Source organism: Oncorhynchus clarkii, chromosome 30, assembly GCF_045791955.1.
Source record: "Oncorhynchus clarkii lewisi isolate Uvic-CL-2024 chromosome 30, UVic_Ocla_1.0, whole genome shotgun sequence".
NCBI lineage: Eukaryota > Metazoa > Chordata > Actinopteri > Salmoniformes > Salmonidae > Oncorhynchus > Oncorhynchus clarkii.
This window is the reverse complement of record NC_092176.1, coordinates 11,773,977-11,896,542: the sequence shown is the minus strand read 5'-3', so window position 1 is coordinate 11,896,542 and position 122,566 is coordinate 11,773,977. Positions and strand designations below refer to the sequence as shown.

General features: G+C 43.6%; 6 protein-coding genes and 1 pseudogene across 11 annotated transcripts in view; 2 read left to right on the top strand and 5 right to left on the bottom strand.

Moving 5' to 3' along the window:
• Nucleotides 1-1,653: 1,653 nt before the first annotated feature.
• On the bottom strand, nucleotides 1,654-12,759 carry LOC139389879 (folylpolyglutamate synthase, mitochondrial-like). Of its 4 annotated transcripts, XR_011629443.1 has the most exons (16): nucleotides 12,624-12,756; nucleotides 11,415-11,546; nucleotides 11,133-11,186; nucleotides 10,928-10,992; nucleotides 10,392-10,506; nucleotides 7,390-7,467; nucleotides 7,218-7,279; nucleotides 7,007-7,109; nucleotides 6,806-6,883; nucleotides 6,550-6,697; nucleotides 6,305-6,388; nucleotides 6,025-6,175; nucleotides 5,658-5,733; nucleotides 5,423-5,489; nucleotides 3,129-5,185; nucleotides 1,654-2,241 (listed from the first exon to the last, which is right to left on the bottom strand). XR_011629443.1 is itself a non-coding variant. In XM_071136892.1 (15 exons), exons 1-15 carry the CDS (start codon nucleotides 12,729-12,731, stop codon nucleotides 4,803-4,805), a joined length of 1,704 nt encoding a protein of 567 aa, XP_070992993.1. In that variant the 5' UTR covers nucleotides 12,732-12,759; the 3' UTR covers nucleotides 1,654-4,802. The 4 variants fall into 4 exon arrangements, 3 of the variants coding, with proteins under 3 accessions (XP_070992993.1, XP_070992991.1, XP_070992992.1); XM_071136892.1 differs by having other exon boundaries at nucleotides 1,654-5,185; nucleotides 12,624-12,759; XM_071136890.1 differs by having other exon boundaries at nucleotides 1,654-5,185; nucleotides 6,538-6,697.
• A 10,796-nt stretch (nucleotides 12,760-23,555) lies between these two features.
• LOC139389888 (Golgi-associated plant pathogenesis-related protein 1) lies at nucleotides 23,556-25,131 on the top strand. 2 transcript variants are annotated; one of them, XM_071136901.1, is made up of 6 exons: nucleotides 23,556-23,623; nucleotides 23,824-23,852; nucleotides 24,059-24,268; nucleotides 24,447-24,524; nucleotides 24,700-24,849; nucleotides 25,049-25,131. In XM_071136901.1, the coding sequence occupies exons 2-6, from the start codon at nucleotides 23,846-23,848 to the stop codon at nucleotides 25,051-25,053; spliced, it is 450 nt and encodes a 149-aa protein (XP_070993002.1). In that variant the 5' UTR covers nucleotides 23,556-23,623; nucleotides 23,824-23,845; the 3' UTR covers nucleotides 25,054-25,131. The 2 variants fall into 2 exon arrangements, with proteins under 2 accessions (XP_070993002.1, XP_070993001.1); XM_071136900.1 differs by lacking the exon at nucleotides 25,049-25,131 and having other exon boundaries at nucleotides 24,700-24,857.
• Nucleotides 25,132-30,350: 5,219 nt separating this feature from the next.
• LOC139389882 (tubulin beta-1 chain) lies at nucleotides 30,351-33,201 on the top strand. Its single transcript, XM_071136894.1, has 4 exons — nucleotides 30,351-30,552; nucleotides 31,543-31,651; nucleotides 31,765-31,875; nucleotides 31,981-33,201. The coding sequence occupies exons 1-4, from the start codon at nucleotides 30,496-30,498 to the stop codon at nucleotides 33,039-33,041; spliced, it is 1,338 nt and encodes a 445-aa protein (XP_070992995.1). The 5' UTR covers nucleotides 30,351-30,495; the 3' UTR covers nucleotides 33,042-33,201.
• An 8,914-nt stretch (nucleotides 33,202-42,115) lies between these two features.
• On the bottom strand, nucleotides 42,116-42,871 carry LOC139390238 (bcl-2-related ovarian killer protein homolog A-like; annotated as a pseudogene).
• A 25,297-nt stretch (nucleotides 42,872-68,168) lies between these two features.
• Nucleotides 68,169-72,216, bottom strand: LOC139389887 (LIM domain transcription factor LMO4-B-like). Its single transcript, XM_071136899.1, has 5 exons — nucleotides 71,848-72,216; nucleotides 70,379-70,614; nucleotides 70,018-70,114; nucleotides 69,568-69,727; nucleotides 68,169-69,429 (listed from the first exon to the last, which is right to left on the bottom strand). The coding sequence occupies exons 2-4, from the start codon at nucleotides 70,594-70,596 to the stop codon at nucleotides 69,575-69,577; spliced, it is 468 nt and encodes a 155-aa protein (XP_070993000.1). The 5' UTR covers nucleotides 70,597-70,614; nucleotides 71,848-72,216; the 3' UTR covers nucleotides 68,169-69,429; nucleotides 69,568-69,574.
• A 10,728-nt stretch (nucleotides 72,217-82,944) lies between these two features.
• LOC139389884 (CCN family member 1-like) lies at nucleotides 82,945-86,245 on the bottom strand. The gene is made up of 5 exons (XM_071136897.1): nucleotides 85,920-86,245; nucleotides 85,413-85,626; nucleotides 84,846-85,199; nucleotides 84,472-84,674; nucleotides 82,945-84,282 (listed from the first exon to the last, which is right to left on the bottom strand). Exons 1-5 carry the CDS (start codon nucleotides 85,989-85,991, stop codon nucleotides 83,980-83,982), a joined length of 1,146 nt encoding a protein of 381 aa, XP_070992998.1. The 5' UTR covers nucleotides 85,992-86,245; the 3' UTR covers nucleotides 82,945-83,979.
• A 27,364-nt stretch (nucleotides 86,246-113,609) lies between these two features.
• Nucleotides 113,610-122,566, bottom strand: part of LOC139389875 (FK506-binding protein 15-like) — a 16,718-nt gene continuing 7,761 nt past the window's right edge. Inside the window, exons 12-28 of one of the 2 annotated variants that reach the window (XM_071136877.1) lie at nucleotides 121,548-121,664; nucleotides 121,383-121,458; nucleotides 121,064-121,167; nucleotides 120,708-120,908; nucleotides 120,527-120,625; nucleotides 120,343-120,437; nucleotides 120,172-120,274; nucleotides 119,187-119,358; nucleotides 118,924-119,060; nucleotides 118,521-118,676; nucleotides 116,654-116,806; nucleotides 116,328-116,420; nucleotides 116,121-116,249; nucleotides 115,578-115,685; nucleotides 114,874-115,460; nucleotides 114,575-114,680; nucleotides 113,610-114,296 (exon numbers count right to left, since the gene is read on the bottom strand). In XM_071136877.1, the coding sequence (XP_070992978.1) occupies nucleotides 114,216-114,296; nucleotides 114,575-114,680; nucleotides 114,874-115,460; nucleotides 115,578-115,685; nucleotides 116,121-116,249; nucleotides 116,328-116,420; nucleotides 116,654-116,806; nucleotides 118,521-118,676; nucleotides 118,924-119,060; nucleotides 119,187-119,358; nucleotides 120,172-120,274; nucleotides 120,343-120,437; nucleotides 120,527-120,625; nucleotides 120,708-120,908; nucleotides 121,064-121,167; nucleotides 121,383-121,458; nucleotides 121,548-121,664 (2,517 nt within the window). In that variant the 3' untranslated portion in view covers nucleotides 113,610-114,215. The remainder of the gene's footprint in view (nucleotides 114,297-114,574; nucleotides 114,681-114,873; nucleotides 115,461-115,577; nucleotides 115,686-116,120; nucleotides 116,250-116,327; nucleotides 116,421-116,653; nucleotides 116,807-118,520; nucleotides 118,677-118,923; nucleotides 119,061-119,186; nucleotides 119,359-120,171; nucleotides 120,275-120,342; nucleotides 120,438-120,526; nucleotides 120,626-120,707; nucleotides 120,909-121,063; nucleotides 121,168-121,382; nucleotides 121,459-121,547; nucleotides 121,665-122,566) is intronic. The other variant, XM_071136878.1, reaches the window with a different exon arrangement.

The following is a 122,566-nucleotide window of genomic DNA, read 5'->3' as shown; positions in this document are numbered from 1 at the left end:
GACGCATACAAGAAAGCCCTCCGCTACGACCGACGACGAGACATCAAACATGCAAAAGGACAAGTTAGGAGGAAGGTGGAATCCTATTACACTGACTCCAACGTCCGTCATATGTAGCAGGGCTAGCAGACAATGACGGATTACAAAGGGAAACCCAGCCATGAGTTGAGTAGCGATGCAGATCTCCCAAACGAGCTAAATGCCTTTAATGCTCGCTTAGAAGAATATTAAACCATGCCTTGCGTGAAAGCCCCTGTTTCTCCAGATCATGTAACCTCTCTCCGTGTCCCAGTCTGTAATCCTAACATGTTTCAAACAGACCAGGCCTACAAGCAGGACGTCAGAGACTTAGCATTGTGGTGCTAGGACAATAACCTCTCCCTCAACTTCAGTAAGACCAAGGAGCTGATCGTCGACTATAGGAGAAAGAGGGGAGAGCACGCCCCCATCCACATCGACAGGGCTGTAGTGGAGCGGGTCGAGAACTTCAAGTTCCTTGGCGCCACATCACTAAGGACTTAACATGGTCCACACACATCCGCACAGTCATGAAGAGGGCACAGAAGCACCTCTTCCCTCTCAGGAGGCTAAAAAGATTTAGCATGGGCCCCCGGATCCTAAAAAAGGTTTAGTTGCATCATCAAGAGCATATTGGCTGGCTGCATCCCTACAGTGCAAAAACAAAGCTATGAGGTCGAAATAATTGTCCGTAGAGCTCCGAGACAGGATTGTGTCTGGGGAAGGGTACCAAAACAATTCTGCAGCATTGAATGAATCCAAGAAAACAGTGGCCTCTATCATTCGTTAATGGAAGAAGTTTGGAACCACCAAGACTCTTCAAAGAGCTGGCCACCCGACCAAACTGAGCAAATTAGGGAGAAGGGCCTTGGTCAGGGAGGTGACCAACAACCCAATGGTCACTCTGACAGAGCTGCAGAGTTCTTCTGTGGAGATGGGAGAACCTTCCAGAAGGACAACCATCTCTGCAGCACTCCATCAATCAGGCTTTTATGGTAAAGTGGCCAGATGGAAGCCACTCCTCAGTAAAATCACATGACAGCCCACTTGGAGTTTGCCAAAAGGCACCTAAAGGATTCTCAGACCATGAGAAACAAGATTCTCTGGTCTGATGAAACCAAGATTGAACTCTTTGATCTGAATGCCAAGCATCACGTATGGAGGAAACCTGGCACCATCCCTACGGTGAAGCATGGTGGTTTTTCAGGGGTAGGGACTGAGAGACTAGTCAGGATTGAGGGAAAGATGAACGGAGCAAAGTACAGAGTGATCCTTGATGAAAACCTGCTCCAGAGCACTCAGGACCTCAAACTGGGGCAAAGGTTCACCTTCCAACAGGACAACGACCCTAAGCACACAGCCAAGACAAAGCAGGAGTGGCTTCGGGAAAAGTCTCTGAATGTTCTTGAGTGACCCAGCCAAAGCCTGCACTTGAACCTGATTTGAACATCTCTGGAGAGACCTAAAAATAGTTGTGCAGCCAGACAGAGCTTGAGGGGATCTGCGGAGAAGAATGGGAGAAACTCCCCAAATACAGGTGTGCCAAGCTTGTAGCGTCATACCTAAGACTTGAGGCTGTAATAGCTGCCAAAGGTGCTTCAACAAAGTACTGAGTAAAGGTTCTGAATACTTATGTAAATGTGATATTTCAGTTGTTTATTGTTAATACATTTGCAAACATTTAAAAAATAAAAAATAAACGTTTTTTGCTTTGTCATTAGAGGGTATGGTGTGCAGATTGATGAGGGGGAAAACTACTTCATCCATTTTAGAATAAGGCTGTAATGTAACAAAATGTGGAAAAAGTCAAGGGGTCTGAATACTTTCCGAGCACACTGTAGGTCCATTCTTGTTTATTTATTTTATTCCCCTCTACAATTTTTGTTTTCATTTGGAAACTCTGCATTATTCGAAAGAGCTTGTAAGCAAGCATTTCACAGTAAAGTCTACATGAGTTGTATTGGCGCATGTAACCAATTGCAATTTGATTTGTTGGAGACGCACTCTGAGCAAAACCTTAGTGAAGCTGCTGAACTTCAATTCAAGCCTGACCCTAAACTATTTGACAATGCCTTGTGACCCACAGCTCTACTGGGCTCACAGTTTTGACTAGCATTTTAAATGTGGGTAGAGCAGAGGACTGGAGGGCATTCAGACTCCATTGGACAGATAATCCACCAGTTACCTTTGTTGCCTCATATTCATCTGACTGCGTCCACAGCACTGAAAAAAAAAAAATCTGCATTAAAACCAACTTTCCATTGTCTCCTAAGTCACTGCAGTAGTTGCAGTGCTGCCACCTCACAGAGTAATGAGCCTCTGATACAGTATAAGTGCAGCGTTGCAGTTCACTCACTGCCACTACCAGGGCTTTAGCCAAGGACCTGTCCTGGGAGTACCTGCTGTAATCGGATTCTAAGTAGTACAATCTTCTTAAACAGCAGTGGTGCTGCAGTATTCCATTGAAGGGGAAAAGGAGTCCTCTGTCAATTTGCTAGCACCAGATCGTATCCTCATCAAAACTTCAGAATTCGTCTGTTGCCTCTATATTCCTATTGACTAAATGTATTGTAATTTATGTGCAATGTAACAGCCTATTGGGCCATCTTTTTAGCTTCATTGTTTGTTTGGTGTAAATTATGTTTTTTTTCTTCGATGTGGTTGTCACAAAGGCTTTCAATCTACTGAAACGTTCAGTCCAGCAGCAATGTCCAATGCACCTGAGAGTATGGCTACATCTCTGAGCTTAGCATAAACATGTTTACTGATTCGTAGAACAGTTTCATTAAATGCCACCAGTCATGTGGTCCCTTTAAAGTTGAAGCAGATTGTAGGGCTCCTCTCTTATGACCTTCTGTCTCTGGTCATCTTGATGAGAGGCTAATAAGCAGGAGCGAGGCCCTGAACCCACACAAACGTCCCACTTTCAACCCCTTCTCTCCCAGACTTGGCCATCGTGCTAACCCCCTCAGATGCTGAAGTAATGAAAGGATTCATCCAGGATAAGGGGATTTGAGCAAACTTCCTCTCATTATATTTTGAAGGTAATGCTAATGGCAAAATATTGCAGTCCATTTAGCTTTTAAGATTGTGTTTGTCTGTAAGCTTACCTAAGACATTACCGGGAATTCATTCACGGAGGTGGCATGCAGACAGAGACACACTGGCATGTTGTTCTGTTTCAGTGCAACTCTGGAAAAGGTCAGTGAATATGTGGAGGTCTGTATCTATGAACAGTCAATGCTAGGCTAGTTTACAAATTAACATTAAACAACCAATTAATATACAGTACCTGTCAAAAGATTGGACACATCTACTCATTCAAGGGTTTTTTATTTATTTTTTACTATTTTCAACATTGTAGAATAATAGAAAATAGAAAAAGACATCAAAACTATGAAATAACACATATGGAATCATGTAGTAACCAAAAAAGTGTTAAACTAATACATTTTATATTTGAGATGCTGGCAGCCCTAGAGTTACCAGCCTCAGAAATTGCAGCCCAAATAAATGCTTCTCAGAGTTCAAGTAACAGACAGATCTCAACAACAACTGTTCAGAGGAGACTGCGTGATTCAGGCCTTCATGGTCGTATTGCTGCAAAGAAAACACTATTAAAGGATACCAGTAAGAAGAGACTTGCTTGGGCCAAGAAACACGAGCAATGGACATTAGACTGGTGGAAATCTGTCCATTGGTCTGATGAGTCCAAATTTGCATTTTTATGTTCTAACCGCTGTGTCTTTGTGAGACGCGTAGTAGAACGGATGATCTCCGCATGTGTGGTTCCCACCTTGAAGCATGGAGGAAGAGGTGTGATGATGTGGGGGTGCCTTGCTGGTGACACTGTCAGTGATTTATTTAGAATTCAAGGCACACTTAACCAGCATGGCTACCACGGCATTCTGCAGTGCTACGCCATCCCATCTGGTTTGCGCTTAGTGGGACTACCATTTGTTTTTCAACAGAACAATGATGCAACACACCTCCAGGCTGTGTAAGGGCTATTTGACCAAGGAGAGTGATGGTGCTGCATCAGATGACCTGACCTCCACAATCGGCCGACCTTAACCCAAATGAGATGTTTTGGGATGAGTTGGACTGCAGAGTGAAGAAAAAGCAGCCAACAAGTGCTCAGTATATGTGGGAACTCCTTCAAGACTGTTGGAAAAGCATTCCTCATGAAGCTGGTTCAGAGAATGCCAAGAGTGTGCAAAGCTGTCAACAAGGCAAAGGGTGGCTACTTTGAAGAATCCAAAATATATTTTGATTTGCTTAATGCTTTTTTGGTTACTACATAACTCTATATCTGTTCTTTCATTGTTTTGATGGCTTCACTATTATGTAGAAAATAGTAAAAATAAAGAAAAACCCTTGAATGAGAAGGTGTCCAAACGTTTGACTGGTACTGTTAAAGTATTCATTCACAACTATGTACAAATTCATACATGCTTTGATTTTCATTATGTACATTAGTCAAAGCGATAATTCATAGAGAAAATACAATTCAAAACAATTGTAATTCAATCACCCTGAGAAAATCATTCAACTTGACTTGCTGACACAGTACAGCACAGCTTCGTAGTATGAAAGCCCAGGGATCCTGCACTGAGGACAGAGCAAATTGAGTGCACCACACTGGACAAGAAGCACACATCTATTCAAGAAGACCCTAAGCTGTAAACACCTAAAATATAATACCTGTCAAACATTGAGCGTATCTCAATGTCCTACAAAATTCCAAGCCAGACTGATGGGCCAATTGTTGGGCCAATAGTTAATTAGGAGGCTAGCGAGGGGTCCAGGTATTTCAGCACCCCTCCTACTAGGTGTAGACTACCTGTAACCAGGACAGAGACCTGGGCTGCCTCTCTCAATGGTTCTGCTTTTGCTGTGACACTGGGCTGTACTGGAAGATAGGGGCTCCCTGCAGTAGCCAGCACAGCGTCCCTTCCCTGGCTGATCCACTGGAGGGCGCTGAGGATGCAAGGGAAGACCATGGTGTGGGTCCTGGTCTTGGCCAGCAAGGGGAGCCTGTCCTTTATCAGCAGCTCAGACTCAGACCCCTGCTTAGTCTCTGTCCCGCTCAGGCTCTGCCAGCTGATCTGGTTGTCAAGGCAACGGGTCAGCATGTTCTCCACAGACACATTGAAATTCTGTTGATCTGAAAAAGAGCAGAGCAAGCAAAGAAAGTGAAGGACTGCACACACACCTCTCATACATTTCTCACAGCTGGACAATGAATGTGGTAGCATTTTTTTTACACAGCCAAGAAAAGTTTGAATATTTTTCCTAAGTTATGTAATCATATGTTTCATATTCTTTGTGGCAATTATGTACCAGAAAATTGCAATTTCTTTGCAGCTGTCTGTTAAAACCCCAAACATAGAAGTAAACTCACCTGCATTGTTTTCTGTAATAGTTTCAGTGATGTTGGGACAAAACACAGCAAAATCAAACTGGCATGGCTGCAGGGACAACAAAGGGAGACGATGTTAGACATTTATTCTATTTCAGGGTTTGATCTGTTTGTGCTTCTTTAGGTGCTGTACAGCCAGAGCTGTATAGCCAGAGCTATAGAATAGAGCAGCAGACAGCAGTATCTGTGTATCTGATCCCAGACCTGTAGTACTCACCTCTAGGTGTTTGAGCATGGCAGCAGAGTCCCTCTCTCCTGTGGTGTTGAACAGCAGTACTCGGATCACAGGGCCCCTGTCACACACACACAGTGAGTAGGCCTACTCAGAGATGCTGTCTATCAAAGAATGACATAGTCAAATCTGACCGTGAAATGAATGGACGGTAAATTTGACACAAAATGTAGTATCGAATCTATAGGAGTGTCAAATCTCACATAAATTATGAGATGGTGTGTGCGGATGTTTGTGTGCATGCTACTATTTCTCACAGTCATATAGGCCTACAGTTTTCGACAATCATTTGACCAACTAAGGCCACTGTAGAGAAGTCTGTGGGCCCCCTAGAGGCCAGGCAGAGACTAACCTGTTTCTACTCTCTTCCTGCTGGATCTCCTGGCTGAACCAGTGTACACAGGCCTGCATGCTGCCCGTGGTGTGGGCTCCATCCAGGTAGTAGGTGACAGGACCATGCCTCAGAGTCTGAGTTCTTCCAGGCCACTCTGTCACCTCCAAGCCTGGAGACAGAGGGAGGGAGATGAGTGGAGAAGTAAGGGAAGGGTGAGACAGATCCTTTTTCATGTTGTGCTTTCAGGCACAGGTGTTTAATTATCTGGATGTTTCATGGGTGAGAGTATGCTACCGACCTTTGACCATGATGGGGCTGGGCTTAAAGGCCGTTGCCTGGTAGACCAGCCTGTTCTCCACTATCGGGGCAGCAAGCTGATCATCTGAAAGTCAGTAGAGTCCCACAGTAACTTACTGAACCTCATCACGATTGGAACGTGTACTGTTATCTTGAGCAATATCTTCCTATACTAGCTAGAATAACATTGTCCTTCTGTGTGAGTTATAATATAACACACATACACATACACACACACACACACACCAGACTGTCTGTAGCGCTGTAGCCAGGTCTTGCTGAGCTGCAGTGCGAGTGATGCGTTGCAACGCTGCTGTTGTCCAGCCAGGCCCAGACTCAGAGGGCCAGCCCCAGACTCATACTGCTCCAGATCTGGACAAACCCACAGAGGACACTACACAACATAGGGGGTCAGAAAAAGCATCTGAAATATGAGCACGTTCAAACAAACACATAGCAAATCCATCCACATTCAGGAGGAGAAAAGGCCCCAGTCACTCACCCCTATCTCTTTGGCTCTGTCCTGTAGAACAGTCATGGGCCTATCTAGCTGCTTGACAGTGAACACGGGCACCCCTGGCTGGGGAGGAATAATACTTTATTCAACTACATTCACCCCCTTCAGACAGGCTATAGATAGTAAGTACTGTACACAGTGTATATAGTAGGTTGACCTCACCAACACAACATGCATTACTCTCACCTTAAATATGCCTGCTTTCTGCCAGGCGATCTCCTCTATGGTGTTTCCTAGTATACTTGTATGATCAATTCCTAAGGAGGATATCCCACAAACCCACGGCTTCCTGTACGTCAAATGTCAGAAAGGAAAAGAAGTGATAACAGATTCTGTAACTAATCAATCGTATGTTTGACTTTGATAGTACATCCTCTATGATATGCAGCAAAATTACCTGATGATGTTCGTACAGTCATAGGCCCCTCCAATCCCAACCTCAATAACAGCTAAATCAACCTGTTGTATGAAGAGATACTGCTCAGAATGGTTTACAATGTTCATCCTTGATTTGGTTATTAGTACATGTGTAAACAAACTGTACATGTGACAGGGTATGTGAATGTTACCCTCTCCTGTAGGAAGACATGGAACGCCAGGATGGTGAGGAAGCGGAAATAGGCCGGCATATTAACTCCATGGGAGTCCTGAGGATCAGTGCAGTGACACAGTCATAACAGGGAAGGGTCAGAGTTTCTTTGAGGCTGGTGGGCTACATCAGGGCTCATTCTTCAACACTACACTCTCAGAAAGAAAGGGTATGGTTAGGGTACATTATTGTTCCCTGGGTTACAAAAAGATCAAAATACACATAAAGTACCTTCAGAGGCTTACATACAGTATGTACTGTTCAGTACATTTTAGGGTACATGTGCGAATAATCTAGTATAAATGGTACATTTTTGTACCCAATATTTTGAATATGGAAGTGTTGTACCAGAGGTGTTGTATCAGAAGAGTTGTAACAAAAGTGTTGTACCAGAAGTGTTGTACCAGAAGTGTTGTACCAGAGGTGTTGTACCAGAAGTGTTGTACCAGAAGTGTTGTACCAGAGGTGTTGTACCAGAAGTGTTGTACCAGAAGTGTTGTACCAGAGGTGTTGAACCAGCTTAAGCGGTCCAAAGAGATTGATCGGGATCTTAAGCACTTACAAATTCATAACAAATTGTACAAATTGACGTTTGTAACAGATCATACTAATTGCAGGAAACATATATACAACATACAGTACATACATAGAAATAAACAATGACATTAATCCGATTGATATTTGACCATTAATTTCTGCAAAACGTGCAGTGTTGATGGAGTTGTTGCCGCTTGCTAATGTTAGCCAACTAGTTATCTTATTCAATCCCCAAACACCATGCTAGATCCGAGTGGGCCAGTTTGTTTTGCATGGCCCGGTACACTTAGATAGCTGGCTATCTTATTTGATCATCTACTAGCCACATAAAATTACGCATCTCTTTGGGCACTTTAGTACCTACTACTTACACGATTCGCCTCCATCACCAAAGCCACCAACAGGCTGTTCCCTTCTTGACGTCAAAGCCGCAATGACTTGTTGGTATATGAGTTTTTTTGTTGAATGCCGAATTTGGCCCGCGGTTGGTTTTATTTGGCCCTCAAAGTATTCAGAGAAAAAAAATGTATTTTTTTATTGTTATTATTGTTAGATATAATAGACTGTAAAAACACCAGGAAATCAGCTCCAAGTGATTTTAATTTAATAAATCTGTTCCCAAGTAATCCCAAGCAAAGGAGAGAGACACATGATCGTATACAAATGTATGAAAGGTTTGGAATTATTAGGTTTTAGTCAAACATTATACAGTATTTGTTTGGGCTTCTTGCAGTCAATATATTTATAATTATTATATATTATTTTAGTCATTTTGTAGACACACTTGTCCAGAGCGACTTACATGAGAAATTAGGATTAAAATATTGTATTTTCAGCTGTTTGAAGCTGGTACGCAAAACAGAAAGTAAAAGACGCAACAAAAAACTTAAGAACCAAAGCATAGAAATAGCGCACATAGAAAAAATCGAGACCTGCTTTCAATGAGAATGACAGATCTATAACACACATTTATATGTGAATTTGGTTGAGTCGCCCAAAAAGTTAAACATTGCAGCTTTAAAAGGAACAAACGGCTTTGTCACTGCGATGGTACCCTAAAACGGCAAATTTGTCTATTTTAAGGTACAAACTGCAAGGGTACACTTATGTGCAGCTGAAGTTGGAAGTTTACATACACTTAGGTTGGAGAATTAAAACTTGTTTTTCAACCACTCCACAAATTTCTTGTTAACAAACTATAGTTTTGGCAAGTCGGCTACTTTGTGCATGGCATAATTTACATAATTTGTGTCAATTGGAGGTATACCTGTGGATGTATTTCAAGGCCTACCTTCAAACTCTTTGCTTGACATCATGGGAAAATCAAAAGAAATCAGCCAAGACCTCAGAAAAAAATTGTAGACCTCCACAAGTCTGGTTCATCCTTGGGAGCAATTTCCAAACGCCTGAAGGTACCACGTTCATCTGTACAATAAATTGTACGCAAGTATAAACACCATGGGACCACGCAGACGTCATACCGATAAGGAAGGAGACGCATTCTGTCTCCTAGAGATGAACGTACTTTGGTGGGAAAAGTGCAAATCAATCCCAGAACAACAGCAAAGGTCCTTGTGAAGATGCTGGAGGAAACAGGTACAAAATTATCTATATCCACAGTAAAATGAGTCCTATATCGATATAACCTGAAAGGCCGCTCAACAAGGAAGAAGCCACTGCTCCAAAACCGCCATAAAAAAAAGCCAGACTACGGTTTGCAACTGCACATGGGGACAAAGGTCGTAATTTTTGGAGAAATGTCCTCTGGTCTGATGAAACAAAAATAGAACTGTTTGGCCATAATGACCATTGTTGTGTTTGGAGGAAAAAGGAGGAGGCTTGCAAGCCGAAGAACACCATCCCAACGTGAAGCACGGGGTTGGCAGCATCATGTTGTGGGGGTAAAATAGAACATTTGTGGGCATTACTGAAAAGGTATGTGCGAGCAAGGAGGCCTACAAACCTGACTCAGTTACACCAGCACTGTCAGGAGGAATGGGCCAAAATTCACCCAACTTATTGTGGGTAGCTTGTGGAAGGCTAATCGAAACACAAGTTATACAATGTAAAGGCAATGCTACCAGTGTATGGTAGTGTATGTAAACTTCTGACCCACTGGGAATGTGATGAAAGAAATAAAAGCTGAAATAAATAATTCTCTCTACTATTATTGTGACATTTCACATTCTTAAAATAAAGTGGTGATCCTAACTGACCTAAGACAGGGAATTTTTACTAGGATTAAATGTCAGGAATTGTGAAAAATGAGTTTAAATGTACTTGGCTAAGGTGTATGTAAACTTCCGACTTCATCTCTACCTACTGTATAACTAATGTTACAATGGATGCACCTTACAGGATACAACTACAGTGACAAGTGTTTGTACCCATTTAAGTACAATTTGTTACCTTTTATCTGAGAATCTATATGAAGACATACTGTACCTTTGTAGCATCTAACTGGGTAAAGACCTCCCAGAAGTATTTAGTGAAGAGCTCTTTGCTGATTGGTTGTCCATTGATGCGTATTCTCTCTCTGACCTGTACCAGGTGTGGTGAGCTGTAAGGAACAGATGACATTCATAATGTTCACAGTAGGAGTGCCACCACATCTCTGACTGTATGTTAGGTGACATAATATTGTGTGTGTGTGTGATTAGAATGTTCACATAGCATTGTACAAGCAAGCCAACAGGTCATATTTTGGCCATATTTTCCCAATAGTACAGTTAAGCTTTCTTCAAAATTTGAGCACTTCAAATCAGGCACACTTGTAACAACACAGGTTAATAATTAATTGGGCAAAGACCTAACAAGTCAAAGTTCAGTATAGGGATACCAGTGCTTCTCCATGCGCAAAAACCCTGACACTAAACTTCCCGATGCAACAGGTAAAAAAAACTACAAACGAAACATAAGCTTGAACGCACATACTGAGGAAGAACACACCAACACCTGTCTTCTTCAGTTATATACTATACCTGTAAAACCCAGTCCGAAAGCCATAGTCCCTGAGGATTCTCTCAGTAAAGGCACATGTTGATCCCTGAAAGAGCAGAAAGAGAGAGTAAGCAAGTATTACATTACTTCTATTGTATTTCATGTATTATTGTACTTCATACACATGTCAAAATAATATTTTAGAAAAGCCTTGTCATTTTTTCACACAAAAAATACCATGTTTACCTTGCCCTTGGTGCCTGTCACATGGATTATATTGAGGTGGTCCAGCTTGTCTACCTAAAACAACATCCAGCCGTGGAGTAGTGAGAGCGGCCCCTATGTCTCATAAGTCAACGGGCCAAGAGAGGCAGTCAACAGATCAAGTAACAGGAGTCGCCAGTGAGGGAATAGAGATTAGCATGTAATGATGCTCAGAATATATAAATATATATATATATTTGAGAGTGTGCAGATTGTGTGATGGCAGTCTAGATGCTGGTTTCAGTGTGTCTGTTGGTCACTCACTGTGAGGCCTGTACGATGGAGGAAGCCCCGCATGGCCTGGAGCTGTAGCTCAGGTAGCTCACTCTGCTCCCTCCGCACCTGATCCAACACACTCACATTGGTCTGCAAGGTGTTCAGAGCACACACTGCTTCCTGCACGCACACACGCACACACGTTTGTTTTATTATCCTTGTGGGGACACAAAAATGTATTCCAATTCAAAATCCTATTTTCCCAAATTATTAAATCTAAACCTTAACCCTTAACCCATAATCCTTAACCTAACCTAAACCTAATCTTAATCCTAAACCCAACCTTAATCCGAAACCCCTAACCCTAACTGTAACCCCAACCCTAAACCTAACCCATAAGCCTAAAATAGTCTTTTTCCTTGTGGGGACCGGTGAAATGCCCCCACTTGTCTGAAAGTTCCTTGCTTTACTATCCTTGTGAGGACTCCTGGTCCACACAAGGATAATAAACCAAACCACACACACATGCATCCACAAACACACACACACACACACCAATAAGTACATATGGTTATGTGATAACATATTCATAATATTTGAAAGAAATTACAAAGAAAGGAGTGATCTATCAGTTAATGACAGAATGTCTCACAACATGTGTTCGAATGCAGCAGCTATGGAACTGTAGCAACCAATCAGAACCAGATACAACTGGCATGCAGTGAATGTCAACAACCTATTCACCGTGTACAATAATTGACCGAACTGGCAACTAAAAAGTGACCGATTTGAATCAATAATCAATTGTCTACTACTAAAATCTGTTACCTTTCACACATTATCTGACAATAAATCTCTGTCTGATATTTTTTTCACAAAATATAGAATACGCACATAAAAACCTTTAGTTCTCCTCAAGGCGACAGATATTTCCATGGTGTTATGTCAGCAGCTGTATAATAAGGCTATCTGCTACATCAAATCCCAGTAGAAGCTGAACTTGAAGCCAAGAAGTAGACGACTGCTATAGTCCCTGCAACATTGTGAGTGTAACTGGCATGCCACTTTGGCCCGAGACGTCAATACTGGAGTGGAGTGGAGTGGCCAGGTTCTCAACTTTTTCAGCATGCAGCGTGCCAATTGTTGGCATACGATTTGCAGCCTCGTAAAGTGTGATGTCAAAGGGGCTTACAGAAAGCGCGCCTTCAGTCACCCAGGCTATATTGTAGAAAAGTAAGTAAAATACAATCCACGTACCTCATAATCCATTATGAAAAGCCCAGTAGATGAGGTTGAGAAGTGTAGTCCTGCCTGGTCCTTAGTGTGCAGTAAGAATGACAGTGTGACCAGAGAGTAGCAAACCATGACAGACTTGATTAGGAAACTTGCAGTCAGCAGCAGCACGAGGCATTATGCAATGGTGTGGTAGTCTCTGCCAAGTCAATTATTGGTGAATTTATTGATAGATTTTTTTAGTAAGGTGATGATTAACCCACAAAGCTTGATAGAACTAAGTATTCAAACACACCAGGTTGACCATCATATTTGAGAAGTTTGAATTACTATTTTCTTTTCATGACAACCAGGGCTACAAGTAGAATACAAAACAATTTGACATAAATATTTGTCTTCACGAGTTGTATTGGCAAATGCCAATAATAAAATGAAGTCAGCCAAAGCAAAAACCTGACTCCAAAAGAATTGGGACAGTGACACATGTTTGGTTGTTTTGGCTCTGTACTCCAGGATTTTGAAATTATACATCCACTATGAGGTTAAAGTACAGACTGTGATATTTAATTGAAGGGTATTTTTATCCATATCGGGTGAACTGTTTAAGAATTACAGCACTCTTTCTACGTAGTCCGCCCATTTTAGGGAACCAAAAGTATTGAGACAAATTCCCTTGTATGTGTATTAAAGTTGTACAAAGTAAAATATTTAGTCTCATATTCATATCACGCAATGATTACATCAAGCTTGTGACTCTACACATTTGTTGGGATGCATTTGCTGTTTGTTTTGGTCGTGATTCAGATTATTTTGTGCCCAATAGAAAGTAATGGTAAATCATTTATTGTGTCATTTTGGAGTCACTTTTATTGTAAAGAAGAGTATATGTTTCTATGTTTGCGGATAATCCTGAATGAAACGTGAAATGATGAGTGAGAAAGTTACAGACGCACAAATATCATACCCCCCAAAAAATATCTCGGGGGTAGGATATTTGTGCATCTGTAACTTTCTCACTCATCATTATTCATGATTAACTCACAAAATAATCTCAAACACAACCAAAACAAACAGAAAATGCATCCAACAAATGCTTGAAGTAGTCACTCATTGTTCGTGTTCGTGAGTCTTATCTTTTCATAGATAGATTTGAACTTTGTAGCGTAAACCATTAGGACTCTACAGACATTTTTGTAAAAAAAAAGACCCGGCCCGGGCCCTTTCGGGATCTGCCCTTGTCTCACCCCATTAATCAGACTAATGGTTGTTACCAACGGATGCAGAATAAATAGACAAATCCAATGGTACATCCAGATGTCTGTAGCTCAACCACAGTCGTCTCAAATAAAACTGTGAAGGACCTCGGCGTTACTCTGGACCCTGATCTGTCTTTTGACGAACATATCAAGACTGTTTCAAGGACAGCTTTTTTCCATCTACGTAACATAGCAAAAATCAGAAACTTTCTGTCCAAAAATGATGCAGAAAAATGTAACCACACTTTTGTTACTACCCGGATAAAGCACTAAATAAACTTCAGTTAGTGCTAAATACGGCTGCTAGAATCCTGACTAGAACCCAAAAATGTTATCATATTACTCCAGTGCTAGCCTCCCTACACTGGCTTTCTGTCAAGGCAAGGGTTGATTTCAAGGTTTTACTGCTAACCTACAAAGCATTACATGGGCTTGCTCCTACCTATCTCTCTGATTTGGTCCTACCGTACATACCTACACGTATGCTACGGTCACAAGACGCAGGCCTCCTAATTGTCCCTATAATTTCTAAGCAAACAGCTGGAGGCAGGGCTTTCTCCTATAGAGCTCCATTTTTATGGAATGGTCTGCCTACCCATGTGAGAGAAGCAAACTCGGTCTCAACCTTTAAGTCTTTACTGAAGACTCATCTCTTCAGTGGGTCATATGATTGAGTGTAGTCTGGCCCAGGAGTGTGAAGGTGAACGGAAAGGCTCTGGAGCAACGAACCGCCCTTGCTGTCTCTGCCTGGCCGGTTCCACTCTTTCCACTGGGATTCTCTGCCTCTAACCCTATTACAGGGGCTGAGCCACTGGCTTACTGGTGCTCTTTCATGCTGTCCCTAGGAGGGGTGTGTCACTTGAGTGGGTTGAGTCACTGATGTGATCTTCTTGTCTAGGTTGGTGCCCTCCCTTGGGTTGTGCTGTGCGGAGATCTTTGTGGGCTCTACTCGGCCTTGTCTCAGGATGGTAAGTTGGTGGTTGAAGATATCCCTCTAGTGGTGTGGGGGCTGTGCTTTGGCAAAGTGGATGGGGTTATATCCTTCCTGTTTGGCCCTGTCCGGGGGTAACATCGGATGGGGCCACAGTGTCTCCTGACCCCTCCTGTCTCAGCCTCCAGTATTTATGCTGCAGTAGTTTATGTGTCGGGGGGGCTAGGGTCAGTTTGTTATATCTGGAGTACTTCTCCTGTCTTATCCAGTGTCCTGTGTGAATTTAAGTATGCTCTCTCTAATTCTCTCTTTCTTTCTCTCTCTCGGAGGACCTGAGCCCTAGGACCATGCCTCAGGACTACCTGGCATGATGACTCCTTGCTGTCCCCAGTTCACCTGGCCGTGCTGCTGCTCCAGTTTCAACTGTTCTGCCTGTGATTATTATTATTTGACCATGCTGGTCATTTATGAACATTTGAACATCTTGGCCATGTTCTGTTATAATCTCCACCTGGCACAGCCAGAAGAGGACTGGCCACCCCCCATAGCCTGGTTCCTCTCTAGGTTTCTTCCTAGGTTTTGGCCTTTCTAGGGAGTTTTTCTTTTAGTTTGCTTCTACACCTGCATTGCTTGCTGTTTGGGATTTTAGGCTGGGTTTCTGTACAGCACTTTGAGATATCAGCTGATGTACGAAGGGCTATATAAATACATTTGATTTGATTTGAAGGTTTTAAAGGGGTTTAAAGTCCAAAACACACCAGTGGTAAGTTGGAACTCATTGGGTAAACATATCTCCCTAAGATATCACGCATTTGAATACCTTTTTGAAACCCCAATTAATAAAACAACAACAGCAACAGTCTGTTGTTGTGACACTCCGCCTGCCTGCTTCATGTGTGCCTGCATGGTTAACACCCTGCCCTAAATCCTGGTGATATGTTACACAAGCAACATGCTACAGTTGCAACATCATCAGTTAAATATATGTTGTAAATTATAGGTTTGTTTTATTTGCAGCTAAGAATGCTTTTTACATTGGTACTCATTGGTGGGGTTAGACAATAACACTTCAATAGTTTTATGGTAATAGAACCTGCAATTTGGGTCTGTGTGAAAGGTGGGCAACTCCTCCAATTACAAGTGACACAGTTTGTATTACTAGAAACTCCTTTTTATGATGCGCTACGTATAGGCAAATGGAAAATAATGGGTATTTATGAAAGGCGATGTTTTATGTTTTGCTCAACTACAGAGATAATACAGGCTACTCCTGTTACAGTACTGTATCGTGGAAAAGACTAGCTAATGCCCACAGCATATGGCTAAATCAGTCATTACAGAGATAATTGATATTTATGTAGAAGAAGACATTTTTAAGGAAGCCATGTGTTTAACTGTAATTAGCAAAACATATCTGGTGATTGCATCTGAAAAATGCCACATCAATTGAAGCCATATTGCTTCCATTTTATAAGGCCTTATGTTCCCCAGAAAAAAAAAATGATCTAAAGTTACGTAATTTATTGGACCCCTGAATGATTAACAGGAATCAGGTTGATTGTAAACATGGCACCGACACATATTTCATACCACCATCTGGGTCGCAAATGTTTACCATCGGTAACATACACCGCAAATACTACAGTTTAAGTATATAGTATGTGCAACATAAGGACACATAGAAGAGAGCTTGTAATTGGACCAATGTAAAAATAGATTTCAAGTGTTACGACTTTCAATGTATAGTACAGTACCAGTCAAAAGTTTGGACACACCTACTCATTCAAGGGTTTTTCTTCATTTTTACTATTTCCTACATTGTAGAATAATAGTGAAGACATCAAAACTATGAAATAACACATATGGAATCATGTAGTAACCAAAAATGTGTTTAACATATCAAAATATATTTTAGATTCTTCAAAGTAGTCATCCTTTACCTTGATGACAGCTTTGCACACTCTTGGCATTCTCTCAACCAGCTTCACCTGGAATGCTTTTCCAACAGTCTTGAAGGAGTTTCTACATATGCTGAGCACTTGCTGGCTGCTTTTCCTATACTCTGCGGTCCAACTCATCCCAAACCATCTCAATTGGGTTGAGGTCAGGTGATTGTGGAGATCAGGTCATCTGATGCAGCACTCCATCACTCTCCTTCTTGGTCAAATAGACTTACACAGCCTGGAGGCATGTTGGGTCATTGTCCTGTTGAAAAACAAATGATTGTGCCACTAAGCGCAAACCAGATGGGATGGTGTATCGGTGCAGAATGCTGTAGTAGCCATGCAGGTTAAATGTGCCTTGAATTCTAAATAAATCAATGACAGTCTAACCAGCAAAGCACCCCCACATCATCACACCTCCTCCTCCATGTTTCACAGTGGGAACTGATTCATGCAGTCTCCTCTGAACAGTTGATGTTGAGATGTGTCTGTTACTTGAACTCTGTGAAGCATTTATTTGGGCTGCAATTTATGAGGCTAGTAACTCTAATGAACTTATCCTCTGCAAATAAAATAAAATACAATGTTATTGGTCACATATACGTGTTTAGCAGATTTTATTGCGAGTGTAGCAAAGTACTTGTGCTTCTAGATCTGACAGTGTAGCAATAGCTAACAAGTAATATTTAACCATTTCACAACAAATACCTAATACACAAAAATCCAAGTAAAGGAATAAGAATATATAAATATGTGGACGAGCAATGTCAGAGCGGCATAGGCTAAGAGTAGAGTAGAGTAGAGAAAACAGTATATAAATATGAGATGAGTAATGCAAGATATGTAAACATTATTAAAGTGAAATTATTAAAGTGGCCAATGATTTCAAGTATGTATGTAGGCAGCAGCCTCTCTGTGCTAGTGATGGCCATTTAACAGTCTGATGGCCTTGAGATAGAAGCTGTTCTTCAGTCTCTCGGTCCCAGCTTTGATGCAACTGTACTGACCTCGCCTTCTGGATGATAGTGGGGTTAACAGACAATGGCTCGGGTGGTTGTTGTCCTTGATTATCTTTTTGGCCTTCCTGTGACATCGTGTGCTGTAAGTGTCCTGCAGAGGTAACTCTGGGTCTTCCTTTCCTGTGGAGGTCCTCATAAGAGCCAGTTTCATCATAATGCTTGATTGTTTTTGCAACAGCACTTGAAGAAACATTGAAAGTTCTTGAAATGTTCTCCATTGACTGACCTTCATGTCTTAAAGTAATGATGGACTGCCGTTTCTCTTTGCTTATTTAAGCTGTTCTTGTCATAATATGGACTTGGTATTTTACCAAATAAGCTATCTTCTGTGTACCATCCCTACCTTGTCACAACACAACTGATTGGCTCAAAAGCATGAAGAAGGAAATAAATTCCACAAATTAACTTTAACAAGGCATGTCTGTTAATTGAAATGCATTCCAGGTGACTACCACATGAAGCTGGTTGAGAGAATGTACAAAGCTGTCAGCAGGGCAAGGGATGGTTACTATGAAGAATCCCAAATATAAAATATATTTTGATTTGTTTAACTATTTTTTGGTTACTACATGATTCCATATGTGTTATTTCATAGTTTTGATGTCTTTACCATTATTCTACAATGTAGAAAATAGTAAAAATAAAGAAAAACCCTTGAATGAGTAGGTGTGTCCAAACTTTTGACTGGTACTGTATGTTGGGCGATGAATGATCAAACCAATAAGAATTCATCAAAAAATAATATTTTGTCTTATTTGAATGGGTTGGTGAATCTAACTTCATGTGTTTATGTGTGTTATTTAGATGAATGAGAAACCTTATGTTGTTGGGTTGTGTGTGACAGGAAGTGTTAAATATCTCCTGTGTGTTTTTTAAGACGTACAGTGGCATAGCAATTATCCCTCATAGCGCATATACCCAGAACCCTCAGTTAAGTTAGATAATAGTCTGGATTCCAATGCTTTAATGATATTTTTGGAATGCAGCAAACCAACATCAGGAAACAGGTTTCCTCATTAGTGGCTGTTTCTCCATACCATAGTAATAGGAGTCAGACATGTATGGCTCTCCAAGTACAACAACACTATCATACAAACCAAGACCAATACTATCACACCTTTTTAGTTCACTTTTTTTCAAGTGAAACATTACTGAACGTTGGAAAAGTTGGGAGTGCAATACAATCATATAGAAATATAATTACTGAAATAGTCTTACCAACAGGTAAAAAAAAATATTGCAGTAAATCAGCTTTAATATTGCAGATTGTGGCTTCCATCAATGTAATTGTCTGCATAATTTCCAAACCCCCAAACTATATTATTTTGTAAATATACAGTATTTATAATATATATATATTATATTTTCCCCTAACCCTACCACCCCTTCTATAATAGGAGTAATCAAATGGACAACAACACCTAGGCTTCTCTTTCCAGTTTATACAGTTTATACAGTTGAAGTTGGAAGTTTACATACATTTAGGTCATTAAAACTTGTTTTTCAATCACTCCACAAATGTCTTGTTAACAAACTATAGTTTTGGCAAATCGATTAGGATATCTACTTTGCGCATGACACAAGTCATTTTTCCAACAATTGTTTACAGACAGATTATTTCACTTATAATTCACTGTATCACAATTCCAGTGGGTCAGAAGTTTAGATGCACTAAATTGACTGTGCCTTTAAACAGCTTGGAAAATTCCAGAAAATGATGTCATGGCTTTAGAAGCTTCTGATAGGCCAATTGACATAATTTGTCAATTGGAGGTGTACCTGTGGATGTATTTCAAGGGCTACCTTCAAACTCAGTGCCTCTTTTCTTGACATCATGGGAATATCAAAAGAAATCAGCCAAGACCTCAGAAAAAAATTGTGGACCTCCACAAGTCTGGTTCATCCTTGGGAGCAATTTCCAAACACCTGAAGGTACCACGTTCATCTGTACAAACAAAAGTACGCAAGTTGAAACACCATGGGACCACACAGCTGTCACACAGCTCAGGGAGGAGACACGTTTTTTCTCCTAGAGATGAACATACTTTGGTGTGAAAAGTGCAAATCAATCCCAGAACAACAGCAAAGGACCTTGTGAAGATGCTGGAGGAAACAGGTACAAAAGTATCTATATCCACAGTAAAACGAGTCCTATATCGACATAACCTGAAAGGCCGCTCAGCAAGGAAGAAGCCACTGCTCCAAAACCACCAAAAAGTTCAGACTATGGTTTGCAACTGCAGGACAAAGATTGTACTTTTGAGAAATGTCCTCTGGTCTGATGAAACAAAAATATAACTGTTTGGCAATAATGACCATCGTTATGTTTGGAGGAAAAAGGGGGATGCATGCAAGCCAAAGAACACCATCCCAACCGTGAAGCACGGGGGTGGCAGCATCATGTTGTGGGTGTGCTTTGCTGCAGGAGGGACTGGTGCACTTCACAAAATAGATGGCATCATGAGAAGGGAAAATCGTGTGGATATATTGAAGCAGCATCTCAAGACATCAGTCAGGAAGTTCAAGCTTGGTCACAAATTGGTCTTCCAAATGGACAATGACCCCAAGCATACTTCCAAAGTTGTGGCAAAATGGCTTAAGGACAACAAAGTCAAGGTATTGGAGTGGCCACCACAAAGCCCTGACCTCAATCCTTTAGAAAATGTGTGAGCAGAACTGAAAAAGTGTGTTTGAGCAAGGAGGCCAACAAACCTGACTCAGTTACACCAGCTCTGTCTGGAGGAATGGGCCAACATTGACCCAACTTATTGTGGGAAGCTTGTGGAAGGCTACCCAAAACGTTTGACCCAAGTTAAACAATTTAAAGGCAATGCTACCAAATACTAATTGAGTGTGTGTTACCTTCTGACCTACTGGGAATGTGATGAAAGAAATAAAAGCTGAAATCATTCTCTCTACTATTATTGTGACATTTCACACTCTTTAAATAAAGTGGTGATCCTAACTGACCTAAGACAGGGAATTTCTACTGGGATTAGATGTCAGGAATTGTGAAAAACTGATTTTAAATGTATTTGGCTAAGGTGTACAGAAACTTCCTACTTCAACTGTATATACATTTTACGGATACAGTCAATTTTACAATAGTTATATTTTGTTTATTTTTAGTCTCACCCTTTAGCTCCACTCAACCACTTCCATCTATGTCTGTTCTATTTGCCATATATTTTTCAACTGTGCTGTGATGTTTCACATAACTTCTGACGCTTTATATTCTCATAGTTTCTACAGATTGAAAATGAAAGATAAACCTTTTTGCTTGGAGTAGTATTATATTATTGATCGAATGACTATGACTTTTTAAATCACGACATCAGTCAGGAAGTACATACACATGTTTAGCAGATGTTATTGTGGGTGTAGTGAAATCCCCTTATTGTATGGGACACTTTTAAATGTGCCTTTAGAGGCCATGCAATTCAATACTCATCTTTAAAACAAAATCAATTAAGGTCAAATAATTCATATTAACAAAAGAAATAGAGGGACAAACAGTACAGATAGATAGCAATAAAAACTGTACCATAGAGGCACAGAACACGGTTGTTCAGAGGAGCTAGCCACCAACACAAAATTACAAACTAGCTGCAGATCGTTTCGTTTGACCTTTTTTCAATTGACATTTCTTTGCATATATAGTTGAAGTCGGAAGTTGACGTACAAATTAGCCAAATACATTTAAACTCAGTTTTTCACAATTCCTGACATTTAATCCAAGTAAATATTCCCTGTTTTAGGTCAGTTAGGATCACCACTTTATTTTAAGTATTTGGTAGCATTGCCTTCAAATTGTTTAACTTGGGTCAAACATTTCGGGTAGCTTTCCACAAGCATCCCACAATAAATTGGGTGAATTTTGGTCCACTCCTCTAGACAGAGCTGGTGTAACTGAGTCAGGTTTGTCAGTCCTTGCTCGCACACGCTTTTTCAGTTCTGCCCACAAATGTTCTATAGGATTGAGGTCAGGTCTTTGTGATGGCCACTCCAATACCTTGACTTTGTTGTCCTTTAGCCATTTTGCAACAGCTTTGGAAGTATGCTTGGTGTCACTGTCCATTTGGAAGACCCATTTGCGACCAAGCTTTAATTGATGTCTTGAGATGTTGCTTCAAAATATCCACAGAATTTTCCTCCTCATGATGCAATCTATTTTGTGACGTGCACCAGTCCCTCCTGCAGCAAAGCACCGCCACAACATGATGCTACCACTCCCGTGCTTCACGGTTGGTTGGTGTTCTTCGGCTTGCAAACCTCCCCCATTTTCCTCCCAAACATAACGATGGTCATTATGGCCAAACAGTTCTATTTTTGTTTCACCAGAGCAGAGAACATCTCCAAAAAGTACGATATTTGTCTTCATGTACAGTTGCAAACCATATTATTTTTTTGTGGGGGTTTTGGAGCAGTGGCTTCTTCTTTGCTGGGCGGCCTTTCAGGTTATGTTGATATAGGACTTGTTTTACTGTGGATATAGATACTTTTGTACCTGTTTCCTCCAGCATCTTCACAAGGTCCTTTGCTGTTGTTCAGGGATTGATTTGCACTCTAGGAGACAGAACGCTTCTCCTTCCTGAGCGCTATGACGGCTGCGGGATCCCATTGTGTTTATACTTGCGTACTATTGTTTGTACAGATGAACGTGGTACCTTCAGGCGTTTGGAAATTGCTCCCAAGGATGAATCAGACTTGTGGAGGTCTACAAATTTTTTTCTGAGGTCTTGGCTGATTTCTTTTGATATTCCCATGATGTCAAGCAAAGAGGCACTGAGTTTGAATGTAGCCCTTGAAATACATCCACAGGTCCACCTCCAATTGACTCAAATGATGTCAATTGGCCTATCAGAAGCTTCTAAAGCCATGACATCATTTTCTGGAATTTTCCAAGCTGTTTAAAGGCACAGTCAACTTAGTGCATCTAAACTTCTGACCCATTTTGACTGTCTGAGAAACGCTGTCTCGTTCCGACTCCCAACACGTTCATTATTATGAGATTGAATATTGAAACAATGTTGCAAATGTTGGAAAGACAGAGAGCAAGGTTTATACAAATCTCCACCGTTGAAAACTAAATGTTATTCTAAAAAAAATGTGAGATAATGTCGAGATGCTTTTTATAGTGGAGATCAAGTTTATAAATTACCTGGCTGGGCTGAGACAGTTGATTGCGCAGTCAGATGGAACAGAGTAAATAGGCATTTTAACATCATAGATTTAGCCGGTGGTAACTTGTGGAATAGACACTGGCTGGAATGTGATTTTAACCAATCAGCATTCAGGATTAGACCCACCCCGTTGTATAATGTTTAATAAACCAGGGTGGTACCTAGATTGAACAATGGTAAAAGAGCCTCTTAATCTGTTTGTTATGTAGGGATTAGAAGAAATAAAGAGCACAAGGCATGATTCCATCAGGAACTGGTTATTGGTTTGATCAAAGACTATGTTCTTTGATCAAAAGACTTGTCTGTCATCAAGTATAATATAAATAATATAATAATATGGATTAGAATAATAATAATAATAATATAAATAATTAGGAGGGGCAGAATCAAGGACATTCAATAAGCGTCATTAACCTTCTCAGAACATCTTATTATTGTCTCACTATTGTGTTTCAGCGGTGAAATCAACAGCCATGGACATAGTGGAAGAGCAGCAACATAGTGGAAGAGCAGGTCCCTCCCTGGATGTCACCAAAATGCAAAATGCTTCAGATAATTACAGGGAGGAGAGAGGGTGTCTCCTACATACAGTTTTAGATGATCCAGCTGAACTATATAAGTGCTTTCTCGGTCTCAACATATAGAGACACGGAGGTAAAGAAGACAGACCACAACCGCTACATAATATACAGGTGAGTGTTTGGATAATACAGTTAGAGAATAATGCATGTATTATTACTATGAGCATCCCTCTTACGGTCAACATCCAATAATGGAATTAATTAAATTAGGTTGGTAATGGAATTATACACAGAATTAAAACATTATTACTCTTTATTTGTTGGTGTTCTTCAGCTGAATGAGTCTTACCATATCTACTTTTGTCTTGCAGCTCTTAACACATAAAAAGCAATATGGCAGGTCAGTATTTGCCTCGTTCTACTCTGGTCTATATTCAAGAAAGATGTCTATGGTGACTGTGTAATTCCAAAATTCTAACAAAATAACTCAAAAATATTGCTGAATAAATAAATATAAATATATGAATTCAAAATATGTCCCTGTATTTAGCTAACTATCCTTAAAAAAAGAGAAAAAGTTAAATCTAAATTGGCATATTTTATTAGGTGCGAGCTTTGAGCAGGAGTTTCTGGATACCCACAATGCATACAGGAGAAAGCATGGCACCGCCGAACTGACCCTGAGCAGAGACCTGTGCAACTCTGCTCAGGAATGGGCTGACCACTTGGTAGCAATCAATACCATGCAGCACAGCAATACGAACAATGGAGAGAACCTCTACTACACATGGAGCTCTGCCCCCAATACTCTAACGGGTGGGTTACAATATTTCACTTTGACACTGTCAAGTTGGGTTTTAGAATTTGACGGCTCATGCGTCTTTGATACTAGTACTCTCGCCGTAGATGTGCTAATACTCATTCAGATTACAGTGTGTATTTGCCATGTCAAGTAGGAGGGGTCCTTACATTTGTACCTGACTGCATGTTTTAGGGAAGGAGGCTGTCGACAACTGGTACAGCGAGATCAAAGACTACAACTTCAGCGAACCTGGATTCACCTCAAACACTAGTACACTGTTATTACACATCTTTCTGGAAAATGTGTGGTTTGAGATCAGGTGTTCAGAACGCAAATTATGTCGAACTTAAACAGAAAGCTTTCAACCATATTGGATATAACAAAGCCAAGACCCAGAGATGCCGCTTTAATCGTAACCTTATGTATTGTGGCATTTCTCCAATAGGCCATTTCACCCAGGTGGTGTGGAAGGAGAGTACTGAGGTGGGGGTGGGCCTGGGGATTAATGGCGAGACTGTCTTTGTGGTAGGCCAGTACAACCCAGCAGGAAACATGAACATGGAGGGATACTTTATAGATAACGTCCTCCCTGAAGGTAACTGATTGTCTATTCAAAAATCAATGATCTACACCTGAATTGATAACTAAGCCAGTCATGTTCTGTTACAGTAACTGTAGTGTCATGGGGTACAGTGTTGGTATACAGTACATGCTGCTCTTGCATGTTACCCCAGTTTACTAACCCCTCATGTCAGCAGGCTCATGCTTCACTATGCTCCGTTGTCTCTTTCCAGTGTAATAAAAGGCTGTGTGGCGGCGGTGGCGGCGAGAAGAACACCTCTGGTTCAGACACCTCGAGCCAACCACCTCGCTCCGAGGCAACATGCACTGTGCTATAGGAGCCATAGTGATCAGCCTTCTCCTGTCTGCATGTCGACGGACCCTCATCGTTGGTCATATTGGTCTGTAGCTGCTTCACTTGCATAGTCAAGCTAATGAAAGAGGAGGATTGTTAACAGACATCTTCTACTGATTCAGGTACACAGAGAAAATGACTGAATATTAAACAAAGAAAGTCCAACACAATGGCATTCCTACATGCTCTTCAACTTTCTCATCATGATTTTTAACAAACCTAGGATTTCTTTTGATGAATCCATACACCCATACAAGAATGCCAGTATGCTGGGATGTCTTCTTCCAATCATCCATAAAAAGCCATGGTTTCCAATACAGCCAGTAGATGGCAGTAGATGGTTGGTATGTGATTGCTCTCAGGGAGTGTTGGGAGTGGGTGTGGAATAAGGGAGGGGTTTGGAGTCGGACACACAATGGACTGCTTAGCAGCTGCCTAAAGTGACAGGCCTCTGAAAGAGATCATCACACCAAATGAGTACATGTTTGTAAACCGTCCCAGAGATTTTTTTTCTTATGGGAGAATGTAGTTGTGTCCAATATGCTTCAATCAACACTATAAATGGTAAGAAAAATGTATTTATTGAAATCATTGATTGATTGATTCAAATCTATGTCACTACCACAGAGCTCATTTAAACCATTTGGAGATCATCTCTGCCCTTAGAAAAGAGAAGAAAAACGCCACAGAGAAAAATACATTTGATTGGGAGACTATGTTAATGAGTGACTTGAAAGAGTGTACATGCAATTGATTTATTAATGAATGGACAGTTCTGATCAAAATGATTTGAACCATCTCAACATCTGCTCTGGCACAACCTATTGTACCATACATCAGATATGAGGCTTATTCTGAGTGCCCTCTAGTGGGCCAGTATTTATTACAAGAGGTCATGAAAATATGTATTTTCACTCTAATCTCAAAATCCCAGATGCAGCAGCATTACATTAGCACCCTCCAGAAGGTTATAAATCCAGATTGATCCAGTGTACCGGCTCATCCTCAATCACACCCATTACCTTCCATCTCAGCCACCACCCCACTCAGTCAGTCCGCCAGTGGCAGTGATAGCCCACTACATAACCAGCATAGTATATTGTCCGTAATGTGATGTTTTTGTAAGCCTGTTTTGGTAAGTGTCATAGTGGAGGGCTGGACTTCCCCGGGCCACAGCTGACTATGTTCTCTGAGTATGCATCATCATTCTCAGTGAGCTCAGTGGATGCTGCATAGTCTGGGGCTGAATGTCCGTCAGCATTAGCATCAGCTGTGCTTCCTGACTGACTGTTCTCCCAGGGGACCAGCTATGGAGACAGATAAAGAAGCACAGTTAAAGGCAAGCATGCATGGCCAATCTCTGGAAAATCAATGGACGAAGGATACGTACCCTCTCTGCGTCTGGGCACTGTTCCATTATTCATACTGCAGCCTAGCCTACTCCCCCACCATTGAAGGAGTGCCCTCCCTCTCTCTTACAATAATGAAACTATTAAGGACAGATATGGTGATACAGTTTACTACACTTAGAGATAGGGCATCTATCAGACATCTATTTCTTGTAACAGTGTCTCAGAGTGAATGTAAATACTGAGGAGAGTTGTGGCTGAATCACTGGGGTCCCTGAGTAGACATACTGTACAGTACCACTGCCTCACGTCAGATGGCGTCACTCCTACGCGATGATCGTCCCTCAACCGATCAGTGCAGACGTGAGACAAAGGTGCAGTACATGATAATTGTGAGACACAGCTGTTCCTGTCCAACACCTGCCCTGTAATATTAGTCCCACCCCCCATTCCACCCACAATTGTAGTGTGTAGTGCAGGCCAGGGCAGACCACCTCTGATTTTTGGTTTTAGACTACTAAATGTCACCCAAATAACTGTTGGGAGAACCCTCTTGTAACAAGTAACCATCTGTCTGTACCAATATGCTGGCTAGCTCTTGAAGCTGGGCAGGACTGGGAGTGGCAAGTGCTTTACAATCTTTTAGATATATGTCCACTGTCAAGCTGTAGCAAATCAGCATCCATTTATAAATTGCCTTGGGTGTACGTGTTCTACACTGGTAGAAAACGGTCAGGACGCAGTGCTTGGATAGCAACATGACATTCCGACTGCGAATAGTGTGGACTAGCTAGCATTTGCATTCTGCCTGGGAGTCTTTTTTTGCATGGTCAAAGTCTCTTTGTTATGGTGATCAATTACAAGAGCAAACAATGTGGATGTGCAGCTCTGTCTACCGTTCTCTCACACTACCCTGAGAATAATGTAGTAATAAAGATATAACACAGATTCTGTTATATCTACAATGTCCTAATCCTTTTGCTATGGGTGTAGCATAATGCACCACTGCAACACTATCTGGCAGTACACAAAGAGGATAGGGTGCAATACTGCAGAGGGTGGGGAGATGCAGGAAAGATGCAGAGTCAGGACAAGGCAATTTAACCATCAACCTTCTGGGGAGCTCTAGTCTAGTGGGACAGCCAGGCTGTCTGTGAGCAGATAATGAGGTATCATTATGGCCAAATTTGAGAAAATTGCTACCCAAGTCCACAAAGAGGCCAGCAAATACCCTCCCTTCGACTCGGAGGGGCTTTTATGCGGATGTACAGTAGACACACTCAGCTTGTTGTCAGCCTCACATCAAATGACAGCACACCACACAGGGTACAGTCAGATTCTATTCCCCTCCAAACAGATGAATAATGAATTTACTGCAGAGCAGTAGCAACTGCAGAGGGATAAAAATGGGTTGGATGAAAAGGAAATGTCACTCCCGCAGTCCTGTCTTGAGGCTTTCTATTGTTGTATAGGCCCATCCCTTTTCTGTCTGCTACTTTTAACTGAGATTGAAGCTAAGGCTAAGATACAGGCTAGGTTGAGACAGAACTAGAATGGGGATAATATGTGTGACAGACAGAGGATGGTATGGGAGAAGTATTGTGTGAAACCATAATGAGCTGCTACCACTGTGTAGAATGTTATTCATGGAAATGCCTTTGTGACTGATTACTTTTGTCTCTCCTCTTCTTCTGTCAGCCCCAACAAAGAAAGCCCCACCGTTTTCCCCTTGTTACTATTAACACACCCAGCTGACTGTGCCCTGTCCTCTGTGACAGTGGCCACAACAGGGTATGAAGAATGGAGGGGGCCATGAAACTATAGTTGAAAGTACACTCTGGTTGAGATTCGGATTACATGTTGGTCATATTTGTCACCAGCCCAACTGAACACCGCCTGCAGTCATAGGCATATGTCTAGGCTAGTATTCTGCATGTATGTACTATTTTCTACATTGTAGAATGATAGTGAAGACATCAAAACTATGAAATAACAAATATGGAATAATGCAGTAACCAAAACTTGTTAAAACAAATTATATTTCAGATTCTTCAAATTAGCCACCCTTTGCCTTGATGACAGCTTTGCACACTATTAGCACAGGTAGCCTAGTGGTTAGAGCATTGGGCCAGTAACCGAAAGGTTGCTAGAGCGAATCCCCGACCTGACAAAATACAAATCTGTCATTCTGGCCTGAATTTGTTCCTAACTGACTTGCATAGTTAAATAAAGATAAAATATATATTTTTTTATCTCAACCAGCTTCATGAAGAATGCGTTTGCAACATTCTTAAAGGATTTCCCACATATGCTGAGCATTTGTTGGCTGCTTTTCCTTCACTCCGCGATCCAACTCATCCCAAACCATCTCAAGGCTTAATCTACATGAAAACGCATGTGATGCATACAGTGGTAAGAGCTGTAAGTGGGCCTTTAATCATCAAACTAGGTCCTCTATCAAGGTTTGCTCAATGGATATCGTTCATAACTAACAAAGAAACAGGGTGTTGCTCCTCTGTCCTCCAACGCACAGCTCTGTGCCCATGCAGTTGATGAGTGCTGGCGTCACAGAAGCATTCTCCACCTGGCACACAGTTTAACTATTAATAAGCCCCCCTGCCCTAATTCCAGCACTGACTCAGCCATGCACTGCTCCCTTCCCAATCTCTCTCCTGTTGCTGCACCCCTCCCAGTTCTGTTCATCCTTCCAGACTGTGGCTGTCTCCCTGGGGTGTTGAGATCGATAGTGTATGCTAAACTGGATTTGAGCTATTTCATTGCACCATGTACCTGTTGTTTTATATTATATAATTGAGACTTTGCCAATACAATGATTTATACAATTTAACATGGCATCTTAAACATTTTACTGGACTGTCTGTCACTTTATGACTAGACTATCTTGTGAACAGTAATACATACTAAGGAGCCGGATACTTTGGTTCACAGGTCAGAGTCTGCCATTGGCATTTGCATAGAGACACATTATATTATCAGACATGGATTAATTCCAAATAATAGGCTATGTAAATGCAGGATTTCTTCTAGCTTTGTGTATGATAATCCTGTGATGAAGTTCTCACTGTGGTCTTTAAGGGGAAAGGAGCAACAGCCAAGATGTCTGTGTGTCGCACCTGACACAGCCCAGGCAGCCATGTTTAACAGTGCGCAAAAAGGGAGTCGCCCATAATCAGAAATATGTAACAACAATAACACTGAGAATTGGGGATATAAATGACTATGGGTTACTATAATCTCATAGAATGTTTCCGGTCTGGTGCCACAGGCTGTAGCCTCTTGCATTTCGATTATTATATTAGATAACAAAATAACTGACATCTGTTCGATAACATTTTAGATCCCTTTCTTGACAGAACGCATAAAATATTTAGTTGGATACATGTTCTATAACAAAATGTACATCTTAAGACGAAATAGCTGCCTTTTACCACCACGAAGAAATGCCAGGAATGGTTACAAAGTAACAATGAGCCACGTGGACTTGGAATAAATTGGTGAGGTATTTCGTAGTTTTACCATTTAATGTGAAAACGTTTCACGTATTTTTTTGGAGTTAACGGATGTCTCTCTTAATCATGTAATCTGTGCGGTTTATTGGACAATAAATATTTAGAATTTATAGTTTAAAAGGAGATAAGATTTTCGCCGGCATAAAGGAAGTAGGACCTATCTTCAAGATTATGTGAGAATCACACGTTTGCGTTCAGTTTGAATGACAGAAAGAATAGGCCAACGAAACTCATTCTTTATGAATATGATTGGTGTAGAAGTGTGTCAATAACTGGGTCTGATAAGCATTAGCCAATAAATGTTTCAGATTTGGTGACATGGAATTTAAGGGGAGGGCACAACGTTCTTCTTATATAGTATGGGAGCACATTCTTTCAGCGCAGTCTAAGAAAGGATAGAACTGGTTTTTTATTCGTATAAGAGTTGTTCTACAGTCAAAGTAAAAATGAGGGAAATTGTGCATCTTCAGGCTGGACAGTGTGGAAACCAGATCGGAGCTAAGGTTTGTACAATTATTATTATTATTTTTTTTTTTTGTTAATGAATTTGGTGCAACTCGTGCGATAAATAGGCGTGCGTAAAATCGCCGGTTCTTTGTATGTGTCCAGTTAACCCCACCCAAAGAACTGTATTGTTAATGAAAATTACTGTTAATTATATTCCTAACCTATTGATTGGTTTGTTTGTGTACAAATGAAAAGAGCTTTGGTGTTATTTATGCACTTCTGTATATTTTTATTCGACCGGTTTTATTTGGTCTCGAAATCATCTTGACACTGTATTAGCGAGTAAGTCAATACACATGAGAATGGGTATTAAGAAATTTCCATTTTTTTTTAAACATTTGTATTAACGATATCAAAATGATCGATTAAATATGAAAATACGTGGGCCTATGGATTACCATAATTTACCGACCTACTGCAATGCGCAAAATGGGAAGTAGTTCCGATGCCAAATAACATGGCCATATTACAACTAATCGCTTCAGTAGTGAATACAATTCGGTTGTCTTAATATACATAAGAATTCTTACCCTCCAAAAAAAGGAAAGAATTTGACATTTGTTCAACGATACATTATGGCCTACACTTTTTTCGATTCATTGAGCGCGTGCCCCGCCCGTTTCTCTGGCGGATGTGGGCTGCGTTTCAGCAAGTGACGTATTTGAGAATTTCAAAACCACAACTGATGCGTTTCAACCAATCGGAGGTCATGCCGCGCGCGCGGAATTGTATAGGAGGGAGGTTTTCATTCCAGATGCCTAACTCAAAAACGTATGTGCCTATCTAACGTTAAATGCAATAAAGTAGATTTGATCCAACGAGGTGATCAAATGAGAATATTGAACCTATGTAATAATGGCATAGGCCTACCAGTGTAATGGTATTTATTGTTTACATGCATTTGATGGATGGATCCCACTTTGAATGGCATATTAGCTTAGCTAATATTGTGCGTTCTAGACTTAAACCTAATGCTCCTCTTGCAGTTCTGGGAGGTGATCAGTGACGAGCATGGCATTGACCCAACTGGTACATACCATGGGGACAGTGACCTCCAGCTAGATAGGATTAACGTGTACTACAATGAAGCCTCAGGTAAAGCCTTGTTTGTCTAATTTATTACCACATTCATTACATTCTGTTATACTTCTCAATTTAATATATGTGTGGTTCTGACATTTACCTTTCTTTTCCTCATGGTTGTCTAGGTGGTAAATACGTGCCCCGCGCTGTGCTTGTCGACTTGGAGCCAGGGACCATGGACTCTGTGAGATCCGGACCCTTCGGCCAGATCTTCAGACCCGACAACTTTGTGTTTGGTAGGTCCCTTTGCTTCTTATTTTACTTTTTGAATATGAAGCAAGATACTGTAGATGATGTCACCAAAGAAAGGAGAGATGATTTACACATCTCTTATTTTGCAGGCCAGAGTGGTGCTGGAAACAACTGGGCCAAGGGCCACTACACAGAGGGAGCTGAGCTGGTGGACTCAGTCCTGGATGTTGTGAGGAAGGAGGCAGAGAGCTGTGACTGTCTGCAGGGCTTCCAGCTCACCCACTCCCTGGGAGGTGGAACTGGCTCTGGCATGGGCACCCTGCTCATCAGCAAGATCCGTGAAGAGTACCCCGACCGCATCATGAACACCTTCAGCGTGGTGCCCTCACCCAAAGTATCAGACACTGTGGTGGAGCCCTACAATGCCACCCTGTCAGTCCACCAGCTAGTGGAAAACACTGACGAGACCTTCTGTATTGACAACGAGGCTCTCTACGACATCTGCTTCCGTACCCTGAAACTCACTACTCCCTCCTACGGCGACCTCAACCACCTGGTGTCGGCCACAATGAGCGGCGTCACAACCTGCCTGCGGTTCCCAGGACAGCTGAATGCTGACCTCCGCAAGCTGGCCGTCAACATGGTGCCCTTCCCCCGCCTCCACTTCTTCATGCCCGGATTTGCCCCCCTCACCAGCAGGGGGAGCCAGCAGTACCGCTCCCTCACTGTTCCCGAGCTCACCCAGCAGATGTTCGACGCCAAGAACATGATGGCCGCCTGCGACCCCCGCCACGGACGCTACCTTACAGTGGCTGCCATCTTCCGCGGGCGAATGTCCATGAAGGAGGTAGACGAGCAGATGCTGAACGTGCAGAACAAGAACAGCAGCTACTTCGTTGAATGGATCCCCAACAATGTCAAGACCGCCGTCTGCGACATTCCCCCGCGTGGCCTCAAGATGGCCGCCACCTTCATTGGTAACAGCACAGCAATCCAGGAGCTGTTCAAGCGTATCTCCGAGCAGTTCACAGCCATGTTCAGGCGTAAGGCTTTCCTCCATTGGTACACAGGTGAGGGTATGGACGAGATGGAGTTCACTGAGGCAGAGAGCAACATGAACGACCTGGTGTCTGAGTACCAGCAGTACCAGGACGCCACCGCTGAGGAGGAGGGAGAGTTTGAGGAGGAGGGAGAAGAGGAGCTGGCCTAAATGTTTGTGTAATTGTGCTCTTCCAAGCTGTGTTCACTGACATGTCAGTCTCAACCTTTCCAGTGTTCCATTATCTGTCTGTTTTTGTTTTGTCATCTCTGCTATTACTGTCATTTCTTGTCTGTACAGAAACATGTCAATAAAATTTCTTATGTTTAAAGTGCTGTTTCCCTTGATTCAATGATTACTATTTTTCAATAATTAAAATACCCAATAATACACTTCTGCCATTCTCCAGTTATTCAACTAAGCATACTGTTTTTTTTAGTGGCAACAATCTTTACCTCTCAACATGCATCATAAATTGGGTGGTTTGAGCCCTGAGTGCTGATTGGCTGACAGCCTTGGAATATCAGACCATATACCGCTGGTATGATAAAACGTTCATTTTTTACAGCTCTAATCACGTTAACCAGTTTATAATAGCAATAAGGCACCTTGGGGGTTTGTGGTAAATAGAATGGCTAAGGGCTGTATCCAGGCACTCTGCGTTGCATCATGCACAAGAACAGCCCTTAACCATGGTATATTGGCCATATACCCCCCCCCCCCCCCCCCCGGGGCATTATTGCTTAAACAGTTTTATATATAAATGTAGAGCAGCTGGTGCATTTATGAAACCCCATAATTGACATTCCTGTAGGTTTTCTGTACACCGTAAGATGAGTGGCTACAGTGTTCCTAAGCACAGTCATGTGCTCAAAGATTTGTTTAGCCATGCCTCTGAAATCTTAGCGAGCTAAGCTCATGGCATGTTTGTTTTAAATGTTTGGAATTTTAGTCATGCAAGCTATGATTTAGTCTGACAACATGCACTGTAAAACTAATAACCCTGCTAGTTATCTAAAGACTTCTATCCTATTTGATCTTAACACAAAATTGGCAAACAGTGAAATTTAGTTCCTTATGTCTATTTTGATGTTGGCACACACAAGCATAAGCATACATGTATCATAATGAAGTTTATTGTTCATTTGGCTGACAAATGGGTCGCATGACACACATTAGAATGTCTGTACAGTCATTATGTAGCCATAGGTTGAATTTGACAATCCAAAGAAGAAGAAAACATTCAGCTGGATTTGGCATTTTCAGTTTTGTATATCCTAATGCGGACACCTGATATGCAGAGTGAAAAGTTTATCTCTCCTGAATAGAATTACGATTCTGTTGTAAACTCGCTGGCTGGTTAATACTGTGAGTCTATTGTATCTTTGTTGATCCCTGAAACTGTTATATGTCAACGTCTACAGAGCAAAGTTCAGTACCTGCCTGTCAGGCAATATTATCCCTGTCTGTGACGTGTTCATCCTGCCCAGCAACACCTCATGTGATAACTATTCAAGTATTCTTCCACCCTCTGGCACATAAAAAAAAAATATATCGCTTTGTTACTACTTTTACAAGTACGCAGCCAGTCTTACTCACAAAACCTTTCATTGTGCATTCATTTTGTATGTAGACATCTTTGTGAGGCTGGTTGGATGTACTGCCAACTTCTCGAAAACAACATTTTATGGTAGAGAAATTAACATTCAATTCTCTGGCAACAGCTCTGGGCGACATTCCTGCAGTCAGCATGCCAATTGCACGATCCCTTAAAACTTGATACATCTGTGGTATTATGTTGTGTGACAAAACTGCACGTTTTAAAGTGGCATTTTATTGTCCACAGCTCAAGCTGCACCTGTGTAATGATCATGTTGTTTAATCATCTTCTTGATATGCCACACCTGTCAAGTGGCAAAGGGGAAATGCTCACTAATAGGGATGTAAGAAGTAAGCATTTTTGTGCGTATGTAAAATTTAGGGATTTTTTATTTCAGCTCATGAAACATGGCACCAACACTTTACATGTTGCGTTTATATTTTTTTTCAGTGTATAAGAGGACATTGGTGTACAAGCCAAAACACAACATAATATCTTCTACATTTTGTTATTTTAACAACCAATAGCAAAAAATGTAAGATAACATGTTTTTTTTTTAGCATTTGAATGTAGTATGCTATAGTACTGTAAATTACAGTACATTACACTGTTTTCACATTAGGCAATACACTTGCACTACCCATAAAAATCTACTGAACATCACATATACATTATTTTTTATCCCATTTGTGGTCGAAGGTTTGATCATTGAATTAATCTTTCACAAGCATTGATGCAAAAAAATATATTGTTCAGATATCATTACAACATAGGTGTACTGAAATTAGCTGAAATAAATGAAAGACAGAATGTTTAACAGGCACTAGTTTGAATCAAGGCTGTCTTGAGCATTTGGCCATAGCTTATCATCAACATTGCAGTAAATGCCCTCATTGTTCATGCACCTGGGGAAAAAACTTTTGGCATGGTCGAATCCAAGCCTGGCAGATTTGGATTGAAATCATTGCAAACCTCATCCACGGCCTGAAGGAGGGTGGTACGCTCATGGGGACGGAAATCATACATCTTCCACCTGTAATGTAATTGTTTATTGTATTTTACAGTATTGTACTTATGCATGTATTGTATTGCAAAACTCCCTGTTCACCCATGACTGCATGGCCATGCACTCCTCCAACTCGATCATCACGTTTGCAGACGACACAACTGTAGTTGGCTTGATCATCAACAACAACGAGACAGCTTATATGGAGGAGGAGATAGCACTCGGAGTGTGGTGTCAAAAAAACACCTCTCACTCAACGTCAACAAAACAAAAGAGATGATTGTAGACTTCAGGAAACAGCAGAGGGAGCACCCCCCTATCCACATCGACAGGACAGCAGTGGAGAAGGTGGAAAGTTTTAAGCTCCTTGGCGTACATATCACGGACAAACTGAAATGGTCCACACATACAGATAGTGTGGTGAAGAAGGCCCAACAGCGTCTCTTCAACCTCAGGAGGCTGAAGAAATTTGCCTTGTCACACTCACAAACTGTTACAGATGCACAATTGAGAGCATCCTGTCGGGCTGCATCACCGCCTGGTACGGCAACTGCACCGCCCACAACCGCAGGATATATACTGGGGGCACCGGTTGCGAGTCAGTGTGCGGGGGTACAGGCTAGTTGAGGTAATCTGTGCATGTAGGTGGGGGCAAAGTGACTATGCATAAGTAACAAACAAACAGTGAATGTACAAAAAAAAGGGAGCCGGGGGGTCGTCAATGTAAATGGTCCGGTGGCGATTTTATGAATTGTTCAGCAGTCTTATGGCTTGGGGGTAGAAGCTGTTGAGGGGCCTTTTGGTCCTAGACTTGGCGCTCCGGTACCGCTTGCGGTGCGGTAGCAGAGAAACAGTCTATAACTTGGGTGACTGGAGTTTCTGACAATTTTATGGGCTTTCCTCTGACACCGCCTATTATATAGGTCCTGGATGGCAGGAAGCTTGGCCCCAGTGATGTATTGGGCCATTCGCACTACCCTCTGTAGTGCCTCAGATACCGAGCAGTTGCCATACCAGGCGGTGATGCAACCGGTCAGGATCCGCTCGATGGTGCAGCTGTAGAACCTTTTGAGGATCTAGGGACCCATGCCAAATCTTCTCAGTCTCCTGAGGGGGAAAACGTTTTGTCGTGCCCTCTTCACGACTGTCTTGGTATGTTTGGACCATGATAGTTTGTTGGGGATGTGGACACAAGGGAACTTGAAACTCCCGACCCGCTCCACTACAGTCCCATCGATGTTTATGGGAGCCTGTTCTGCCTGCCTTTTACTGTAGTCCACGATCAGGTCCTTAGTCTTGATCACGTTGAGGGAGAAGTTGTTGTCCTGGCACCACACTGCCAGTCCTCTGACCTCCTCCCTATAAGCTGTCTCATCGTTGTCGGTGATCAGGCCTACCACTGTTGTGTCGTCAACAAACTTAATGATGATGTTGGAGTCGTGAATGGCAACGTAGTCGTGGGTGAACAGGAAATACAGGAAGGGACTGAGTACACACCCCTGAGGGGCCCCAGTGTTAAGGATCAGCGTGGCAGACGTGTTGTTGCCTACTCTTACCGCCTGGGGGCGGCCCGTCAGGAAGTCCAGGATCCAGTTACAGAGGGAGGTGTTTAGTCACAGAGTCCTTAGCTTAGTGATGAGCTTCGTGGGCACTATGGTGTTGAACGCTGAGCTGTAGTCAATGAACAGCATTCTCACATAGGTAATCCTTTTGTCCAAGTGAGAAAGGGCAGTGTGGAGTGCAATAGAGATAGCTTCATTTGTGGATCTGTTGGGGCAGTATGTGAATTGGAGTGGGTCTAGGGTGTCCAGGAAGATGCTGTTGATGTGAGCCATGGCCAGCCTTTCAAAGCACTTCATTGCTACCGACCTGAGTGCCACAGGGCGGTAATCATTTAGGCAGATTACTTTCGCTTCCTTGGGCACAGGGACTATGGTGGTCTGCTTGAAACATGTAGGTATTACAGACTCGGTCAGGGAGAGGTTGAAAATGTCAGTGAAGACACTTGACAGTTGGTCCGCGCATGCTTTGAATACATGTCCCGGTAATCCGTCTGGCCCAGCGGCTTTGTGAATGTTGTTCACATCGGCTACCGAGAGCGTTATTACACAGTCATCATGCAAGCTGGTGCCCTCGTGCATGATTCTGTGTTGCTTGCCTCGAAGCGAGCACAAAATACATTTAGTTTGTCTTGTAGACTCGCATCACTTGGCAACTCGTGTCTGGGTTTCCCGTTGTAGTCCGTAATAGTTTTCAAGCCCTGCCACATCCGACGAGTGTCAGAGCCAGTGTAGTAGGATTCAATCTTAATCCTGTATTGACGCTTTGCTTGTTTGATGGTTCGTCTGAGGGCTTAGCGGAATTTCTTATAAGAGTCCGGATTAGTCTCCCACTCCTTGAAAGCGGCAACTCTAGCCTTTAGCTCGATGTGGATGTTGCCTTCAATCCATGGCTTTTGGTTGTGATATGTACTGTGGTCACTGTGGGGACGACGTCATCGATGCACTTATTGATGAAGCCGATGACTGAGGTGGTGTATTTCTCAATGCCATTGGATGAATCCCGGAGCATTTTCCAGTCTGTGCTAGCAAAACAGTCCCGTAGTGTAGCATCCGCGTCATCTGACCACTTCCGTATTGAGCGAGTCACTGGTACTTCCTGGATAGAATTATGGATAGAATTATGGTCAGATTTGCCAAATGGAGGGCGGGGGAGAGCTTTGCATGCATCTGTGTCTGCAGTAAAGGTGGTCTAGGATGTTTTTTTCTTCCTGGTTGCACATGCTGGTAAAAATTTGGTAAAACTGATTTAAGTTTCCCTGCATTAAAGTCCCCGGCCACTGGTAGCGCCGCTTCTGGGTGAGCATTTTCTTCTTTGCTTATGGTATTATAGTGTTGGTCGAGAGCAGTCTTTGTGCCAGCGTCATTTTGTGGTGGTAAATAGACGGCTACGAATAATACAGATGAGAACTCTCTTGGTAGATGGTGCATCTACATCTTATATAAGGTACTCTACCTCAGGCGAGCAATACCTCAAGACTTCTTTAATATTAGACATTGTGCACCAGCTGTTATTGACAAAAAGACACAGGTACCCCTCGTCTTACCACAGGAAGCGTCTCTATTCTGCCGGGGTGCATGGAAAATCCCGCTAGCTCTATGTTGTCCGTATCTCTGTTCAGCCACAACTCGGTGAAACATAAGATGTTACAGTTTTTAATGTCCCATTGGTAGGATAATCTTAATTGTAGGTCATCAATTTTATTTTCCAATGATTGCACGTTAGCAAGAAGAATGGAAGGCAATGGGAGTTTACTCACTCACCTCTGGATTTTCAGAAGGATGCCCTATCTGCGGCTCCTTTTCCAGCGTCTTTTCTTCACGCGAAAGGCGTAGATCTGGGCCTGTTCTAGTGAAAGTAGGATATCCTTCTCGCCAGACTCGCCGAACTCGTTAAAGGAAAAAGTTTCTTCCAGTCCACGGTGAGTAATCGCTTTTCTGATGTCCAGAAGTTATTTTCGGTCATAAGAGATGGTGGCAGCAACATTATGTACACAATAAGTTAGAAAATAACAAAATAGCACAATTGGTTGGGACAATGTAAAACGTCAGCCATGTTCTTTGGCGCCATCTTTTACCCATTAAAATGCAAATCAATTTATAACATTGTTGACATGCGTTTTTCTGGATTTTGTTGTTGTTATTCTGTCTCTCACTGTTCAAATAAACCTACCATTAAAATTATAGACTCATCATTTCTTTGTCAGTGGGCAAACGTACAAAATCAGCAGGGGATCAAATACTTTTCTCCCTCACTGTATGTATACACTGTATTTCATAACATCTATTGCATCTTGCCTCTGCCACTCGGTCATGGCCCATCTATGTACAGTTGAAGTTGGAAGTTTACATACACCTTAGCCAAATACATTTAAACTCAGTTTTTCACCATTCCTGACATTTAATCCTAGTAAAACGTTCCTGTCTTAGGTCAGTTAGGATCACCACTTTATTTTAAGAATGTGAAATGTCAGAATAATAGTAGAGATAATTATTTCTTTCAGCTTTTATTTCTTTCACCACATTCCCAGTGGGTCAGAAGTTTACATGCACTCAATTTTTATTCTGTAGCATTGCCATTAAATTGCTTAACTTGTGTCAAACATCTTGGGTAGCCTTCCACAAGCTTCCCACAATAAGTTGGGTGAATTTTGTCCCATTCCCCCTGACAGAGCTGGTGTAACTGAGTCAGGTTTGTAGGCCTCCTTGCTCACACATGGTTTTTCAGTTCTGCCCACAAATTATCTATAGGATTGAGGTCAGGGCTTTGTGATGGCCACTCCAATACCTTGACTTTGTTGTCCTTAAGCCAATTTGCCTCAACTTTGGAAGTATGCTTGGGTTCATTGTCCATTCGGAAGACCCCTTTGTGACCAAGCTTTAACTTCCTGACTGATGTCTTGAGATGTTGCTTCAATATATCCACATAATTTATATTCCTCATGATTGATTTGCACTCTTCGTACCAAAATACGTTCATCTCTAGGAGACAGAACGCGTCTCCTTCCTGAGCGGTATGACATCTGCGTGGTCCCATGGTGTTTATATTTGCATACTATTGTATTGTACAGATGAACGTGGTACCTTCAGGCATTTGGAAATTGCTCCAAAGGATGAACCAGACTTGTGGAGGTATAAATTTTTTTTCTGACGCCTTAACTGATTTCTTTTGATTTTCCCATGATGCCAAACAAAGAGGCACTGAGTTTCAAGGTAGGCCTTGAAATACATCCACAAGTACACTTCCAATTGACTCAAATGATTTTCTGGAATTTTCCAAGCTGTTTAAAGGCACAGTCAACTTAGTGTATGTAAACTTCTGACCCACTGGAATTGTGATTCAGTGAATTATAAGTGAAATAATCTGTCTGTAAACATTTGTTGGAAAAATGACTTGTGTCATGCACAAAGTAGATGTCCTAACTGACTTGGCAAAACTATAGTTTGTTAACAAGAAATTTGTGGAGTGGTTGAAAAACAAGTTTTATGTATGTACAGTTTATATATACTTAGGTTGGAGTCATTAAAACTCGTTTTTCAACCACTCCACAAATTTCTTGTTAATAAACTATAGTTTTCGGTCCTATATCAGCATAACCTGAAAGGCCACTCAGCAAGGAAGCGGCCACTGCTCCAAAACCGCCATAAAAAAGCCAGACTACGGTTTGCCACTGCACATAGGGACAAAGATCATACTTTTTGGAGAAATTTCCTCTGATCTGATGAAACAAAAATAGTGTTTGGCCATCATTATGTTTGGAGGAAAAAGGGGGAGGCTTGCAAGCTGAAGAACACCATCCCAACCATGAAGCACGGGGGTGGCAGCATCATGTTGAGGGGGTGCTTTGCTGCAGGAGGGACTGGTGCACTTCACAAAATAGATGGCATCATGAGGTTGGAAAATTATGTGGATATATTGAAACAACATCTCAAGACATCAGTTAAAGCTTGGTTGCAAATGGGTCTTCCAAATGGACAATGGCCCCAAGCATACTTTCAAAGTTGTGGCAAAATGGCATAAGGACAACAAAGTTAAGGTATTGGAGTGGCCATCACAAAGCCCTGACCTCAATCCAATAGAACATTTGTGGGCAGAACTGAAAAAGCGTGTGCGAACAAGGAGGCCTACAAACCTGACTCAGTTACACCAGCTCTGTCAGGAGGAATGGGCCAAAATTCACCCAACTTATTGTGGGAAGCTTGTGGAAGGTTTCCCAAAACGTTAGACCCAAGTTAAACAATTTGAAGGAGATGCTACCAAATACTAATTGAGTGTATGTACATTTCTGACCCACTGGGAATGTGATGAAAGAAATAAAAGCTGAAATAATCATTCTCTCTACTATTATTCTGACATTTCACTTTCTTAATATGAATTGGTGATCCTAACTGACCTAAAACAGGGCATTTTTACTGGGATTAAATGTCAGGAATTGTGAAAAACTGAGTTTAAATGTATTTGGCTAAGGTGCATGCAAACTTCCGACTTCAACTGTATTTATACATATGAATTCTTATCCCATCTCTTTACTTAGATTTGTGTGTATGAGGTAGTTGTGGAATTGTTAGATTACTTGTTAGATATTGCTAGAACTAGAAGCACAAGCATTTCACTACACTCGCAATAACATCTGCTAACCATGTGTATGTGACCAATACATTTTTATTTGATTTGAATGTGAAACGTATTTCTAGATAAAACAGTGACTGTGTGATTTTGTGTGTTGTACATAGTCAATTGAAAATGTGCTTAGAGTTTTGAAACAACTGCTTTTTTGATGATCTGTTTTGAGTTTTGTACTAATGGACGCCATACTTGTGAAAAAAGCTATTACTGAGATCATGTTTATTACCATTATGATTCAGAGGTTTTAAGTTACATATACATGATACACATGATGTGCATGTATGTATGCTGTGCATTGTTGATGTTATTGTTTAAAAAAAATACTGATACTTCAATGGTTTAAAATAGGGGATAGTTGAGATGCGTTTGGAAATGAGAAGCTTTGGGGAAATATTTATTCACAAAGCAGACTTTTGGAGTTATCTAATTGTGGTCACTAGGTGGGGGTGTTGTTTAAGCTATTTTTTGCTTCCACAGGAAATAGGATAAGATGCTGGTGACAAATAGCAAGAGTCCAGCAACACACATTCTTCACCTGGGCCTCCAAGTCCTGCTTCTGCCCAAAGTGGCACACAAAGCCTGTCTACCAACAACAGAAAACATGATTAGATCCGAGGAGTTAGAATGCAAGATTCACAACAACAGCCACAACAGTACAACGTAACCACATTTTAAACTGTAGCCTAGTTAAGACCATGCCAGTGAAGAAACTTGACCAGTGAACTTATCCATCCACCCTTGTCCCTAATCTCTGGACAGATGACCCTCTCCACATAACCCCCCACACACTCCTTAAACTGAGGCACTATTCCTTCCAAGCCACTCTGGAGGCAGTGCAGGGCCATCTGGCCTGCCAGCACATACACAGACAGCACTGCGCTCCAGGCCAGGTCTCGCCTCCATCCTCTGGGGGTTGGTGGGTGCAAAGTGCTTGTCTAGGATGGCGGTGAGCATGGGGCAGGCTGAGATCTCAGTCACATCCTGGAAGACGCGTGGCTAGCCCATGAAGAAGATGGGGAACCTAATGAGCAGCTGGTCCCCAACATGGGGCAGGGCTGCTGCCGTGGCTGTAGGGGGTGGCCCTACGTGGCCGTCGGGCTTTGCGGTCACATAGTTGATGTAGTCATGTAACATCAGATAGGCCTCTCGTACCAGGGGGTCAGGACTGTTTATACCACTCCTGCTCAATAGCCCTTCTGACTGATCCATCGCCTCTGGCCGACTGACTCCCTGTTGCAAATCACAAAGTTGTGACTTGCAAAAAAGCAGTGGCCCGTTCACAGATAAACAGTCCCTGTGCCAAGCAGCCCTCAGCCATCCTCTCAGTAATGGCAATCCCTAGTACAGGGTTAGAGATCCAGGCACCCTTGAAATTACTAAGAAATGATCAACAACTGCACTGCACATGCTGTGGGTAAAAAACAACATGTAGCTACCAAAATAAGTGGAATGTTTTCCAGTTATTATCAGCTAAATCTGGGCAAATCTCTAACACCCTAATTTGTTAGACTAATATCATATTATACATATTGTACAATATTTGAATATACCATATCCTCAAATGTCAACTAGTACAGCAAATGTGCCCATGTCCAATAAACAACACTAGCAATCATCAGATAAAGCATTTACAACTCACCCCTTCCTTCCCACCAAAACACAAGTGGTACCAAGACATACACACACCAACAAAAAAAGGAAAAGAGGAACAGCTGACGGGATAACAGCGGGACCAGAGCAGTCTGTAGTTCAATAGGACTAGGTCACCACCCGCTCGGCTCGATGCTGCCTTTAACCAGGCTATATTTAGAGGCCTTGTTGGAAAATGACACTGAGCTCCTCGCTCATATGCACAATCATCAACCCTCTGACACACCGCCCCGCTCCAACACAAGCCGAGTTAAATATAGATCATAGAGAGTGTGTGGCTGGGTGTAGAAACAGGTTAGCATTAACAGTCTGTGAGTTCTTGTAGACTGGGGAAGACAGACAGAAGGGGCAGGCCATAATACATTGAAGTAATCAGTTGATAGGTTTCATCCGTCACTGAGCTATTGCCTTTGAAACCCATTCAGAGATGTTTATTTTGGGATTCTGCCCTCATCAAAACCAGAGATCATACTGTGATGTTGTGCTGCTTTACATAGACGTTCCATTATACCGTTTTAGCTCTGGAATATGTATCCTGGAAGCTTGTTATTGATGTTTGATTGTGCTATTTTAATTTAGAGATCTGTGATCAATCTCTGCAACACACGCACGCGCGCACACACACACACAGTATTACAATAAACACACATGCACAATCCCACTCTTTCTCTTACAGACATAGTGTAGAATGTGCTTCTTCCAGTCTGTCAGTAATGTGCGTGATGCTAGTCAGGGGAATGTGGTGAGGAGGCATAGGCTTTAGGAGCTTGGTGCTGCTAAAGGCTTTGCACTACTAATCATTGTTTTCGTCCAATGGGAGTCTGCCAAGCTACCCATCCATTCCTCCACCTAGGGATATAGGAACAATGCTGCCCAGTAAAGTGCAAGGCAATATTCACATGCAAGCACTGGGACTTCCACTAGGGTACAGTGCTGTGTCACTGAACTGATGTTATGCTTGTGAGTAGCAGTCAGTATTTGTTTGAACTGAAAATGATGGTTTTGGAATACTGTAGATTTGTTATTTATGATTGAAATAACAGAGATCAGGAAATGGTTTACTTTGTACTCTGTGCCCTGCAGCTCTGTACACAGTATAGCCTAGGCACCAGAGATATGGAAACAATAATAATAATCTTTAACACATTGTCAAGCAATTTGGGTTTCTAGACATTTCTAGTGATTATGCCTATTGCAGTCAAGTGATTGTCTGTTGTTTTAAAGAGACGAAAAGCATGGTGTTGGTATTGCTACAGTGTATGGTTTCATGACACACTCGTTAAATGTTTGTGTGTGGATCTACACTGGCATGTGAGTGCTAACTATCTATTTACACTTTAATCTGATGGAGCACTCGGGGACCAATCAAATGCACTCAACATGGCATTTACTACTGTTTACTCCACTGATTAATAATCTACGACAAAGACATGCTCAAGTGGCACCAGTAGCAGCTCTGTGTGTTTGCCCATCTGGTACATACATTGGGAATGTGCACGCAGAAGTAGATATGGAAAACCCCAAGAACCCTCATCCACCCCCATAGATAGATGAGAGAGAGAGAGAGAGAGAGAGAGAGAGAGAGAGAGAGAGAGAGAGATGAATTGCGGGTGCAACATGTTTTCTGAATATCAAAATGAGAAAATGTTGTAACATTACAGTGAGCGTGCAACATGGCTACCCTCTCCTCACAGAGGAGTCAGGGTGCAGGGGGAAGTGATATCGTTGATAGCACCCGCTATCAGGGCTCTCATATGTTCATGTGGCAACATCTGCAGGGGGGAACTTTCTGTCTAGAGTTTTACTGTAGGCTACGGGGCCCTTTGAAGTTGGTTCAGTCGCAGACAGGGAAAGTAAAAGTGCTTAAACAGATGGCAGAAAATACACTCTGACAGTTTCATCTGACAAGCTGATTACAAGAGAGCTGCTTCCCAACACCAGCTTTGGTCGGAAGCTAAAGTAGTCGAGAGTATGTGAGTATGTTACTTACTGCGGTTTCTTTGTCCTTGGTGAAACAAGGATTTTTACTGTTTAGTCTTTCTCATACAGTACATCTTACACCTGATTGAGTGTAAAAACGGTCTCCTCCTTTTCCAAAAGAATCACAGGATATTGTGGAAACACCCTGCAAGTTATGCCCTTTAGATGGTAGATTCCTCTTGTGAAGTCTGCAGAAACACAAACTGTTTTTGCCGTATTCATTGGGACAATATACTTAATCCATCCTGTCTGTCTGTTATCTTTAAATCCCTAGTATGCATATATATCAGTGTTCAGGAAGTTTCTAATCAATATCTACAGAGAACTTGAAGCAATTGGACGTTTTTGACCTTTTCTATAAAAACACTCTGCTCAATATAAAGCTGCAAGGTGACTGAGAAAGGTAAAATGAGACACACAAATGAAAAAACACCCCCTCTATACCTTTATCCACCCACCCCCACTCAAACAACCACACAACTGATGCTGATCTTCCCGCCTCTATTGTGTGAGCCTCCAATCACCCTCACAGAGGGGGGGCTTGGCGGAAAGATGAGGAAATTGCTCTGAATTTGCCGGTAATTGAAAACACCTATACCACCCTGTGTCCCTATCTCTACCTGACCTCAAACATCCACACCCCTCTACCTCCCCTGTTACTGCCTTTTATTCCCAAGCAGTCTTAATGGCTCACATACCCCAACCTGTCCTCTGTCTCCCACCGGACTGAATTGATGCAAACGATTGGGGCCCATTTAGTGTCTGGAGGAGAGGTGACCCATTTGTGCTGTGTGCCCTGCTGTCTCCCACCCCACCTACATTTCCCCAATTGCAGGTATTGATGCTCCGCCATTGTTTCCCCCTCTGCCCAGGGGGTAGAGTGGTTTGGAGGAAATTGGGGGACCCCTCAGGCGTAGATGGCGTTTATTGATTTCTGTCTTCCCTTCCTATTTTTCTTTTCAGATACCAAGCCAAATCTGAGGAGGTGTTTGCAGTTAAGTGGCATCATTCTGGGTTCTGTACTGTAGATGCAGAAGCCACATTTTCTTCATGCTGGGACGATGACAATAGAGAGATGAATGTGTCTTTCTGAATGGTTGTCTGTCTGTGATCACTGTCTGACTGGGTCTCTGTGCTTCTGAAGTTAACTTCAACACTCTTCTCATTTGTCTTCATGAATGTATTTATTTTAATTGTAACCAGGTAAGCTAGTTGACAACTGCGACCTGGCCAAGATAAAGCAAAGCAGTGCGAACACAAACAACAACACAGAGTTACACATGGAATAAACAAGTGTACAGTCAATAACACAATATAAAAAAAAGAAAGTATGTACAGTGTGTGCAAATGGCGTGAGGAGGAAAGGCAACAAATAGGCCATAGTAGCAAAGTAATTACAATTTAGCAAATTAACACTGGGGTAATAGATGAGCAGATGATGATGTGCAAGTAGAAATACTGGTGTGCAAAAGAGCAGAAAAGTAAATAAAAACAATATGGGGATGAGGTAGGTAGATTGGGTGGGCTATTTACAGATGGGCTATGTACAGCTGCAGCGATCGGTTAGCTGCTCAGATAGCTGATGTTTAATGTTGGTGAGGGAAATAAAAGTCTCCAACTTCAGTGATTTTTGCAATTCGTTCCAGTCATTGGCAGCAGAGAACTGGAAGGAAAGGTGGCCAAAGGAGGTGTTGGCTTTGGGGATGACCAGTGAGATATACCTGCTGGAGCGGGTGCTACGGGGGGGTGTTGTTATCGTGACCAGTGAGCTGAGATAAGGCGGAGCTTTACCTAGCATAGACTTATGCATAGACCTGGAGCCAGGTCATCTATAAGTGCGACGAATATGTAGCGAGGGCCAACCGACCAGAGCATACAGGTCGCAGTGGTGGGTGGTATAAGGGTATGCTGGTGATCATTATGCAAGTTAATATTCACTGAGTATAGCAATTAGGAACACCTTCTTAATATTGATTTGCACTGCCTCCCCCCCCCCCCCCCCCCCCCCCCCTTTCACCTCAGAACAGCCTCAATTCATTGGGGCATAGACTCTACATGGTGTCCAAAGCGTTCCACAGGGATGCTGGCCCATTTTGACTGCAAAACTTCCACCGGTTGTGTCAAGTTGTCTGGATGTCTTTTGGGTGGTGGACCATTCTTGATATACACAGCAAACTGTAGAGCAGAAAACCCAGCAGCATTGCAGTTCTTGACCCAAACCGGTGTGCCTGGCACCTACTAACATACCCCTTTCAAAGCACTTAAATCTTTTGTCTTTCCCATTCACCCTCTGAATGGCACACATACACAATCCATGTCTCAGTTGTCTCTTCCCCTTCATCTAAACTGTTTGAAGTGGATTTAACAAGTGACATCAATAAGAGATCATAGCTTTCACCTGGTCAGTCTATTTCATGGAAAGAGCAGGTGTGCTTAATGTCTTGTATACTCAGTGTTTAATATTGGTGATGTCAGTGGAGACTGCTGAGGGGAGGACAGCTCATAATACTGGCTGGAATGGAGTCCATGGAATGGCATCAACCACATAGAAACCACCTGTTTGATGTGTTTGATACCATTCCATTAACTCCATTCCAGCCAGTATTATGAGCCGTCCTCCCCTCAGCAGCCTCCACTGGGTGATGTATGCATCTCAGATATGTTGAGTACAGAATACAGTGTTGAGGTCAAGGTCAGGTTAAGGTAGAGTGGGTGCTGAGCTTCCTAAAGTGGTTAACTTTTATTCAAGTGTTCTCTATCTATTAGCCTGCATTAGCAGTTAGATCCATTGGACCAACCAGCTCTAAACCTCTCCTTCACCTCGTAAACCATTCCAAACCTGGATGAATTTAGCAAGCTATTAAAATGTAAAACAATCTCTATCAATGTGCTAGGACCTGGGCATACAGAAATAGAGCTGAGAGGATGTTCTGATCATTGTTGTGAAGGAGGGGTGAGAGTTGACTCTCCTGTGGAACATGAGCTGCCTCTCCATACCAATAACTCCCTCTCACTGTCAGACCTGTGACATGATGAGAGCTCACCCACTGGAATATGTATCGGTCTCAACTAGCATTCTCTGCCTGCTCTTCACCACATTAACATGTTCACGCACACACACACACACACACACACACACACACACACACACACACACACACACACACACACACACACACACACACACACACACACACACACACACACACACACACACACACACACACACACACTCTCTCTCTCTCTCGCTCTCGCTCTCTCTCACACACGCACCCACACAGTCAAGGACAAGGGGGATATGTGTGAGTACCTGCTATCTGTATTTGAGATAATGAGATAAAAATTCTAATTGTGTAAGACAAAGAACTAGCAGAGTGCTGCATTAGTAGATGCTTACAAAAACACCAAAGTAATTACATGAATTTAGATTAGGTTTTTATTTTTCATTTCTCACAGTTACTCTCACAGTTTTGTTTCTCACCTCCATATTTCTGTGCATTCCCACATGAACTACTGCTTGCTTTTTGCCCTTTAATCCTTCCTATTGATCATATAGGCCAGAGGTTCCCAAACATTCAACCTCCAGCTGTGTACCCCCTCTAGCACGAGAGTCAGTACATTCTCAAATGTTGTTTTTTTGCCATCATTGTAAGCCTGCCACACACACACTATACGATACATTTATTACACACAAGAATGTGTCTGAGTTTTTGTCACAACCCGGCCCGTGGGAAGTGACAAAGATCTCTTATAGGACGAGGGCACATATAATAATATAATAATAATCAATCATTGTCACGCGGGACTAGGTGTATGAGGAAGAATCAGGCGCAGAGAGCAGAGAGTTCCACAGGAAGAAGTGCACTTTAATACGGCACAAAAGCAATGCCCACAACACAGGACGCAGAAAAATATGGACCAACCCAAAACACAGGGTACCAGGTCTAGAACACGAACACACATAAAATACACACACACGTAACACAATAATAATCCCGCACAAAACAAGGGCGGGTATACGCACTTTAAATAAGGAAGCCCATCAAGCACACACAAATAGACACAGGTGAAACTAATAAGACAAAACAAACAGAAAACGAAAAAGGGATTGGTGGCGGCTAGTAGGCCGGTGACGACGATCGCCGAGCACCGCCCGAACAGGCAGGGGAGCCAACTTCTGCGGAAGTCGTGACAATAATTTTGCCATCTCACATATAAAACCTTATTTGTTCATCAAAAATTGTGAATAACTAACCACAGGTTAATGAGAAGGGTGTGCTTGAAAGGATGCACAAAACTCTGCAATGTTGGGTTGTGTTGGAGAGTGTCTCAGTCTTAAATAATTTTCCATACATAGGCTGTGCCTGTATTTAGTTTTCATGCTAGTGAGTGCCGGGAAATCACTCTCACATAGGTACGTGGTTGCGAAGGGCATCAGTGTCTTAACAACGCAATTTGCTGAGGCAGGATACTTTCATAGAACCGTTTGTTGCAATTTCGATGAGGCTCTCTTGTTCAGATATCAGCAAGTGGACTGGAGGCAGGGCATGAAAGGGATAACAAATCCAGTTGTTTGTGTAGTCAGTTTCTGGAATGTACCTGCATAATTGCGTACCCAGCTCACTCAGGTGCTTCTATATATCACATTGTCAGTAATCTTGAGTTCATTCGCACACAAAAAATCATACAATGATGGAAATACCTGTGTGTTGTCCTTGCTAACGCAGACAGAGAAGAGCTCCAACTTCTTAATCATAACCTCAATTATGTCCCGCACATTGAAAAGAAAACTTTAAGCTTGTCTATCAATGCAACAATCGTGTCAATACTTTGCCCTTGATAACCAGCACACTTCTCTATGTTGTAAAAGCGTTACATGGTCGCTGCCCATATCATTGCATAATGCAGAAAATACACAAGTTCAGGGGACTTGCTTTAACAAAGTTAACCATTTTCACTGTAGTGTCCAAAATGTCTTTCAACCTGTCAGGCATTCCCTTGGCAGCAAGAGCCTCTCGCTGGATGCTGCAGTGTATCCAAGTGGCGTCGGGAGCAACTGCTTGCATGCGTGTTACCACTCCGCTATGTCTCCCTGTCATGGCTTTTGTGCCATCAGTACAGATACCAACACATCTTGACCACCAAAGTCCATTTGATGTCACAAAGCTGTCCAATACTTTAAAAAATCCTCTCCTGTTTTCCTGGTTTCTAGTGGTTTGCAGAAGAGGATGTCTTCCTTAATTGACCCCCCATACAAATAACGGACATATACCAGGAGCTGTGCCAGGCCCAGTTGACTCATTCAGCTGTAACGCATACAATTCACTGGCTTGTATGCGAAGCAGTAATTGTTTCAAAACATCTCCTGCCATGTCACCGATGCATCGTGAAACCGTGTTGTTTGATGATGACATTGTCTGTATCGTTTTTTGGGCCTTTTCCCCCAGCATTGTCCCAGCTATATCCTTGGCAGCAGGAAGAATTAAGCGCTCCACAATAGTATGGGGCTTGTCTGTCCTAGCCTCTCGTTAGCTCACCATATAAGACGCTTCTAGCCCCTTCTTATTAATGGTATCTGTTGCTTTAATTCATGTCTTACTACTCAAAAGTCGTCATAAATCTCGCTCAAAAAAGTCCTGTGGATTATTAACACACTGTGGCTGAGGAAAGGAAAGGCACTGTTCCCAATATAAGTGAACCCCAAACCCAACGTCCCTGTCTGTTGTTAGGTGCTTTCCCGGTTAAGGGGGCTCTTCGGCTGCATCAGATTCACAACTGTCAGTGTCCATGCTAGCTGGGCTAGCAACAAATGTAGAATTACTGATGCTAGCATTGGGTGTGCTCGTGGAAGCCAACAGCTTGTGTCGTCGACAGGTGGAGGTGTAGTAATGCTGGTAGTAGCAGTACTACCATTAGAGCTGGTATGTGTCTCTATGGATGTGCATCTTTAACCATTTATCCATTTTTGAGCAAACGGAATGAGCAGCAACTACGTTTGGCTACATACGGACTGTTAGTGGAATTCCCGTGAGAGAGTAATAGTGATTGGATGTTAATTATTTGACTAGGCTACCTGCATTTGACATTGTGTTTTTATTTCGCTGAACACTAGACGGTTTGTTTAATTTTATTTTTGGCAGTGAAACGAGGCTACTCAGGCGAGAAAAAAACATCACCCAAATGTATAGCCCCATTGGAAAATCTAAATGGACTGTTTGAAAGTGTATTGCGCGTGCCCCTGGGGTTACCCCCAGTGTGGGAATAGTCGATATAGGGCTTCACATTACAATGCATAACACTGTAGGTTTAGCCTAGTTCCAGGCCTATCACCAGAGTCAGATTATAGTTAGTGAAGGAATTCAAGGGCTATTTCAAGTTTAGCTGCTCTCAACTCCAACCTACAGGTACTGTAGCCTCCCTGTCACTACCACAGAGCTAGTAGCCAGGGTGCATGGAGCTCAGCTCACAGGGAGTATAAAGACCACATTCACTTTGTATTTACTTTCTGGATCCCTCCCATGGGGCATGTCCACAGCCGAAAGGCATATTAAGAACTACGTGTATGAGACAAGAGACAAGCTGCATCCGTTTACACTTTACACTTTGACAGTTTGAGCTACTCTGAGACAGGGCCGGCTCCAGGCATAAGCAACATAAGCAGTCGCTTAGGGCCCCCGACTGCTAGGGTCCCCCGACCCCAAAGTAAAAGAAACTCAGTCGGGGACTCAACTTACTGACGAGAGTAGTAGAATACACAAGGTGCACATTCAAAATTTGGTTGTGCACCATCAGTTTCTCTCTTGTTTTGTCTGTCACTGACAGTCACCCAATTAGCTATGTCAGCTTACAATTTGTAGATTGGTAAATTAGTCTAACCAGTTATCTAAACTTGTAGCAATCATGGACGAATACCAAACGGGCATGCAGGACATGTGCCCAGGGGTCCTGACCTCCAGGGGGCCCCCATTGATTGTATTAGTCACTCTCACTCAGATATCATTAACATGGCATAAGTCATGGCAAAATGTGTATAATTGCTGGAAATTCTCTTTAAACCTGCTAAAAATCTCTCTCCACCCCATGCAAAAATGGGTAGAGTTGCTGGAAATCAGTTTTAAAACTGAAAAAATGTCTATCTGCCCAATTGCAAAAGGAGTAGAATTGCATGAAATGTGTTCTAAAATTGCAAAAATGTCTCTTTGCCCCATGCCAAAATGAGTAGAATTGCATGAAATGTGTTATAACATTGCTACATTTTCTCTCCACCATGTCGCAAAATGTGTAGAACTGCAGAAAACTTGATTTAAAACTGCAACATTATCTCTATGTACAGTAGCATGCTTTTTTAACGTTAAAAGCAAACCATGCAATAATCTGAGTACGGCGCTCAGAGACCCAACAAGCCAAAAATGTATCCTCCATATTGTGCAGTCAACAGAAGTCAGAAATAACATTATAAATATTCAGTTACCTTTGATGATCTTCATCAGAATGCACTCCCAGGAATCCCAGTTCCACAATAAATGTTTGATTTGTTCGATAATGTCCATCATTTATGTCCAAATAGCTACTTTTGTTAGCGCGTTTTGTAAACAAATCCAAAGTCACGAAGCGCGTTCACTAGGAGCAGACGAAATGTCAAAAAGTTCCGTTACAGTCCATAGAAACATGTCAAACGATGTATAGAATCAATCTTTAGGATGTTTTTAACATAAATCTTCAATAATGTTCCAATCGGAGAATTCCTTTGTCTGTAGAAAAGCAATGGAGCGCAAGCTCCCTCTCATGTGAATGCGCATGACCAGTTCGTGGCAATCTGCCAGACCACTGGCTCAAAGAGCCCTTATGAGCCCCTCCTTTACAGTAGAAACCTAGAACCTAGAAGTTTCTAAAGACGGTTGACATCTAGTGGAAGCCTTAGGAAGTGCAACATGACCAATATCCCACTGTATCTTCAATAGGGAATGAGTTGAAAATCAACCAACCTCAGATTTCCCACTTCCTGGTTGGATTTTTTCTCAGGTTTTTGCCTGCCCTATGAGTTCTATTATACTCACAGACATAATTCAAACAGTTTTAGAGTTTCAAACTTCAGAGTGTTTTCTATCCAATAGTAATAATAATATGCATATATTCGCATATGGGACAGAGTAGGAGGCAGTTCACTATGGGCACGCAATTCATCCAATGTGAAAATGCTGCCCCCTATCCCTAACAGGTTTTAACCGGCGACAGAGTCACATGTATAGAGAGTTCGGCCATGTTCTTGAACGGCTGCCATGTTAGCGCCTTCAACAATTCCCTATTAAATGACCCGCAGTAAACAACCAAAACAGAGCAGCGAATTTAACAGGCTATTTATTGATTAGCATTCGGTGTATCCAGGTCTGCACTGTGTTTTCAACAAATTGCATATCTGCTTTCACTGGACATGCATCTTCATAGGTTTTGAAAGCTATCAGAAATAAACAGCACAATGCAGTGTCAATTATCCTGTAGCAATGGTTATGGAGGAGAAAGTGATGCTCTCGGAACGTTCAGACCGAATCTGCATTGGCCCAACTCAGCATTTCTTAAAGTATGGGTGGTGACCCAAAGTGGGGTCAGGTGGGTCGCAACAAGTTTTTAGGAACTCAGTAGTTGAATACACAAGGTGCAATTTCAAAATGTGTGCATCAGCAGTTTTTCTCCTTTATGACATTCAACTCAATTCAGTTCAATTTAAAGGTCTTTATTGGCAAACATATGTTTACATTGCCAAAGCAAGTGAAATAGAAAATAAATCAAATTGCACTCACAAAAGCTCCAAAAGCATAAAGGCATTTCAAATGTCATATTATGTTTATATACAGTGTTCTAATGATGTACAAATAGTTCAAGTACAAAAGGGAAAATGGGCAATGACCCCTGCTCCCTGCTCCCATCTTGGTTCATCCTGACCCGTCCCGCCAGTTCGTGGTGGAGGCCGATGCTTCGGAGTGGGGGCTGTCCTGTCCCAGCGGTCTGCCCTGGACCTCAAGTAACATCCCTGTGCCTTCTTCTCCCACCGCCTCAATGCCACAGACAGGAACTACGATGTGGGGAATTCTGAGCTTCTCGCGGTGAAGATGGCGTTGGAGGAGTGGGGGCACTGGCTGGAGGGGGCGGAACATCCATTCATTGTGTGGACCGACCACAAGAACCTGGAAAATGTCCGCACCGCCAAGCGCCACAATTCCAGGCAGGGTAGGTGGGCCCTGCTGTTCACCTGGTTCAACTTCTCCCTCTCCTACCAGCCGGGATCCAAGAATGTCAGGCCGCATGCGCTGTCACGCCGCTATAGCCCCACGACTACTACCCTGGAACCTGAGACCATTCTTCCCATCTCGTGCCTGGTGATGGCACTCAGCTGAGGAATAGGGAAGCAGGTTCCGGAGGCACAGCGTTCCCAGCCGAACCCCAGGGGGTCCAGATAACCGGATGTTTGTGCCTGATGCGGTCTGCTCCACGGTCCTGGAGTGGACTCACTCCTCCAGGCTTACCTGCCACCCAGGGTCCTGTCGGACCCTGGCTTTTGTGCGACAACAGTTTTGGTGGCCTACCATAGTTCCTGACGTCTCCGCATTCATCGCCTCTTGCACGGTCTGTGCACAGAACACGAATCCTCGGCAAACTCCAGCTGGTCTACTCCAACCTCACCGTGCCTTAACCTCGCCGTCCCTGGTCTCACATCTCCATGGACTTTGTCACGGGTCTCCCCCCGTCTGATGGCAACACTGCCATCCTGACTGTTGTGTATCGGTTTTCCAAAGCCGTCCACTTCATTCCTCTACCCAAGCTACCCTCTGCCAAAGAGACGGCCCAGCTCATGGTGCAGCATATCTTCCGGAGCCATGGACTGCAAGTTGACATGGTCTCCAACCGGGGTCCTCGGTTCTCTTCCCAGTTCTTGAAGTCTCTCTGCACCCTCATTGGGTCATCAGCCAGCCTGTCCTCTGGGTTCCACCCCCATTCCAACGGTCAAGGACCTTGAGACTACTCTGTGCTGCCTGGTCTCCACCAACCCCACCACCTGGAGCCAGCAGCTTGTGTGGGTTGAATACGCTAACAACACCCTGCCCTGCTCTCCCTGCTCTCTGCCTGCCCTGACGCTGAACCTACCTGCCATTCTGGATTCTTTGCACCCTTTCTGGATTATTGACCCCTGCCTGCCTTTGACCTGCCGTTTGCCTGCCCCTGTATTAGAAATAAACTGTCTGCATCTGGGTCATACCTGAAACCTGATAAAATCACTGGACATATTGATGGAATAACATAGCTAGGGTCACAAAGCCACACCCGTCCCACTCACGTTAGAAGTTTAGAAGGAGAAAATGTAGTCTATATAGAAATAATGACGCTCAAATTGAAAATCATTAAACAAAATAATGAGGATTTCTATCAACCTCCGACAGTGCCAAAACAACCGCTATGCATGTGTCTACTAGCCCGGATCTGATCTATCCCTTAGGTTTCCTACGTTCTAAGAGGCAGCAGGCCAGGCCAGGTGGTCCTCTGGGACCTGGCAGTGAGGTGGGGACAAGGGGACGAGGATGGGGGCTGGTCCGAGGGAGGCGTTATCCTATTGCTTCACTGAACTCCAAATCAAACCAGATGGAGTCATTTATGCCAATTAGCACCAGTATTGTGAGTGGAGTCAATTAGACCTTTTATCTTTATTCAGAGGAAAGCCGGCAGCTGTAAAGCTATGTTTTGGTGGGGATATGGCCACCCTCCCCTAAAGCAGTTAGAGTCACGATCGTTAGCATGCTCATAGAGGCAGAAGAAGGGACTGGAAGACAAGTAACTCAAGATTGAGAACTGGAATAAGCAAGCAGAATGTTTTTATTTGATTTATTTTTATTTGACCTTTATTTAGCTAGGCAAATCAGTTAAGAACAAATTATTACTTACAATGACAGCCTAGGAACAACGGGTTAACTGCCTTGTTCAGGGGCAGACGACAGATTTTTACCTTGTCAGCTCTGGGATTCGATCGAGCAACCTTTTGGTGTTTGGGTTATATATGTGTGTGTGTGTGTGTGTGTGTGTGTGTGTGTGTGTGTGTGTGTGTGTGTGTGTGTGTGTGTGTGTGTATGTGTGTGTGAGCATGCATGGGTGTGTGCGGGTGGCCATAGAAAATTGAGCTGATCGGGATAACTGTTAATACTGGGTTTTTTAAAGTGTGCGGTTTGGATTCGGGATATTTGGAAAGGGTCAAATGTATTGGTTGGGTTGGATGTACAGGATAAATGTGGGATTATAAAATGAAAGACTTGACCTAAAAACCACAAGGAAACTGCATTTACAAAAACGACCCCACAAACACAAAACAAGGGTCTTTCTGGAGTTGGATATTCTATTGCTAAATGTTTCTTTCCTCTGTGGTGAGAGTATTTTGTTCCTGAGTGCTGTTGGTGAGAGGGATTGAGTTCTGCAGAGGAATGTTGCTGTAGTGCCTCCCTCTCTTTCATCCCTCTCTCTCTCTCTCTCCTCTAATCATTCTCTCCATCGCTTACTCAGCCTTTGCTTGACTCCTTTCGTGATGGTCCACTTCACTTAGCTCATAAACAATGCCCCAGCCCCCTCCACACCTTCATATTTCTTCCTCCTATGAACACTAACCGGGCTCTGCTGCCTTTCTACCTCCAAGTCATACTGGACCTTTTGCCAGCACAATTATAATTAGTTGAGGAGCTGCAGCACAGCAAGATATTCCCCAAATACGTCTTCATCCGAGCCGTGTGTGAGGTTATATTGAGACTGTTAAAATGATAATGTGCTCATTATACACTTATTCAAACAAAGTGGGATTTTATCCTGAGTGTGATTCCCTCTATGTTCTAGACAGGGTTGTCTAAGTGTAGCTATCATAATAACATTACTGGGCAGAATGTAAGTGAGACAGATGTGATTTTGCCAAGCTAAAACATGCAGTTTGTGGAGTGTGCACACAAGCTGAACATATCAGTACCAACCAATGGCTACCTCACTGGTTTGTTACTGCACTATTGGGCATTACCCTCTAATGGTGTGGGTATTTGAATTTAATTTAGGAAAATACTTTTCCGTTTGGTGCAGTGACACAGTCCCATGGGTATCAGCCACCAACCACGGCTGAGCTTCATTTTAGTGCCTCTCAATGAAATCGTTTCTAATTGTCCCTGCAATGCTTATCAACACTGCCAATCCCAACTAGAGCGGAAAGACGGACCAATTTTCCCATTACTACAGGAGCAGAAAATGGAGGATAGCTGAGGGGACGGGGGAGCCTGGCCTCTCAGGAGAGCACTGCAGATGGCTTCATCTCTAAGTTCAAAAACACAGACAGGAGGGATGGGGTGAGGGCACTCATTTGGCTTCTACACACACACACCCATATACACACGTGCACTCTCTCTTACACACACACACACACACACACACACACACACACACACACACACACACACACACACACACACACACACACACACACACACACACACACACACACACACACTGACAACACGCAATCAATTTGCTTTTACCTCCTTTCTGTAGCCAGACACTGCTCCTGTACACAGTCCCACAGCACAAAGTGGAGGGGGAAGATTTTTACTGAGATCACAGCCATTTTTTTCCCGCGTAAACACCCCAGTCAATCAATCAAACAAATGTATTTTTAAAGCCATTTTTACATCAGCAGATGTCACAATGTGCTATATAGAAACCCAGCCTAAAACCCCAAACAGCCAGCAATGCAGATGTAGAAGCACAGACCATGACCATGGCAGTCAGATGAGACTGGACAGACAGTCTGCTTTCCCTCTCTTCATCACTATATCACTGGGTCAATTCACCTTTCCAAAGCCTTTCGTGTTTGGATTTTCCCTCAGAATATGCAAATTTTCTTTGTAGTTTCCAGGTGATCTAGAACTGGTTTTCAGACTGCAGAGGAATGCAAAAGCAACCGTGGTTGAATGGTTATGACAACAAGCGGCCTCATGATAAAATCATTTGGACTTAGATTCACGTGGAGGTTCTCCACTACATTGGGATTGAGATTCATTTGTTTACTTGCTTACATGAAGGAATGTTTATTCAGAGACATACAGTACACTGTGAGATCACTGGATGAACAACAACAGGGTAAAGTGGATTTGTGTGTGTGTGTGTGTGTGTGTGTGTGTGTGTGTGTGTGTGTGTGTGTGTGTGTGTGTGTGTGTGTGTGTGTGTGTGTGTGTGTGTGTGTGTGTGTGTGTGTGTGTGTGTGTGTGTGTGTGAAGGAGAGACTGCCATGACTAACTCCCCCGTCTAGTATCAGTGCAGACATCTCCAAGTCTACTGCAGAGTGTCTACAGTCTGGCTCCATACGGCTTATCAGAGTTCCTCATTGACTTACACAATAATAGAGCACACACACACACGCACACGCACACAAAATCACACACACACACACACACACACACACACACAATCACAAGTATCATTATCCACGAGAACATTTTGTATTTTGGGGGCTAATCGAATCAACTTAAAAGGAGAGTATTATTTCAACTTAATCGCCCTAATAGCTTTTTGATTATGTCAGGTCCAGTGAAGTACATGAACATGCAACTTTAAGATAAAAGGCTCTTGTCTGTAACATACTAACTCCATTTACATTATACAATCAATTCACACACATAGGTCTCTCTCTGCAGTCACTGAGGTCATGAACAGTAGAGAATAAGCAAATAGACAGAGATAAGAAACCAAGATGGTAGAGTGACTGTTGGAGTATTTATGTACTTTTATTTATTCAGGGGAGCCCAATTGAGACCAGTGTCTCATGTGCAATGGTGCCCTGAGGACAAACAATGCCATCAATACAACAACAAAAGATAAAAAGAAACTAGAAGACAGCTATAAATACATTACATCAGGTTATTACAACAAGTTATAATAATAATTTGACACAATTGCACACTTCCGTGAACTCATCTAACAAGAGTTTTAAACTGCCCTATCGGGAATCCATTTGTAATTAGGGAATCCATTTGTAATTAGAGAACCCGGTTGTAATTAGGGAAGCCAGTTGTAATTAGTTTTGTAAGGTTTTCCATAAATGTGGTGCATTGAAACAAAAGGGGATTTACCAAAGTTTGTGGAGACAAGCGGGGCCTCAAGTTAGTAGTAGTAAGTGTGGGATACACAAGGTATACACCGTCCAATGAAATGCTTACTTGCAGGTTCCTTCTTGACAATGTATTGTTAATTTTTTTATTCAACTGTTATTTATTCAGGGGAGCCCAACTGAGACCAGGGTCTCATTCTCAATGGTGCCCTTTGAACAAACATTTCACAAAATCAACATGGTAATACAATAAAACAGCAAAAAAAGAAATGACAAGCTACAGCAATTACATTTCAACAACACAAATCAATTATTACAATCAACTAAAACACTCGCAAACCTCAGCAAATTCATTTCTTATCAGCATAAGAAACTGCCCTATTTGCACCAGCGATTCAAGAGGTTTGTTAACAATTCCAAACATGGGGGGATTAAAACTAAAGGCTGATAAGAAATAACAAAATATAAGAACACGAACATAAAGTAAATATTTTAGCATAAGTATAATACAGGAAGGCACCATTTGTAGTACAATATTTACATGTGTTTTGGGGAAGGGGAGATTGGGGGCCAAGTGTTAAAATTGTGCAGTATTTAGCAATCATAATAAGAGTCTGGTAGCAGCTGATGTGATGTGTGTGAGTAGCATGTGTGTGTGTGTGTGCGTGTGTGTGTGTGTGTGTGTGTGTGTGTGTGTGTGTGTGTGTGTGTGTGTGTGTGTGTGAGTGCATGTGTGCTAAGGTGCAGAGAATCAGAACAGGTGGTCAGTCCAGTTCAAGTGTTCAGCAGTCTGATGGCTTGTAGATAGAAACTGTCTCTGAACCTGTTGGTATTAGACCTCATGCTCTGATACTGTCTGCCCGACACTAAGAGAGTGAACAGCTCATGGCTGGGGTGTGTGGGGTCCTTGATGATGCTGAGGGCTTTCCTCAGGCACTGTTTGGAATAGATGTCCTGGATGGGCGGGAGCATGGTCCCAGTGACATACTCTTACATCTTATGTCCTGCTACATCTCTAAACCTTGACTGGGAATAGAGAATTCAGTTCAACAGCAGTTTGGGACACACCACAAACTGACTTCATTAGTGACTTGCTTGCCTTGTGCGTGACACACACCCACATCCCACACACACACACACACACACACACGCACACGCACACGCACACGCACACGCACACGCACACGCACACGCACACACACACACACACACACACACACACACACACACACACACACACACACACACACCCTGCCATGCCCCCTATTGTCTATGTGTTCAGGTGTGTGGGTGCTGATAAGGGGTGGAGGTGCCCCATGGTTCAGTGAGGTGGGTGTCCATGGGGGTTGGCTGTGGAGAGCTCTGCCCTTGGCCCTGTGCTGGCATTTCCAAGGTGGGGAGTCAGCATGGAGGAGGGTAGGCAGACGCTGCTTATCATCCCAGAGACCAAGGCACAGACACTCAGCAGAGCCATGGGGAGTTGGCCTCCCGACCCACTGCACCAGCACTGAGCATCACCACCCTGCTTCATGCAGACCTTTCCCCAAACCATAAGCGCTGTCTGGCTGGGGGCTCTGTCAGTGTCACACACTCTGAGGTTGAGACGGGCTCCTGAATCAGGCCTGCACACCTCTAACCCCAGTCTGAAATGATATCTCTCTTCAAATGCCATAGCACACGACCACATTCAGTGACATTTCAGCTGCTGTGCTACTTCTGATCAGCATCATCCTCTCCTGCCTATGTACAATACATGGCTTCAGACAGGCAGGTACAAAACCTTCATGCACTGACTAAATGTGAGTGTAAGGGTGGTTTGATACTGTAACTGTAAGAATGGCAACATTTTGTCCTTTGATAATCAGACATAGCTATCACAAAGCAGCGGTTGATTAATGTATAAAGACTCATGAGTTTGTTTTATTTTCTATATGGAGGCTTTTCCGGTAGGAGGCAGATATTCCTATGCCATCTGTGGTGATTATGTGATTGCTTACGGTACATGCAAACATGTGATATAGCAGGGGTCAAGCCCCATAAGTTGGGGGGTCTGGGACCATGCTGACTTCAGTCCCAACGTGGCAGTGCTCAGACCGCCTTCCCCTGGAAGGCTTGAGCTCTTATTTTTAGGACTTCAATTAGAGAGCTTGGCTGGGATGGTGTGAGTTAACTTTAATGGGCAATTAAGGATTGTGTGCCTTGAAAGCATGCCCTTTTGAGGAGTGGGAGAAAGGCATTCATTACACATGGTTGTAAATGTAGACAGCAGGACACAGTGTGCTGCTGGTGTAGAGAAGAATAAAACATCTGTAAGTTATTATCAAAAACAGCAGTGATACACTGACCAGCTGGCAAGTATCTTCACTGACATTTTCAACCTGTACTTGACCCAGTCTTTAATACCTACATGTTTCAAGCAGACCACCATAGTCCCTGTGCCCAAGAATGCCAAGGTAACCTGTCTAAATGACTAACGCATCAGTCTCATCTGTAGCCATGAAATGCTTTGAAAGGCTGGTCACGGCTCACATCAACATCCCCATCCAAGACACCCTGGGCCCACTCCAATTCACATACTGCCCCAAAAGATCCACAGATGACGCAATCTCTATTGCACTCAACACTGCCCTTTCCCAACCTGGACAAGAGGAATACCTATTGACTACAGCTCGGCCAGCCTTCAACACCATAGTGCCCTCCAAGTTCATCATTAAGTTAAGGACTCTGGGACTGAACACCTTCCACTGCAACTGGATCCTGGACTTCCTGACGGGCCGCCACCAGGTGGTGAGGGTAGGCAACAACACATCCGCCACGCTGACCCTCAACACGGGGGGCTCATCAGGGGTGCGTGCTGAGTCCCCTCCTGTACTCCCTGTTTCCCCTCGACTGTGTGGCTGCGCATGACTCCAACACTATCATTAAGTTTGCCAACCACACAACGGTGGTAGGCCTGAACACTAACAATGATGAGACAGCCTTAAAGGAGGAGGTCAGGAAACAGAGGGCTGACTACAGGGCTGTAGTGGAACAGGTCGAGAGCTTCAAGTTCCTTGGTGTCCACAGCACTAAGGGTCGATCATGGTCCACACACACCAACACAGTCATATAGAGGGCCTGCCTCCTCCCCCTCAGGAGGCCCGGCATGGGCCCTCAGATCCTCAAAAAGTTCTACAGCTACACCATTGAGAGCATCTTGACTGGCTGCAGCACCGCTTGGTATGGCAACTGCTTGGCAACCAACTGCAAGGCGCTACAGAGTGTGGTGCGTACAACACAGTACATCACTGGGGACTACCTCTCTGCCATCCAGGACCTCTTTACCAGACGGTGTCAGAGGAAGGCCCTAAAAATTGTCAAAGACTCCAACCACCCAAGTCATAGACAGTTCTCTCTGCTACAGCACAGCAAGCGGAACCGATGCACCAAGTCTGGAACCAGCAGGACCCTGATCAGCTCTTACCCCCAAGCCATAAGACTGCTAAATAGTTAGTTAAGTAATTAACCAAATAGCTACCCAGATCTGCATTGACCCTTTTTGAAACCTTTTATTATCTGTCGCTTCATTCCTAGTTGTATCTACCTCAATTACCTAGTACCTCTGCACATCGACTTGGTACTGGCACTCAGTGTATATAGCCAGGTTATCGTTACTCATTGTGTATTTATTGTTACTTTTATTATTACATGCTTTACTTTTCTATTATTTCTCTACTTTTTTTCTCTCCGCATGGTTGGGAAGCGCCCCTAAGTAAGCATTTCACTGTTAGTCGACACCTGTTGTTTGCCTGTTGTTTGACAAGTAAAACGGGATTGGATTTGATTTCACTGGCACTGGAAAAACAAAAACTTGAAGGTAGTGAATGCAAGGCCAAGGGAGTCACAATAGCTGGAGCTCAACCCAACCACACCACCAGAATACATTTTTGTATTCAAAACTCTGACAGAACTTCATACACTCAGTTCCTTGGGGATAAAAATAGACTGACAAGAGAGAATGATATACGATCTCAGTCATTCATCTAAATTGGACAAATGTCCTTTAATGAAGCCCACATGTCGGAGCTGTGAAAGACCTCCCCAACAGGACTGGATGGAGAGGAAGCCAGCGCTGTGTGAAAGAGAGAGAACTAGGGAAAGAGAGAAGGAGAGGGTGTTGCATCTGCTGCTCATTAACAGAGCGCTAATGAACGCACGTGTGTTCCACCTGGTTCCAGTGAGAGGGGGTTGGAACACACACTAACTAAACCTGCCGACGAGGGCTTTCACAACACTTCTTCTGAGCAATAATGAAACTGTCTGAAGATGGAGAGACTGGTGCTGTGGAGTTGGATGAAGATGCCTGTAGAAGCTGATCTATGGTCATTTTTGCATTTCTCCTCCCACTGGTTAAAGTTAGCATTAGGGGAGGGTAATCTAATCCTAGATCTGTCTACAGAACCTGAGGAACAGCCTCAGATTGGGCTTGGTAAGAGCTTCTGGAGTTTAGCAGTGGGGGACAGGAAGACACGGGTGTCAGTTAATAAAGTCGACACTATGCTGTGTGGGGTTGGTCTGTAGACTGCTTCACTACTAGATGATCAGCATCCCACATTGAGTTCCATTTACAAACAGGTCACAGCCCATTTTAGAGCAGCATCTGTCCCCTGCCTCTCAGGTGAGAATAATGTTAGTCCCCCTGGGGGTCTCCAGTCTGTCTTGTTTTGTATCGATACAACACTCTGTAGGCTTACCCTAACATGGGCCACACCTGGGATAATCAACACCACACCAGACTGTCTGGCGTTTCAACCATTAATATCTGAATAGGATTAGAAATAGTGTGTACAGGGTGTTGTGTGGTACTGTATGTCAAAGAACTTGTATGTTCTGCTCCCTCCATCCAACCCCCCCGACCTCCTCCCTCCACCGTCCTCTGCCTCTGTCAACCATGCCCCAGCACACCATTTCTCAACCATGTCAAGCAATGACAGGCCATGGTAATGGCAGCTGAACGCATGCTTGCTCTTCATTTTATCGAATTGGCAGCATTACGCTTCGCTCAGAATCTTAAGTGGTTGATAATTTAATATGCAAATGACTCTCTTGTCAGTCTGTATGCATTTGAATGAAAAGCCTGTTTCCAGGGGAGGAGGTTGCAGGTTGTGGGGATGTAGAGGAGAGAGAGTCCGGATAGACAGGAGAGCAGGGTGAACTTGAATCATGATCTAAATGTGACAGAGAGGTGGGGATACAAGATATCATGGGCATTTTTTCAAAGGGACAAACTAGATATACCAAGTTGTCCCAAGGGGTAGCTAGATTGACCTAGGCACTCTAATTTTAACATCTGAACCTTACAGTAGAGAGCATGGTAGTTACTGAGCAGAACATGCAGCTATGTTTAGCTTCTGCTCTTCGAGTCAAACAGAAGCCACGGGGTGGGGTCTGGGGGCATTTGAGAGGGGCCGGTGTCACTGTGAGACCCTGAGAGGGAGCAAACACAAACATCAGCCTGCACAAACATGACAGCACAACCTGCATCATGCATGTACACACACACACACACACACACACACACACACACACACACACACACACACACACACACACACACACACACACACACACACACACACACACACACACACACACACACACACCTTATCAAGTGTACACACATATATACAAATCCTCTATCTACAGACCTTGGCAAAACATTTGCTTGTACATCCGTTCTGTTGTAGACGTGTGATGGGAGTAAGGTGAGTGTGTTATTGGGGGGGTGGGGGGTGGATTGCAGGCGGTGTTAAGTCAAGCAGGAACTCTCAATGTTGCTAATTTATTTACAAATTTAATTAGATGGATAGAGCCCTCACAGATATAAGAAAGAGAGGAGAGATGTTGCCTGCGTTACAGCACTTTAATTATGGTACCAGGCTCCTGATCCCTGTGCGCTGCTGTCTGGGGAACCAGTTAATTAAAATCCTCATTATTTTACTTTTAATTAGTTCCCCCCTCTTTTGTTTCCTTTCACCATATGGCCGTGTTCCGTGGTCAAATTAACGTAATTGAGCTAATAAAGCCGATCAGTTTAATTATTCAAAGCATTCTGATTGGCCAGGGAATGTTCTCTTCTCTCTCTCTCTCTCTCTCTTTCTCTTTCTCTCTCCCTTTCTCTCTCTCCTGCTGTCTCTCCTCTCTTCCTACCCCTCTGACATTCCTGTATGAGGCTCATAGTTGTAAAGTTGTTTTCTTTGTCTTAAGCCTGTTCTCTACCCACCTTGTTCAAGACGGTGAGTTATTGCTGAGGAAATGATTGTCTTCAAAAACATGTTTCTGTTGAATTCATGCCTCATTCAGGAACATAATACCTTTATAGGCCTAATAATAATGATTTCTGCAGAAGTCAACATCTTTCCAGGGGACACTAAGTGCAATGCACATTCTCTTGATGTTGAGATACTTATCACTAGTTATCTAGTGTTGAAGGAGGAACGCATAAATAGTTTTAGCAGACAGGACAGTTTTATGGATTCTTAGCATAGTTGCAATTCCTTAGGCGACAGTATCAAATAGATAGACCTAAATGTAAAAAAAAAGAAAGTAAAATATGTATTTTACTGTAAACCTGTTACCATGAATATTATGTACAGGTAACTGCCAAAATAAAGGAAACACCAACATAGAGTGTCGTAATAGGGCGTTCGGCCACCATGACCAAGAATAGTTTCAAAGCACCTTGCAATAGATTCCACTAGTGTCTGGAACTCTATTGGAGGGATGTGACACCATTCTTCCATGAGAAATTGCATTATTTAGAGTTTTGTTGATGGTGGTGGAAAACACTGTCTCAGGCACCTCTCCAGAATCTCCCATAAGTGTTCAATTGGCTTGAGATCTGGTGACTGAGACGGCCATGGCATATGGCCCTCAAACTCAACTCTGGACCTCGAAGCCAGTTCCAGTGCTTTTTTTAATTGTTCCCCTCTAATCAGGAACTGACTTAGACCTGGTACACACCAGGTGGTTGTAATACATTATCAGGTAGAACAGAAAACCAGCAGGTTCCGGACCTTATAGGGTAAGAGTTGAATAACCCTGGAATATCGTTTACATCGTTTTCATGCTCATTACACCATTCAATGACCACTCGTGCCCTGTGGATGCCATGCCCAGCATTTCTATACATGACCCTAAGCATGATGGGATGTTAATTGCTTAATTAACTCAGGAACCACACTTGTGTGAAAGCACCTGCTTTCAATATACTTTGTATCCCTCATTTACTCAAGTGTTTCCATTATTTTGGCAGTTACCTGTATGTTTGTGTCGGCGAACACATAGACATAACCTCAGCTTGCATGCCTGTCTATCAACACAGACCCCCTTTCAGTACAGTCTTTGGCTCTGTTCCTGACAGTGACCACATGCACATACCTCTCTAACATACTGTACACTCCCTGGAACAGATCTAACATCACACTGCTTGAGCCCAGAGGATTTCAATGAAGGGCTGTCTGTCTCTCTTAATTCCAGTTTATTGTCAGATTGCTCCAAACCCTCTCGTTGGCTTCTCAAACGATTGTGAGACAGAGATGATCTGCCTGCCAGTCCTGCTGGCACAGAGACAATGGATCATCATCATAATACAGAGACACAGAGACTTCATCTTGGATCTGTATCAGAGTGGCTGGGCAGAAGGACACCACTCAGACTCTCTCTTCCTCGATAAAAAAATATACTGTCTCATTTCTGTCTCTTCACACAACGTGAAGCGTAGAAGCTAAGGCAATTACACTCATTTGCATGTGTTAATATGATTAATTAGTGAGTATAAACACTTTCTTATGACAGCAACTACATAGTGAGCCATACACCTGCAAAGTCTCTAATAAAAGACAACGCCTCATGGCAGAGAGGCTTTTTATGAGGCCTGCTAATTGGCATCTGAAAATGCTGGGCTAATTAGAGATATGCAGATGAGGCCTGATTGGTTTGAATGCAAAGTGTAACTTGTGGTGCGGTGGGATTCAGATTCTGCAGAGGTTTTATTTTCTCACTATATAGATATGAAGATAATTGTAATTGTGATAATTTGCATACGTTAATGAATTTGCGTGATGCTTTTCAATCAAACGTGGAATAAATAATTGATGCAGGATCAGCCCCTACCATGACAAGTGGGACTTCTGAAATAGCTAACCACATTAAGGTGTAATTTCTATGGCTGCCATGCTCCTAGCAAAGGTGTGAAAGTACAGAGCTCATTTAAAGCACAGCAGATGCTATCGACTGCTTCACCGTAAGCTTGGGTTTTCTTAAAGCCTTAAAGGAAAACTCCACCCAAAAACTCACTTTTGTTGTTCGTTTCATTAGTCCATTGTTGACATAGTGCCAACATGTTATGTTTGTCAGCACTAAAGCTTTCAAGATATGTAACTTTCAGAATACAGAAATCATTCCAAAACGCTGCATCATATGATGCTAAATGCATCATATTTGGATGATTTCTGTATTTTGAAAGTCACACATCTTGAAAACTTGACAAACAAACAAAACTTTGGGACTATGTCAACAATGGACTAATGAAACAAACAACAAAAGTGAGTTTTTGGGTGGAGTTTTCCTTTAAGGCTTTAAGAAAACCCAATGTCTACAAACCTACATGTCTACAAACCTATGTCTGACTATATATGCTACATGTACAGTTTTACATTACAAGGAAGTTCAAGCAACTTAACCAATGCAGAGCCAAACAGAGAACAAAGACCAGCAAAGGGGGATTGGAAAAGCTTTGGCTTGTGTCTTTTAATTGCAAAATGGTAAACAGTAAAAGTATCAGATTGTTGTCATGATTTTTTTTTACATGCTGGCTGGATGCAAAGGAGCCCCTCCCTTTAATTAGGCTGGCTCCCAGATGAGTCTTTATTAAAGTCAGCCACGGGATATGACCAAAGTTCAGCCTCCCAGGAGCTGCAGCAGGCAGCAAGCACAGCAGCACAGATACACCACTCATGTTTAATTGCTTCTGTAAACGGTCAGGGCTCTAGCCCTCTAATTCCATTCCTCAGGGTAATCAGGCATGTTTTCACCATACAGGGCTGGAGGGAGCAATGCAGGAACAGTCGGGGAGGAAATGTAACACCAACCGGGTGGTAGCCTACCATATAATACCACGAGACTCATGTCATGTAACCAACCAACTGCACATAGACTTCAATTACTTCAGTTCACCTCGTTACAGTAAAATGTTTTAATAGCAATTTTTTTTCTCCATTTGATAATGTCACATATTGAACAGGCATCCAAAATTAAATTGAATGCAACATTTATTAAGGAAATAGAACTCTACTGGGAAACACACAATAACATTATAAAAAAAAAGAATGTATATTTATCTTCTTCCTTCACTTCAGCCAGATTCATAAGATGGTCTAAACATCACTGAGTAACAAATGACAGGCCATTGAGAGGGATTGTGAGCTCATCATCTAAGTGATGGGATATCCCTGACAATAATAACCACAGCAATGCCACTGTTAGTGATAGCGTTTTAGTTAGTTAGTGTCCACGAGAAAGCTTATTTTTGTCTACTTTAATCTTACTATAGATCCTAGACAGGGTCCAGACTATTACCTTACTCATTGCAAGATTTGTCCAAAAGCACCAAAGTTCTGGATATGCACACAGTTGGGTGTCCTTCACATACAACACGCAGCCTCAGTCCTGAAATAGTTGATGTGGTCCATATTGTCTTTGATGGACAGACCAGCACTGCACCACACACACGACTCACCGCCACTGTGTATCTGTACACTCTCTCAAGCATGGATATACACAACACATCTGAAATAGATACTGCAAGCAAAAAGAACCTCCTGGTCAAAGAGACAGAGTGGTGGTTGGTGATGAGGGTCCACAACAACAGTATCGGGAGCAGGGTGAGCAGGGATGGGCGGTCCTCTGGTGACAAGGGAAGCATGAAGGGAAGCATGAAGGGGATGAAGGCACAGCGCACCGCTCTAGGCACTCAGCACACCTACAGACAAGAGCAGGAGGGAATAGAACGTAAGTTACTAGACATACAGCACGTCTGTAGGTCTCCTTTCATGATGGTAGTGTGTGTGAAATACGTATGAAAGTGTGAAAGGCCTCATGGTCCTGGTCCCTCTTTCACCTTCTGGTCAGGCAACACAGGGTTGCTCTGCAGTGGGGGGCAGGTGGCTGCTGAGCAGTGCACCCCCTGGCCGGTCGTGCTCACAGAAGATGGTGCCGTTGACATAGTGGAAGCGGTCGCCTGGCACCAGTCGGTTTCTACAGGTGGCACATGTGAAACACTAGGGACAAAAGACACACACAGGAGTTAGAATCCTCATCCCAAATGTGCCACTCAAGTCCAGGCCTAATCTCTCGTGAACAGACTACGCAAGATTTTAGCTCTGGGTTAAGGTTAGTCCATGCCTGACTAGCGTCATAAGCAAATGCTAACTCTAACATCAGGTACAAGGTAACTTTAGGTCAGTGTATAACACTTATTTCAATGGGTTTCACACAAACAACTGTTACACATTCACTGATGACGACATACACTAACAACAGTGAGACCTTAACTGCCAAGGGGTCTTACCTTGAGATGATACACATTGCCCTGTGCCCTCATCACCATCTCATTAGCCGGGATGGACTGGCCACAGGTGCTGCATGCCCCACTGTGTCCGAACAACCTGCAGACACAAAGCAGAGCCAGATCAGTCTCAGTGCCCTAGCCTGGGAGATAAAGTCTACATCCTCCCCTTCCTGTTATGTCCTCTCCCCAGAGCCAGATCAGTCTCAGTGCCCTAGCCTGGGAGATAAAGTCTACATCCTCCCCTTCCTGTTATGTCCTCTCCCCAGAGCCAGATCAGTCTCAGTGCCCTAGCCTGGGAGATAAAGTCTACATCCTCCCCTTCCTGTTATGTCCTCTCCCCAGAGCCCAATTAGGACCTCACCTGATATAGTCGCTCCTACACAGGATCATGCCTCCTTTACTGTAGCAGGTGGTGCCAATGTCGCCCAGGTGTGCGTGGCAGCAGGAGCAATTGAGGCAGCGTGTGTGCCAGTAGCGCTCCATGGAGAAGAGCAGGAAGCGGTCAGCGATCTTTCCCCCGCATCCAGCACACAACCTGGGGGGTGACGCCACACCACTGCCCACCTGACTGTTCACCATGCTGGGCCCTCAGGAGCTCTTGTAAAATAAAAACAATGTTGACACTTTAGCTACATGGGAAAGGTACTGTAGCATGCCGTTAAAATGACCTCATTGACAACGTCTCCCTCATCCACTATGGTTTTGATTTTGTCTATGGTTTTGTTAACAACTTCATTACACTGTTCATCCGCAGTTGTCTAAGACAGGGCTCGAAGTGTTCAAAACAAACAAGTGTACAGACACAACAACCAATATGATGCATAGCCTAATGCCTCACTCAACCTATCAAAAACTGATCTGACAGCAGTGAGCCCCAAAACAACTACTACTGGAAGGGGTCAGGTTATCCAAAGTCCTAACAGGTGACCACTATCGCAAGCATGCATGGGCAACATGAAGAATTTGAACTAAGTGCAGTGTTTAGTCAACATGCTCATGTTTCACTACTGTACACCTTCAGACAAAGGAATACCCCACATCCTTACTTTCTGTGTGTTCGCTAGTTCAAGAACATGCAGGAATCTTTTACAGGACATGCCAGGTAAGCTGTAAATGTAGGTTTTAATGATGATGCCCATATTAGTTGTTGAGTGCAGTTTTTTAAAATTCCAAATACCAAGCAATACCAAGGTATACCTAGAAAGTGTTCATTTGCCTCCGTCACAACTCCCCAAAAACATTGGAGGTCCACAAATAATCTGTTCACTGATTGAACAAAATAGGTTAAATTATACTAAAAACAATAATATAACATTTATAACACGTTTTATGACAATCCAGGAAAATAACACCCATTTAACCTGTCATTTTAAAGGTGTCACAACGAAAAAAATAATTCAGTGTGATAATGTAGTCTAAGCATCCAGGTTTCTGAAAATAAAATTCAAGTTTAGTTTATTCAAGTTGGATGAAATATTTGGGGACATCAACTGTGATTTATATTCCACAAGACAAGGGAGCTTTATATATTCATACAGAACACTTTCCTATGAGTAAGGTCCTGGTTCCCGAATAGTATAATTTTTTTTTATGGAGTAAATCATACAGTGAAACACAAAAGAGTGAATGATGCCCTTGCATGAAAACAGAATAGCAGTCTTAAAACAGAAGGCTCTTGGTTGAACTTCGAACCAGCATGCAACAGAGAATCAAGATGCGGTAAAGATAGCCTGTATGTAATACAAATTCATATGAACATTACGGTTAGCTCTGTTTTGGCCATGAAAAATAGGCTAATTTGCACACCACCGCGAACAGAGAGATGCTCACCTTGATGTGCGTTCCAGATAATTCAGACGTGAAGAAGTTCAGTTGTAAAAAAATGATAATAATACAAATAAATCCAATGGATGACAGCGGATAGTCTTTCAACAATAGCTAATCCAGACTGTGACAATCTAGCGCTTCTCTGATATCCATTTCAAACAAATAAGGCGAAACATTTGCGAAACTGGTTATTTAACACGAAATGAAGCAATGTCAAAAAGGAAAAAGCGCACGTTGTCAAATATACAATTTGATACAATGTAACTAAATTGGTTTTAAAGAGATGGCATAAACCATGTTTTTTTTCATCAATTAGATTTATCATCCGACTCTCAACTATGACTAGCGTCTTTGACAGCTACACTATTTACTGAATTGCACAAGCGGGTAGGCTATTTAATTCGCTTTATGGTGACGTTTTGAACATGCAGTGTGCGCAGCCAGTCAGCTGTCAGGGGTGGGGTTACTGTCAAAATGATGTATGTGTTTGTAGCTGCCCATTGTACATTCCTATTCTCATTAGATTGAACTAAACTATAACTGTTTTCAGATATGACAATCATTTCCACAATTCATATGTGAAATTAAAACGCACATGCTGTCATGGACCACTTCCACTTTCATGCATGATTTAGTCTATTCAGAATCATACAAATTAGATATTTAATAGACATTTGCATTTACTGTTAATTAAGAAAAGTTAGGGGAGGATGTGGCAATACATTTATTTGAATATAGACTAAAATGGTTTAGGCTAAATTATGTATACCATAAATGAAGAATTGGGGGTTGGGGGGGAACAATAATGCCTGGAAAATATAATTTTTTCCAAATAAGACTGAATCTTAGTATTATAAGAGTAGTACACCGTGGTTAAATGGAGCTGGAGCCAGGCTCCTGCACATTGGGTCTAAGGGAGAGCCCTAGTAGTAACCCTAACCCTAGCTTCATGTCCACATCCCGGCTCAACCCTAACCGTAGCCATAACCCGAACCGTGACCATAAACATAACCTAGGGGCAGTGTTACAGCTGTTTCAGTTAACTTTTGCTTCGAGTTCTATTCAGAATAAAACTGCATTTATGAATTTAAGTATATTTCTGCACTGCTTCCTAAGTGCCAGTAGAGGACAGTGTTCTCTTGTGCTGTAGGCCTACTGTCTCCTCATCACTGGGCACTGGACAGCTATATATATATATATATATATATATATATATATATATATATATATATATATATATATATATATATATATATATATATATATATACATATATATATATATACATATATATATATATATATACATATATATATATATACATACATATAGTACCAGTCAAAAGTTTGGACCCGCCTACTCATTCTAGGGGTTTTCTTTATTTTTACTATTTTCTACATTGTAGAGTAATAGTGAAGACATCAAAACTATGAAATAACATATATGGAACCATGTAGTGACAAAACAAGTGTTAGACAAATCTAAATATATTTTAGATTCTTCAAAGTAGCCACCCCTTATCTTGATGACAGCTTTGCACACTCTTGGCATTCTCTCAAGGAGCCTCACCTGGAATGCTTTTCCAACATTCTTGAAGGAGTTTCCACATATGCTGAGCACTTGTTGGCTGCTTTTCCCTTCACTCTGCGGTCCAACTCATCCCAAACCATCTCAATTGGGTTGAGGTCGGGTGATTGTGGAGGCCATGTCATCTGATGCTGCACTCCATCACTCTCCTTCTTGGTCAAATAGCCCTTACACAGCTTGGAGGTGTGTTGGGTCATTGTCCTGTTGAAAAACAAGTTATAGTCCCACTAAGCGCAAATCAGATGGGATGGTGTATCGCTGCAGAATGCTGTGGTAGCAATGCTGGTTGTGTGCCTTGAATTCTAAATAAATCACTGACAATGTCACCAGCAAAGCACCATTACACCTCCTCCTCCAAGCGTCACGGTGAGAACCATACATGCAGAGATCATCCGTTGACCTACTCTTTGTCTCACAAAGACACGCCTGTTGAAACCAAAAATGTCAGACCAAAGGACAAATTTCCACCGGTCTAATGTCCATTGCTCATGTCTCTTGGCCCAAGCAAGTCTCTTCTTCTTCTTGGTGTCATTTAGACGTGGTTTCTTTGCAGCAATTCGACCGTGAAGCCCTGAATCACGCAGTCTCCTCTGAACAGTTGATCTTGAGATGTGTCTGTTACTTGAACTCTGTGAAGCATTTATTTGGGCCGCAATTTATGAGGCTAGTAGCTATGGGTCTTCCTTTCCTGTGGCGGTCCTCATAAGAGCCAGTTTCATTATAGCGCTTGATGATTTTTGCGACTGCACTTGAAGAAACTTTAAAAGTTCTTGACATTTTCCAGATTGACTGACCTTCATGTCTTAAAGTAATGATGGACTGTCATTTCTCTTTGCTATTTGAGCTGTTCTTGCAATAATATGGACTTGGTCTTTTACCAAATAGGGCTATCTTCTGTATACCACCCTACCTTGTCACAACACAACTGATAGGCTCAAACGCATTAAGAAGGAAAGAAATTACACAAATTAACTTTTAACAAGGCACACCTGTCAATTGAAATGCATTCCAGGTGGTTACCTCGTGAAGCTGGTTGAGAGAATGCCAAGTGTGTGCAAAGCTGTCATCAAGGCAAAGTGTGGCTACATTGAAGAATCTCAAATATAAAATATATTTTGATTTGTTTAAAAGAATTTTGGTTACTACATGATTCCAAATGTGCTATTTAATAGTTTTGATGTCTTCAGTCTTATTCTACAATGTAGAAAATAGTAAAAATAAAGAAAAACCCTTGAATAAGTAGACGTGTCCAAACTTTTCACTGGTATGGCATCTCAAATTATTAAATGTTTTTATTTTTTACAAAGGATGGCTCAAAGTAAGTTTATTTACATGTGAATATATACACCACACAAATGATATGTGTTTTAGAAGTTAACCTTTCACTAAAATTGTATCTAATGGTTGCATGCTAATTGCTAACCGCTAATGTTAGCTAGCTGTTCATGGGTTTTTGTTACATGCAATACACAGGCATCTTCTATAATGTGGTTGTACAATTAGCACTGTATAAATAGTGTGAATGAGATGTACTGTTGTTGCCCATACAATGCATGCGTGTCATAGCTACATACACATCTAGTGAGACAAGGTCGTGTTTACACCAGTGGAGGCTTCTCAGGGGAAGAAGGGGACAACCATCCTCCTCAGTGAATTTCATTTTTTTTTTAAATAGTGAAACATTTCAAAAGTTATCATTTTTAGATAAAACTATACAACATATATTCACGTCACCAAATAATTGATTAAAAGACATTGTTTTGCAATGAAGGTCTACATTAGCCTCAACAGCACTCTGTAGGGTAGCACCATGGTGTAGCCATAGGACCTCTAGCTTCCGTCCTCCTCTGTGTACATTTGCTTTATCGCAAAACCTAGGAGGCTCATGGATCTCACCCCCTTCCATAGACTTACACAGTAATTAGGAATTTTGACAATCAAACTATCAGAGCTCTTGCAGCATGAACTGACATGCTGTCCCCCCAATCAAATGATCAGAGAATTAGTCTAGTACAGAAATAATAAGCTACAGCTAGCTAGCACTGCAATGCATAAAATGTGGCGAGTAGGGGACTCAAAGAGAAAAACAATAGCTGAACAGTTTTGAAAAAATGAATTTCTTCAAAAATGGAAGAGGAGCAAGAGAGAGAGAGAGAGAGAGGTAGCTATATTTTTTGACTTTCAGCTAGCTAGTTTAGCCTACTCAAACACGTGGCTGAAACTGAGGGATGCTATGTTAGCTAGCTGACTATTACTGTCCAACACCGGAGCTCTTCCAAGGCAAGGCAAGATTTTGGTTTTACTCATTTATTGCTAATATGGTGACAACAATGTAGTCTGTGTGTAGAGGTTATGAATTGAAGGTTTGGCTTGGAAATGTTTTTTTTTTTGCCTGTTCACAGGCAGCTGATGTGTTGTGCATTGAAGTCCACAAGAAAAGGGAAAAAGTGAGAAGAGCATGTAGATACGAGAAGGAATACAACGAGCTGTTTGTATGTGGCTATGAAAGTGAACTTTTTTCGTGTGATCAGGGGTGTATTGATTCCACCGATTCTGTTGAAAAAAAAAGTTTCTTTAAATGGAAGCAAACAGAGCGAAACGGGGATAAACATACCTGAATTTGTCCAATAGCAACTCGCAACTGTGTGCAAGGTGGTATTGAATGTGTCAGTCTGTCTGTCACACATCTTTCTTTTGACCTGTGTGCACCTACATTGTAAACTTTAATTTATAGGCTAGGTTGTAGCAACAACAAAAAAACACATGAGTATCATGTAATAGCCTAAACCTATCGCTGTTACATTGAACTGGGTGAATGGAATATAAATGACACTATGCTGTAATAGAAATAAGGCCGCCCTCATTAAAAAAAATAATCGTCCTCCCTCATCTTAAACGGCACCGACCGCCACTGGTTTATACAGGAGACAGAGTGAAACTCTCAGATGCCCTTTTTTACATACAATAGCAATGTTCTGCGCCGGTGTCCTGGCCACCAAAACAACATACATTTAACCTTGTGCTTATATCCATTGCAGGTTCTTGTGCCAGATGAGTAGAATGAAAGCAGACGTTGAATTCCACCCACCTGGTCTAAAGTGGCTGCTATATCCCCCGTAGTTCCATTAATCACCAATTTCTGTACTTTATTGAAACACTAATTGCCTCTGTTTCAGAACTGCCAAGACTGTTCTACAGAAAATAGCAGTAATCATGAGCTAGGTACACATTTTGGTTTCCTACTCTAGTCCATATGCCTGTAACTCTGTGCACTGCCAGTACCACATGCATTGTGGCATATCTCGTTGATTATAATGACTTTTGGGTAGATGTTTGTGTTACATCCAGTGTACGGAGCCAAAGGCATGTGGAGCCAATTTCAACAAGGTGGATGGAATTCCACTAGTGTTTTCACAATAGTCTAATAATACCAATAATCTCAGTAATTTCACAAAATATCAAACATTGTTTGGGGGATCTACCATCAAGGTCAGAGTGATATACAGTGGGGAGAACAAGTATTTGATACACTGCTGATTTTGCAGGTTTTCCTACTTACAAAGCATGTAGAGGTCTGTAATTGTTATCATAGGTACACTTCAACTGTGAGAGACGGAATATAAAACAAAAATCCAGAAAATCACATTGTATGATTTTTAAGTAATTAATTTGCATTTTATTGCATGACATAAGTATTCGATACATCAGAAAAGCAGAACTTAATATTTGGTACACAAACCTTTGTTTGCAATTACAGAGATCATACGTTTCTTGTAGTTCTTGACCAGGTTTGCACACACTGCAGCAGGGATTTTGGCACACTCCTCCATACAGACCTTCTCCAGATCTTTCAGGTTTCGGGGCTGTCGCTGGGCCATACGGACTTTCAGCTCCCACCCAGGTCGAGCGTATGGGGTTTACTTTAGTTTCAGGCCCTGCTTAGCCTAAATGCAGATACTATTACCTGCTTTCTCCTGCTCTACTGAAATGAATTATCATCCTTCAAGAAGTGATTAAGGGGATTTGTGATTAAGTGGAACAACATGTTCAGCGATAGTATAGCAATGTCGTGAGGTGCTGGAAAAACCTTGACAGTGGTGCTCAAATGTTATTTCTGAAAAGGTGTAGGAACCCTGATGTGTGATAATAAAATATTATTAAATAGTGTATTCATTCATATTCCACTGTGATTCATTCATACAATAATTACAGTGCCTTGCGAAAGTATTCGGCCCCCTTGAACTTTGCAACCTTTTGCCACATTTCAGGCTTCAAACATAAAGATATAAAACTGTATTTTTTTGTGAAGAATCAACAACAAGTGGGACACAATCATGAAGTGGAATGACATTTATTGGATATTTCAAACTTTTTTAACAAATCAAAAACTGAAAAATTGGGCGTGCAAAATTATTAAGCCCCCTTAAGTTAATACTTTGTAGCGCCACCTTTTGCTGCGATTACAGCTGTAAGTCGCTTGGGGTATGTCTCTATCAGTTTTGCACATCGAGAGACTGAACATTTTTCCCATTCCTCCTTGCAAAACAGCTCGAGCTCAGTGAGGTTGGATGGAGAGCATTTGTGAACAGCAGTTTTCAGTTCTTTCCACAGATTCTCGATTGGATTCAGGTCTGGACTTGGACTTGGCCATTCTAACACCTGGATATGTTTATTTTTGAACCATTCCATTGTAGATTTTGCTTTATGTTTTGGATCATTGTCTTGTTGGAAGACAAATCTCTGTCCCAGTCTCAGGTCTTTTGCAGACTCCATCAGGTTTTCTTCCAGAATGGTCCTGTATTTGGCTCCATCCATCTTCCCATCAATTTTAACCATCTTCCCTGTCCCTGCTGAAGAAAAGCAGGCCCAAACCATGATGCTGCCACCACCATGTTTGACAGTGGGGATGGTGTGTTCAGCTGTGTTGCTTTTACGCCAAACATAACGTTTTGCATTGTTGCCAAAAAGTTCAATTTTGGTTTCATCTGACCAGAGCACCTTCTTCCACATGTTTGGTGTGTCTCCCAGGTGGCTTGTGGCAAACTTTAAACAACACTTTTTATGGATATCTTTAAGAAATGGCTTTCTTCTTGCCACTCTTCCATAAAGGCCAGATTTGTGCAATATACGACTGATTGTTGTCCTATGGACAGAGTCTCCCACCTCAGCTGTAGATCTCTGCAGTTCATCCAGAGTGATCATGGGCCTCTTGGCTGCATCTCTGATCAGTCTTCTCCTTGTATGAGCTGAAAGTTTAGAGGGACGGCCAGGTCTTGGTAGATTTGCAGTGGTCTGATACTCCTTCCATTTCAATATTATCGCTTGCACAGTGCTCCTTGGGATGTTTAAAGCTTGGGAAATCTTTTTGTATCCAAATCCGGCTTTAAACTTCTTCACAACAGTATCTCGGACCTGCCTGGTGTGTTCCTTGTTCTTCATGATGCTCTCTGCACTTTTAACGGACCTCTGAGACTATCACAGTGCAGGTGCATTTATACGGAGACTTGATTACACACAGGTGGATTGTATTTATCATCATTAGTCATTTAGGTCAACATTGGATCATTCAGAGATCCTCACTGAACTTCTGGAGAGAGTTTGCTGCACTGAAAGTAAAAGGGCTGAATAATTTTGCATGCCCAATTTTTCAGTTTTTGATTTGTTAAAAAAGTTTGAAATATCCAATAAATGTCGTTCCACTTCATGATTGTGTCCCACTTGTTGTTGATTCTTCACAAAAAAATACAGTTTTATATCTTTATGTTTGAAGCCTGAAATGTGGCAAAAGGTCGCAAAGTTCAAGAAGGCCGAATACTTTCGCAAGGCACTGTAATTGTGTTTTAATATACCAGTGACAACCACAAAGGCAAGCTATCAATGACTAACATTCAGTGAGGGCGAATAAGCATGCGCACGCAGCCTTGAACAAGGGCACGGTCATTTACTGACATTTATGGCAGAGATGTTGTGGGACATGGACTGAGATGTAATGCAACTGATGTCAAACGTGCGCTGGGATTTCAGAATGTGTCCTGGTCCATGGGTGGACGTGTGTGGTCGTTTCAGGGGATTTACTGAACCGTTTCCGGACATATGCACGTCCGTGCACAAAAAGTGGTCTGTTATTGGAGATATACGGGACGTGTGCAGGGCCGTACAAGGCTGGACACTTGCCACAAATTTCCAGAAACGGTACGTTTTCGGACTTGTGCACCGGAGTGTTCGAGATGTAAATGTGCCTTTAAATGCATCGATGTATAGACATCCGTTACAGTTATATGGCTGGACAAGTTATACATTGTGTTTTAAACACAAAACAATTGTCCCAGGCTGCAGTACTGAATTGCTGGAAGAGTTACATTTTGATTAAAACTGACTCATGTTTAGAGAGTGACATTCCTCTCAGAGAAAATATTTTGCTCAGAAAAAGGTGTTTGTAACTGTTGCTTATACGAAAGTTGTCTTCTGCATAGGATGCTATGGTTGTTTTTTGGAGTGTCTTCTGCTCTAGTAAACCTTCCACCCAGGCCCCCACCGCCACTTCCCAGAGGCCCTGTTGATTTCCGACATATTTCCTTTTCCTATGTCACAGCCATGCTGAAACTCACATTTCACTGTGAGGCTGGACAACACCTTCCAGTCTGGTGCCCAGGCCAATGTAAACTCCACCGCAGCAGGAGGTTACAGCCAAAATAATCACTTTCACAGGGGAGAGATGTACATACACTCACCGCCTTCATGAGTAACTCTCTTTTCACCGGATGCTCAGCTTTCATAACTACAGTACATCACAAAGCTTTTGTTTAATGTGGACTGGACACTAAGTTGTTCTTTCACACAACCTCCTATAACCTCCTCCCCAGTCCTCATATTGCCATGGCTTTCACTGAAATACAAGAGCACCTCTTTGACAGCCGTTTTGTCAAACGTTGTCCTGGGACACATGCTTTAGTGTAGAATAAGTCTGAGGTTGATAGTCTTTCCCTAAATTTACAACACCAAATAGCCCTACTATACAAACACTACAGACCATAGGCTTCGGGGAAACGTGGTACAGTCAGATGGGATACAGCCAATAGGAGTTGTCTTTAGTGACGACAATGGCAGATAGTACTGCCGTCTCTATGGTGATGATGGAATGCCATGTGTGCTCTGTCGATTTTTGTCTGTCATTGGACCAGTGAACAAAATGCAAGGAGGTTGCATAGGCCTATAAAAAACGAATTGTAGCCATATTCCCAGCCTTAACTCTAACCTAAGGCCTGCCATGGCCTTTTGGGAGCAATATTACACATTTTGCCACAGGCTGGAGAAATATTTGCAGTTTTGAAACAAATTTCCTGCAATTCTACACATTTTGCCATGACTTATGCCGTGTTAAAGGAAAATTCCACCCAAATCTATTTTTTGGTATTTTTTAGGACATATCATATTGTCCCAAAATGTTTTGCATGTCAGCAATCAAGCTTTCAAGATAAATACATTTCAAAATACAGAAGTACAGTCGGAATGATGCATTTTGTATCATATGAAGCAAAAGCAGCATCATACCAGCTGTATTTCTGTATTTTGACTAAGATAATCAATGGGGGCCCCCTGGAGGTCAGGGCACCTAAGCACGTACCCTGTGTGCCCAGTCGGTAATTCGTTTAGATAGCTGGCTAGACTAATTTACCAATCTGAAAAATGTCAGCTGACATGGGCTAATTGAGTGACTGTCGGTGACATAACAAAAGAAACATTTATGATGCACAACCAAATTTGGAAAGTGCACCTTGTAAATTATACTGTTTTAACTCTCAACAGTAAGTTGCAACCCCAACTGAATTCCTAAAATCTTGGTCAGAGACACCCTAATAACTGCGGGGCCCCAAGTGGTTGTTTTAGTGGCTAGGGCCAGCCCTGCTCCAACCCTGTACTGTATGCTTGATATGTCCAAACCTACACTTCTAAGCGGATTACATTGAGGATGTGGATAGGCGATACATTGAGATGTACTAAATACATTAAACAGTAGGCCCATGCTGTGATAACCTCCGTCGCCATTTAGACAACTAGCACACTAAGCCAGACAGACAGGTCTGTAAAGAGAGGTGGGATAGACAGGGGAGGAGGTCAGGGTGGGATATCTATCTATCTGTCTATCTAGACAGGGGGAGACATAGGAGATGGGGAGGAGGACAGGGTGTGGAATTTGGGAGGCTGCTGTGATGTTTGTGACCCAGAGACCAGCCTGTACATTATGTTGAAGGATATGAGGGAACATTAACCTGGCTAGAGCACTGGCCGCGGCCTCACTGAGACCCAACTTGCCTCTTCCCCCGGCCCTAACACCAAAACAACAGGCTGGCTTTCAGCACTGCACCCCTCTTAGGAGTTATGTACTCCTAGCCCTAAGGTACTTCATAAAGGTAAGTGCCAGACTTACAGTGCATTTGGAAAGTATTCAGACCCGTTCCAATATGTTTATCAATCTACACACAATGACAAAAAAAAATGGTTTTTAGAAATGTTTGCAAAAACATAAATACCTTAACATAAGTATTCAGAACCTTTGCTATGAGACTCGTAATTGAGCTCAGGTGGATCCTGTTTCCATTGCTCATCCTTGAGATGTTTCTATAACTTGATTGGAGTCCACCTGTGGTAAATTCAATTGATTGGACATGATTTGGAAAGGCACACACCTGTCTATATAAAAGGTCCCACAGTTGACAGTGGATGTCAAAGCAAAAACCAAGCCATGACGTTGAAGGAATTGTTGAGGCACAGATCTAGGGAAGGGTACCAAAAATGTCTGCAGCATTGAAGGTCCCCAAGAACACAGTAAGTAGAAGTAGTTTGGAACCAGCAAAACTCTTCCTAAACGGAGCAATCACGGGAGAAGGATTGTGGGAAAGATGAAAGGAGCAAAGTACAGAGAGATCTTTGATGAAAACCTGCTCCAGACTGGGGAGAAGGTTCACCTTCCAACAGGACAACAACCCTAAGCACACAGTCAATACCACGCAGGAGTGGCTTTGGGACAAGTCTCAATGTCCTTGAGTGGCAAAGCTAGAGCCCGGACTTGAACCCGACCTGAAAATGGGTGTGAAGTGACGCTCCCCATCCAACCTCAGAGCTTGAGAGGATCTGCAGAGAAGAATGGGAGAAACTCCCCAAATTCAGGTGTACCAAGCTTGTAGTGTCATATCCAAGAAGACTCAAGGCTGTAATCGCTGACAAAAGCACCTCAAAGTACTGAGTAAAGTTGTTTAATTGTCATTATGGGGTATTGTGTGTAGATTGATGAGGAAAAAAACTAATGTAATACATTTTAGAGTAAGGCTGTAACGTAACAAAATTCTGGGTCTGAATACTTTCTGAATGCACTGTACCCCCTTCTGTGAGTCTTGACCCAACTCAGGAGAGACTCATTTGCCCTCCTTACAGCAGCATTCCAGACCAACCACCCTAAGCTGTCATCTAAATCACCAACCTGATGCACCTCTCAGAGAAGCACAAGACAGAGCACGTGTTTAAGGTTTTATTTGATGTATCAGAGAATTATTGATAAGAATTCAAACAATATATACATCTTAAATATATATAGTAAAATCTTCCCTCCAGTATAAGAAAGTCTCCATACTATGAGGCAATAAAAACACACCCCGGAAAATGAGGTGATCTGTATAAATTGCCACTCAACAAAGAGTGAAGTCTGTACACTATACTCTGTAATATGACAAACACACACATGTAAACACTCTGTTTTCTCACCCTTTCATTCTCTCTCACACACACAACCACTTCACAACATGTAACATACAGGTGCAATCATTGATGACGTCCTGTCCTCATTCGACCATCTATGTATCAGACAAAACACTTCATCATACATGAATGTATGGGATTGCCCATGGTCATCGCTCATCACATCCTGACACATTCACTGGCCTCACTCATTTACACATTATGACAAAAAGTAATATGTCCCTCATATACATGCATACACGTTCCTTTCTTTTTTCCCCCCACTGTGGTTATATAGAGGGACTTGACAATGTTAACAAATACAAAATTATTAATAATAAAAAAGGTGAAAAGCAGAGGATTCATTTACATATTTCACCCATAAGTCCAACATGACGTCAAGAAAGTGACATCAGGACATCTATAGTCTGTTGTGCTCAGTGCTGTCCCTTCCTGCACCGGAACAGTTCAGTGGCTGGGTCATCAGCAGGGAAGGGGAACTGGAGCTAGCCGCAGAGAGTTGCACCAAATAGCTACCCATCTCTCATGTTGGATAACTGGGGGCAATGTGTCAGGAAGCTTAAAGTGCAAGCAATAGTTCTGCCTGGATGGGGGGAGCGGCCACCTAGCTCTCTCTCCCATAGTCTTGTGCTGGTGCAGGCGGGGAGAGGCTGCCAGCCACACTGATGTCCAGGAAGGGGCTGAAAGGCAGGGCTATCTGTGAGCAGAGGGCGTATGGAAGATGGGGAGAGACTAGCATGCCCTAGCCCTATCCAGTGTGTCGAGGCTGGGGTTGGGCATCCTCCTAATCCTGACTCAGTGCCTGAAGGTGTGGATGTCATTGTGTAGGCTGACAGAGGGCCTTGAGGGGGAGCCGTGAATGTGACAGCTCTTCTTGCAGCTGCAGCGCTGGATCCACATAACGTTGCGTGTGAAGCCCTCTCCGTCGGGACAGTGGAAGCGCAGGCGAACGGTGCGGGTCAGTGAAGGGGTGCAGCATCGTCTGTCCACACAGGAGCCGCAGCTGCGAGGTCGATAGTGCCGTGCTGTGTAGCAGCCAGCAAAGTTGATGCTGATTGGCTCCTGAGGGCGCACTGAACGCTGGCACTTCTTTCCCCTCTGGACAGTCAACAAACACACAGTTAACAAACACAGTTAGACAACTGAGCTACATAAACCATAATAAATAGTCATATTGCAAAGGTTCTCATCATCAAAAATGAAATATTAATATGTTCTATGTGCTCTACTTGCATGCTTCATAATTTCCCACAAACATATCAGACATTGAGAGGAGCCTCATTGTACCTTGATTGCTGGGGTAAGTCGCAGGTCACATTGGCGGACTTGACACAGTCGTGTCTCTCTGACAAGCTGGCAGTCTGCGTTGTTATTGGTCACCCGACTGGAGATGCCCATCCCACAGGTAGTGGAACATTCCGTCCAATCAGTGGTCTGCGGGAAGCATCTGGCGCTTAGCAACACCTGGGACCTGGGGAGGGGCACCACCTCTGAAAGGAGAGGACAGGGAATCATGAGAAACATACAGGGTTATAATTAAGAGAAACATACAGGGTTACAATTAAGAGAAACATACAAGGTTCAGATTATGACCAAGATCGGATTATGCCTGGATAGAGACTGTGGAAGAATGAGACATTGGGATAGGTTGTTTACTGTACCTCTAAAGGTGACTCCAGTGCTGGCCTGATAGCGTGGCTGTTCCTGGAGCTGGTTGTTGATGTGGTTTGGGAGGGGTTGTGGGTTGGGCAGGGCTACCTGTGGAGGTTCCTCTGGGTCCTCACTGATGTGGTTGTTGTCGTCACAGACCCACTCCGCACAGCAGCGGCCCAAGGGCCGTGCCAGCCTTGGCCGGGAGCAGCGCCAGTCGGGCAGGGACACCTGGTGGGGGCAGAGTGGCATGCAGCCCACCACCCCGTCCATGCAGCTGCACTGGTGCTGGCAGCTGGGCTGGAAGTCCTCTCCATGCTGGTAGACACGCCCGCTGAACTCGCAGGACTGGCCCTTGGCCTCCGCTAGGGAGACACAGACACATTATCAGCACAGTGGACTTTATACCACTATGGCAGTGTTACAATGATGCTGAGCATTTATCTACTTGAATATTCACATTTTTACTATAATTATGAAATCCCCATACCCAGCTGCTACACCCATACTTCTGCATACTCCCATATTGGCCCAACCACCTCTCTCCTGCTGATGTTAGGGGTACTCCTGGTCCTTACCTCGGCACAGGCCTCTCTCTGGGTTTCCCCCAGCCCCCAGATGGCAGTGCAGGCCCTTGATGTGGTCACAGGGCTGGCTGGGGCTGCAGTCCTGGTTGAACTGCCTGGCACACACCTTACAGCAGCCACAGGCGTCTGTCACCCAGCTAACACCCACTGGGCACAATGGGGGTGATGGGCCACAAGAGCACTGGGCAGGACAGTCACTCTCCACCTGAGAGAGAGAGCAGTGTCAGTGTTACAGATGTTTTGGGGTCCGCACAGCAGCAATAGGGTAGAGGTGCAGCCTCGTCTTTACTAGTACTGTAGTATACTCTCTTACTGGAGTGTCTTTCTTCATTGTAACAAAATACCAAAAAAAGTTAAATTATTTTGGTAAAATAATATTTTTTGAAAAGCAGAAACACATCGTAAATAAAATAATGCAAAATATAGAGAGAAAGAGAGAATGAAAAAAAAGAAGAATAAAAAATGGCAGGCAGGTAAGTATGCATCTATGAAACTCACCATGACAGCAGCACTGGAGAGGAGAACAAACAGGGTAGAAACAGTCCTTCTCAAACTAACCAGAGAAAGCATCCTGAAAGCGTACTTCCCAAAATTACAATCAGAGGTCGTTAGATGGAGAATAGAAACCTGGTGGCTGTGACGAGATACTGTCCAGAGCCTGCACGTGAGTCCAGAAGTCTGTTGATCTGTCAGTTTACCTATTCATTCATCTGAACCGATCCATGGTTCTGTGCGAGCGCACTAAAAGCTACACTAGTTTGGTGTTTCTTTGCTCTCCTACAGTGTCAGCTCAGCTCAGCTAGGGTTAGCTTCCCTTCATATAGAGCGAGATTCCCTCTGTGGTGCCTGTACTTATAGACACAGGCAGACCAGCCCCCTCCCCGTGACATCAGATCTCCTCTTAAGGAGTAAGGGAAAGTGTATGGAGAGGGATTCAGTGAGTGGAGTAGGAGAGAAAGAAATTGCACCGTTGCTACATTGCTATAATGAGAAAGCATGGTTATACATGAACACAGTACTGTAGGCACTTCAGTGCACTGACATCTTACTACTTATGTCCCTAATGCTATTGATAAACTACAGGAATAGCTCATTGCTGGTAAATTCACAATAAGCAAAGCTAAGTGTGGAGTAACTTCAAATAGTATTTGATTTCTTTCAAATAGGTTGAGCATTTGATTAAGCCTGCCTGAAGTGCCAGATGGGTGGGGTTTGCACTTTCGGGACTATTCTATCAGTCCCATTGTGCCAGGCAAGCTCAATCAAGTGCAGCTAAAGTATTTGAATGAACACAAACGCTATTTGAATCCAGGTCTGCAGAACTTTGGGATTCCCATACTGTGGAGTGACACTGTAGCTCCATTCCTGCATATGAGCAGTGTTTGACAATGAGGATCACCTAAGCGAAGACCGATACTGGAAACAGAAAAACAAGTGCAGGTGTCATGGGAAAAATTAGTGGGGAATCCCGCTCTGGCGTAGAATCCACTTTAATAGGGGAAGTGGTTATGCAGAAAATCTGTGCGTACAACTCTTGAAACATTCTATTACCTGGCCGGGCTGGCCCCAGAAACCCCACTGAAACACACTGCCCAGGCCAGGTCACGTATCCTGTGGTTCCCTCCATTTCTTTCCTAATGGCCACATTCAAGGACAAAAAAAAGTATCTTCTACAGGTTCCCATGTTCGGTAGGAAAAACTAAACATTGCCATTGTCATCCCAGAGGACCATAAAAAGTGTTTTGCTCGAGGGCAGGAAGGCCCTGCGTTAGGCCTTGGCTCTCTCTGTTATGAAACACAGGAAACATAATTTAGCACATTTGATGAGGCCACTGAAAACCTGCAAAGCGAGAGAAAGGATTGAGTGGGAATATATAGTCTCTCACACCACAGGAGAAAGCAAAGAACATACATAGGAGCTGTTTCTGTGGATCCTTGCTCTATTTGTCAGACCTGTCCTCACTTAACCCAGTTCACCTTCACAAAACCACAACGACAACACACCTTCATCTACGAAGGCAAATCCTAAAAAGCATCAAATAGGATATAAATAATAACGGTTTAGAATAACACGTGTATTTCTTTGAATACAAAAAACGCTTCAGAAATTCAACAATTGCGAGGAATGAAACAAAACGAAAAACCAAAGTTAAAAACCGCCATGGATATGTTGAGGCAGCAGGAATCTGTGTGTGTGTTAAGATCAGTGGGAGCAGGGGGAACCACGGAGAGCAGGTGTTGCTACCTGCCTGCCACTGATGTGGGGATGGAGGAGCACTGTAGAGAGAGGAGGAATGGAGAGAGAGAAGTGACACCGACACCCAGGCCACTGGCTGAAACCACCAGGATTCTGGGAATGTTTGAGAGAGAGAGAGAGAACACCTTGTAGGGGAAGGAGGGGTGGGAGGATTAGGGCAGAAGTCTGGATTCCTGGCATTCCTGACCCACAAAGACAGGATGTGTGTGCTGGCCGTGGTGCATGGGACACTGACAAAAGGGGGGAGGGGGGCCTGTTTGGCAGCGTCCCCACCTGGCCCCCAGCCAGCGATTGTTTGTCAGCCAGACAAACATTTCCAAAAACAGGGGGGGGGGGGGGGGGGGGGGGGGGTCAGGAGCCATGCCATCTACTCAGCCTAGTCTCAACCTACACCTCAGTTATCATACAAACCACCCACGATCTGAAGATTCACTCATATGACTGCACCCTGATCTGCACCGTCCCTATTGTATGGCTGCAGTTAGCAGCTTTTCTCCTTTGGAGGCTTTTGCAGCGGCTTTAGGTCTGGTCTACTCACAGTCTGAAGATAATGGTCTGTGGACATATTGATATTGTTGGCAACTCTGATGCCAGTAAGTACCCTGCATAGTGCCAAGAAAGGTCAGTGTTGATGGAACACTCCATCACTGGTGAAGAAGTGGGTAAACAGGAAGTCTATCTGCACAACTCTCAGGAAGAGTTGTTCTAATCTAAACAGATCTGCCCTGAACACGTAAAGCAGTGTAACTGTGTGTGTGTGTGTGTGTTCCATATCATATAATAGCAAACAGACAATTGTATTGAAGTCAACTCCATCAGACTGGTTTACTGTAGCTATTTCCTTCACTAAAAGTCAATTTAAAAAATAATCTGACAAAATATGTGATTTGCATTCTGAGTAACAGTATATGACAGTGGGAGCAGCCTCACATGTATTTGGGTAAACATATACATGTGTGGAATCAGCTGTGTGTCAGTGGTGCACCCTAACCCAGCCCGTGATACAACCTCTATAGGTCAGGCCACTGGATTCCTCATACTAGTGTCCTAAAAACATTGGCTGGTACACTCACACACTCAATCATAAGTAACCCTTAAAAGCGTCCCTTCCAAAAGTGCCTGCTTGTTTGCCAAATGCCCATAAATGTACATCTAGGAGAGAGAATACTAATTACACAACAAATAAATATGTTGCACTTCACACATTCCTTTAAAGTCTATGGGGGCGCTATTTCATTATTGGATAAAAAAACGTGCCCGTTTTAAGCGCAATATTTTGTCACGAAAAGATGCTTGACTATGCATATAAATTGACAGCTTTGGAAAGAAAACAGTCTGACGTTTCCAAAACTGCAAAGATATTATCTGTGAGTGCCACAGAACTCATGCTACAGGCGAAACCAAGATGAAACTTCAAACAGGAAATGAGCAGAATTTCTGAAGCTCTGTTTTCCATTGTCTCCTTATATGGCTGTGAATGCACCACGAACGAGCCTGCCCTTTCTGTCGTTTCTTCAAGATGTCTGCAGCATTGTGACGTATTTGTAGGCATATCATTGGAAGATTGGCCATAAGAGACTACATTTTCCAGGGGTCCGCCCGGTGTCCTTTGTCTAAATTGGTGCGTAATCTTCAGGTGCGGGCATTTTCTCCTGGGATTCAGGAGAGAAAGCACACTTCCACGAACGATATATCATCGAAGAGATATGTGAAAAACACCTTGAGGATTGGTTCTAAACAACGTTTGCCATGTTTCAGTCGATATTATGGAGTTAATTTGGAAAAAAGTTTGGCGTTTTGATGACTGGATTTTCGGGGTTTTTTGGTAGCCAAACGTGACGCACCAAACGGAGCGATTTCTCCTAAACAAATAATCTTTCAGGAAAAACTGAACATTTGCTATCTAACAGAGTCTCCTCATTGAAAACATCTGAAGTTCTTCAAAGGTAAATGATTTTATTTGAATGCTTTTCTGGTTTTTGTGAAAATGTTGCCTGCTGAATGCTAACGCTAATGCTAAATGCTACGCTAGCTAGCTACTGTTACACAAATTATTGTTTTCCTATGGGTGAGAAGCATATTTTGAAAATCTGAGATGACAGTGTTGTTACCAAAAGGCTAAGCTTGAGAGCTAGCATATTTATATCATTTCATTTGCAATTTTCATGAATGGTTAACGTTGCGTTATGGTAATGAGCTTGAGGCTGTATTCACGATCCCGGATCCGGGATGGCTAAGTGCTAGAGGTTAAGGCAGTTGAGCAAGACAGCTGTGAAAAGGATGATGTCATGGGCCCCGGCCTTGTGGCGTATGGGTCCTCATGACTGGCGGAAGATGGCTCGGCTCCAAAACAACGACGCCGTAGAAGGGTCAGATGAAGCGGTCTTCTGGTCAGGCTCCGGAGACGGGCACCGCTCCCAAGCATACTACTCGCCAATGTCCAGTATCTTGACAACAAGGTTGATGAAATCCGAGCAAGGGTAGCATTCCAGAGAGACATAAGAGACTAACGTTCTTTGCTTCACAGAAACATGGCGGTACAGCCACCTGGTTTCTTAACGCATCTCGCAGACAGAAACAAGCATCTTTCTGGTAAGAAGAGGGGCGGGGGGGGGGGGGGGGGGGGGTTATGCCTTATGATTAACGAGACATGATGTGATCATAACAGCATACAGGAACTCAAGTCCTTCTGTTCACCTGACTTAGAATTCCTCACAATCAAATGTCGACCGCATTATCTACCAAGAGAATTCTATTCGATTATAATCGCAGCCGCATATATTCCCTCCCAAGGAGACACATTGATAGTCAAAGTTTGTTCAGGGCTATGTAAACTGGAAACCACATATCCTGAGGCTGCATTCATTGTAGCTGGGGATTTTAACAAGGCTAATCTGAAAACAAGACTCCCTAAATTCTATCAGCATATCGATTGTGCTATCAGGGCTGGTAAAACCCTAGATCATTGTTATTCTAACTTCCGCGACGCATATAAGGCCCTCACCCGCCCTCCTTTCGGAAAAGCTGACCAGGACTCCCTTTTGTTGCTCCCTGCCTATAGACAGAGACTAAAACTGGAAGCTCCCGCGCTCAGGTCTGTTCAACACTGGTCTGACCAATCTGATTCCACGCTTCAAGATTGCTTCGATCACATGGATCGCATTGCGTCAAACAACAACATTGACGAATACGCTGATTCGGTGAGTGAGTTTATTAGCAAGTGCATCTGCGATGTCGTACCCACAGCAACTATTAAAACCAGTAACCGTGGATTGATGGCAGCATTCGCATGAAACAAAGCACGAACCACTGCTTTTAACCAGGGCAAGGTGACCGGAAACATGACCAAATACAAACAGTGTAGCTATTCCCTCCGCAAGGCAATCAAACAAGCTAAGCGTCAGTATAGAGACAGGGTAGAGTTGCAATTCAACGGCTCAGGCACAAGAGGTATGTGGCAGGGTCTACAGTCAATCACGGATTACAAAAAGAAAACCAGCCCCGTTGCGGACCAGGATGTCTTGCTCCCAGACAGACTAAACAACTTATTTGCTCGCTTTTAGGACAATAAAGTGCTACTGACACGGCCTGCTACCAAAACCTGCAGACTCTCCTTCACTGCAGTCGACGTGAGTAAAACATTTAAACGGGTTAACCCTCGCAAGGCTGCAGACCCAGACGGCATCCCCAGCCGCATCCTCAGAGCATGCGCAGACCAGCTGGCTGGTGTGTTTACAGACATATTCAATCTATCCTTATCCCAGTCTGCGGTTCCCACATGCTTCAAGAGGACCACCATTGTTCCTGATCCCAGGAAAGCTAAGGAAACTGAGCTAAACGACTACCCCGTAACACTCACTTCCGTCATCATGAAGTGCTTTGAGAGACTAGTCAAGGACCATATCACCTCCACCCTACCTGACACCCTAGACCCACTTCAATTTGCTTACCGCCCCAATAGGTCCACAGATGACGCAATCGCAACCACACTGCCCTAACCCATCTGGACAAGAGGAATACCTATGTAAGAATGCTGTTCATCAACTACAGCTCAGCATTTAACACCATAGTACCCTCCAAACTCATCATCAAGCTCAAGACCCACAGACAGCGTGGTGAAGAAGGTGCAGCAGCGCCTCTTCAACCTCAGGAGGCTGAAGAAATTTGGCTCGTCACCAAAAGCACACAAACTTTTACAGATGCACAATCGAGAGCATCCTGTCGGGCTGTATCACCGCCTGGTATGGAAACTGCTCCGCCCACAACCGTAAGGCTCTCCAGAGGGTAGTGAGGTCTGCATAACGCATCACCGGGGGCAAACTACCTGCCCTCAAGGACACCTACACCACCCGATGTCACAGGAAGACCATAAAGATCATCAAGGACAACAACCACCCGAGCCATTGCCTGTTCACCCCGTTATCATCCAGAAGGCGAGGCCAGTACAGGTGCATCAAAGCAGGGACCGAGAGACAGAAACTATTTTTCAATCTCGGGGCCATCAGACTGTTAAACAACCACCACTAACATTGAGTGGCTGCTGCCAACATACTGACTCAACTCCTGCCACTTTAATAATGGAAAATTGATGTAAAAAATGTATTACTAGCCACTTTAAACAATGCCACTTAATATGTTTACATACCCTACATTACTCATCTCATATGTATATACTGTACTCGACACCATCTACTGCATCTTGCCTATGCTGTTCTGTACCATCACTCATTCATATATCTTTATGTACATATTCTTCATCCCTTTACACTTGTGTGTATAAGGTAGTTGTTGTGAAATTGTTAGGTTAGATTACTCGTTGGTTATTACTGCATTGTCAGAACTAGAAGCACAAACAATTCGCTACACATCTGCTAACCATGTGTACGTGACAAATAACATTTGATTTGAATCTTCCCTCCAGTAGAGCAGGTAGCCTAGTGGTTAAGAGCATTGGGACAGTAACCGAAAGGTCACTCGTTCAAATCCCCAAGCCTACTGGGTGAAAAATCTGTCAATGTGCCCTTGAGCAAGGCACTTAACCCTAATTGCTCCTGTAAGTCACTCTAGATAAGAGCATCTGCTAAATGACTCAAATGTAAATGCACGCTCCTCCATGAGGCCCCAAAGAAGAGCCTGATAAGTAGACCCGTGCTAGCCTAATGCAGGTGTGGCTGTCCTGCACCCATTAAGACAAATGGGTCTCATTTAACCTGGCGGCTGCCCAAGCAGGAGCGCAGAGGGAACCTGTAGTCTGTGCATTCCTTCACCCAGCCTAATAGGAGTGATGAAAGCAGCCAGAGACCCCATGGGCAGAGCTCTCCACAGCACTAACCTGTCCATTGTGTGGCTGACTGAAATGAGCAGGTATGCTAGTCAGATACAGAGAGAAAGACACCCCCCCCCCTTCTCTAGAGAAGAGAGGTATGCATGCCCAGTGTAATCAGTCGGCCCATGCTGTAAGCCGAAACTACTGCGGAGTCACCTGTTATTGTGAAGCACACCCACCTACAAGGTTATGAGTTGTGGAGTACTTGCATGACAGCCAGGGACATTACAAACGCAATGCATAGAAAATGAAATAGAATCCCAGGACAAGACTACTAGACTGTGACAAGGGATTGATTAGAATCCATTTACTGTAATAATGTCCGAATCCAGACCACCTATACAGTCCATTTCAAAATGAATCCTCTCTTTCACTGTAGCCTACCTAATCAACTGTGGCGGCTAGATTACGAACATTCAAATTATTTCTCAGAATTCAAAGCTCAAATTAAATCAGGCAAACAGTTGGGCCACAGCAACCATAGCTACTGAGGTTTCTTAAGCGGCACACTGCCTATTAAGTCAAATAAAATTAAATGTTATTCATCACATGCTTAGTAAACAAGTGTAGACTAACAGTGAAATGCTGACTCATGAGCACTCCCCAAAAATGCAGATAGAGAAATATTAGAAAAGTAATAACACAGAATAGTGAAAGTAATAATAAATACAATGAGTAACAATAATTGGCTATATAAAAGTGCCTTCGAATAGTATTCAGACCCCTCAACCTTTTCCACATTTTGTTACGTTATAGCCTTATTCCAATGGATTCAATAAAACATTTCCTCAGCAATCTACACACAATACCCCATAATGACTGCCCTCTCCCCACCTGCATAATGGCAAATTGAGATGTTTTTTTAAACAGAAATACCTTATCTACATAAGTAACGTACGCACTACCCTCTGTAGCGCCTTGCGGTCGGATGCCAAGCAGTTGCCATTCAAGTGGTGATGCAGCCAGTCAAGATGATCTCAATGGTGCAGCTGTATAACTTTATGAGGATCTGAGGGCCCATGCAACATATTCTGAGGGGGAAGACTGTTTCTTCACGACTGTGTTTGTGCGTGTGGACCATGATAGATCCTTAGTGATGTGGACAGTGAGGAACAGGAAGCTATCGACCCGCTCTGCTACAGCCCAGTCGATGTGAATGGGGGCGTGCTCGGCCCTCTGTTTCCTGTAGTCCACAATCAATTCCTTGATCTTGCTGACGTTGAGGGAGAGGTTGTCCTGGCACCACAATGCCAGGTGGTGCCTTACCTCCTCCCTGTAGTCTGTCTCATCGTCAGTGATCAGACCAACCACCATCGTGTCGTCAGCAAACGTAATGATGGTGTCGGAGTCGTGCGCAGCCACGCAGTCATGGGTGAACAGGGAGTACAGGAGGGGACAAAGTACCCAGTGCTGAGGGGAGCCCGTGTTGAGGGTCAGCGTGGCGGATGTGTTGTTGCCTACCCTCACCACCTAGGTGCGGCGTGACAGGATGTCCAGGATCCAGTTGCAGAGGGAGATGTTCACTCTCAGGGTCCATAGCTTAGTGATGAGCTTGGAGAGCACTATGGTCTGGAACAGTGAGCTGTAGTCAATAAACATTGTTCTCACATAGGTGTTGCTCTTGTTCAGGTGGGAGAGGGCAGTGTGGAGTGCAAAATAAATAGCATCATCTGTGGATCTGTTGGGAGGTATGCGAATTGGAGTGGGTCCAGGGTATCTGGGATGATGGTGTTGATGTGAGCCATGACCAGCCTTTCAAAGCATTACATGGCTACAGATGTGAGTGCTAAGGGCCAATAGTCATTTAGGCAGGTTAGCTTAGTGTTCTTAGGCCCAGGGACTATGGTGGTCTGATGGAAACATGTAGGTATTAAAGAGTGGGTCAGGGAGAGGTTGAAAATGTCAGCGCATGCTCTAAGTACGTGTCCTGGCAATCTGTCTGTCCGACCTTGTGAATGTTAAGCTGTTTAAAGGTCTTACATCAGCTACAGAGAGTGTGATCACACAGTCGTCCGGAACAGCGGGTGCTCTCATGCATGGTTCAGTGTGGCTTGCTTCGAAATGAGCATGGAAGGTATTTCGCTCGTCTGGTAGGTTCGGTTCACTGGACAGCACGTGGCTGGGTTTCTCTTTGTAATCCGCAATAGTTTGCCAGCCCTGCCACATCCGATGAGCATCAGAGCCGGCGTAGTAGGATTCTCTCTTAGTCCTGTATTGACGCTTTGCCTGTTTGATGTAAGCGTCCGGATTAGTGTCCCGCTCCTTGAAAGCGGCAGCTCTAGCCTTTAGCTCAGTGTGGATGTTGTCTGTAATCTATGGCTTCTGCTTGGGATATGCCCGTACGTACGGTCACTGTGGGGATAACGTTGTCAATGCACTTATTAATGAAGAAGGTGACTGATGTGGTTAACTCTTCAATGCCATCGGATAAATCCCGGAACACATTCCAGTCTGTGCTAGTAAAACAGTCCTGTAGCTTATCATCTACTTCATCGGACCACTTCCGTATTGAGCACGTCACTCCTGATTTCCGCTTGTAAGAAGAAATCAGGGGGATAAAGTTATGGTCAGATTGGCCAAATGGAGGGCGAAGTTAAACTTTGTATACGAATGTGTGTGTGGCGTAAAAGTGATTTAGAGTTGTGTCTCCTCTAGTTGCACAGGTGACATGCTGGTATTAGGAAAAACAGATTTCAGTTTCCCTGAATTAAAATCACTGGCCACTAGGTGCAGCACCTCAGGATGAGCGTTTTATTGTTTGCTTATGGCTCTATACAGCTCGTTGCGTGAGTCCTTACTGCCAGCATCGGTTTGTGGTGTTAAATAGACAGCTACGAAAACTCTCAGTAAATAGTATGGTCTACAGCAATGGTATTCAACTCTTACCATACGAGGTCCGGAGCCTGCTGGTTTTCTGTCCAACCTAATAATGAACTGCACACACCTGGTGTCCCAGGTCTAATTCAGTCCCTGATTAGAGGGGAACAATTAAAACATATATTGGAACTGGCTTCGAGGTCCATAGTTGAATTTGAGGGGTCTACAGCTTATCAGGAGGTATTTTATCCCAGGCGAGAAGAACCTCGAGACTTCCTTAATATTAGAGATTGCGTAGCAGTTGTTGTGAACAAAGACACAAACACCTCCCCCTTGAGCTTACCCGAGGCTGCCGTTCAACCCTGCCAATGCATAGAAAAACCAGCTTGATGTATATTGTCCATGTCCAAGAGAAACATAAGATATTACAGTTCTTCAGGTCCTGTTGATAGGATAATCTCGAACAGAGCTCGTCCAATTTGTTCTCCAGTGATTGTACGTTCACCAATAGAACGGAGGGTAGTGGCAGATTATTTATTCGCCAAAGTAGTTTCATCAGGGTGCATGCACATCAGCCTCTCTTGGGTCGTCTCTTCCTTTTCCGAGTCTCAGGGATTCGGGCCTGGTTCTGGGGTGAGCAGTATGTCCTCCACCACCGACTCGTTGAAGTAGAAATCTTCCAAATCGAGGTTAGTGATCGCTGATGTCCAGTTACAAATTAGCGCAAAATTGGACAGAAGCCCGTAAAACTGCAGCTATCCATTGCGGCGCCATTCTACCACTAAAATGAATGGTGTATTAAACTAAATACACAAAAAAATATACAAACTTGCATTGCAAAGAGACTTTAGTGTATCCTGTTAGTGGGGGGTTATGAGGGGGAGGGCTATGTGGCACCATTATACAGTAGTGCCTGTGATTCAGAGGGGCAAATGTTATCGGAGAATGCTGTAAACAGAGTTTCAGGATTATCCAACAGGGAGGGTGACAAACATATAATGTGACTGACTGGGCCACTAGGCTAAATTCAAGCCAATAAAGTGTAGCCCACCATACACTTGATCTACAAGACATCTGGAGCTTATGATGAAACAGCCAAGTATGTCCAGGTAAGGGAGGCAGACCTACTGGATATTCACACTCAACTACCACAGTTCAGAGCATTAAGCATTCATTTCCTTAGTAGCTAGATCATAAGTTTATTCAGAAGCTTGCAGCAGGCACTAATACCCACTAACACATTATGCAGTGTTATGCCACCTAAAATGAGGCCAGTTTGTTTGCTCTGACATTCAACTTCATTCCTAATCTAAAGGCTTCTTTATACCCTGGTGAGGTCTCATGAATAAAATCATACAGGAACTTTACGTTATGAAAAAATACCAGTTTCATTAAAATTCAAATAAATCTAATCTAAACAACAGTGTATAAGCAACAGAAAGAGGCCTTTCCCTGATAGGAGATTCTCTGGGGTAAGGCAGTAAGAGAGAAACCTGTTGAAGACATGCTGTAACTTCATGTAGTAGTATTTGCTTCAAAAACCTTTACTTATACACAGAGAAGTAAGGAAAAGCTGGCATCAGACAGGTTCGGTTCAGTCAGTTCTTTCCTGAACTCAGCTTTGTTATAGTAAGAGTCAGAACTTAATAAGTACTGTTAATGTGAGGGCTTCATAGCAGCACCGGGCAGAGCAGCAGGAAACCTCTCCTGGGCATCTGCTCCACTAGCGGTAAGAGAGCTAGCCTGACCTCCTGCACCCAACACTGGCCTTAACACCCTCTCCTACATTACCAACCACTGACTGACTGCTGCTGCTGTCATAATTAAAGGACAAGGAGCGGAAATGAGCACAGCTGGAGAGTTTGAGTCTAGGGGGCACCATCAACTATTCCATAAACAAACTGACTAAACAATAGCCCTAGCCTTGTGATGTGTTCCAACCCCAGGCCCACTTCTTGTCATTGCCAATGTACAGCGCCTTTGGAAAGTATTCAGATCCCTTGACTGTTTCCACATTTTGTTACGTTACAGCCTTATTCCAAAATGGATTAAATAATAATAAATATACATACACACACACACACACACACACTACCCCATAATGACAAAGCGAAACCAGGTTTAAAAAAACAAACAGAAATACCTTATTTACCTAAGTATTCAGACCCTTTGCTGTGAGACTAGAAATAGAACTCGGGTGCATCCTGTTTCCATTGATCATCCTTGAGATGTTTCTACAACTTCACTAGGAGTTCACCAGCAGTAAATTCAAATTGGACATGATTTGAAAAAGGCACACACCTGTCTATATAAAGGTCCCTCAGTTGACAGTGCATGTCAGAACAAAAACCAAGCCATGAGGTTGAAAGAATTGTCTGTATAGCTCAGAGACAGGATTGTGTCGAGTCACAGATCTGGGGAAGGGTAACAAAACATGTCTGCAGCATTGAAAGTCCTGAAAAACACAGTGGCCTCCATCATTCTTAAATGGAAGAAGTTTGGAACCACCAAGACTCTTCCTAGAGCTGGCCGCCCAGCCAAACTGAGCAATCAGGGGAAAAGGGCCTTGGTCAGGGAGGTGACCAACAACCCAATGGTCACTCTGAGAGAGCTCCAGAGTTCCTCTGTGGAGATGGGAGAACCTTCCAGAAGGACAACCATCTCTGCAGCACTCTACCAATCAGGCCTTTATGGTAGAGTGGCCAGATGGAAGCCACTCTTCAGTAAAAGGCACATGACAGCCCACTTGGATTTTGCCAAAAGGCACCTAAAGGACTCTCAAGACCATGAGAAACAAGATTCTCTGGTCTGATGAAACCTGAATGCCAAGCGTCACGTCTGGAGGAAACCTGGCACCATCCCTACAGTGAAGCATGGTGGTGGCAGCATCATTCTGTGGGGGTGTTTTTCAGCAGCAGGGACACTAATCAAGATCGAGGGAAAGATGAACAGAGCAAAGTACAGAGAGTTCCTTGATGAAAACCTGCTCCAGAGCGCTCAGGACCTCAGACTGGGGCAAAGGTTCACCTTCCAACAGAACAACAACCCTAAGCACACTGCCAAGACAACGCAGAAGTGGCTTTGAGACAAGTCTCTGAATGTCCTTGAGTGGCCCAGCCAGAGCCCAGACTTGAACCCGATCGAGCATCTCGAGAGACCTGAAAATAGCTGTGCAGCAACGCTCCCCATCTAACCTAACAGAGCTTGAGAGGATCTGCAGAGGAGAATGGGAGAAACTCCTCAAATACAGGTGTGCTAAGCTTGTAGCAACATACCCAAGAAAACCCTAGGCTGTAATCGCTGCCAAACAACGTACTGAGTAAAGGTTCTGAATACTTATGTAAATGTTATATATAGCAAACATTTCTAAAAAAAACATTTTTGCTTTGTTATTATGTGGTATTGTGTGTAGATTGATGGAAAAAAAACAATTGAATCAATTTTAGATTAAAGGCTGTAAGGTAACAAAATGTGGAAAAAGTCAAGGGGCCTGAATACTTTCCAAATGCACTGTATGTGGGCCGCTGGATAGACTGACAGAGCTCACAAAACATGTGGCCCACTGTTGATCAAAACGGAACCAAATTGTGACTTTCCTGAATAACTACAGCTTCCTCAATGACCTGGTGCCCTCTCATAACCACGAAGGTGGACTCCAAATCAAATATTATTAGTCGCATACACATTTTCTTTTTTTTAAGGGGTGGATCAGCTTACTATTGCGGAAAGATTGTTGCTTCCATCAATGGAATTGTCTGCATCATTTCCAATCCTCCATATATTTTGGGGGGTGAATATATACACTGCTCAAAAAAAATAAAGGGAACACTTAAACAACACAATGTAACTCCAAGTCAATCACACTTCTGTGAAATCAAACTGTCCACTTAGGAAGCAACACTGATTGACAATACATTTCACATGCTGTTGTGCAAATGGTATAGACAACAGGTGGAAATTATAGGCAATTAGCAAGACACCCCCAATAAAGGAGTGTTCTGCAGGTGGTGACCACAGACCACTTCTCAGTTCCTATGCTTCCTGGCTGATGTTTTGGTCACTTGAATGCTGGCAGTGCTTTCACTCTGGTGGTAGCATGAGACGGAGTCTACAACCCACACAAGTGGCTCAGGTAGTGCAGCTCATCCAGGATGGCACATCAATGCGAGCTGTGGCAAGAAGATTTGCTGTGTCTGTCAGCGTAGTGTCCAGAGCATGGAGGCGCTACCAGGAGACAGACCAGTACATCAGGAGACGTGGAGGAGGCCGTAGGAGGGCAACAACCTAGCAGCAGGACCGCTACCTCCGCCTTTGTGCAAGGAGGAGCAGGAGGAGCACTGCCAGAGCCCTGCAAAATGACCTCCAGCAGGCCACAAATGTGCATGTGTCTGCTCAAACGATCAGAAACAGACTCCATGAGGGTGGTATAAGGGCCCGACGTCCACAGGTAGGGGTTGGGCTTACTACAGCCCAACACCGTGCAGGAAGTTTGGCATTTGCCAGAGAACACCAAGATTGGCAAATTCGCCACTGGCGCCCTGTGCTCTTCAGATGAAAGCAGGTTCACACTGAGCACGTGACAGTCTGGAGACACTGTGGAGAAAGTTCTGCTGCCTGCAACATCCTCCAGCATTGCCGGTTTGGCGGTGGGTCAGTCATGGTGTGGGGTGGCATTTCTTTGCAGGGCCGCACAGCCCTCCATGTGCTCGCCAGAGGTAGCCTGACTGCCATTAGGTATCGAGATGAGATCCTCAGACCCCTTGTGAGACCATATGCTGGTGCGGTTGGCCCTGGGCTCCTCCTAATGCAAGACAATGCTAGACCTCATGTGGCTGGAGTGATGCTATGGACTGGCCCGCCCATTCCCCAGACCTGAATCCAATTGAGCACATCTGGGACATCATGTCTCGCTCCATCCACCAACGCCACGTTGCACCACAGACTGTCCAGGAGTTGGCGGATGCTTTAGTCCAGGTCTGGGAGGAGATCCCTCAGGAGACCATCCGCCACCTCATCAGGAGCATGCCCAGGCGTTGTAGGGAGGTCATACAGGCCACACACACTACTGAGCCTCATTTTGACTTGTTTTAAAGACATTACATCAATGTTGGATCAGCCTGTAGTGTGGTTTTCCACTTAAATGTTGAGTGTGACTCCAAATCCAGACCTCGATGGGTTGATAAATTTCCATTGATAATTTGTGTGATTTTGTTGTCAGCACATTCAACTATGTAAAGAAAAAAAAGTGTGTTATTTTAGTGTTCCCTTTATTTTTTTGAGCAGTGTATATCCATATACAAATGCATACATATACACATACCTACAGTGCCTTGCGAAAGTATTCGGCCCCCTTGAACTTTGCAACCTTTTGCCACATTTCAGGCTTCAAACATAAAGATATAAAACTGTATTTTTTTGTGAAGAATCAACAACAAGTGGGACACAATCATGAAGTGGAATGACATTTATTGGATATTTCAAACTTTTTTAACAAATCAAAAACTGAAAAATTGGGCGTGCAAAATTATTAAGCCCCCTTAAGTTAATACTTTGTAGCGCCACCTTTTGCTGCGATTACAGCTGTAAGTCGCTTGGGGTATGTCTCTATCAGTTTTGCACATCGAGAGACTGAACATTTTTCCCATTCCTCCTTGCAAAACAGCTCGAGCTCAGTGAGGTTGGATGGAGAGCATTTGTGAACAGCAGTTTTCAGTTCTTTCCACAGATTCTCGATTGGATTCAGGTCTGGACTTGGACTTGGCCATTCTAACACCTGGATATGTTTATTTTTGAACCATTCCATTGTAGATTTTGCTTTATGTTTTGGATCATTGTCTTGTTGGAAGACAAATCTCTGTCCCAGTCTCAGGTCTTCTTCCAGAATGGTCCTGTATTTGGCTCCATCCATCTTCCCATCAATTTTAACCATCTTCCCTGTCCCTGCTGAAGAAAAGCAGGCCCAAACCATGATGCTGCCACCACCATGTTTGACAGTGGGGATGGTGTGTTCAGCTGTGTTGCTTTTACGCCAAACATAACGTTTTGCATTGTTGCCAAAAAGTTCAATTTTGGTTTCATCTGACCAGAGCACCTTCTTCCACATGTTTGGTGTGTCTCCCAGGTGGCTTGTGGCAAACTTTAAACAACACTTTTTATGGATATCTTTAAGAAATGGCTTTCTTCTTGCCACTCTTCCATAAAGGCCAGATTTGTGCAATATACGACTGATTGTTGTCCTATGGACAGAGTCTCCCACCTCAGCTGTAGATCTCTGCAGTTCATCCATAGTGATCATGGGCCTCTTGGCTGCATCTCTGATCAGTCTTCTCCTTGTATGAGCTGAAAGTTTAGAGGGACGGCCAGGTCTTGGTAGATTTGCAGTGGTCTGATACTCCTTCCATTTCAATATTATCGCTTGCACAGTGCTCCTTGGGATGTTTAAAGCTTGGGAAATCTTTTTGTATCCATCTCCGGCTTTAAACTTCTTCACAACAGTATCTCGGACCTGCCTGGTGTGTTCCTTGTTCTTCATGATGCTCTCTGCGCTTTTAACGGACCTCTGAGACTATCACAGTGCAGGTGCATTTATACGGAGACTTGATTACACATAGGTGGATTGTATTTATCATCATTAGTCATTTAGGTCAACATTGGATCATTCAGAGATCCTCACTGAACTTCTGGAGAGAGTTTGCTGAACTGAATGTATAGGGGCTGAATATGGCTTTTCAAATCACCCAGTATTGCCATCTGCAGCGTTAGTTCTAGGCAAATGTTGCAATTCTTCAGCCATTCCTGGACCTGTGACCAAAAACGAGCTACATATGGACAAAACCAAAATAAATTATCGAATGACTGCCTCCTCACAGCAAAATCTGCAGAGCTGGGAAGATATATATATATATATATAACATTCTATTGGCTGCAAAAATAGTGTATAGTAATTTAAACTGAAAAATTCAAAGTTTTGAATCCAGCGTTGTTTTGTGTATCAATTCATGAAGCATGTGCCATGGCATGGGTACATCGAAAATCTCTTCCCAACTATTTTGCAATTTATATGGCACAGCTGTCAGTTTGTTGGTCCGTAAATGAAATTGGTATATGTTTTTATTTATCACACTGTAACCATTTAGGTGCTTTAATACAGGGCCGACATACTTTTTTCCCCTTCTACTTGCCTCTTCCATTTTTGTGGTAATGCTGCAATTAGTTGGTTGTAATTTTGGGTAGAGCAGACATTTCCATATGTCTGTGTTAGCTGCATGTGTAACATAACTCCACCAGTCCTATTTATGATATCATTCACTACAATTAAACTTTTTTTTTTTTTTTCTTTGAATTTTTTAAAAATTTTAAATCAATTAGTATATTTGAGTTTAACCATGTGTGTTGTATTATTTGTTCGGTCTTTTCAGGTGCATTAAACTGAAATTGCAACCAAATTTCTAAAGCTTGTTTAAAAAAAATGACAATATTTTGGAGATGATTTCCTTTTCAAACAATCGAAAGTGAGCAGGTGTAATCTGAATAAAGGCAATTCTTGAACATAGGAAGAGCCATTCCTACCAATTTACTAGAAAACCAGTTTGGGAACTGGTCATTCATGCCAATTTTGGTCCCATCAAGTCCCAGGCTTTTAACCATTATTTTATCTTTAAATTAAGCAAATTTGGCAACGATTGGGCGTTCATACCTCTGCCCTCTGTCCGAACACGTTCGAGTTGGATTTTGTCAATAGCTTTACGTGGAATCTGAAGCGATGTAAGGAGGAACTCTAAGGATTCAGGAACTTCTCCTTCTTTCTCTTGGATACCTGTAAGTACCAGATTCTCCCTCATGGATCTAGTCTGTATGTCACGTTTTCAGTCTCTCGATGTGCAAAACTGATAGAGACATACCCCAAGCGACTTACAGCTGTAATCACAGCAAAAGGTGGCTCTACAAAGTATTAACTTAAGGGTGCTGAATAATTTTGCACGCCCAATTTTTCAGTTTTTGATTTGTTAAAAAAGTTTGAAATATCTAATAAATGTCATTCCACTTCATGATTGTGTCCCACTTGTTGTTGATTCTTCACAAAAAAATACAGTTTTATATCTTTATGTTTGAAGCCTGAAATGTGGCAAAACGTCGCAAAGTTCAAGGGGGCCGAATACTTTTGCAAGGCACTGTAATATCTACCAGCATGTCACATGCGCAACCAGGGGGGAAAAACCTCTAGATCACTTTTCAGATGACGCAGATGTTACACTACAGGACTGTAATACGTTCATCCAATAGCATTGAGGAGTACACCACCTCAGTCACCGGCTTCATCAATAAGTGCATTGACCACGTCATCCCCACAGGGACCGTACGTACATATCCCAACCAGAACCCATAGAATATAGGCAACATCCACACCGAGCTAAAGGCTAGAGCTGCTGCTTTCAAAGAGCGGGACACTAATCCAGACACTTATAAGAAATCCCACTATGCCCTCAGACAAACCATCAAATAGGCAAAGCTTCAATACAGGACTAAGAATAAATTCTACTACACCGGCTCTGATGCTCGAAGGATGTTGCAAAGCTTTCAAACTATTATGGACTATAAAAAGGGAAGCCCAGCCACGAGCTGCCCAATATGGGTTAAACGTCTTTTATGCTCGCTTCGAGGCAAGCAACACTGAAGCATGCATGAGAGCACCAGCTGTTCTGGACGACTGTGATAACGCTCTCCGAGGCCGATGTGAACAAGACCTTTAAACAGGTCAACATTCACAAGAGTGCAGGGCCAGACGGATTACCAGGACGTGTACTCAGAGAATGCGTGGACCAACTGGCAAGCGTCTTCACTGACATTTTCAACCTCTCCCTGACCATGTCTGTAACACCTACATGTTTCAAGCAGACCCCCCCCCCTAGTCCCTGTGCCCAAGAAAGCAAAGGTAACTTGCATAAATGATTACCGCCCCGTAGCACTCACGTCGGTAGCCATGAAGTGATTTGAAAGGATGGTGATGGCTCACATCAACACCATTATCCCAGAAACCCTTGACCCACTAGAATTTGCATACTGCCCCAACAGATCCACAGATGATGGAATCTCAATCGCACTCCACACTGCCCTTTCCCACCTAGACAAAAGGAACACCTATGTGAGAATGCTGTTCATTGACTACAGCTCAGCTGTTCATTGACTACAGTAGCGGGATTAACAGGCCGTGGCTCAGGTGGTTGAGGTCCTTGATGGCCTTCCTGTGATTCATTAGGCAGACCGCACCACCACCCTGTGGTGAGGTGCACCTACAATCCTGATCCCCAAGGCTGCCATGAAGCTGACTGGTTAAATAATAAAATACTGAATCATGAGATAGTTGATTGTTGAATAAGGATTAGGCCTGTAGAAATGATGTAACATATATTGTTGTTACCATGTTAGGCTACACTTTGACAGAAAGAAAAAGTAAGCAGACAGAAATATTATTTATCCAAAATATAAGGACAGCTCTGGATGAAAGATTTCATGTTCACAGGCCTGATGAGTGTTTTTACTTCTGGGTCTTAGTCCTGGATCTTTCAGTGTCTTTCTTCCTTTTAAAGGTTGACTATCTCCATTTGTATCCGAGTTGACGCTAGAGGATGGCGACCCATTGTCCACAGAGTTCCTCCTTGACCTCTCTCGGGCTCCTAGACCTCCTCCAGCATCTCTCCCTGAGCATAGGCCAAATGTATCATCCTCTCCTTGACAGTCTGTGGAATCACATAGAGATTAGGAAAATAATAGATGAGAATAAAATGCATATATTAACACTTGATGTACAAATACATTTTAAAAGGTAGCATTGATTGTGGCGTACAGCAGGTCAGCCACCAGGGGGAGACTCGTCAAGGCCTGGTGACAGACGGAGTATACATCAAGAGGCGACGGCTCCATCTGCTGGACGTGCCAGGTCTCGATGGGCTCTCCGGCCAGGATTAATTGGGGCTGATTGGGAGTTGGTGAGTAATCAAGGGCTGATTGCTCACCAGCTGTACAAGTCCCATAAAGCTGCCAGAGGGGCAGCACACAGGAAAGATACTGGCGGAAGAAAGGACTCCCGTATAGTTGGGGACGGTTCCAGAGGTAACAGGAGTGAGTTCAGTTTTTGAACCCCACAGGATCCAGCAAGACCCGGAGCCCAGAAGACGGTATCCCGGAGAGGGTCTCATGGGGGAGACCTATTATTTTCTTTGGAACTATTATTTTAATAAACATCCTTGAAACTGAGCTAATCCTACTCTGTCCGTGTCTGATCTGTGTTAACGTTTTGACCCAACCCCCTGGTCTGCCACAAGTGGTGGAGAATGCGGGCATTCTGATAACGTGGTCAGATCAAGGTTGACGTTTACGCAGTATCAGCATGGACGAGTTGGTAGCTCAGTTCATCCGGGCCCAACAGGCAGTTCAGGAACGAACGCAGGAGGAACAGTGGCTACAAAACGGCCACCTCATTGAGGAAATCAGGAAACTACAAGGAGGAGCGTCTACTGAATCACATCCAAACCAGTTTATAATCAAGCTAACAGAAGACGACATCGAAACCTACCTCTGTACGCTTGAACGGACGGCACTACGGGAAAAATGGCCAAGACAGAAGTGGGCCAGTCTGCTGGCCCCGTTCCTCTCTGGGAATGCCCAAAAGGCATATTGGGACCTGAACGATGAACAGGCGGCTAACTACGATGCAATCAAACAGGAGATACTCAGCTGCTACAGGTACAGCCTGGCCCATCGGGCTCAACTCTTCCACAACTGGTGGTTTGTAGCCGACGCATCCCCCTCAGCACAGATGAGCGACCTACTGTGCGTCACCATGGGATGGCTCCTAACCGACGTATCCACCCTCTCCATCCTAGACAAAGTGGTCCTGGATCACTTCCTACAGGCACTACCCCACGACATGAAGAGGGCAGCAAGTTTATGCGCACCCCAGACCTTGGAGGGCCTCCTGGAAGCAGTGGATATGCATCAGAACATTCAGGCCCTGCTGAGTCGGAGCCGGGTTGAGTCGGCGACCCGTTCGAGGAGTCGGAAGGACAGCCCCACTGCTGTGCACCCCGAACAGACAGTCGGCAGGGCCAAAGGACAGCAAACCCCTGAAGAGACGGCTGGGGTAGGGCCGACCCGCCACCGACGACCCCAGATAGATGGAGACCAAAGGAGGTGTTTTGAATTTGGAGCCCGGGGGCACATTGCCTGGAATTGCCCGGCTCGAGGAGTCGATGCTATCAGCAAGCCCCAGAGGCAAGGTGCGTCACACAGTGAACTACGTCACCTCCTGTTGGGCACACCACGAATCAACTGCACCCATGGTCCCGGTGAAGGTTGACGGACATAATACAGAAGCTCTATTAGACTTCGGTAGTATAGTTACCCTCTGAACCACAAGCCTGCTGAACCTGGAGACCAAACGTGGTAGGGAGATGTCCATTTCCTGTGTTCACGGGGACACAAAGCGATATCCAACCGTATGGGCCAACATTGTGATGCCACAAGGGAGCTGCCAGATGAGTGGGTGCAGTACCAGAGTTGCCGGTACCTCTCCTAGTGGGACGAGATTGTCTGTGAGGGCACGAGCCGGCTGAAGACGAGAACGAGGATGACCCATCGCCTGCACGGCCCGGAAGCAAACAGGTTCACCAACCTGTATCTATGTGTCCGGAGTCGGCGGCGGTGTCGGAACCCACCCCCCAGGGGAACCACGGGAGGAAGAGCCCTCGATTTTGACCCGCTGGGGGCCAACTGAGGGGATAATTCGGGACGGCCCAGTGGAAGGATCCTAACTTGAAAGCCGCCGCAGCCAAAGTGATAACGGTGTATGGACAGCTACTTCCGGGGGTGACTGACTGGAGATACCCCCATTTCCAAATCAAGAATAACCTTTTGTTTCAGGTGTCGCACCAACAGGGGGAACTTCGAGAGGTATTGTTGCTGCCCCGAAGGTACGTGGGAACCGTTCTTCAGCTGGCCCACACCCACCTTTTGGGGGTGCACCTGGGAATGGAGAAGAACCGGGAATGGATCACCACCCGGTTCCACTGGCCCAGGATAAGGAGGGCCGTGGAAGACCGTCGCAGCTGCCCAGAGTGTCAAAGGCCCACTTCTGAAACCCAGTGGTCCCCCTACCGATCATCGGGTTTCCCTTTGAAAGCGTCGCCATGGACATAGTGGGACCCCTGGTAAAAACAGCATGAGGACACCGGTACATCCTGGTAATAGTAGACTACTCCACCCGGTATCCCGACCCCCTTATGCAGCGTGGTAGAGCATGTGGAGACGATAAGGGAGCGGATAACAGCCATATGGCCAGTCGTGAGGGAACATTAGGAGAAGGCCCAATGCACCCAAGCCCAGGTCTACAATCGGGGAGCCCAGCCCTAAGAATTCCAGGTTGGAGACAGGGTGTTGGTCTTAATACCCACAGCCGAAAGTAAATTCCTGGCAACATGGCACGGGCCATACGAGGTGATCGAGAAGCTGGGACCTGTCAATTCATCATCCGGGAAGACGGAAACCAACAGATTTACCACGTGAACCTGTTGAAGTGGCACGTGTTATGGTCGGGACCCAGGACGCCAACGGTACCAGTGGTGGTTCCGAGCACTGAGGACCTCGACCGAGCCCAGAAGCAAGAGCTCAGGGAGCTCATCGATCGGAACACGGCGGTGTACTCTGAGAAGCCGGGCCGCAAAACCCTCATTGAACACCACATCCGTACCCGGCCTGGAAAAACGGTACGAAAGAGGCCACATCGGATTCCGGAGGCCCGAAGGAAGGCCGAGAAACAGGAAGTGGACGCTATGCTTAGGATGGGAGTCATTGAAGAATCCCACAGTGCATGGTGCAGCCCCACCGTGTTGGTGCCCAAACCGGACAGTACCCTCCGCTTCTGTAATGATTTTTGGGGTGTGAACGACATAAGCTTGTTCGACGCCTACCCCATGCTGAGGGTGGACGAGCTCATCGACCGATTGGGAAAGGCCCGGTACATCAGCCCTTGACCTGACCAAAGGATATTGGCAGATGCCGTTGGCAGCCTCATCCCGGGAGAAGACAGTGTTTGACACCAAACGAATTCGGTCTCCATGGAGCCCCACCCACATTCCAGCGACTGATGAACAAAGTACTTCAACCCCACCAGTAGTACACAGCGGCCTATCTGGATATCATCATACACAGCCAAGGTTGGGCAGAACACCTGATGTGCTCAGACAAGCCGGGTTGACCGCGAACCCCAAGCAATGCAAACTAGGGTTCGAGGAGGTGGAGTACCTGGGGTATTTGATCGGACAGGGGAACGATAAGCCCCAGGAGAGGAAGGTTCACACGGTACGTGACTTTGCGGCTATAGCGTCCCCTCTCACCAATCTAACCAGGGCCCGCCTCCCAAAAACAGTGAAATGGAGGGACGAGACAGAAGCGGCATTCAGGCGCCTGAAGGAAGCGCTGTGCTCCCATCCGATTCTCGTAATGCCCGATTTCCACGTGCCGATGTTGGTCCAGACGGATGCATGTGACACGGGACTAGGGGCCGTTCTGTCCCAGGTATACAATGTGGAGGAGCACCCCATCATGTACAAAAGCTGATACCCAGAGAGAAAAAAATACTCTATTGTTGAGAAAGAGTGTCTAGAGGTGAAGTGGGCGCTAGACACTCAAGTATTACCTGTTAGGTACCCACTTCACCCTGGTCACGGACCATGCTCCCCTGGTCTGGATGGCCAGGGGAAGGGAAACAAACCATTGGTCACTGGTGGAAGAAAGGACTCCCGTATAGTTGGGACGGTTCCAGAGGTGTGAGTGCGTTCAGTTTTTGATCCCCACAAGGATACAGCAAGACCCGGAGCCCAGAAGACGGTATCCCGGAGAGGGTGTCTTGGGGAAAACCTATTATTTTCGTTTGGACTATTATTTTAATAAACACCTTTGAAACTGAGCTAATCCTACTCTGTCCGTGTCTGATCTGTGTAAACGTTTTGACCTAACCCCCTGGTCTGCCACATGATATACTGACCACATCTGTCAAAGCTGTGTCCTGAAGGAAAATCATGGAATTGTAAGGCACGATGGTGCTTAGAGGACATGCAAGGATAAACTTTGATTGGTTCATGCTGAGTGTGTTGGCTAGATTTGAGAGGTGAAGAGTCAGACACTTACTTGGTTGCAAAGGGTTTTGACAGCTGAGGTTGGAGCTGCTACAGAACCTGAAGGAACTGTTGGGCACCAATGAGAGATGGCACTTGGACTTGGAGGCCAGTGGACCACCACCATGGCCCCGCCACATCCCAGGCAGTGCCAAACAGCAGGACCTGCAATACACACATTTTCCTCAATGTTCTTTGACATATTTATCTCTATTGGTAACACACCTACATGTATTTATATGTTTGTTACAAACGAGCTAATCTTTGATCAACTTAATCCATTCATTGTCAGATCTACAAATCGGTAAGCATCTCTGTGACAGCATAGCAAAGCCTCCTGGCCTGCATGCATATGCAGCCTAGAGCTCCAGTGTTACCTACGGACAGAGGGATCCTGGGGTGGTGATGGAGCATGGGCTTAGGGATGGGGTAGAAGCCAAAGCCATCCCACAGTTGTGTCTTCTGGGGGTCGATGGCTTTTCTCTGTCACAGTTGGGCGGAAGGTTGTGCTTTCTCCACAGATAGTCTGAGAAGACCGACCTATCACAGTCAATGCCATCCCCTCCAGTCTAGCGTAAGAGCTATGAAGACATAAGTTTGTTTCCTTTTCTTCTATTATTCTCAAACAAATCATGGGTTACCAGAATTACCTTATTCAAGTGCGACACTACAAACATTTGTTTATTTTCATTGACTAAACTAAATCCTATGACATAGCAGTTCCTCTCCTCGTTACACACACCAACAGGACATTACGATAGACAAGTGTTGTCCACAAGAAGCATACATCCTAGACAGTATATTTTGAAAACATTCAGTTAAGTTGACATTCTGTAATTAATTTGTTTATGAACAGCTGTAAAAAAATAAATAAAAAAATCTTACATTCTTCCTAAAGCATGGATAATCAAGGAAGTACGTGACCACTGACCACTCTCTACATGAGATGTTGGAAAACAGAAAATAAACAGTTATAAAACTAGGCAGAAAAGCTCACTGTAATAGGAGCTATCAGGGCCCGCATCTTCAGAACCAATGCCCAGTTTCACTCTCCCGTGACTCTCCCTCATTGCTAGACATGTGGATCCAAATCAGGGTTTTTCCCATCTCTCAACAAGCCTGATGAATAAGAACTGAGAGGCAGCAGCAGGTTTCACGCCTGTTAGTTACATGTACTCTACGCATTCCATTTCACTCAGAGAGCAATGGAGACACCCCTTTTAATGACTAGTCAGATCATAGGTCAGACATACTTCGAGATACAAAAGAATGCCATGGGGCAGTACTATGACAGTGTGAGTGACCTTGCTGTCCAGTTTGTATGTTGAGCGATCCTGCTGGGTGTGTCACCTCAGCACCCTCTCCCTAACACTGTGGAACACCAGAGAGAGGCTTGTTCCTGAGGAGGTAAGCACTGGGGACCCTGGGTGCTGAGGGGGGCGGGGGGCATGTTTGGGCCTGGGTCTGGGCTTCTGGGCTAGCCTACAATGACAGGAGCTCCTGGTTCTGGGCCTGGGGCCTACCAGCATCCTCCTCCACCCTCTGGGGGTCAGTGTGAGGCTTGGCCAGGACAAGGTATTTTGGGTGGACAGCTTGCTGTGCCACTAGGGAGCCCAACCCATGCTCACTTCTCAGCTGTGACGTCAATGGTGTCAGCTGGAACAGCACCCTCTTCCACACATTCTTGGACTTCTTTCTGTTCTATAACACACAATATAGATGAGTAAATGTAACTGGTAAACAATATATGTGTTTTCATTGACAATAATGTAATACAAAGATAAATAACCTGCCACATACAATTTATGAAACCAGTGAATATATGGTACTCACCACTTTGGAGGTTTTTCAGGACAGAAGGCAAATGAGCTCCTTGACAGTTTAGGCATGTGTACAAAAAGGCAATTTGACACCAAAATCTGCATATCTGCCAAGTTTAATGCCTAAAAAGAAGGTTACGTGGTAAGCAAACAATACAATCTAAGGTCTAGGGCTATAACATAAAAAGTACAACATAAAGTGACTGATATGACGAAAAATAAAGATAAAATCCACATCAAATACAATAAATCATGTGACCTATTTTGGGCGTGGCTCTGAAGATTGTGTTGGGGATTGGGGATCCACATCAATAGGGAGCCAGAGTCCCATGATGCACTGGAGCAGCTGGCCAAAAGATTGATATGGGCTGAGCTGCAATAACAGCCACAACAGACATTACACAGCATCAGCTCTACTACAATCAACATTACTCACCATCGAAAAGAATAGTCTACAAAAAAAATACAACTTTGGTTTTCAAAGGGTGTAAGACAAAATCAACAAGTCTTGCATCTGACATTAGGCTTACTATCTGCTAGTGTAACTGACAAACCTTGACTCCCTTGTGTTGCTTGTCACTAGGACTATGGTCAACAGAGTTGAACCCTGGAAAGTGGAGATCTGCACTGCAAAGAATGAGAGTTGTAATTGCTGCAATGTAGACCCTTATGCAAATCTATTGGTCAAACTCTTAAACATATTCAACTAAAATGTAGGACTCCATTTTTGGGGGTGTTTTCTGTTGCAGTATACTGGATGGCCAATGGCATAATACTTACTATATTGAATTGTATTAGGCTATAACTCTGTTCTGGCTCACCTCTCCAACCTTTTGTTGTGCTCCCTCTGGTGGACTTGTGACTGGCTGGAGGGAAGAGTTTGAAAGGCATCTGTGGCAAAATTCTCGTCTTTTAGAGCAACTTCACTTTAGGGATCTTTCGGCCTTCATTCCACTCTGATACATTAACCACACTAAGGGTGGTTAATGTATCAAGGCTGACCATGGACTACACTTGAGAGAATGAATGAGTGCAATTATTTAGTCCTGTACATGTGCTACACACTAGCTATTTCCAGTGTCCATGCTAGCATAACACGTTAGCATTCCCAATACATTGGTTCAATCTATGTAGTGTGCTATTATGTAGATTAGAGACTACTTTTTTGGCGAAGCCCCATTCTTCTCGTTCATTGGAAGGAAACAAATTCAAAACATCCAGAGAAGCTTACAGTAGCTATCTAGGCCAGCAACTTCTACAGTAACTGCTGATATTTATGGAGCAAAAAACATCCCAGTGCAACGCATACGTACCTCATGGGAGGGCAAGCCAGACAAGTAAATGGAATAGGCTAAGAAAAATCTATGTAAGAGCTAGCTAAACAACTTTGTTAGCCAGAACGCTAGCTACCCAATAGCTACCTTTCAGAACTTGCGTTACCAAGCAACGGCGAGAGACTAGTTCTTCTCCAGCTGCTGGTCAAAGTTGTTTTTACACCCACCCCCATCCTGTCTCGGAGGTTGCCATGCAAGGCTCTCCATACTCATGACATTACTCATCTTGGGCATACTTCTTGATGATATGGTGTTATGTAAATGTCTATCAACACCAAATTCTGATCCAGTTTTTTGTCAATGTGTTTTTAAAATTTTTTAATTGCAAGTATCAGTATTCAATTTAGCAAGTTATTGGTTTGATTCTGGATGTCATCACCAAAATGATCCAGAAATCGCACTAGTGCAATATCTTAACGAAATACAAGAAAAGGTCAAGTTGGAAAGGAAACAACAATAGATGTCCACGTACTCTATGCATTTTATTTTCTGGAATGAATATCGGTTAGCAAAAATGTGTAAAAGTTAGAAGTTCTTGAAGAAGCAAGCCCTCTTATCATTTAGCACATAATACATGACCGCCTTGAAACCCTTGAAAACAAACATACAGACAATCAAACACGACAGGGAAAACAAGCTAAATCATCAGCTAGAGACCAAAATTATGTTAATTTAAGGCCTGAATGAAGTCAACAAATTACAGGACTAACAGATCGATTGATTTCTGGGGGGTGGGGGGGGGGGGGTCTGGTGGAAACCACCTTTAATCAATACTTAATTGATTAAAGGTGGTTTCCAGGCAGCAGCAGTCAGGTCCGACCAAAAGATCAACACAGCACAGGTCTCTAACCACAGTGTTCAGAGCAGTCAGACAGCACATCCGTCTCACTCACTTGAGTTGCCTTATCTGAGACAGAGACGGAGTTCACCACGTCCCTTCCATGTACAGAGAAGGAGTTCACCACGTCCCTTCCATATAGTCCCTTTTAGGACAGTGGAAATGATATCTCTAGAGGGCCTGTCCCTCCATATGGACTTTAAGACTCATAAGACTTCCATCACTTGTTGCTCATCCCAGCCAGTCAAGATCATCATCTTCATCCTCTTCGTCGCCAAACAGAGGGGCTGGGGGAGGTTGCCCCTTCAAGCTCTGAGAAAACATGGGGAAAGTATATCAAATGTGAGTTGTGTTCAGTAATTCTCTGCTGACCACAAAACACTGTTCAGAAATAAATGAAGTTCCTGTCATAGACTTAACAGTAAAGAATGCCACTGAATTCGATCCCAAAACCATCTTTGTGTTACCTGCTGTACTATTCAGAGTAAGCCACAAAACAGATAAACATAGGCTCCACTGACAAACGGGGGAACAGAAGCAGTGTGTAGACATCTGAGAGAACTGGTGTGGCCCTAGAGATCCTTCCTCACCAGCTCATCATCATCATCCTCCTCCTCAGTGGGTGGGGGTTTGGTTGGGGCTGTGCTCAGGAAAAATGTCTCCTTCCCATTTTCCTCTCCTACTCCCTCAGTCAGACTGAGAGAATAGTAAAACACGAGTGAGAATGGACATAGAAGGGGGGGGGGGGGGGGGGGGGGGGGGGGGTGGAGAAATAGATAGATGCAGGAATTCATGCATATTAGTAAGGGACTAATTATGAACGTGGTTGGGTATAACGGAGCCTTATCTAAGTTTAATTTTAGTTCACTGGTCTCTCTATAGAACTCACCTTGTTACTTTCCCAGGACTATCATACAGGGGGCTTGGTGGAGGTGGAAGCTGGGTTTGAAGACCTGTGGCTTTGGAGCTAGTTCTTTTCAGTTCACCCAGGGGACCCTCAATAGTCCCACTCACTTTCTTCACCTCCGGGCTACTTATGCCACCTTCGGACTGAGTTTTCTGTCCTCTCTCAGAGGGCAGATTCTCCTCAAGGTTTATGCCAGTGGGTTCAGAAGGCTCTGTGGTGAGCTCTCCCTGTGGTTGGGGAGATGGTGGTTGTGGCTGGGTTGAGAGTGGTTGGTGCTCTGGATCCGTGTCGATGTCTGCCTCTGGCTCCACTCGAGTCGGTTTCTTCGTCTCTGGTACTGCCTCAAGGTGAGCCCTCTCCTGCACATCTCTGGGGTCTCCCTCCCTGTGCACAGAGGACTCACTAAGGTGCTCAGGCTCGGTCCTCTGCTCCTCCTCTTCTTCCTTCCCATTCACATGAGCATCCTGAGCTGGTCTCTCCTCTCTATGCCTCACATCACTGTCCACCTCTTCTTCCCTCAGATGGGATGAACGTCTCTCGGTACCATTGAGCAGTTGCAAGGTAACACTCTGTAAAGGGACAAAGACCAACATTAATTCACCCACATCCTTTTCAGTCCATCTTCATTGTGAATAACACGTTATTGAGACAACCGTTTTGGTCATTGTCCTGAAGAGATGCTGTACCTTTATGGTGTTGACGATTACGCCGAGCACAGTGCTGCCTGTGTAAGTCTCGTGTAGGTCAAACTCCCCCCTCAGAGAGTGAAACACTCCATTCATTACACGCTTCACCTGCCAGGAAAACATGGCCAGGGTCAAAACACGAAATACAGTTTGATTGATTGATTTATTTTTGTGTCTGTGTGAACAAAACACACATTTCTCAATGCATAACAAAGTACAGCTTTCACCTTGTCACATTATACACTTCTTCTCCCCAAGGATTTGAAAATAAATTGGGCAATGTCAAACTCCCGTTCTGAAAAAGAATACTAGCCTGTGTTCATCATGTAGCCAGAACACTTCAAGGCGAGCATTTATTGAAATGTATTTATTTATTTATTTTATTGACCTTTAAGTTCAGACTGACATACATTTTTATAAAATAGAACTACAGCCCTGAACTGTATGTTCCAAGTTTTGGTTTAAACCAAATATCTACTGCCCAATTTTCCAGGTAAGAAAGACACAGCTGTCTGAAAGAAAACGGCTCTGTGTCTCCCTCACCTCCCCTGCAGTGTCCTGTCCTGCACTGTCCGCTTGGCCCCCTTGCTCTGCCAGCCTCCTTTCCAGCTCAGCCACTCGCCCCTCCAGCTTCTGTCTCACAGCTGACCACTGCTCCTCCAGGCCTGAATACTGAGAACAAGAGAAAGACGTCATAACATTAAGGAGAGTTAGAAATAGCATTAGCAGCTAACACAACCAGATCAATACCTTTTCTTGTAGGACCTGCTGCTCTTCGTCCTGTCCCTGCTGCTGCAACAAGCACTGCTCCTCTGAGTCCCTGGACTGCTTCAGAGCTGAAAACTGTTCGAATGAAAGAGAGCCCGTTAGGGTTCTGCACCACTACTCTCACAGATTAAGCTACAGAATAAGTCATTTCACAGCCTTGTACTTATGTCGTTCCCATTGTTGTAGAACAACAGTAACAAATCCCCCTTAGCCACACATTATAAAACGATATATGAACTCAGGAGTCCAAAGTGGCGTCGTGAGAGAGAAAGTTTTGTGTACGGTATAATATGGGTTAGGCTGTTGACCTTTTCCTGTAGCTGGGTCAGTCTCTGCTCCAGTATGTCTCTTTGCTCTGCCAGTTCGGCCATCTCACGCCCCTGCTGCTCATTGGCCGAGGCCAACGCCCGCTCACACTTCCTATTCCACTCTTCCTCCAGCTCTGCTTGCAGTTGGGCTAGCTGGAACACACACGCGAAAAACATACAGACACGCACACGCAGTCAGGCACACACACAAAATGACTCTTCATAGACTAAAAACGTATCCAAAAGGAGATTTAGCTGTGTAAATATTTATCTATCCCTCCCGATAGACGATACATATACACCAGTGTTTACCCTAGGATTTTTTTCAGCAGCGGTGGCCAAGTTAGTGTAGGGGGGGTGGGAGTGTTGTGATGGAGCTGAAAATAAAATTAAAAATGCCAGTTATAAAGCTCATTTCCTGCAATAAGGCTGAGAGAAAATGTGCAGTTTTAAAACAATTTACCAGTGCAAATCTCTTTAAAAAGTTCATATTCTGTTACCTTATACCCCCCCAAAAAAATGTGGGAAGGAAAACTATTTCGCTCCTATTGTAAGTAATTATTGGTCATTTTTCATAGGAATCTGGAAAAACTGAACAATTACTTTCAAGCTAATTTTCTGCAATTCTACACAGTTAGCCATGGCTTGTGTCGTGTTCTTATACTATCTAAGTGACTCAAACATTATAATGAAATCAATCGTGCCATGACATTTTTGGAATTGTAGATTCTCCCCGTGTAAGAACACTTCCATCCAACCATTTCATGTCGATGAATTTACCTGAGGCATGAAAAAAGGAATGACCGGGCTGATTGCAACATGAAACGCCGGTACAATTTTAGAAATGCTGACAATTTGTTCGTTCTACATGGCGGGATCTTTTTGTGTCTGTAAAATGTATTATGTTAGAAATGGCGGTGGAAACTCCTTAATGCGCAAATATTGATATCATAACTATCAGATCGAAGTAAACTTGGGAGTCACATGATATGTTGTGTGGTCCTCCCATTACGACCCGGGAAAGCCTGCAGTTTATTAGGTTACAGATAAAATAAGTTCTGATGAACTTCACAGGGTGGTGAACGTGCACGGTGATGAGCTTGATGCTCCTTTCCATTAAATATTGAGGGTGTTATTCTGGTGACATGACGATCGATGCTTAGCTTCCGTTTGACAAATACTTTTGCTCATATCCATAATAATCTCATAATGTAGGTAGCCTACCCGCAATGTATCTGTGAGCTGTTGATTAGGCTAGAGGGCACGTGCCAAGACCAGTGTGGACCAGCAATATAACGCAACAGTTTTTGTGACAAACTCATCAGTAGAGTTGAAAATGTGATGAAACCCATTTAACTTATATTTTTAATTCGGTACATGGGAATTTAACGGCAAAAGAAGTTTGTTTTATGTGCACTACGTCATCACACAGCCTTTTATCCGCAGAAAGTCATTTTGATGGAAACATCTCTAGTGGGAAAATGCAGATTTTAGAATATTCACATGAAAATCTGTCGCAAATTAGATAGAAACCTAGTTAAGGTCTAGTTTTTACTCTGGTGGCTGTTACTTCTCAAAGATGATCTTAATATATATAGATCCATTATCTTTTCTACATACTTTATATCTGGTTTTAGTTGTTTAACTTTAAACTGAAAATATTTTACCATCCCCCCAAAATAATAATAAATCAAATGTATATTTATAAATAAATAAAAATATATATATATATATATATATAAATACACACACACACACACATACATACATACATAAAAATGTACATCATATTTTTGGGAGTGGCAGCCACGATTTAATAGTGGAGCCCGCCGCTGCTGATTAATATAGGGGAAACACTGTACAATACCTGTTCTGAGGCTGCCTGGCCAGTGCTGGTCCTGGCCTTGCGGAGCTGTGTCCTCAGACTTTCCATGTCCTGCTGGCTGCTCTTCCTCAGCTCCTCAATCTCCTCATCACACCGCTGCCTTTCTGCCTGCCACTTCCTCTTCCTGTCCGACACCATCTGAGAAGAAGGATGATGATACCCTTAGACACCGATCTAACGTCAGTTTTAGGCCCTTCTCCAACTCTGGTCAAGGTTTAGGAGTGAAGAGAGCTGAACTGAGATCTGTACGCTGATCCTAGATCTTTGCCTCTGGGCAATTTCTACCATGCACGTCTGAGAGGAGGCCCACGCACACTGACGTAAGCATTGGTGCCCAAATCTAAAAGATAAACCAACAAGAACATTTACTGTGTGCCATACTCACTCGTTCCATACTGTCTTTGTCAGCCTTCAGGTCCTGCAGCTCCTCCTCCATGTTGTTCACCCGGAGAGCCATCCCTTTGCGTTTCTGCTTCTCTGTGCGGTACTGAGCCTGGCCTCTCTCTGCAGTCTCCTTCAGCTCTACACACACACACACACACACACCTTTAGTGACACTTCCTCCATCCTACACCAAGATGAACACACTCTCGCTGACACCTGTCTAACCTCTTTAAATAAAACACATTGTGTAACAGTAGTGTATACCTTCCAGTTGGGTCTCTAAGGAGGAGATGCGTGTGCAGTGTGTGTCGCCATCCTGTAGGGCAGAGGTCAGTTTGTTCTGCAGCTCTGCAGCCCTCTGCTGGTGAGACGTGGCCTCCTGCTGCAGCTGGGACACCCGTGATGTGCACGTGGCCAGCTCCTCTGTCAGACGTACCTGAGGGATAGAGACAAGCACTGATAGTCACCAGTGTTGTCTGTCTATACAATACACAGCCCAGTGACAGGCTGGTGTCCCAATAACCTCAAATTTGCTTATTTTCCTCATCTTCTTTCCTTTATGATCACTAATCTGACTGGAAGCAAAGCAACATGGTGGGAACTGTCCGTTTCTAGCCATTTTTTCCCAGTGGTCATGAACGAAAGGCGACGAAGAAAGGAGGCCATCTCACATTTTTGGGACACAGCCATATAGAGTGAGTTGACAGTGGTGGTGATTGGCGAGACATGATGATGAGTGAGAGACAGAGTTAACATGGACTCTAACAGCATGACCCCGTGGGAAGAAGATTAAGATGACTGATAATGAGGGAAGGGTTGAATAAAAATGAAATAAATGAAAAGTTAGTGAAAAGGGGGATGGGGAAGATGACGAGTGGAGGGAGGTAGAGAGTGAGCAAACAGGCTCACCTGGCCCAAGCCCAGGTCCTGAGGCAGAGCATGCTGGAAAGAGTGAACTGTCACTACTAAAAGGTCCTGAGACTAACACCGCAGGACAAACAGCCAGGAGCAGTGGATGGAGGTGAGATTCTGTTAGTCCCCAGACACACCAAAGTAAACGCCACTGAAATCCCCACAGCCATGTTAGATACTGTAATAAACCCTTTTGTCATGAGAAGAATTCCTAGAGCCATCGCTATGGGTTTAAATAATCACATCTCATACTGCCACTGGCTGGGAGTATAAGGGAACGTTTGTTGATCCTTGCAGGGTGATAACAGTATATACAGACGTAGGGTTGGTGATCTACCTTGTCCTGCTCAGCCTGCAGCGTCCGGGCCTGGTTGTGTTCACTTGAGGACTTTAGGGAGTCATTCCTCTGCTCCATCAGCAGGTTACTCTGCTCCATGTACCTGGACGACAACAGGGAAATTCAGCAGATCAATATCTGCCTCCTACAGCAGATCAATGTCGGTCTTACCTCTGGTTCTGGTTGATGACCTCCCCGATCTTGCGGTTCTGCTCCTCTATACGTGAGCTCTTCTCGTACACGTCCTTCTTTAAAGATTCATTTTCCTATAAAGACAGTTACACATTTAATGATCAATAAATAAATATATAAATAAATCCGAAAGCTTAAAATCCCCCTCACCCCCGGACTATACCTGAATGATTCTTTGGATGTTGTGCATAATCATGGCGGTTTCCATAGTGACACTGGGCACAGCCAATGAGTGGCCTCCTTGCCTCTGAAGGTCGTCAACCTGTCAAAACATGAGGATCGATGAGAAGTGAAAAACTGATGCCTGATAACACCAGAGAAATACCCTTCATATTACTGCTGACCTTTGAAGCCAACTGGTCCACTTTATCTGCCACTTTGCCAACAGCCAATCGGATCTCAGAGTTATGCTGCCGAGCTTCAGCCATAAGGAAGGAAGTGACCTCGCCAGTGCCTCCCATGTATGGTACTGCCTGGGTGGGGTACATCTGGCCCATTGGTTGAAGTTGAGAGGGAGACATAGAGGACTGTGGGTAGGCGTAAGGCTATGAAAGAACATAACGGACTGATTTAATGACAACAGAGAATGAGGAGAGCTTCATTAGAAACGGCGATTAGCCTTAAAGTCAATACAAAATAGCATGGAAATTAGTTACATTTTTGACAGTTGAACGATGAAGATGACATGGGTCATTCTCACCTGAAAGGCATGGGCGGAGCCTGACATCACAGGCTGCGGAGCAGCAGCTGTCATAGCAACAGGCATCAAGGCAGAGGGCGATGCCCCGTGAGGGTGAGAAAGCACTTAAGAAAAAAAAATGAATATGTACAAACTGAGAAATGTCATCCAAAGGCAGCCTCCAGGGCATCAACAAACAGACACCCTGAAAAGGAAGTTTTACAGCAGATCTCAGTCTAACAATTCAAGACATTGGTCTTAAAAAACGGTGATATTGACCTATCTATTGGTCAGCTAAACATGGATTGATGGCTCCAGCAGAGGTTGTGGGAGAGCTCACCTTGCACTGGAGCTTGGGGGGCAGTGGAGATCTGTACAGGAGAAGGAGCAGCAAGACGCTCCTTCACTCTGGGGTCCTGGAGGAAGACAGCGATTCTCTCTCGAATACTTATCTCAGCTACTATACTGTAGGTGCAGCTATATGAAAATAAACCCTTCATCTCACCTCCATTTCTGAGTCGCTGGAGTCTGGCTGGGAGGAGGGCCCTGCCATGAAGGGCAACATGGGCTGACCCATCTTGGCCATGCGAGATATCAGCTTAGCTTTGGTGGCGTCTGGATTCTGGAGCAACGGGAAGATTAAGGAATAGGTTATGCTTTATCAGGTCAGCTGTGCCTAGGGCTGTTGCGGTGACAGTATTACTGCCACACCAGCTGTCATGAGTAAAGACCACAGTAAAATTACACGTGACCGTTGAGTCACAGCAATCTCTTGGCTCTATTGTCCCTGCAACAGGTCACTAATGACCTGGTACTCAATGCTCTATTGTCCCTCCAACAGGTCACTAATGACAAATGACCTGGTACTCAAGGCTCTATTGTCCCTCCAACAGGTCACTAATGACCTGGTACTCAGTGCTCTATTGTCCCTCCATCAGGTCCTAATGACCTGGTACTCAGTGCTCTATTGTCCCTCCAACAGGTCACTAATGACCTGGTACTCAGTGCTCTATTGTCCCCATCAGGTCCTAATGACCTGGTACTCAGGGCTCTATTGTCCCGCCAACTGGTCACGAATGGCCTGGTACTCAGGGCTCTATTGTCCCTCCATCAGGTCCTAATGACCTGGTACTCAGGGCTCTATTGTTCCTCTAACCACTCTGACATCAATGAAAATACAATCAAAAATCACATCAAAAACTTACCAAAACAGTATTGTGATTTTAAACCTCACTGTGATTGATCAGTTTGAAGAAAGAAGTTCAACAGCAGGTTGAAACAGTGTAAAACATGTTTGTTGTGGATATTGTTTCAAAGTCTAACAAGGAAACGGACAGCGCTTGCTAAGGTGATAATTAATTCAAAACACCCATATAAATATTAGAGTTTATGCATAGGCTTGGGATCCAAGCCCCCCAAAAAAACTGAATTAAAATAATGATTTTGCAGTTATATAATACATAGACTACCACATATTATGCATGGCAGAAAAACATGAAACAAAACTGATTTAATGTCTTTGGT

Coding starts and splice junctions, on each gene's coding strand:
- LOC139389888 (XM_071136900.1), top strand. Junction 24,269..24,446: donor TGCCCCCAATACTCTAACGG/GTGGGTTACAAT, acceptor TGCATGTTTTAG/GGAAGGAGGCTGTCGACAAC. Junction 24,525..24,699: donor TGGATTCACCTCAAACACTA/GTACACTGTTAT, acceptor TTTCTCCAATAG/GCCATTTCACCCAGGTGGTG.
- LOC139389879 (XM_071136890.1), bottom strand. CDS start 12,731: ATGGTTTGCTACTCTCTGGTCACACTGTCATTCTTACTGCACACTAAG. Junction 7,110..7,217: donor GACTGTACGAACATCATCAG/GTAATTTTGCTG, acceptor TTTGACGTACAG/GAAGCCGTGGGTTTGTGGGA. Junction 6,389..6,537: donor ACAGTCTGGTGTGTGTGTGT/GTGTGTATGTGT, acceptor ACTGACTTTCAG/ATGATCAGCTTGCTGCCCCG.
- LOC139389887 (XM_071136899.1), bottom strand. CDS start 70,596: ATGGTGAACAGTCAGGTGGGCAGTGGTGTGGCGTCACCCCCCAGGTTG. Junction 70,115..70,378: donor TGTAGGAGCGACTATATCAG/GTGAGGTCCTAA, acceptor TTGTGTCTGCAG/GTTGTTCGGACACAGTGGGG. Junction 69,728..70,017: donor GCAATGTGTATCATCTCAAG/GTAAGACCCCTT, acceptor TTTTGTCCCTAG/TGTTTCACATGTGCCACCTG.
- LOC139389884 (XM_071136897.1), bottom strand. CDS start 85,991: ATGCTTTCTCTGGTTAGTTTGAGAAGGACTGTTTCTACCCTGTTTGTT. Junction 84,675..84,845: donor CACTGGAGTCACCTTTAGAG/GTACAGTAAACA, acceptor CTCTCCTTTCAG/AGGTGGTGCCCCTCCCCAGG. Junction 84,283..84,471: donor GACTTACCCCAGCAATCAAG/GTACAATGAGGC, acceptor TTGACTGTCCAG/AGGGGAAAGAAGTGCCAGCG.
- LOC139389882 (XM_071136894.1), top strand. CDS start 30,496: ATGAGGGAAATTGTGCATCTTCAGGCTGGACAGTGTGGAAACCAGATC. Junction 31,652..31,764: donor GTACTACAATGAAGCCTCAG/GTAAAGCCTTGT, acceptor ATGGTTGTCTAG/GTGGTAAATACGTGCCCCGC. Junction 31,876..31,980: donor ACCCGACAACTTTGTGTTTG/GTAGGTCCCTTT, acceptor CTTATTTTGCAG/GCCAGAGTGGTGCTGGAAAC.